The sequence below is a fragment of the Schistocerca gregaria genome, chromosome 4, assembly GCF_023897955.1.
Source record: "Schistocerca gregaria isolate iqSchGreg1 chromosome 4, iqSchGreg1.2, whole genome shotgun sequence".
Lineage (NCBI taxonomy): Eukaryota > Metazoa > Arthropoda > Insecta > Orthoptera > Acrididae > Schistocerca > Schistocerca gregaria.
The window spans coordinates 90,127,295-90,268,160 of record NC_064923.1 but is presented as its reverse complement, the minus strand read 5'-3'; the positions used below and the strand labels follow the sequence as shown (position 1 = coordinate 90,268,160).

The following is a 140,866-nucleotide window of genomic DNA, read 5'->3' as shown; positions in this document are numbered from 1 at the left end:
GGCCATTGAGCAGAATGTTGTAAATTACTATTGTGTACACATTTCTATTCTTCCAATTAGAGCGCCATCTATGGCGAAACGACGAAAATACTTCACACGACAGGTATGTAAACTTGCTATAGAATTGTAATCTGCAATAAAAATGGGGGGTATTCTCATTGAAGATTTCAAAGTAGGTCCCCTACCACCCATGCATAGGATGAGGTGGTGGGTAGAGTGTGGTGTCATTGGATGTTGCCCTCCAAGACAAACAAATTGGAATTATAACTTTTTTATGTGATGTGTAGTTTTCGAGATATTTCATTGTCTTTAGTTGAAATGAGCGCTATATATATGTATGTATGACAATGTATAAATTTCAGCTCAAATTACAGTAAGGTTGAATCTGCGATATTTCGACGTTCAAGAAAGGAATATTAAAAAATATATATTATTATGTCATTAATATTTGCAATGTATTATACATGCAGTATGAGTGGCTGTATGGTACTATTACAAGACTGTTATTTAGCAAATGACAAATAAAGTAAAAATAAAAATAAAGTATCATATTGGTCCAAAAATAAGTTGCAATTTTATCCAAATTTCATCTTCAAAACGTTAGTGTGTGGCTTATATCTGTTACCTTGTCTTAATACATAACTGCTGTAAAAAAAAAATTGTACTAATTTACACAGCACAAATAGTGTCTGTCATCGTAACAGGTGGCAAACATTTTATTACGCAACAGTGAAAACTTTTCCTGTATTTTGTTGATGTGAGCATTTGAAGAGGTCTACAAATACTGTTTTGTTAGCTTGTAACTCAGTTTCAGTTGGATACTGGTAAGGCGAACGCGCATGGAGGCTTTCCGGCAGTCGTTCTTCTCGCGAACCATACACGACTGGAACAGGAAAGGGAGGTAATGACAGTGGCACGTATAGTGCCCTCCGCCACACACCGTTGGGTGGCTTGTGGAGTATAAATGGAGATGTAGATGTAGAAACCTGATTTATGCCAATATAAATGGCGCAGGAATTCGGCGCAGTTGCGATGCAATGCTTCAGACTTAGAATTGTGCATTATACCAAAACCACAACCAACAGAGAGGCCAGCAGAAGGTATGCAGCTTACAAATGTAATGTGCGATGTTCGGTTTGCTTAGAAAGATAAGCTAGAAAGTTATCCAGGGGACCGAAATTTGAAAATATCCAGAACTTGAAGCTGAGGTTCTCAGCTATGTGTAAGATAAGAGGAAAGACAGAATGTCAATTTCATCAGAAATAATCCAACTGAAAGTCTTGGAAGTCGCAAGAGTCTTAAATATTCCAAAAGGAGAATTCCCTGAGAGTATTGGTTGGTGTCGACTGTTTATGCAGAGAAATAATCTTGCTCTCTGACGAAGTGCTACATTAGCACAGAGAATTCCAGCAGATTTCGAGGAGGAGAAACTTGTAATCTTCCAGTGGTACGTCATCCAGTTGCGAAAATGTCATTCATACCCTTTATATCTAATTGGCAATGCTGATAAAACGCCTGTATTTTCTGACATGCTTAGCAATATGACAGTAGACGTGAAAGGGCAAAAAATATCATATTAAGAGAAGCCTGGAATTAAACAAAAACATAAAATAACTGTTGATGTTAGCCGTTGCAGCCCATGGGGAGAGAGGGAAGGGGGCAAGTCACTCCCTTATGTCATTCTGAACAGAAACACTATGCCCAAAGAAAATTTTCTTAAGGGCTTAGCGATTCGCTGCTACGAAAATGACTGGGTGACAGCGCAACTGATTGTCTTCTGTTTGGAAACGCAAATCTGTTGCATTGCTTGCTTGTTTTGGACGCTTTTAAGGGACATCTAACTGCTGAAGTACAAGATGAACTTGCGCCACAAGATATAGACTTTATCCTAATATTCGGAAGAATCACTTCAAAACTACAGTTGCTAGATGAAGCCATAAATAAGTCATTCAAGGACAACCTCTCAAAAACGTTTTCTGATTGGCTCCCGGAAAAAGACCTTGTCCTTACGCCATATGGTAAGATTTAGAAGCTAAACTTCACCCTTCTGTATGAGTGGATTCTTGGTTGATGGTTCTCCATATCATCAGAGTTCAACATCAAGAGGTTCAAAAAATGCTGCATATCGAATGTGCTGGGGGGCAGTGAGGATGACATACTGTAAGAGGAGAATCAAAAAAATGAAGGGACCGAGAGTGATGAAGTGAATACCTGTACAGACAGTAATGAGAGTGAATAAGAGTTCTTACATGTAAGTACAAAGCAAATTTATGGTAAATTTGCTTCGCTCAGTGCGCAGCTCATGTTCATTCAAAATACTTTTTTTAAAAATTTCTTCCTCTAAATTTGGGGATGCGGTTTATATGCAGTGGCAACTTATTGTCAGGCCAATGTGGTATATCTTCGACCACAGATGAGGGGTATCTATATTTCCAATCTCTGATAACAAACAATAGTAATATTCGCCATTTTATAGGCAAAAGTTACATTTCGTGACATAATATCTTTTCATAAAGTGTATGAATTACCACACCTAGTATAAAGCTAATAAAATAATGAGTTCCACGATTATATATTACTAAATATCATTACAACTCGAGTTGGATGGTCAGTACTGTAGGGAAATATGCGGTTAGTTCACATTGTACATCACAAAAAGGAGCAGGACATAAAAGTAAAGCTTTCTCAGGGAGAAAGTGTTGATGTTGAGAGGGAGAGTGGTGCTGTCTTCTAACATTGTGAGTTAATCTATTCTCGACACACTCCCTGTTGTAATAATAATGGATTTTGTGCTTTTATTTATTCTTATAAGAAGGCTGAAACAGAGTCAAAACATACTTTTTATGTGAGTACTAACAGTATTTCTACTTTTACAGACAAATAAGGTAAGTACCAAGTATTTGTGAAGGATTCTAAAACACAATAGGTGATTAGAAATGCTCTGTTTGTTTGCTTGCTTTTTGCAATCAAGGAATTAAAACATAAGAACAAACAACTTCAAAGAGTTGACAGAATTGTCTTAACTGGGATGGGCTCACAGTTCTGACATTTGACAAGAGCTTTTGTTTGACAGCTTTTGCACACTTACTTGTTACTCTTGAAGCATATATTTGATGTTTTATTCCCATTTCGTTATTTGCAAGAAACCTTAATTTGACAACGCCTTCTATTTCTGTACTGACCAGTGCTGGTATTGAGTGCATGCAAGGTTATATTGGCTCCTCTACTGTTTGTAGGGGGTAGCTAGCTCATCTGCTACACTGAGGATGAAGTATGGGTGTGTAATCTTCTTAGAGGTAAGTAAATTAAATACTGTGTGGGCAGTGATAATGGCAAGGTCAAGATTAGTGTAAAGGACATGCACAGCCCATCAGTGGCAACAGCTTAGATACTGTAATTTCTAGGTATTTGGTCACCCATATCGACTGCACCCACAGTTTCATTATAAATCGGCAAAGTTTCTGGAAGTTTCTTCTCGGTATTCTCATTGACCTGATATCCATCATGCATGTTACTCAGAATAAAGACTCTTTCCCCTTTGTATACTGTGAGAAGATTGTGGTCTGACTTATAAAATTTCGTTGCATACCATTTGTTCTCTCCACTTTGCACCACAGTAGGGACCTCTTTGAGTGACATCTGAAAAGTGCCAACTAAACTTGTTCCTTTTGGTTTCAGCTTATCTATCAGTTTCATGAAAGTGAAGAAGTTGTCAGTCGTGGTGTTACGACCACAGCTGAGGAATGGCTATGTCAGCTTCATAACGATGTTGTGACCAAGACCCTTGTTTGTATCATGAGTTTCATGTTTGCAATGGCAAGGGAATCTGTTCAGGATAAAGCGCTTGTCAGCATGACACAAAAGCCAGTATTTTATCCTATACTTAGCATGTTTACTCGGCAAGTACTGTATGAATGGGTACCTGTCGTGGCAAGGATACAGTTGCTCATCAGCAGTCATGTTTCCATCTGGCTTATAGTAGACAATGCAGTTGTCAGTAAATACATTCCAGATTTCTGAAGCAAGGCAAAATGTATCAGTTATCTTACGTTATCTTCTTGATGAAACAGAATAAAAAATGAGATGACTGCATATTTCTGCAAATATGTACCTTGACATGGTGCTTTGAAAGAAAGGAAGTTCACACTTATTGTTCCATAAGTCTTTGTATGAAATACCCTGAGTGTCATATGCTCCAAGAGGCTAGAGTAATCCAATGAAAGCATCTAGTTCTTTCAAGCTTAGGGACCACTCATTATTACCAACTGAGTTGTGAGTCTTTTTTTCAGCGTAGTTTTTCATCAGTTGCAGGATTGGGTCGCTGATTTACAGTCTAAAGTAGAGAGTGACGAGTTGTCTGCAACATGTCTTTTGGTGTATCCTGTTGGCCCGTGTATCTTCCACAATACATTCTGGGCACTGCGTCTACATGCTGTGTCAGCTGACTCAATCTTTGTCCAATTGATGCCATTGGAACTCTCCACTTCATCGCCAGGGAATGTATGCCGTACGGCGCTTCCTCTTCCTCGTCCACAAAGAGCTGCTACACCATGTCCGGTACCCAATGTACCGCGATCAAGTCTACCTCTCTCCTCGCCATCAATTGCACCAGGCATCGCCGTCTTGTGAGTCGTCACAACACCTGATTGTCGCCATTATCAGCTGCAAATCGAATTGTATGCAAAATTCTTTGTAACTGGTGAGAGATAGGAAATGATTGCGAAAGACCAGCCATGAAGCAATTTAAATTATGCATTTATATTAGATGATTAGAGATACTGTGTTTGAGTTTTGCATAATGACTTATTAATCAGTGACTTACTGACTCTATCAGGTAGCTGACCGATACCTCCTCCACCCCACCATCCTCGCCCTTGTCGAAGGCCACGTCTTGTGCTGCACACACATTTGGCTCATCGTTCGGTGTGACGTCCATGCCCTTAGGTGGACTCCATAAATCTGACACCTGAAGTATAAAAGAAAGAAAACCGCACAGTGGACTGTGCGCTCATTGGTTAAAAACCTTATGTACAATGCTTCATGTACGCAGTGTGCAAGACGTAGGTTATTGTCAGATGGATCAGGTTCTGCTTGCTCATTTCATTTGATGCACCTCAGTCACTTGAATAAGCAGTTTCCATTGGAACAAAATCTTTGTCCTCCTCCACATTCGTCTCACTACCGGATTCATCACTCGTTTGCGTCAGTGAAATGTTCTCCAGATAGGAGAGAATCTCGACGTCTGTAAGGCCATGTCGTCTTATCATTGCAGCTTCAATGACGCAACCTCGCACAAATTAAACTGCAAGCTCACGTCGCTGGCATCAGAACTACCTCAACCCACTCGGTTTGATCACAGACAAAAGGCGTCGCGCCTGACATCTGCTATCGTGTAAGAGAACTATTAGCAACGCCCCAGACAGTGCTGTGGGAGGGTGAGGGGAGGTTCCCCACTGTATAATACGTTTCTCTGTGGCTTCCCAGTGCCACTCCGTTGGTCTGCATGTCACCAATCCGTAGAAAACGGAAAGCTGCTCTGATATAAAGTATCGCACCACCTGCGAATTCTTAGAATTTCACGGTCTTTTCGGCCCAAAGTATTGCAATACTCTCCAGCATTGTGAATAACGCCAAGGCATGCCTGGCAACTATCTTTGTCTGAAAATTGGTGTTACTGATATCAAATTGCGTTAAAATGCGGATGGGTCGATAAAGATCTTCATGGTTCTATAGGTACAACAGGTATATGTTTCATAATTCTAGTTGGGTTAGGGGGATGAAATTCAGGTGAGTTGTAAAACCCCATACACGATGAAAAGTCAAGGGAGTGTTTGGTCCTACAATGATTATGGAGGTAGGTAGGGACCTCAAAAAACTCATGGGTCAAAAATGACCCACATGGTATTTATAGTGTTAATAGGTATTTTTAATTGTTTGCTTTGTTTCTGTGACACTTGTCGATGGTTCCACGAGGACTCGGATTCTTTATGTATGGGTCTCCTTCCAATACAGAAGTCATATATTGTCACAAAAGAAGCTGAGTAGCACCATGGTGTAGTGGGTATGATACTTAACTATTGCATTGAGGGGTCATGAGTTCAAAACTCTCCTGGACTGTGTAATTTTAATTTCTATATTCAGTTCGAGCACATAATATAAGTATCCACAAATGACAAGTATCATTATTCTGGAATTTTCTGTAACTGTATATACAGGGTGAGTCACCTAACGTTACCGCTGGATATATTTCGTAAACCACATCAAATACTGACGAATCGATTCCACGGACCGAATGTGAGGAGAGATCTAGTGTAATTGGTTAATACAAACGATAAAAAAATGCACAGAAGTATGTTTTTTAATACAAACCTACGTTTTTTAAAATGAAACCCCGTTAGTTTTGTTAGCACATCTGAACACATAAACAAATACGTAATCAGTGCCGTTTGTTGCATTGTAAAATATTAATTACATCCGGAAATATTGTAACCTAAAGTTGACGCTTGAGTACCACTCCTCCGCTGTTTATTGGAGAGCACCGAATTATGTAGGCATCCAAAGGGAACGGTGATGGACCTTAGGTACAGAAGCGACTGGAACAGCACATTACATCCACATGCTAAAACCTTTTTATTGGTCTTTTTCACTGACGCACATGTACACTCCTAGAAATTGAAATAAGAACACCGTGAATTCATTGTCCCAGGAAGGGGAAACTTTATTGACACATTTCTGGGGTCAGATACATCACATGATCACACTGACAGAACCACAGGCACATAGACACAGGCAACAGAGCATGCACAATGTCGGCACTAGTACAGTGTATATCCACCTTTCGCAGCAATGCAGGCTACTATTCTCCCATGGAGACGATCGTAGAGATGCTGGATGTAGTCCTGTGGAACGGCTTGCCATGCCATTTCCACCTGGCGCCTCAGTTGGACCAGCGTTCGTGCTGGACGTGCAGACTGCGTGAGACGACGCTTCATCCAGTCCCAAACATGCTCAATGGGAGACAGATCCGGAGATCTTGCTGGCCAGGGTAGTTGACTTACACCTTCTAGAGCACGTTGGGTGGCACGGGATACATGAGGACATGCATTGTCCTGTTGGAACAGCAAGTTCCCTTGCCGGTCTAGTAATGGTAGAACGATGGGTTTGATGACGGTTTGGATGTACCGTGCACTATTCAGTGTCCCCTCGACGATCACCAGAGGTGTACGGCCAGTGTAGGAGATCGCTCCCCACACCATGATACCGGGTGTTGGCCCTGTGTGCCTCGGTCGTATGCAGTCCTGATTGTGGCGCTCACCTGCACGGCGCCAGACACGCATACAACCACCATTGGCACCAAGGCAGAAGCGACTCTCAACGCTGAAGACGACAAGTCTCCATTCGTCCCTCCATTCACGCCTGTCGCGACACCACTGGAGGCGGGCTGCACGATGTTGGGGCGTGAGCGGAAGACGGCCTAACGGTGTGCAGGACCGTAGCCCAGCTTCATTGAGACGGTTGCGAATGGTCCTCGCCGATACCCCAGGAGCAACAGTGTCCCTAATTTGCTGGGAAGTGGTGGTGCGGTCCCCTACGGCACTGCGTAGGATCCTACGGTCTTGGCGTGCATCCGTGCGTCGCTGCGGTCCGGTCCCAGGTCGACGGGCACGTGCACCTTCCGCCGACCACTGGCGACAACATCGATGTACTGTGGAGACCTCACGCCCCACGTGTTGAGCAATTCGGCGGTACGTCCACCCGGCCTCCCGCATGCCCACTATATGCCCTCGCTCAAAGTCCGTCAACTGCACATACGGTTCACGTCCACGCTGTCGCGGCATGCTACCAGTGTTAAAGACTGCGATGGAGCTCCGTATGCCACGGCAAACTGGCTGACACTGACGGCGGTGGTGCACAAATGCTGCGCAGCTAGCGCCATTCGACGGCCAACACCGCGGTTCCTGGTGTGTCTGCTGTGTCGTGCGTGTGATCGTTGCTTGTACAGCCCTCTCGCAGTGTCCGGAGCAAGTATGGTGGGTCTGACACACCGGTGTCAATGTGATCTTTTTTCCATTTCCAGGAGTGTACATTACCATGAGGGGTGAGGTACACGATCAAACAGCGGAGGAGTGGTACTCAAGCGTCAACATTAGGTTACAATATCTCCGGATGTAATTAACATTTTATAATGCATTTGATGTGGTTTACGAAATATGTCCAGCGATAATGTTAGGTGACTCACCCTGTACACTGTATGTGTTCTGGCCGGATGCAGTTCACTCTTGTACGTGCAAGTACTGAATAAACCTTCATTAAGTGAAGTTAGTGGTCCTTACACCTTCATCTATGTGACATTATACGCTGGTGGAAGCGCCGATTATTGGAACTTGTGATACTGCACATTACCGACGACACAGTGGCTCCTATCAGGCCACGACAGAGCCACCGTTTACGTCTCGAGAAACCCGAGTTCGAGCCATATTCAACAGATCGCAATCTATCGGAGACCGAAGAAGAAGAAGACATCATAATGACAGCAACTGTGTGCCACCACATGAGACATCCGAGAAGTTCACAAGCTGATAGGTATTCCAGGCGAAACTGGGCAAGTATTTCGGTGACACACAATGACAGAAGTGCAAGGCTGAAGATAAATTAAAGTGCAGGGCCAAGCGTCCAGGAGAAACGACAGCATCCTACAATCAAAACGTCTTGGAGCTGTGTAAAATTGTGGACCCTTGACTGAAGGAGGAAGATAAGGTTGCACATCTCATGAAGGGTGTTGCTGAGGGCATGTATGAAGCCCTACTCCTAAAGGAGGTTTCGACAGCAGACGACTACATAAAATGGTGCCAGCATATCGAGACAATGCATCAAAAAAGAATTACACGCAAGGAGTTAGAACGTCTTCCAAACGTCGTATCGATGTCTGTGATGGAGGAAGAAACTGATTTCACAAATGTTCTACGTCATATAGTGAGAGAGGAAGTTCAGAAGGCATTTGGATTGCATGGCGAGCAAAAAACCAAGACGCTTGAAGAGGTCATAAGGGAGGAAGTGGAACAGACATTGAACCCAATCCCTCGTCCTCCATTTCCCTTTCAAACGGCAAAAAAGTCGAGACCGAGGCGGGGTTACGTTTCTACAATGCCACATGATTAAACTGTTTGGGCACCAAGGAAGACTGATATCTGGAGGACCCAGGATAACCATCCAGTATTTTTCCACTGCAAACGACCAGGACATGTGGTGTGCCATTGTCGAGAAAGGCGACGGATATTTGATGACGCCTGCGCCAGAAGACAGCAGACGGATCTTAGCCGACGGCAACTCCGGGACGACGAAGATGAACAACAAAATGTAGGTGCAGGACTACATAGGTCACCATCGCTGCAAGGTAGCCGCTGGAGAGAACGCTCCTCAACACGCCGATGAAGGTCTCCATCGCCTTTTAGGCGCTCCAGCCGATCACCTAGCCGCCACAACCTGGAAAACTAAAGGGTGCGACCTTCCTTGGAGGCGAGGCAGCTGAAGAGAAAAATCCTCCGCCATCGATCACTACAAAATGATAGGAAACTACGTCGATATCCTTATGGATGGCCGACCAGTCCAAGCTCTTGTGGACTCTGGAGCATCATATTCAGTCATTTCAGATAAGTACCATCGCTAGTTGCTGAAAACCGTATTTGTCGACAGCAAAACATCTCTGGTGAAGGTGACTAATGGGAAATATGTAAAACATAGAGGAAGATGTACCATTCTTGTGGGTATAAGTGGCCATACACATTTCTTGGAATTCATTGTCTTACAAAAGTGTAGTCATGACGTCACTCCCAGATCGGACTTTTTGAATGCTTCTCAGGCAATTATAGATTGTGGTCACTCGAAGATGATGCTAGACGAGATGAGATACTGTGGACAGGAAGAAGCGCATCCGAGTATGTGGAAAGTATGTGTGATGGATGAATTGATCATTCCTGCAGTCAGGTCTAGAAAGGTAACTGCCATGTGTCATGCCATGCATCAACCCATGGATCTTGTAGTGGAATGTAAGAGAAGCGTACCACTGAAGAATAGCTTGGTCATCCCAGCCTCTGCCGTCTCGTTTAAGAACGAATTCAGTGAATTGTGGATAGTTAACTGTCGCCAAAAACCGCAGATCCTTCCAAGACGCATGTGCGTAGCAAAGGCTGAGCTGTTAATTGCAGAACAGCTGTGAGTCATAGAAACCTCCCATGCCGAATCTGTGGACGAAATTAGGTCTACCACTACGAGACAAGATTCTAGCTCGACTATTAGCATATCTCACTAAGGAACAACAGAAGAAGCTACTTGCCATTCTTCAAGAGTTGTCTTAATGGTTCAGTCCACAGGTGCAGAGCGCATTAGACAAATCGATGGTGAAGCACTGGATTAGCACTCGAGGCCATCAACCAATAAGCCAGAAAGCATACCGTGTGTCAGCAACGGAACATCAAATAATTCACGACGAGGTGGAGAAAATGATGAAGATTGACATCATTCAGCCTTCGCAGAGCCCATGGTCGTCACCAGTGGTTCTAGTCAGGAAGAAGGATGGCAGTTGGCGCTTTTGTCTTGATTACAAGAAGCTTCTACATCTGTATCTACATGGCTAATCTGCAATTCACATTTAAGTGCTTGGCAGAGGGTTCATCGAACCACAATCATACTATCTCTCTACCATTCCACTCCCGAACAGCGCGCGGGAAAAACGAACACCTAAACCTTTCTGTTCGAGCTCTGATTTCTCAACTTTTATTTTGATTATCATTCCTACCTATGTAGGTTGGGCTCAACAAAACATTTGCGCATTCGGAAGAGAAAGTTGGTGACTGAAATTTCATAAAAAGGTCTCGCCGTTATGAAAAACGTCTATGCTGTAATGACTTCCATCCCAACTCGTGTATCATATCTGCCACACTCTCTCCCCTATAACGTGATAATACAAAACGATCTACGATCTGCCTTTTTTTGCACCCTTTCGATGTCCTCCGTCAATCCCACCTGTTAAGGATCCCACACCGCGCAGCAATATTCTAACAGAGGACAAACGAGTGTAGTGTAAGCTGTCTCTTTAGTGGACTTGTTGCATCTTCTAAGTGTCCTGCCAATGAAACGCAACCTTTAGCTCGCCTTCCCCACAATAATATCTATGTGGTCTTTCCAACTGAAGTTGTTCGTGATATTAACACCCAGGTACTTAGTTGAATTGACAGCCTTGAGAATTGTTATATTTATTGAGTAATCGAATTCCAGCGAATTTCTTTTGGAACTCATGTGGATCACCTCACACTTTTCGTTACTTAGCGTCAACTGCCACCTGCCACACCATACAGCAATCTTTTCTAAATCGCTTTGCAACTGATACTGGTCTTTGGATGACCTTACTAGACAGTAAATTACACCATCATCTGCGAACAACCTAAGAGAACTGCTCAGATTGTCACCCCGGTCATTTATATAGATCAGGAACAGCAGAGGTCCCAGGACGCTTCCCTGGGGAACACCTGATATAACTTCCGTTTTACTCAAGGATTTGCCGTCTACTACTATGAACTGCGACCTTCCTGACAGGAAATCACGAATCCAGTCGCACAACTGAGACGATGCCCCATAGGCCCGCAGCTTGATTAGAAGTCGCTTGTGAGGAACGGTGTCAAAAGCTTTCAGGAAATCTAGAAATACGGAATCAACTTGAGATCCCCTGTCGATAGTGGCCATTACTTCGTGCGAATAAAGAGCTAGCTGCGTTGTACAAGAATGATGTTTTCTGACACCGTTCTGATTACATATCAATAGATTGTTCCCTAAGAGGTCATTCATAATGTTTGAATACAATATATGCTCCAAAACCCTACTGCAAACCGACGTCAATGATATAGGTCTGTAGTTCGATGGATTACTCCTACTACCCTTCTTAAACACTGGTGTGACCTGCGATTCTTTCCAATCTGTAGGTACAGATCTATCGGTGAGCGAGCGGTTGTATATGATTGCTAAATAGGGAGCTATTGTATCAGCGTAATCTGAAAGAAACCTAATCAGAATACAATCTGGACCTGAAGACTTGCCCGTATCAAGCGATTTGAATTGCTTTGCAACCCCTAAGGTATCTACTTCTAAGAAACTCATGCTAGCAGCTGTTCGTGTTTCAAATACTGGAATATTCCATTCGTCTTCACTGGTGAAGGCATTTCGGAAAACTGCGTTCAATAACTCTGATTTAGCGGCACAGTCGTCGGTAACAGTACCATCGGCACTGCCCAGTGAAGGTATTGACTGCGTTTTGCCGCTTGTGTACTTTACATACGACCAGAATTTCTTCGGATTTTCTACCAAATTTCGAGACAATGTTTCATTGTGGAACCTTTTAAAGGCATCTCGCATTGAAGCTCGTGCCAAATTTCGCGCGTCTGCAAATTTTAGCCAATCTTAGGGATTTCGCGTTCTTCTGAACTTCGCATGCTTTTTCCGTTGCCTCTGCAACAGCGTTCGGACCTGTTTTGTGTAGCATGGGGGATCAGTTCCATCTCTTTCCAATTTATGAGGTATGAATCTCTAAATTGCTGTTGCTACTATATCTTTGAATTTGAGCCACATCTCGTCTACATTTGCGTAGTCAGTTCGGAAGGTATGGAGATTGTCTCTTAGGAAGGCTTCTAGTGACACTTTATCCGCTTTTTTTAAATAAATTTATTTTGTGTTTGTTTCTGGTGGATTTGGAAGAAATGGTATTTAGCCTAGCTACAACGACCTTGTGATCACTAATCCCTGTATCAGTCATGATGGTCTCTATTAGCTCTAGATTGTTTGTGGCTAAGAGGTCAAGTATGTTTTCGCAACCATTTACAATTTGCGTAGGTTCGTGGACTAACTACTTGAAATAATTTTCGGAGAAAGCATTTATGACAATCTCGGAAGATGTTTTCTGCCTACCACCGGTTTTGAACAAGTATTTTTGCCAACATATCGAGTGAAGGTTGTAGTCCCCACCAACTATAACTGTATGAGTGGGGTATTTATTTGTTACGAGACTCAAATTTCCTTTGAACTGTTCAGCAACTATATCATCGGAGTCTGGGGGGTCGGTAGAAGGAGCTTAATAAGATAACTAAAACGGACGTTTACCCTCTTCCACGAACTGACGATAAACTAGATTTTTGGAAGGGGGCTAAGTTTTTCTCAACCATGGACATGTACTCAGGATACTGGCAAATCGTAGTAGATGACACTGATCGTGAGAAAACTGCATTCATCACCCTTGAGGGTCTGTATCAGTTTAAGGTAATGCTGTTTTGTTTGTGTAATGCACCAGCAACTTTTGAACGAATGATGGATAATCTTCTAAGGTAACTGAAGTGGTCGATATGTCTTTGTTATTTAGATAACATTATAGTGATCTCAGAGACATTTGATGAAAACATAAAAAGACTGAGGGCAGTTCTTAAGTGTCTCCAACAAGCCAGACTGAAACTTAATCCAAGAAAGTGTCTCTTTGGAGCAAAAGAAATCAAAACACTTGGACACTTTGTGTCAAACGAAGGTGTGCGGCCAGACCTAGAAAAGGTGAGTGATATAACGGAATTTCCTATTTCTAAAAGTATTAGACATGTGATAAGCTCTCTCGAATTGTGTTCTTATTACCGTCGTTTTATCAAAGACATCTATATCAAAGCCAGGCCACCCCAAGAGTTGCTAAAAGCCGATGCTAAATTTACCTGGGGTGGTGCTCAACAAGATTCTTTGTATGTGCTGTGAAAAGCTTTGACGACTGATCTGGTACTTGGTCTGTATGATGGAGCACACATGACTAAAAGTAGGCAGCCTTTCGAGCCGATACGTCCCTTTGTCCATGGCACTCTTGATCTTTCAATCTTTATCTGCCCACACCCTTGTTAGAACATGGTTGACGCTATACAGTAGAGGTGACCTCCCACAAGACGAAAATTTGAACTCCCAGTGCAGAACGGAGGTGTATATGTTTGACCCGTAGGTATGTCTGTTTGTCTGCCCCAACATAGTTCTCAAATGAAAGTTCCAATTTTAAAGCCGTTTTGTATTTGAAAGCTGGTTTAATCGGGACGGTTCTTAGCTATATTTCTGAAAGTATGTTCAGCCGTTTAAATTTCATCTGTTATATGAAGTAAAACTGTTTTCCGGCAGCGTGGTCTCTTGAAATACGTTATGTAGTCCATAATAACTACATCACGTAAAGTAGTACCAGATTGTAGAGTTCAAAAAGATGTACATAAATAAAAGATTACTGTTGAAAGATGATGAGTTTTGTCTTCTGATGTCGCCTATTTCAGCACCTACAAAGCAGAAAAAGTGTGATTGTGACTTAACTATGAAGTACAAACATATGCTCTCGCTGACTTTTTGCGCTTCTTTGAGGTCTACAATTCATTACTAAATCAAATGATTTTGCTCTAATAGTTTGAGCAGCGTACTGCAAGGGAGCGCGACGGCAGCTCACTTACTTGCAACTTGACTTACAATTATAGCTACACCTTATTTCTTGTGTTACCTAAAGTAGCTAAATATATACTAATAGATAGTAAAAGATTATATCTGTGAGTTAAAGAAAGAAACATGTAAATCGCATAAGTGGTTCTCGAGTTATAAGTGCCTATCTGTATGTCTGTTAGTGAATTCAGTCTTTATAGTCCATGATTCAGACAGGTCGTGTCTACAGCTTTTTCAATTTGAATCAGTTAACTTTGTTAGCCATCGCTGTCTCACAGAGAAGCCAACAAACAATCCAACAGGCACTTTCGGAATTAATGTTCAACGATATAACTCACTCAATGTACGTTGGTCGCTTGCAGTTCAGTTATTCTGCTCAGAACCAACAGCATTGTTTCGGTTTGTTCGTAGTGTTTATTTACACATTGTGACTGTAAGTGGACACGAGAGTTTAATAATTATGCATACCTCAACGAAAATGAGTGATTTCTTTAAATCTAAAAGACAAAAAGTTAGGGAGAGCAATGAAAACCGCTGTTTAGATGTAGAATCCACGACTTCAACTGTGGCTGGACAAGAAGATGCAAACAACAAAGCAGACGATCCTTCACCTACGTTGTCGTCGCTAAATGAAGATTTGGTTGGTGGATATGGATACAGACAAAACATCTATAGACAGTAATGATAATTGCAATGATGATGAAAAGCCAAATTGTTGGTCTACCTGTTGTAACTGCGACCAGGACGGCCGAGGGGTAGCACTGACGAAAGGCGCGGCGGGACCCGCGGAGAGGCCCGAGAACAACAACACAACGGAGAATGACGGACACGACCAACGTAGGACAGAACGAATACGACAAGACCGAACAACAGAGTCACAAGGAAACAAACTCGTACACGAACCAGGAAGAAAGCAGTCCACTGCAAACGAGGTGCAAACTGATGTAAGCGAGATAAGACTGACTTGCCGTGCTTTTTTTCTTCTTTTTTTTCTCTATTGTAATTTTAAAAGCTGTACAACAGGCAGGCTGTCAGCAGCGTTCTATGCTGCTCTTCAGCCATAGGATACAAGATGAGAAAAACAGAAAGATTACACATAGGTTACAGAACGGTGGGCAAGAAAACAGTTGACACAGAAAGGCAAACACGGAGCCGTTCACACTCGACGATAGTCCACACTTGAAACTGTTGACACGACGCACAAACACGGAAGACGGCGATGGCAAAGGTGAACGATGAAGTGCGACGGTGAACACTGAACACTAAACACGACTGCACACACGAGACACTGAGGGCGAAGATCTCCGGCGCGCGAAAGTCCATGTAGCGTGTGCGAGTCCGGGGACCTGCCAAGAGGGGAAGAAGGGCGGGGGGGGGGGGGGGGTTGGAGAGGGAGAACAAAGACGCCAATGGCTGAGGAGGTGGGAGGAGGAGTAGAGGGACAGGGGAGGGGAAGCCCGGGGGAGGAGTGGGGAGAAAGGGATGAGGGAGGAAGGATGCCCAAAGGAACAGAGACAGGAAGAGGGAAGGAGGATCAAAGTTGGTAGGAGGGGTATATGGAGGGAAGGAGGACATCATCAGGGAGGGGGAGCTGGCGGAAGCCACCTTGGGAGAGGGTAAGGAGGGTAGAGAGATGGAGACCAGGTAGGACGTGGGAAAACAGGCGCGGCAGCAGGCGGGGGCGGGAGAGGATGGGCGAGACAAGCGGGTGAGGAGGATCGAGTTTGCGTGAGGCGTACTGGATCCGTATCCTCTCAAGGAAAAGGAGAAGATGGGGGAATGGAATGAGATCGTACAGGATCCGCATGGGGGAGGGGAGACGGATGCGATAGGCGAGGCGGAGAGCATGGCGTTCAAGGATTTGGAGGGATTTGTAAAAGGTAGCGGGGGCGGAGATCCAGGCCGGATGGGCGTAACAAAGGATAGGGCGGATGAGGGACTTATAGGTGTGGAGTATGGTGGAGGGATCCAGACCCCACGTGCGACTGGAAAGGAGCTTGAGGAGATGGAGACGGGAGTGTGCCTTGGCTTAGATTGTCCGGAGATGTGGGGTCTAGGAGAGTCGACGGTCGAGGGTGACGCCAAGGTACTTGAGGGTGGGGGTGAGGGCGATAGGACGGCCATAGACGGTGAGATAGAAATCAAGGAGGTGGAAGGAAGGGGTGGTTTTGCCTATAATGATCGCCTGACTTGACGTGCGAGTGGCCGGCGGTTAAGTACGCTTTCGGGGGCGCCGCTATTGGCCGCTGGGAACGCGTGTTCCACTGGTGGCGCCCCCACACTAAAAGCGGGCCAGCAGGTGCGCCGCCACAGCTTACGGTGCAGCGACCTCTATGGGTCTTCAACGTCCATGACGTCTGACGCTGATTGAAATTCCGCTGCGCGCGGTACCAGACTATCGAACAAAAACAGATTATAAAGCTACAAACCTGTGGTTAATTATTTTAAAGAAGCTAGGTTGCCAAGATTGTAGAAGTGTATCTACACTAGGTGCTGAATAAACGAAAGGCTTAAAACTGAGTGAGCAATGGGTTTTAGGAACTGTAAGCTTATATGATCAACTAACGTCTTCTACGAAAAACCTATTTGATCACCACACATCTCAAGCTCACGGTTTAGCGAACATGATCCAGACTAATGCAGAAAAACATCACATTTAGAACTCAGTTGCTTCCATGGTAAAGGAACAACAAGTTGTTACTGAGCATCTATTTCGCGCTGCTTATAAGCATCAAAGTTAAATAGATCGTTTTATGAGTTTGTGACAGAAATTGATCTCCAAGTTAAAAATGGTTTGGATATGGGCCGAATACAACATTCAAACATTGCTTGTTTTAATATAGTGCTTCATATTTCTCACCATATGACATCAGATCTAATAAATAATTTAATAAAGTGTGATCCAAATTTTCACTTGTTTTGGATGAAGCCACATCTCTTTCAAACAAAAACGCTTTGATCGTATGCTTTAGAACCTCGTTAAAAGGAATAGAAAACCCCATGACAATTTTTGATGCTTTTTCTGCTAAATGACACAACAGCATCTGGTATCTCGAAATAACTTTTAAATCAGTTAGAATCACTAGGTCTAGGCTATGAGTTTTTGAAAGACCATTTAATTGATCCTCGAATTTTCATAATTGTTTTCCAGCAATTAATTTCTGTATATATTTGAGTAAATTATTTTTGGGTGATTCTGTGCTATAGACAGAGAAAGCATTTCTTTGGTTATGCTCACTGCGGGAAGCAAGATATTGAAACATTTAAATTGCATGGCATTTTCCACAACTATTGTTTTCATTTAGAAACAATACCCGTTGGTGCGTATTTTATGGTCAGTTTTGTTATAGAAGTAATTTTATTTGAACTAATTTCTGTGGGTCATAATAGCCCTTGTTCCGTGTTTACAATAATGTATATTCAATAGTGCGAGCAGAAAAAAAGGTAATGTTTATTGAGCGATTTGGTAGATAGTATTGACAATAGTGGGATACAATGTTTTGGCATCGCGCAGCATCACAACAGAAGTTAGGCCTACATTCCATATAGATTCAGAATTACTTTCCAAATTGCAATGCTTAACAGGTTTCACTGCCATTTTCAAGCGCGCTTCATGTTTTAGTTTACTTAGAGAGAAATAATCAGTAGATGCAGAAAGAACGAGACGAACTCCTCTCCACACGACGCCACCGAGAAGAGGTTCTCTGCGTACCCGAGAAGTCAAAAGGTACAGATCAGCATGCCACCACTGGCAACGCGTGCTGCTGCTCCTGTGAGGGGTTTTAATGCCACTGCGACCAGCTTTGATGCTGTCGCCATTGTCACTACTACGCTGAAGTTACGTGCCGATTGTTATACGCGGCGACCCGCTGCCTGGCCCGGACAGCGGCGCAATGGAGTAAAGTCGTGTGAAGGCCGCCAAAAATTACAAAGAGCACTAGTGGTTTTTCAGTTCAATTTTTAGACGTAGAGTCTCATGTTAATTAAATGGTAAAGACCTTTCTCTTTGGCTAGTAACACAGAAACTACTTAATTATTTTATGAGTGTAAAAGTAAGTCATAGATATTTTTTATTCTGTTAGTTACATTTTACATTTAGAAGCGAATTTATTTATTAACTGTATAAGTAAAACTTGTGGTATCTTCTTCACAAAATCTGACTGAAGAACTTTACATATAGTGTAACATGATGTGGGCAGGAGAGGAGAGGAGATGAGGAAGATCACGGCAGCCTCAGGGTGAGGAGGGAACAGGGGGCAATGCTTTATATTTATCTTGCATTATTATCAACTCAGGCGCGACGCAATGATGAGCTGCTATGGTACAAAATGTACATGGAAGTAACGTTTCGTGAAGACGTGGGAAATCGGAATTGTATGAGGCCCAGGTGGAGCAGGAGTAGCTTCATCGTCAAACTGTAAATGCCACTTGTTGATTAATAGCGAACACACGTTCATAGAGTTGCTAAAAAGCAACTGTTCGAATGTTGCGGCTGGCAGCATTTGAAAACATGATGCCATAGTCACGAAGGCTACCGAATTGTGCCAATACGTATGAAGCAGAATTGTGGAGCAAAGTGACACCGGTATGGTGGCAAGTGATGGCAGCTGTTGCTTATATTGGAACCTTGTGGTGTTATATTTTTGATTATGACATATTATGGCTTAGAAACCTGAATATTTTCTAAAAAATTTCTCATTCTAAGTCTTATTACAAGTCTCTTTCTGTGGCCGGATGGAAGGGAGGGGGGGGGGACTCCACGACTGACAACTTCTTCTCCTGCGAGCAACTGGCTGATGAGCTGAAACAAAAAGGAACAAGTTTAGTTGGCGCTCTTCGGAGATAACTGAAGGAGGTCCTTCCTGCAGGGCGAAGTGAAGACGACACATTGTTTGCAACACACTTGCTGGTCAGGCGACAATCTTCTCACGGCGTACCAAGGGAAAAAGAAAAAAAAATATCAGTATCCTCGCTGCATGTCAGATGAATGGGACTACTGAGAAGAAACGAACTAAGGGTGGAGTCTACATAGCTGACCAAATGGCTAGAAACTACAGTGTCCGAGCTGGCACCCACCGATGGCCCGTGCTTGTATTTTACAATATTCTTGACCTTGCCATGATCAACGCTCACACAATTTTTAAGTTACTTACCTCTAAGAAGATTTCACATTGAGACTTTATCCTCAGAATAGCAGATGAGCTTGCTTTACGAACTGCAGACAGGGGCCAGTCCCCCCTAGCACGCACCCTACACCGATGCTGGCCAATGTGGAAAATTCAGGACTTTATCCTCAGAGTCGCAGATGAGCTAGCTGCCTCTCACAAACCGCAGAGAGAAGTCAGTCTCCCCATTCAGGCACTCGATGCAAGCACTTGTCGATATGGAAGTAGAAGGTTTTGTCAAATTCAGGTTTTCTGCAAACAACAAAGGGAAATAAATCATCAAGCGTATGCTTCAAGTGCAATAAGTATGTGTGAAAAAGTTGCCTAGCAAAAACTCTTGTTGAATGTCAGAATCCCAGATTGGGCAATTCTAAGTTCTTGTACTTAAATATTTCCAAATATTTATAATTAAATGATAAAGTTATTTGTTCTCATGTTTTAGTTTCTTGATTTCAATAAGCAACAGCTGTGCAGGTTTAGCCGAGCAGTCTAAGGCGCTGCAGTCATATAGTGTGCAGCTGATTCCTTCCTTTGGGCACTGGTGTGTGTGTTTGCCCTTGGATATTAGGTTAAGTAGTGTGTAAGCTTAGGGTGTCATGACCTTAGCAGTTACGTCCCATACGATTTCACACACATTTCAACATTTTTTTAGTAAGCAAGAAAACACCCTCAGCATTTCAGTCACCCACTGCGTTTTAGAATCTTTGGAAAATATTTGGTACTTACCTTACTTTTCTATAAAAGTAAAAATACTATTAATACTCACATAAACAATATGTTTCGATTCTGTTTCAATCTTTTTATAAGTGGCGTTCAAAAAGAAACGAGCTGGAAGTATAATTAAAGAAACCAGTGCCTTTATGTTGGAAGTATTGACCCTGGCTGTTGAGACGCTTGTCCCACTGTGACACAAGGCGGTGAATGGCTGTCTTAGAAAATTCCCAGTGCTGTGGTGTTCACCAGTTCCCTTATTTACAAGTATCATGTGTACAGGTTTACATGTACAGTGCTGTTTATTTACATGTACATTCTTTATTTCCTGTAAGGAAATAGTGAGGACGAGCGTGATTACTAGGAAGTGATGATGTAGGTTTTGTTTATTTTACTTTTCCATAAGGGGGCTCTGTTGTATCGTATTTACACTGTTGCATGACAGAACGTGCTATGAATCAATGACAGACCTATGCATTATTCAGAGATGTAGAGTACAATACGAGTAGTACTGATACAGTTTCGCAGAACTCACCGACATGCACCTTGTGTATGGGGAAAAATGTTGCAGTGCTCTCGGTGCTGAAAGGCTGTACAGGGAACGATTTCCTAATAGGCATCATCCGGGATTCTAGGCGACAATCTCATTGGGCCATATGTTCTACTTGGCCGTCTCTGTACCTGAGGTCTGTGGAAAGAGTTCTACCTGAGTTGTTGGAGAACGTATCCTTGGCTGTCTGTGAGAGGATATGGATACGACATGCAGTGCAACGCATCACTTTAGTGTGGATGTCCGCAACTATTTTAGTTCTGTATGTCCTGGTCGCTGGATTGGAAGGTGAGGTCCTATTCCATGGCCTGCGAGGCCACCTGACCTGATTATTTCCTATGGGAAAATCTAAAGTCATTTATGTATGAGACAATAGTCGATACAGAGATGGAATTGGTTGCCAGAATTGTAGCTGCCTTTCAGGGTGCGTCAGAATCTTGTCATCCTTGCATTGATGTTGATGGCCGTCAGTTTCAGCACATTTTGTAAGCTACGGTACAAATGGTACGTTCATTGTGTCAATTATGGTATTTGCATTTAACTGTAAATAATGTAAATAAGAAAGTACACCTCACGTTCTCTACCTCAAATTGTTCAGTGGACCATCATTATGTTCTGTTAAATTTTTGCATGCTTTTACAGAAACACCCTGTGTAGTAGTACCTATAGTAGAAGAGAATAGGTTAATTCAGGTGAGACAGACTCTAAGTGTTTACCGAAGCCCTTCCACTTGAAGTAGCTAGATAAAGGGACCTCTTTTGCTATCTAAATCTTTCCTTACCTTATTATTTTCTTCTTAAGAATATAGTAAAGTTTGTTACCATTCCCAATTGTACTTCATGTATCATGTGTTTTTTGTTTTCTTTTTAATTGTATAAAAAAGAAAGGTACTAAAATTCTAAAAATTGTATAATGTGTAGTAGCAAACGTCTTACTATAGTTACCAAGGTGGTGGGTCACTCTGTAAGGTTAATAAATAAATAATAACTCAGTAGCAGCTGCTTTAGTTTTGAGGTAGGTAGAATAAATGTCGTTTACTTTTGTCAAAGTAAGTAAAAATTTATTAAGTAACCGTTCTGTATGCTTTTGAAAACAATTCGGTTCTTTAATTTTAACTCTTTTTCATTTTTTCTCCTCATTTGCTCAATTTTTTTGCTGTTTGCTTTGAAATTATTTTTTCCCGCCCTTCACTGCCCCAAACTTTACCATCCTAGGCGACCACTATACTGGTATTTAAGTACTGGTGCCATAAGGGAGGCGTGCATAATGTGGGTTATTTCGAGGTGTGTGGCTGGCGGATACTTTCGCCAGCACCAGTTCACTCGTCTAAGTTCGCACCTCCACAATCTCTCGCTACGATTACACTGACACAGTCTAAACTGATTAATGTATTAACTCTCCTTTGAACAGAGTGATATTAACCTCTTCTTTCTTGAAGAAAAGAAAGCGCTATTCATCGCCATGATCAAGAATGCAATATTATACAGTCATAACAGATGTCGTAGTTGTATCCTAAGAACACAGGCTGCGGTGCATCCATGTATTATTTTCAGGACGAATAATTTAGAAATGAAAGAAACTGCCTCCCTATTCAGAAGATATATTGTAAAAAACCTTTTGCTCAAATACGCATAGCTGCCTGATACACACGCATCACGTCCACCCATAATCAAGGACAGGAAGGGACAGATAGCTTCAGGTCTTCTATGCTAGGACTGAGTTCAGAGCAGTTGCATTTATTTCACTGATTCTAGAGGATGAACGTCGTGACACATTCGTCGACGAAACTATTAAAGTTTTGAAACTGCTAATCACGAAGCCTATCTCGACATCAGAAGCTGAGCAGTGCTTTTCAATGCTCAAGAGAATTAAAACATTCCTACGAAACACGTTGAAGGAGTTCTTTAGGGATACTATCCCATGGACAGTCGTTCATGTGTAAAATTGATCATTTCAATCTGAGATGACAGATTTATTGCCAACAAGAAGGTGCGACGAATCGATTTACAATACCGTCGCTACTAATGATCTTGAAGCTATCTTCTCAAAGTCACGGAGTTACTGCTTTTGGTGAATACAATGCTTTTAGTTTTAAATGTTGCTAATATGATTAAGTTCGCTCCCCAAAATCAGGATTACAAGTTCGGATAATTTATACATGACTATTACTCCTCATACTGGAACTCATGTTGTAGTCGGCCGTGAACGTAAAACAAACATGGAGTTTTGGCTGTCGAGGGGAGAAGGGCGGTGTGGGGGGGGGGGGGGGGGACACAAGCTACGTATCCCTCTCATAGGGCTGGCAGCCTACATCAGTGTTCTGTGGTCCTGGGAAGGCAGAACCGATGTACTAATGTGCATATGGATCGTTGATTCCTCTGGCGTTGTGAGAAACATATTCGAACCCTGTGATAGAGCAAGAATGTTCTCTCATTCTAAAATAAGAAAAGGAAACAACGAGGAAGCACAACTCAGAGCAAAGCGGAGCACATAAATCATTTGGTAAAGGCTAGAGCGCAATTGTTAGCTGAGGTTGGTGGTGTTGTTACGTGGTAGATCAGGCCTGATCTCTAACAGTAGTGTTATGTTTTATATCTTATGCAGACATGCGAAAAAGATAGCTAAACTAACTTCTGTCTCTCTCTCTCTCTCTCTCTCTCTCTCTCTCTCCCTCTCTCTCACTATCTCTGAATACGTATATCCTACTGTGCATAAAAAGGGCGCTGTTGTAATAAGTGTTTATTTCGTTTCTCTACACGTTTTGTTTCAAATGATATCTTGTGAAATGTATGAATTATCGACAAAACTCCGTAATACGTTCAATGATACCAAACTAAGTTTTTTTTAACATCACCAATGAAATGCATCACCGGCCGCCACTGGTGATTAATAGCTCCTAAAATGATAGGAAACATTCGTGTAGTAACCTTCTACAGACACGGGTAGATAAATGAGAAAGAAAAAAAGAAAACAACAATTGAGTTCCAAACCTAGGTTACTAAAATATGAAGCCATGACACTATCAACCATGCGAAGGCTACCACTGAATTTACTGCCTGGTAAAAGGTATCAAAATTATATTGAAAAACTTGAGCATAATTTTCTCAGAAATTGTCGAGTATCTATAGATAAGCCGAGATGTACGTTTACTTATTTTGACCCCTCTTCCAGTCAAAGAAGTTTCTGGGCTATTCTTCATGTTAAGCAGAAACTGTTTGCTTGGAGGAACTGGTACAGGAGGAAAGCAAGCAGTAATTAGAAAATTTATCAGCTTGGTAAGAAGCAAACTGATAAAATTATTAGGGCACAAAAGAGTAACTTTGCAAAGGACCAACTTCAAAATATAAAAGAAATCTTTAAAAAATATAGTACAAGAGACTATAAGAAAACAATTAAGAACTGTATGTCTGCTTACATTCCATAGTCACTGTGCTTCTGGTGAGAAAGTGAAAAACTAGGATTTCGCAAAGAAGAAGACTGTAAGGTACTGGTGGAATAATTGGAAAAAGGAACTAAGCTGTTCAGACTGACCGAACAAGCGGAATGCCATTAAAAACCGCCAATCACTCAATGGATGCTACCAACCAATGCCTCATCCTCTGCCTTGCAGTATTATGTGGATGCAGTATAGGGGCATGTGTTCAGCATAATGCTTTCCAAGCTGTTGTGTAAACTTTCCAGACTGTGGAGCCGCTACTACTTGGTCAGGTAGTTCCCCAGTTGGTGTCACGAGGCTGAGTACAGTACCAGTTCTCCCACCAAAGAAAAATTCTCGACAGTACCAAGAACCAAACATGTCTCCTCTACATGCCAGCCATCTGTGCTGTGCCACTAACCTATGCATGTGGACACTTCAGTCAAAATGGGGTAAAAATGATATCAGTAATTACAGAGTAAATTCTCTTAGAATACAACATTTTATCGAAAGGTCTTCTGGACATATTAAATCTCCTGTTAGATAAACAATCAAGTTGGATTTAGAAGTAGCAGCTCTGTTCAGAGCAAATTCTAAATCTTAATCCAATAATTAGGCATACAAAAATATCAAATAAAAACAGTGCTGACTTTTATTGATTCTGTAAAAGTGTATGAATCAATGGACAGAGATTCTCTCCTTAAAACATTGAATGAAATTGTAGTAGACAGAGCGTCTATAAAAATAACTGAACAGAATCTTACAAACACAGTAACTTAAGTTAAATTACTTGGAATGACTTACAGTTCCTTCTAAAGTATAGAAGGAGTCAGACATGGAGATGGTTTGTCACTGTTATCCAATTGTGTTCCAAAAAAAATTATAATAGAATATAAAACAGAAGAAGAAAAACAGAAAGTTAATAATTTCATAAAGCTGGGTGGATCAAAAGAAACAACAAATTGTTGGACCTTTGCAGACGATCTTGTAATAATAGATAGAACTGTAAAGATTGTAAAGAGATCTACTGAAGGACATAGCTGAACAGGCATGTCTTCAAGTATCTTTTGAAAGTACAAAATACATGACTAGTGAAAGTAACTCACTACAAAATTTGAAAACCATGTACGGCAACATCAAGAAAACAAACATTTTTAATTATTTGGGTGAAAATAAAACATAAAAAGTGAAAACGTTCCTATTACAGTTAGTATTGAAAAAACAAAAGGCTGTACATGAAAGTGAGAAATCTGTACAATAAAAAAGATTTCTTGAATAATTTAAATTAAGCCATTCGAATACAGTTGTAAGACCCAAAGTCCTTTATGTGTTGGATGTACTACTTTAACTGGATTCAAAACAGCATTAGAAGGTATAGCAAAGAGTGAAAGAAATATGCTATGAAAAATATTAGGTCCAGCCATGAACAAAGATGGCAATTTGGTTTTGAGACCAAATCGGGAAGTATACCCATTCTTCCATAAAATATCAGTCAATGATATGTTAAACTCTGTGGACATCTAGAGAAAATGAAGGAACTGGGTTAAAAGGATGATCAACACATTCTCACAAAACAGGAGAAACATAAACAGAAATTATATAGAGAGGCAAGACAAAAAGAATTAAGAACAAATGCAGATTGAACAGGAGATCTTCTTCAACAGAGACAAAATCAGACAAGAGATCAATAAATTCAATGATTTTCATGAAGAGAAAACATATAGAAATAGAATTGGAGTCAAATGGTTAAACAAGAAGAAAAGTGCTCATTCTAAGGAAATGAAAGAATTTTGGGGAAGGTTGAAAGAATAAAAAAAAATAATCATCATTACTTAGCCTGAAATGACGTAAAAAGTAAATAAATTAAATAAATAAAAAAGTCTCAGTTACCGATTTGATGGTGATTTGCAGACTCTAGATGTAGCTGCAGGAATTTGCCCCTCAGAGGCAGAAGATTTTAATACATTTTTTTGTTGTGGTCTCAAGGCTGAATGTTGGTTTGATGCAGCTCTCTACATTAGTGTATCCTGTGCAAACCTCTCTGAGTAACTACTGCAACCTGTATCCATCTCTGCATTTTAAATACTCTATACTTGTACTAAAATCAACTATTTTGTGCTCAAACACCAAAACTCATCTACTACGTTCAGTGTCTCATTTTCTAATTTAATTCTGTCAGAATAACCTGTTTTAATTCGACTTTTGTTAATGTTGAAACCAAAGTTAAGGATGCAAGATGCAGCATGTACAGACACATGGTGTCTTCACAACAAAAAAAGTGAAAACTATACTGATAAAAACAGAGTGTGCATGGATTGTAGTGATGAAATGGAAACTTTAAATGATTTTGTAAGTAGTCTTCAACTAACAGTTAACGTTCTAATGAGTGATATGAAAAAAGCTTACATCTCAAAAGTGTGAGCCGTCACGAACATCGCGTGTACTTTTGCGTGATAACCAAACTGTTCCAAATATGAATATGAATATGAAAAAAATTACCCCAAAAAAGTTTTCTGAACCGTTATCAGTACGAAATTTGCTTACATTTACAGATGGTAGTGAAATCGCAATTAGTACTGAAAGAAATGGTAGTATTAAACATGAAAGTGTGAAGTGTAATGGCAATGAACTTGGTAAACAACACAGTGGTGGAGCAAAAGAAACAACAGCGAAACACAGTGACAACTGAACCAAGAATCAGTCACGAAAACGGCACAGTGTTATTTTCTTATCAGACAACCATAGCAGAAATATGGCGAGTATATCAGAAAACACTAACAAAGATTTCCAAACAATGAGAATAGTGAAACCAGGTGAAAGAATCATAAATGTTACCGATGTCCACCTGCAGGAAGAAATGGAAGATGAAAATGAATATGTCATGTATATAGCTGGTGCCAACGATGTCGCAAGAAACAAGGCACAAAATTGCTTAGCAAGGCTGGAAAAGTTCTTAGAAGTTAACAAATCTAGAAAAACAATAGTTACAATGCTACATCTCAGGCATGACCTAACATACAATTCTGTGTCAAGAAGGAGACACGAAAAACGGACATCAAAATTAAACCGATGTGTGCTTCGTTTGGAAAATGTAGAATAATGGATATGGGTAAAATGAACAAATTCCTACATATAAAACATGGGTTGCATCTAAATTTCGAAGGCAAGAAACTTCTATATGAGAAATAAGCAAAACCATTGCAGAGAAAGACGACGTAAATGAAATTACTGATCACAAAGGTGATAGGGATGTTGTTTTATAGTAAAACGTAAAAATTTTACCCTTACATACCATAATGTTCACTTGGACATGCACCTAAATGGATCAAAAGCTAATTTCTTTATAGCGGGTGAATTAGTTTGCAAGAAAGAGGAAGCATAAGGATACAGGATTAGAAATTATGAACTCTTAATCTTGTACTTTAGAAGGACACATAAACGTTGAGGGATAGGCAATTATAGCAGAAATGATATAGCATGAGAAAAAGTCAAGTGGATTGATGATCTGAGTAAAGAAATGGTACTCGAGTTGCAGCAATAAATTCAAAACTAGGGAACAAAAGCCTAATTATAGTTGCTCTGTATATGTCACCTGGAAGCAGTACTGAAGAATTTTCCAACTGTCTGGAAGACCTACTGCAGAAGATATCAATATATAAAGAACAATATGATGTTTGTTACAGACATCAACATAGGTTCTTTAAATAGTGGCAATAATTATTTGCATTGTGATGTCTTACTACAGTGTTATAATTATTATCACATAAACTCAGAACCTACAGGAATTGCTGTAGAAAGACAGACATGCATTGACCACATTCTCACAGACATATTAAAGGAGAACATAAACATAACCATCATAGAAAACGACATACGAGGTCTGTTCAGAAAATTCTGGAACATTCGTAATTTCGCACCAGTGCTGTGTTGATGCGAAATGTGGTTGGCGTCCCTGTATATCCATCTGTTTATTGTGTAACTTCTGGAAGTTTCATAAGTCAGTTAGTTTTTGTTCAGTGCTGTATTGAGTAGAATGTTGTGTTGTACAGACTGCGAATTTCGAGATGATAGAGTTAGAGGACAAATTAAATTTTCCTTAAAACTCAAAAAGAAATTACAGAGGCATACCAAATGATACATGAAGCCTAGAGTGATGAGTGCGTAGGTCATACAATGTGCTACGTATTGTTCACACTGTTTAAAATTTTCCAGACGAAAGTTAAAGATGACCCTTATTCAGGACGCCCTTCGACAGGTACTGAGGACGTTCATGCCATGAACTTCAGCTAAAGTGTGTGTACCAATTGAAGACTGACTGTCCGAGCGATTGCAGAAGCATGTAACATTTCAGTTGGATCATCTCATGAAATTCTGACACAGCATCTTCGAATGCACTGTGTTGCCGCCAAGTTTGTACCAAGGCTCATGGCTCAAGACCAGAAAGACCTTCGCCTCGCAATATATGAAGAGCTTTTGGATCGATCAGATGAGAACGAGATTTTCCTCAAAAGAATCATAACTGGTGCTGATACATGGGTCTACGGTTATGATGTTGAGACATTGAAAGGACGAAGATTTGCAACGGTAGACTGGATAAAAGAAAATTTGCAGACGGCGCTTTGCGAGATCCAGCAGAAGGCGTACCAAGGCTGCTTCCAGAACCTAAAACAGAATTGGGAGTAGTGGATAAATTGTGGATGAGATATTTTGAAGGAGACCATGCACAGTAAGAAAAAGGCAAGCACAGAAAAAAATTTGTGGGCAATGTTCCAGAATGTATTGAACAGACCTCGTATCTGACCACACAGCCCTGACTATGGAAACTGGTGTAGGAAATGTAGATACAACTAAAAGTGACACATTTATGTATTAAAGAAAATTTTATTATAATAAACTTAAGAGGGCAGTAGGCAATGAAAAATGGGAACCAGCTTCCAATGCAAAAAATGTGAATGATAGATGGAAAGATTTGTATGAACTATTCAATAAAACTTTCAATGAAACATGTCGTTTAGTAAAATAAGTAATTAAAGCTATTAATTTCTCCCCGGAAGTCATTGAACTGAAAGAGAGCACAAAGGATGTTCGGAGTCTTTAGAGATACTAAATTACAATACTTTTTAACAAAATACAAGCTGCTCAGAAAAAATACAGAGATTCCTTGACTAACCTTAAAGCTTATAAATATGCCTATAGAATAAGCAACTCAACCTGTGTTAGTAAAACAGCTTGGAAAATAATGTATAAAGAATGTGGGAAATAGCAATCTCATGAATACACGAGTGTAACAGTAAAAGAAAATAACGGTATAACAAATGATTCAAAAGAGGTGTGTGAGAAATTCTTACATATGTTTAGTACAGGTGGTACAAATGAAACACATGACTGGGCACCAAATTTAAATGTAACAAAAACTAGCCAATCTTTTTTCATCCATGGCATTACTGAGATGTAGTTCCTAACAATCATTTCAAAACTACAAGCTAAAATGTTTTGTGGCTGGGGTGACATTAAGCCGCCCCTGATGGGATGCAGAGGAGAATTAGTGACCCTTGGATACATCTAATAAATATTTCCCTCTGCCATGGAGGATTTTCTGTGCTTTCAAAAATCATTGAAATCTTACTGGTGCATAAGAGCAGAATAAAAACTGACATGAAAAACTATAGGCCAATATCATTAACTTCAGAGCTTAAGAAATTATTAGAGAAAGTAATATTAAATGAACTTCAGGCATAGTTCATCAAACATTATCTGTTTACCAATCTACAGTAAGGTTTTAGAAAAGCAGTAGCAATGTATATACATCAAATATTAACATGCCAAAAGGTAACAGATACCTTCCTGGATATGAGTAGAGGTTTTGATACCGTGAATCATACATTCTATTGCAGTAGTTAGATGAATGTGGGATGAGAGAGTTAGTCTTACAACTACTTAACTGCCATTTGGAAGACAGGAAAAAGTGTGTCAAGCTAACTTATAAAAGAAGTGAAGAGTTGGTAGCAACCTAATTAACTCACAAGATACTTCAATGTGGTGTGCCCCAAGGAAGTATGTTGGGGCCTTTCCTGTTTCTTGTGCACATTAACGATTTAAGTGATCCCCAAAACTGCAAAACCTATTCTAATGACACATCTTTTGTCAGCTGGGGCTGTGATATGCAAACTACTACAAACAGCAGGGAAATAAATTATAAATTTCTCTCAAGTTATCTTACTGCAAATAAGCTACTCGTAAATAAAGAGAAGACAGTGACAATGCAATTTACACTTAGCTATAATCAGTACATAAACAGAATTCTATTTACATCTCCACTGGCCCTTGGCTACAGAAACATATACAAATTTTTGGGTATAATTGTTCAGGAACATCTGTCGTGAAAAGAACATATAGACCATATCTGTAAGAAAATGAGTACAAATACGTATTTACTGAAAAGGGTCTCAGCGTTCCTAGATCGTGATAGCTTGACACAAATGTACTTCAGAGTGATACGACTACATCATCAGTATGTTATTAAGATACGTGGCAGGGCACCAGCTGTCTATACAATCAGGCTCTTTACACTTGAAAAAAAAAAAAAAAGATGCTAAGAGTGGTAGCTAAGGTAAACAGAAGAGAGGAATCTTCAGAAAATATGAAATACTAACCATTTACTCTGTGTACGTCCTGCATGCAATAATATTTGTGAAACAACATCTAGAATATAAGGCAACAAACAGTAACGTATCTAGGAACAATCCAAGGGGAAGGGAAATCTTTCACCGAACTGTATGTCAAAAAATGCTGCAGATCATAGTCCACCTACAATAGGAACCATCGTTTATAGAAGACTTCCATCTGGCCTCATGACAGCTAATTTAAACACTTTAAAGAATAAACTTAATCATTTATTAACAGGGAAAAAATTCAGTGGAAGATTTCAAGTTGTAATATCCCTTTAACAGTATATGTAGCATTTTGCTTTTACAACACAAAAATGATAATTTCTGATCTTCACACACTATATCAATGCATGCATTTATATTTCAAGTTGTAAACTAGCTGTAAAACAGTGTATATACTATTTGTTAGTTTTTGGAACAAAAAAAAGGAAATTTCTGACTTTCACTACATATATCAGTGTGTGCACTTAAGTATGTTAAGTAAACCTTTGTATATCTGAAGTAATACCTAAAAAATTCCGAAGACTGATTGTTATATGGACAGCAAACAAACAAGTAAACAAGCATTCCACTTCCAAGACTCTGTCCATTCCATTATTTCTTGTTATAAGCGCTTTGTCATTTCTGGCAGAATTATGATGCCACTGGCAAATCTGTAAGTTTTTATCTCTTCTCCCTGAACGTTAATTCTTTCCCCAAATTCTTCTTTGCTGTCCTTTGCTCCTCCCTCAACGACTGCTTACCTTTCATGCCCTTCGAGTCTTTTAACTGGAGTCTTGTTTAGGTAAAGTTGTAAATACCATTTCACTTTTGTATTTTACCCCTCACGGCTTCAGAAGTTGAAAGAGTGTATTCCGTGCAATATTGTCAGAAGTTTTCTCTAGACGTAGGGTTTCCTTTCTTTACTCTGCATTCTAAAATAAATAGTAGGGTCAGTATTTTCTTTTTTCGGATACGAACTTCCCAAAGGTCATCTTCAACCAGTTTTCCCATTCTTCTGGAAATAATTCTCGTCAGTATTTTGAAATCATGACTCATTAGAGTGGTACTGTACTTCGGCAATATTCACGTCTGTCAGGACCTGCATTCTCTGATATTGGAATTGTTATATCTTCTTGAAATCTGATGGTATTTAGCCTGTCTCATACCTCTTGCGTACAAGATGGAATAGTATTTAGTTACGCGCATATAATCCCAGTTAAACACAAATGTTGCTGATATTAATCAGGTGAAATTTGACCGTTGAGTAGATATTTGTTTTGCATAGAAAGAAACCTTTTGTTCCTACTGTAGCCTTAAAGAGTTAATCAGTTATTAACCCATTACAAGTATAACGTCGTAATGTGACCCTATCATTTCTTTATGTATTCAAATATGATTTTTCATGGCCTATTCTCTTCGACTATCGCAACTTTGGAATCGCGAAAGTAATATCTTTGGGAACTGTAAAGTTTTGCCAATCACCTCCCGGTTAAGAATGTTTGTGAGTAATGCGGCGTGTTACGGGTTCGGTTTCGTGAAAGTTTGTGGTTGACAGTAGTGCCTGAAATACTCACCGAAATTGTGTATAGCGTTATCACGCGACGCGGTTGCACCGAATAATTAGTGATTATCTAACTCCTGGTTTGTATAGTGTGATTCATGTTACTGTTGTAAATGTCATAGGATGTTTCGTTAATTCGTTCTGTATTTTTAAAAACAAATGTTTAATATCCAATTATATGAATTACGTACGGAAAGCAATTAAGTCGCTGAAGATATGTGTTGTTTTAAGTTATTGCTTCACCAATGGGGTGTTTATTTATCTTCAAATTTAAAGTACTAAACCTAACTGCGCAAATTATACGTTGCGTTAGTAATGAATATTATTTTTTTTTAATTTGTCGCACAGATATGGAAAGTGGCGATCACATTCATACCGACAGATTCGTGTCGAGTTCAGCGGAACATTCTAAACCACAGCAACATGCCGAATTGGGAATGATGGAAAATTTACGTAGCAGTGAACAGCTTGGTTTTATGGGAGACAAGCACATTGAACACCAGCCAGAGGATTTTCTTTTCGGTGGGGGCGTGAAGAAGGATAAATTTGTGCCTTCAGCGACCGACGTTAATCAATTTATTCTTCATGAAAGCAGAACAAACGTACCAACAGAGGAAGGGCTATTAGCTGCCAATACAAATGTTGGGAAGCCCAGCGAAGCAAGTGAAACTGAAGACTTAAGTGTTACTGAAAGGACACACAATTCTGCTTTTAATGTCAGAGGCCAAGATAGTTCAGGTAGTGTGGACATTGGGGAAAATGGGCTTAATAAAACATCGAGCAAAATTGCGCCAGAGAACGGACAAACAGCAACGGAAGCCAACGCCGAAGAAAATCGTGATGGTATTAACAGTTTTACCTTTCCACAGTCAAATGATGAAAATGTCGCTGCCCTGGACAAAACAAGTGATTCAGTGCTCGGAGATGAGGTAGCAAAGGACTCGGATAGTACTAATTTACAAACCAACATGGATGTACCGAAAGTAAGTCCTCAAATTAATAAGACTGACACTGAAGACTTTAAATCAAATGATAATTTACGCACACACGGTGAAAATGCAGATCTCAGATCTGATGATCAGTGGTCAAGTAACAGTAAGAATGTGCAACAAAGAGAGTCTTTAGGTCCGAGTGAACAGAAATCTGAGAATGAAAATGTAAAAGAGAGTAGTGAGAATAGTAATAATTCTTTTATATCTAATGAAAGGTCCGAGATCCAAACAAAGACTGAAAGTGATGAAATTTCAGAAAGTGAAAAACATCTAAAATTTGTTTCACATGAAGGTGAACAAAAGGACCCTGTAGAAAGAAAGCAACAAATTGAGTCTGAGGACAAGCATTCTGCTTTGAATGAAAGTGAAGGAGAGTCTGTGGAAGAGAAAAAGCAAACTGAATCACCTGCAGTAGCTGGAAACACACATCTAGGAGAGAATCAGGAAGACTTAAAATTAGACACCTCTGGTAAACAAGAGGGAACAGATGAGAACACTGATAAAAGATCTGAATTACCAGTATCAAAGGATGAAACTGAAGATGAATGGTTGGATATTTTGGGCAGTGGACATCTTAAGAAGAAGGTATGTAATATTTCTTTGAGGAGTCTTTTGCAGTTAATGTCAAGTAAAACTGATATTTGCCAAACATTCATGATGATATGTCATAAAAATTATTTATGTCTATGCAAACATTATAATTAGTGCTAATAATTTATAAGTTATGAAGAGGTGATGGTTTAAAACTACTGTTGATACTTTTTTTTGCAAAAGCTGTGGAAGTTAAAAACATTTGTGTGTAGAAACTGTAATGCTTGTTAAGTATATGCAAGCAATGCACCAGTTTGCTATACTAAGCAGTCAGAGATTTTACAACACTTTGGACACTATACTAATTATGGTTTCCACAGTAAGAAATGGTAAAGTAACTGGCATTGGGAGGTTTTAGTCTCTCAAACTAAATTACTGTATGAGCTGTGGGTTGTCAATATAAAAATTGAATTTTTGGTACCCACAAAACAGGTTTGTTCAGTACATTTTCTGCCTTGGTTCCTCACATAATTGGCAGAAAGGAAGGAAAGACCTTATATGAGTGGTAATAAGTTTTAATATGAAGCCAAGCTTTGATGTTTTATATCATCTGTATTGAGAAACATTAAATATCTGACTTCCTGTGAATGTATTAGCAAACTGAAAAATCCAACTTCCAAGTTTGAAAATGGCCTCTTTAAGTGAGAGACAGTGAAAGGGATATTGTAGAAATGGCAGACTAATATGTGAATACTGATTGCAGCATGAAATGTATAGTGTTGACCAGAAAAGAGGAAGAGATCAAAGACATAACCTTCTGTTTGTTAACTTAAATCATTCTGAAATCATCCCACATTATTTTTCCTCCACAGGAGAGTATTAGAAATTTTATCATTGAGTTACTGTCATTATAGTGTTTCATTAGTATTGCCTGTAAACTGTAGGTTGGTGATTGATTCACTTTGAAACCTAAAAGTTCTGGTAAATTCTTGGTAAATGTATTCTTTGTGCACAAAAGATAATTCCTTTCATTTTGTTGTAGTGATTCAGATAATGGAAGAAATGACTGTGTGTATCAGTGCAATTTACTCTTTATGCTACATATTGCTTAAATTAAAAATTGACTACATGTGTGAGTGATAGCTCAGAAGAAAAGTTTGGTTATGCAAGATCGGCTTTGTTGTTTATTAATAGAAATTTTTGACAGCCTTGTAATAGGTTTGTGGGAAATCCTTACCTTGGTGGAAATTTTGTTTTTTAATTTGTTTTGCTTCAGTGTCATGGAGCGATTGGCAGAAGGGTGGTTGGACGTTGTATGTGGTACTTGAATAATAAGTAAATACAACACAGTAATTGGCATGTGGTATAGTACATAAGTGAAGAATGAAGTAGGCCTAGCAATAAAGAATCGAATAAACACACGTAATAATTAGCTAATACAAACAAATAAAATTTATAGGGTTACGGAACGGTTTTAGTGTAATTATATGTTAAGACACAGTATCAGTGCAATTGCAGAATCGTATGTATGTTGCTGTAAGTACTACTTCATTGAATATAATTGTTAATTTTGTGCATCAAATGTTCATGTTTCTGGAATAAAAGTTTCTGCAAATTTATATGAAAAAAATGTCATGTGAAATGTTCAGTAGCTACTGGACTATTTAGATATAATGACCACGTGTGGTGTTATATATGGGCAGCATATTTGGAGGTTGATGCGTTCTTGTGGTAAATTTGATGTCCGCAAAGTTCTTGAGTATGTTAATTCTAAGTTGCATTCAGAGGTTGTGTGTCTGGGGCTTGTAATAACCCTGGATCCTGCTGTGAATTACTGCTCGCACAAAGTGGGTTGACACTCAGCGAGGTGGTTGGAGGGAGCGACTGGCATTTTCTATTTATGGTTATTCCCATAAATCACTGTGCAGTGTGTCAACTGTGTTTGCATGACTATCCACTTTCTGGATGAGGAAATGTGGGCAGACCATATTGTTTCTGTAGAAGAATGGTGCATTGGTGGGCTATTTTATAAATGTGGGAAAGCTATAAAAATAATTTTGTACTGCTCATACCAGTGACATATTTGTGGTGCTCTCAGGAAAAGGACATAAAAGTATGTCCACATCATGCCTCTTTCCTCGTGTGGGGATAATAGGGCATGCACAAATATTTGTAGAAAGAGCGCATGCATGCATGGGCATTCTTGAATCCACACAATGCCTAATTGTGCAAGGAATCTGCTAGATATCCCCCTCTTTGCTTTGGAGGTTGTGCGCTTTTGTGATGGAAAAAGGGGGGGGGGGGTGGAGAGAGAGAGAGAAACACAAAAGTAACTGTTGGTAAAGAAGTATCTAAGGTAACAGAGGTATTAGAAATATATAGTGGCAAAATTTGCTCGCAAATGTTGGGAGATGGCAAGATCTTAGATTTTCACTGGGAAAACAGCAGTAGCACTAGTGCTGGCAATAACATTTTGTTAGCTGGTAACTGGCAACTTATACCAGTTTGACCTATTTAGTTTGTGTTTCAGTGATTGTTCCTGATACTGAGAATACTTAAGGGAATCTATTTGTTGATATGTGGAGGTTAATTGACTTGTGTTGCATCAGTTGTATTTCATTTTATATAAAAAAAGTTGTTCACACAGCCATACATTATTGAAGCAAAGGGTCTCTCACCTTGCAACACATACAGCAAACAACTTCACACAATCAACCACGGTGTCACAGTTCACTGAGGTAAGTAGGTTCTTCAAAGTTGTTACCATGTAAAATGCAAAATCTGCAGAATGTTCACACAAATGGACTTACTGAGGTAGATTTGGAACCACCCACTTTAATCATGCTGCATAAAATTTTGATCTTCCAACACAGAATGTTCTTTGTCATACGTGGTTAAAGGTTCTTCAGTACTTTGGATCATGTATCTTTTCACTTTCACCACTTTTTCTCCTGCAGCTATTATAATAAAAGTATCTCTTGTTAGCGTTGTGGCAGGAACACTCATCTACTTTCGAGAATGACTCTGCAGTTTGAACATGTGCCATTTTTGGTTCACTTTCCTTTTGCTTCGTCTTTAGTGTGTTTTTATGCAGATGTAATGCGCTAAAGAATATTTTTATTACATGGGGGCACTGGTATAACTTAAAATTTACACCATTCCATTGTAGGAGCACATAATTCAGCAACTGAATTGACATTTGATAAAAATTCCTCGAAAGTTGCTAAAACTCCAAATTTTCTTTTTCATTGAAGAGAGTAATTAGTTTTGCTCGGGTATAATCATGCACATGTTCAATATATTCTCTGTGCTTTCTTAAGGTATGCACTTTGTAATTGGACTTAGCTGACCACTGTTACTTAACAGGACTAACAACCACCTTAATAGTTGGGGATTCAGGGAATGTAATTCTTCCTTTGCAGATGCAAAATCTACATCATTCTTACCAGAAGAGACTACTTCTTGTTCATTCACTATCTTGATATCCTGTTAAAATGTTTAGATCAGAGGAAGTGATAAATATAAACATCTTTACTTCAAAAGAACCTTGAAATTGGTACTCACAATCTTAACACAGAAGAAGAAATTTTTGTACTAGTCATATTCATTAATAATTTAAATATCATTTATCGGTTTTGTAAATAATAGATTTCAGCTATCAATTGTCCTTTTGTTGCCAGATCTAGATTTCAGCTAGAAACTAGCCATTCTCAATGCACTATCATTTTTGATCAGTGCATGTAATGCCTGTTGGTCAGGCTTCATCCACAGTTCATTGAGTTGTATTTTATTATTTGCAAGTCAAAAACAGTCGCTGTGTGCAACAGCTTTCTGAATGGGAGGTAACCTTATTTATTGGTTTTGTTTTACCACATTGGTACAATAGATGGCTTTTTATTTTAAAAATTGAGAAATTCCATAACCAGTTGCAGAACCAGAAGACATGACTGAGAAGGGTGGATTGCTGATGAATTGTCACATTGTGTTCAGTGATTAATCGTTGTACCATACTATGTCACATGAGCACTGTTGGTGATTATGGTGGTGACCTGGTCAGATATCCAAATCCAGTGGTTTAGATGGTGTGTGTATCCACACCAGAGGAGGTGCAATTTCATACTGGTAAATGAAGTCATTCCCACACAGAGCTCACCAATCTGTGGTGAGATTGTGCATGGGTACTACAGGGCCCCAGCCTTTCCAGCATATTTTCCCTTTGTGTTGCATGTCTGTTCTCCTATATTATTGCATGGTACAATTTATACTAGGCTGCTCAATGGTCAGAGAGAGAAATCCAGACTTACCTCTCTGATCAGGGTTTCGTTGCAGTCCATGGGATAATGAAAAATTTTGATGCAACCTTAGTGCCAACCTGCACTTTTATCAAGTTTGACACAGTAGTGCTTCCATCAAAGATCAAAACAGGCTATGAAGTCATCATGGTTAGACTGTACATTCCAAACCCAATGTGCTGCTAACCAGTGTAAATGTTACAACCACAGTCGCATGTCCTGTCGAAACAGGGATGTTTATGAGGGGATTGCCCACCTCCTCCTCCCTGATATATCAATAATGGAAAAATTTTGAGTCATCCATGCAGCCTCATCCCGAGAATGTCTGGTGTATCTCGATGAGCTGGCTGTGTAGAAGACCTGGGTGAAGGAAAAAGTGCCCTACCCTCTCACTCACAAATTGTTGGCTAGTTGAAAGCCTTGTGTTTTACCATATGGTGCTTACAGTACCATTCGTCCTACACCTCACCTGATGGAGGACGTGGCCATACGGACTTGTAACCTCAAATTCAGCACTGCAGTTGTAAATTCACCCATTACCACAGTAGCATCCATGTCTCCTCCTCCTCCTCCACTTGCACATTAAGCTACCAAATCTTCGGCTCAGACTGTGAAATCACCAGCCATGCAATCAGTAGGCCAAAAAGGGCAACAGAAATTCTCCTATGAATACTTTTTGCATCCCTCCAGCCGCTAAACATCTGAGTCTTCATCTACCAACCACAAAGGCTCAAAGAAATCAACGGCAAACGGTCCTCTCCTTCCCTCACGGCGACATCCTCATTTACAGTGTTCCTGCCTGATACCCTTACGCGGCCAACCTCACTTCACTGGTGCACACTGCCTACTGTTTTCCTGCACTGGATTCCGCAGGCCAACACAGTGAGAATTCTGGTGGCTCTGTAGATCTCATGGAACAGGATCTTCCCATTTCTGCTCCCTGTAGGAATGAGTCTTTGAACTATGGTACTCGGCAGCCACCTAGGTGACTAAGCATAACTTGGCGTTTGGGATCCCTATCAGGTCGGATTGAGGGAGGATATAGAAGCAATTCAGTGGCGGGCTGCTAGATTTGTTACTGGAAGGTTTGATCATCACGTGAGTGTTACGGAAATGCTTCAGGAACTCGGGTGGGAGTCTCTAGAGGAAAGGTGGTGTTCTTTTCGTGAGTCGCTACTGAGGAAATTTAGAGAATCAGCATTTGAGGCTGACTGCAGTACAATTTTACTGCCGCCAACTTATATTTTGCGGAAAGGCCACAAAGATAACATAAGAGAGATTAGGGCTCGTACAGAGGCATATAGACAGTGATTTTTCCCTCGTTCTGTTTGGGAGTGAAACAGGGAGAGAAGATGCTAGTTATGGTAAGAGGTACCCTCCGCCATGCACCGTATGGTGGATTGCGGAGTATGTATGTAGATGTAGCACCTTCATTTTTTTCCCTTCTCCCCAATCCTCATTATGACTCCAATGCAACATTCATGTCATTAGGTCCAACAAGGAGCTGCAAGCTGTTGCAGTTTGCATTATCTTTTCTCACTTAGACTTCTCTCTTTGCAACATCTACATTCTTCTGTCATTCAGTGCCACCAGGATGGACTTCCTTCAGCCCCTCACTGCTTTTTGTTGATTGGTGAGTAATGCACTCCATTTCCTTTGGGACTCTTTTAGAATCTTTCAAATAGGTGCCCTCTTGGCTGACCTTCAGTCAATTCAGCCTCATTTGTCTTAACGCTGGAGCACCCACATTCCTTTCTGACTCAATACACATCTATTCTTATTTAGACCTCTTGTTTTGCACCACCCAGCTTGTTCGTCTTGAGTGGTTCGTTCAAGCACATACTCGAGTGACCTTTTCCTGTGTGCTACATGTTTGCTGATTCATACCCCACCTACATGTAACCTCAGTCGGCAGCTTTAGGAGGCTGACGGGAGGTTTTATGAACATTTTCCCAGTTATGATGACCAGGTAGTGTGCCTCACAAATGTTATCCTTACTGCTGCTGAACATTCCGTACCTCACATTTCATCATTAGTCTGCTGTGTTGCTGTCCCCTGGTGGACAGGTGTGCCATAACGAGATTCATGCGTGGAGACATGATCTCTGTTTTTTTAACTGTTTGTTCTGTGATGGTGAACTGTGTTTGTTATAAACAGTTGTGTGTACAGTGTTGTCACATTTTTTGTGATGGCAAAAAACTTTGCTGGATTTCATTTACTAGTGGCTAGTGTTGCTGCCTCTGGATCACGAGGTCCCAGGTTCAATTCTTGGCCAGGTTGGGGATTTTCTCTGCCCGGGGACTGGGTGTTTGTGTTGTCGTCATTATCATCATTTGTGACAGTGGCTAGATTGGACTGTGTAAAATTTGGGACATTGTACAGGTGCTAATGACTGTGCAGTTGAGCATCCCACAAAACATGCACATCCACCACCACCTCTGTTGGTTCTCTGGGACAAAGGTCTATTCCTTGATTTCCAGCCTGACCATAGCAGGTGTTATCATTGTGGACCCTACAGCTGTCCAGTACCTTGGAAAGCTATTTTGCAGAGTTTCCTAGCTCCAACCTTTGTCACCCTGCCTTCCTTGAAAACAAGTGGAGGCAGCTCAGGTGATACCCTTCTCTCTCAGAATTGTGAGTCCTACAAGGTTACCTATACTCTGAGGGAGCTACATCATGCACTCACTTCATCCCAATCTTCCACCCAAGGGCTGGACAGTGTTCACATTCAGATGTTGCAGCACCTTTCTCTCACAGGCAAGCACTTCCTCCTTCATATCTACAACCGCATGTGGGTAGATGGTATGTTTCCCAAATAGTGGCATGAAGCAACTGTCGTACCTAGACCTAAGCCCGGTAAGGACAAAAATCTTCATTGTAGCTACTGCTCCATTTCTCTCATCACCTCTGTTTGCAAGGTGATGGAATGTCTGATGCGTGGCCAATTGGTATGGTGGTTCGAATCTTGAAATCTACTAACTGTTGCACAATGTGGATTTTCAGTGTGCCATTCTGCAGCCATGAATGGTTTTCTGCAGAAATACTAGACTGGCCATGTTTTCTGATATGGAGAAAGCCTAGGGCACATGCTGGAGGACTGATATCCTCCGTACTCTGTACACATGGACTTTTGAGGCTGCCTGCCCCATTTCCTTCAGATATTTTTGAAAGACCAAGTTGTTCTCTGGCTCCCTTTTTGTTGACAACTTTGCAGTCTATTGCATTGCTCCTTGGACTTGTATCCTTGAGTGGTGTCTTCAGCAATGTCTTGATAGTCTTTACTCATGGAGCATTAGCAGTGGCTTTTGCTTTCACACTGACAAGACTGTTTGTATGAATTTCTGGTGGTGCAGTGGGTTTCTTCCACCATCTTTACATCTTGGGCCTGTTGCTCTTAGTTCACTGAAACTACAAAACTCCTGGGACTGTGCTTGATAGGAAACTTTCTTGGTGCTCCTACATGTATTTGCTGCCCGCTGTGCCTGGTGCCTCAGTGTACTGTCTATCCTAAGCAGTACCTCCTCTGGAGCGGATCAGACCACCCTCTTCCGTGTGTACCGTTCCCTTGTCCATTCGAAACTAGACTATAGGTGTTTTGTTTATGCATCTGTCGATCTTAATGCTGTCTAAGTATCTACCATTGTGGAATCCATAAGGACACTGGTGTCTTTTACGCTGGCACCTTTTGCACTAGCCTAGTTTCCATGCAGGATCTGCTGCTGAACTACTTCTGTCATACCGGCGTGATGTGTTCTATTCAGCAGATACACATGCTGCTTGTCTGATGTGTACAGCCAACCCTCCAATGCTTCCTCCTTTGAGGACTCCTTTGACTCCCAGTATGGAGTGCGCCCCTCTTCTGTTACCTCCTGGAGTTTGCTTTAGACTATTGCTGCTGCAGCTTGACCTCACGCTACCTGCCCCTTCCATGATTGGTGTAAACCCTTCACCACTTTGGCTTTGTGTGATTGTCTGTGTTCACATTGGACTTCGTTTGCTTCCTAAGGAAATTATTCCATATTCAATCTATCACTGTAAGTTTCTCGACCTTTGAGTACACTGATGGCTCTCGGACTGACTGTGGTGTTGGTTGTGCCTTCATCATTTGCACTGACAATTTTTGGTACAGTAGAACTCTACACCCTGCATCAGGCCATGCAGTAAATCTGGAGACGCAGGCTTTTCAGTTGTCATCTGCTCCAATTCCCTGTCTCTTTCAGTGCCTTGTGAACTGTACATAGTCCATCACTTAATGCAGTGGGTCCAAGAAATCTTAGACATGCTCACTCTTAAGGAAGCCACCAGTATGTTTGTGGGTTCTTGGTCTCATTGGTCTGACAGAAAATGAGGCTGCTGATGGTGCTGCCAAGGCTGCAGTCGTCCTACCTTAGTTCGCTATTTCTTCCACCTCTTTGGATGATCTCCATGTAGCCATCTGTTGGCAGGTGGTGTCACTTTAGTATCACCACTGTTCTTCTCTTCAGAGAAACAAGCTCTGGGGAATTAGACCTCACTCAGCAGCTTGGCCAACATAATCTTGGCCCTCTCGCTATGAGGAGATCAATTTAGCCTTGCTGTGTATTGGGCACTGTTATTTTAGCCATTGTCATTTGTGGCGATCTCCTGACCACTTTGTGCTCATTGTCATCAACCTTTGACAGTTCGCCATTTCCTGGCCAAATGCCCTTTCTTTAGCCACTCACATTCTCATGTATTTGTGCCACCTGAGTTATCAGCTGTTTTAGTGAAAGATGCGCGGGCTGTCGATCGCGTTTTACTTTTTGTCTATCGTAGCAATATGGCGATGGAAATTTATCTTTGGTTCCAGAGCTCTGCTGTTTCTACAGTATATTTTCTGTGTTCTTAGCTCTCTTGTCTTCTGTCGATTGGGCTTAATGAATATTTTCTTTTAAGTTCTTTTTCTTCTTGATGGTCTAAGGTTATGACTTGGGCGCTCATGACCTTAGTTGTTTTTATGCCCTAAAACAAATGAACGAGCTCATACTCCAAAGTTCTTTCTAAATTTGACATGATTTTGTAAACACTAAAATAATATCGCATATCTTCTCAACCTGTTAAGTTTCATTTTGTCTCCTTCACTTTTTTCTGTGTAAAACAATGTTTGTGTTTGTCTTGATATACCGGCAGCCTTGCAGCTCATTCTGAAATATGATTTTATTGCATGGAGTGACTGGTGATTACAAGATTATAGTTAATTTTAAAGAAATTTTGTTGTTCCATAGACTCAGCTAACAATGGGTTAGTTATTTCCATGTTCAGTGAACCATCTTAATATCATACTGTGGGGTAGAACGAGTACATTGCTTCGTAAATATTTACATTCTCCCAGTCATTGTGTTGTCTCATTTTCATACCTTATTTTTGTATGAGCATGACTAGGTTTTACCAGTAATGGGAATAAGCAAATACTCACCTTACATTTGAGTATTGAGCAGGTTGACAGGCATGAAGAAAAAAAGAGAGCTTGCACATAGCAGATTAGTTTTTGAACTTACTTTCTACTCTAGAGCAAAATTTACGTCATGCAGATATTCATCAAAAGCTTGTCAGCAGTTTTTTTCTTTCGTTTATTAGAGCTTTATTTATGTGGAATCTTGTGTAAAAGTAAACATTACCACCAGAACAGTTTCATAAAGATACCTTTTACAAGATTTTTACAGTATATCATTAATTTCATAAACTTGGCTACTGTGCGTGTGCATGCGTGCGTGTGTGTGTGTAATATGCAAAGATTGATTTGATAATCTTTTATCTCTTACAGATCATTAAAAAAGCAGAAAATGAGTATAGGCCACAAAATTTACATATATGTGAAATAAATTTAGAGGGGCGCCTTGAAGATGGAACGGTAGTAGAAAAGTTTGAAAATCTCAAAATACAAATTGGTGACGTTGAGGTAAGTACTCAGTTGAACTTCATTGTGATTGAATCGCTGAAACACAATAATATTGTGACTTGCTAAAGTGCACTTATGGTATGCCCAGTGTTCCCTTGTAAGCTACCATTGGTACCTGGTTACCATTTGTAGCCAAGCAGGTGATAGTATACAGTAGCCAATGAGAATTGTTCAATCCTATCTGGTTTCTCACAAATATTGCCCTTTCTTTTCTGAGTCTGTCAAGATTTTAGAGGTATTGGTTAGGATAGAACCTAATAGGTCAGCTTAACTTAGAGTAAAACAGAATACCAGTTAACTTCATTTATGAATTGTTGGAAATTATGGAGCAGCAGTGCAACTGGAGACCCACACCAAACTTGATTCATCTTGTTCATTTCACATCATTCATCACATGAACTGTTACCAACAGCAGCATGCAACAGAAAAGTTGTTACACAGAAGTGCACTTTCATCTAGAACTCGTTTTCTTACCAAGGCTTCTCATTTCGAAACCTTTCTCATATGCAGGTCATACAGGGAATTGATTTGGCTCTACCTCTTATGAATGTGGGTGAAGTTGCTTTGCTGGAAGTTGGCCCACGATTTGCTTATGGGAATTTAGGTCGCTCACCGGATATTCCACCAGATGCAAAGCTTATGTATACAATTGAGTTACTGAGTGCCGAAGGTGAACCAGACCTAGAATCTCTTTCCATTGCCCAACGCAGAGAAATAGGGTAAGGGTTTGTGAATGTGTACTTTGTACACGATTTTAAAAATTGGTTGAATGTGATGTTAACTAATTACAGTGTTTTCGACTTAATATCTTAATATATATTTACACGTATTTCATTTTAGCGATAAAAAACGGGAACGAGGGAACTGGTGGTTTTCCAGGCAAGAATACTCATTTGCTATACAGAGTTACAGGCGAGCCATAGAGTTTCTGGATGAAGCTGAAGGTGGATTTTCTATTGAGAAGAAAGATATTTCAGAGGTAATCATTCAATTTTTAAAAGTACAGTTATGAACATTAGTTCATTTCCTGCTTCATCAAGTAATTATGTACTGATTTGTTTCCAAATATTTGTAGGATGCGGAAAAACAGTTGCAAGAACTACTAGAAGATAGGTTGAAGGTATTCAATAACTTGGCTGCAGCTCAGATGAAGATAAAGGCATATGATGCTGCCCTGAAGTCAGTAGATAATGTTCTTCATTGCCAGCCTCAAAATGTTAAAGCTCTTTTTAGAAAAGGAAAGGTCAGTATCAAACAAATGTTTATTTTTTGCTGAAATAAAAGGTTTGTTGCTCCTAAATACGTTGTAAATTTTTTGTGTAATGGTTCTTATACAGTATCTGTTGTCGATGAAATAGCTTCAATTTCCATCTGTAGAGATGGAAAAACAATTTCTATTTGGAAAACTGGTGTTTTGTAAAAGAGATAGTTCATTACAGCCTACACTAAAGAAAATGGATTTTATTTTGCTGATACCACTAATTAAAGTGGACTTCAGCTAGTGCCATTTGTGGTAAACTCCCCCCATACAGAACTTGGTGTGGCTGGGTGGCGGCCATGGGGCGAGCCCCTGATCGGAGTGGGTGGTACTAGGGTGTACGCCTCGCGCATGAAGCGACAAAAGCTTCACCATTCTGTGACCGTCTCAAAGAGTGGTAGCAGACGTGACACTCCTTCTGATCCTTCAGCCTTCCCCTCCCTGGCAACCCCCTGGGAGGAGGGTCAAGCCCACCGGCTGGGGTTGAAACCTTTCCCTTCGTACCTGGTTTGTACCAGGACGGATGGCAGAAGTTTTTCCAAGACCAAGCTTTTGTTTTTCATGGAGACTATTGAAGAGAATTATGGCGAAGTGGAATCAATGAGTAAAATGCAGTCCGGTGCTTTGCTCATAAAGACCTCTTCTGCTACCCAATCTGACACCCTGTGTGCTTGTGATCGTCTCGATGACATACCAGTCCGTCACACCCCACCAATCTTTGAACTCGGTACAGGGCATTATTTTCCACCGAGATCTTCTCCAAACTAATGAGGAGCTCCGTGCTAACCTCTAGTGGTGAGGGGTTCGTTTTTATCAGTGTGCAGCGAGGCTCTTCAAACAATCGTACCGCTACGGGCGCCTTTGTCCTGGCCTTCGAGGGCGTTGTCCTCCCAGAGAAGGTCAAGGTAATGGTGTATTGGTGTGATGTAAAACCTTATATTCCACCACTGATGAGATGCTTTAAATGCTTACGGTTTGGACACACGTCTTCCCGCTGCACCACTGATCCCCTCTGTGGTGACTGTGGGTGACCCCTCCATGAGGGGAGTGCCTGTGCTCCCCCACCAGTGTTTGTAAATTGTCATGGACGGCATTTCCCACGCTCGCCTGTGTGCCCGGTTTGTGAAAGAAAGGATTCACGAGTACAAAACCTTAGATCGGCTCACCTACACTGAGGCTGGTCAAAAGTATGACCGGCTCCATACTGTGTCTGTCTTTTACTTTTGCTTCCGTAATGTCCATTCCCCCTCCTCTTCCCACCCCCACCCCATTCGCCCCATGCCTTCAGCCTCCTCCTCCTCCCTGGCCCCCTCCCCGTCAGTACCCATACCCACCCCTTCGGGTGCTGCTCCCCCTCCCCGTCAGTACCCATACCCACCCCTTCGGGTGCTGCTCCCCCTCCCTGCCGCAGAAGTGCTCCCCTCCTTTGGCGGCTACCAGTACTGGAGCTCCCTCCCGGGACTCCTCTTCCCGGCACCCCCTTGAAGGGTGATCTACGGCTCCACATTGGCAGTGCGATCCACGACCGGTGGGCGCCAAGATTGCCTGGTGTAATTCTGTGCCCGCCCTTGCTGAAGTCTTCCCTTTTATTCCTTCTAAGGGAAGAAGCAGAAACACAAGAACTAGAGCAAGGCCCCTCTGGTATCCCCTGAGGTGCAGATTTACATTCCCCCCGTCAATGGACCAACAGAGTCTGACTCCACCTATATGCATATTACCCCATCCTTATCAGTTATGGATGTCGACTCGGCAGCGTAACTGACTCTTGTCCCTTTGCTTCCCCTTTGGCCTCCAGCTTGAGAATCCTCCATTGGAATTGTAATGGGTATTTTCACCACCTTCCAGAGTTGCAGCCCCTTCTTCCCTTCTACTCTGTCACTTTTATTGTGCTCCAGGAGGCACGTTTTGTCAATTCTTACTCACCCACCCTTCATTGGTTCCACACTTTGTCAGAACCGAATTGGCCCTTTGTGGGCTTCTGGTGGTGGTTGCACCTTGGTCCGCAAGGACACTTGGTAAATGGATTCCCCTCCATACCACTCTGGAAGCCATTGATGTCAGGGTCCATCTGGCCACTCCGATCAGTCTGTAACCTCTACTTCCCACCTGACAGGTCGCCCACATCCCATGCCCTCACCACCCTCCTTCAAGAAATCCCTTCTCCCTTCCTGCTATTAGGGGACTTTAAGACCCACAACCTTCTTTGGGGTAGTCGTACAACTACTGCCCTGGGCAGGACAGTTGAAGCTGTTCTGGCAGGGCTTGACCTCAGTTTGCTAAACACAGGCACTCCCACACACTTTAATGTGGAGAACGGCACTTTCTCTACCATTGACCTCTCCGTCTGCAGTCCTGACCTTCTTCCCTCCATTCAGTGGGGAATCCACAATGACTTATGTGACAGTGACCATTATCCGATTGTTTTGACCTTCCTTTAGTGTATCCTACTCTCACCCTCCCAGGTGGGCCGTATCTAAGGCTGATTGGGGTGCCGCCTTCTCTGTTCCCATCCTCCCTATACTGCCACACAACAGTGTTGATGAATCTACTCAGACTTCGAATGCTACCATCCTTACAGCAGCAGTTTCAACAATCCCTTCTTCCTCATGTTCCCCACGCTGGAAGATAGTCCCTTGGTGGACTCCGGAAATTGCTGCAGCCATAAAAGATTGCTGGCATGCTCTTAAACACTTCAAGTGGCACCCTTCTACTGCTCTTCTGGTCTTTAAATGACTCCGTGCCTAGGCCCGCTTTTTAAAGTGGTTTTTACTGTGGCTGCTCTACGGTGGATGACTTGGTGCACCTGGAGTCTCCTAGCCGGTCAGCTTTTGCCCATTGGGAACACCACCTTGCAGTCTTCTTTGATCTGCATAAAGCCTATGACACCACCTGGCACCACAACATTCTCACCACCTTTCACGAATGGGGCCTTCGCAGTGCTCTGCCCATTTTTATCCATAACTTCAATTCCTGTCGCTTTTTTCGGGTTCAAGTTGGCTGCTGCTACAGCACTCCCATTGGCAAGAAAATGGGGTTCCGTAGGGTTCCGTGCTGAGCTTCTCTCTTTCTCATGACCATTAATGGTCTGGTGACAGCTGTTGGGCCGACAGTGTCCCCTTCTTTGTATGCTGACGATTTTTGTATCTACCTCGCTTCCTCCATAATGGGCTCTGCAGAACGCCGTCTACAGGGGGAAACGTGCCGGGCTCACTCGTGGGCCCTCTCGTGGGCCCTCTCCCATGGCTTACAGTTTTTGGCGGCCAAGGCGTATGTCACGCATTTCTGTTGTCCATCCCCATCCGGAACTGTCCCTCGATGGCCAACCCCTCGAGGTAGTGGACACCCATCGCTTCTTGGGTCTGGTATCCAATGCCCGGTTGACATGGCTCCCTCATCTTCGCCAGCTGAGGACGGCGTCCTGGTCCCATCTCAATATTCTTAGGTGTCTGTGCAATACTGCCAATGGTGCAGACCTCTCTGTTCTCCTGTGATTCTATCCAGCATTGGTCCAGTCTCATTTAGACTATGGAAGTCATATCTACGACACTGCGGATCCTAGACACCATCCACCACTGTGGGGTCCGACTTGCGACTGGTGCCTTCCAGACTAGTCCTGTACTTTGCCTTCTCACAGAGGCAGGGATTTCACAACTACTAGTTTTGCACCAACATAATCTGATACCTTATCTGCTCTTAATTTGCTGCACCCCAAAACACCCTAATTATGGTCTCCTTTATCCAGACACGATCACCCTGCCGCAGTGGTGGCTACGATGTGTGCTTACCATGGCTGTCCGCATTCAGTTGCTCTTTTCTGAGCTCCAGCAATTCCCCTTACCAACTCTCTTCTCTGCTCACACACAAACCCCTCCTTGGTGCGTCTCTCGGCCACAGCTCTGTCTTGAACTCTCAATCGATTCAAAGGATTCTGTCCCTCTGATGGCTCTTCACCACCAATTCTACTGTCTCCTCAGTTCATTCCAGGGTTCAGAAGTGATTTGTACTGATGGCTCCATGGTTGTTGGCCGCACTGGATTTGCTTACACCTATGCGTGACACACACAATTTTGTTCGTTGCCCAATGGCTGTTGCGTTTTTACTGCAGAAATGGTAGCCATCTTGTGCGCACTAGACCATATCCGCTCCTGCTCAGGACTATCCTTCAACATCTGTAGTAACTCATTGAGCGGTTTGCATGCTATCAGCCAGCACTTCCCTCGCCACCTGTTGGACATTGCTATCCAGGACTCCCTTTCTCTCCTTGCTCAATGTGGATGCTCAGTGGTTTTCATTTGGACCCCAGGCCACGTTGGGATTCCTGGCATCGAACTTGCCGATGAACTGGCTAAGTTAGCTGCTGCTAGGCCATCTCCTGCTATTGCCATTCCGGAAATAAACTTTTGCTCGGCATTATGTCGTCAGGTTTTGGCCCCTGGGGATGCAGAATAGCACTCTTTTTTTACCGAACAAGCTCAGGGCGATTAAAGATTCTACAACTTCGTGGCTGTCCTCCTTCTGGGCCTCTTGTAAGGCCTCTGTCGTTCTATGCCGGCTTCGCATCGGCCTTACTTGGTTGACTCACGGTTATCTCCTCCGTCGTGAGGACCCCCCAAGCCCCCCTCTGTCTTCGTGGATCGAGGTTGACTGTGGCTCACATCTTATTGGACTTAGCCACCGTGCGACAGACTTTGAGCTTTTCAAACTTGCTTCCCCTGGTGTTGGCTGACAATGCCTCAATGCCGGATCTCGTTTCATGTTTTATTTGTGAAAGGGGGGGGTTATCGCTTTATTTAAGGGAGGGACCTACCACCTTTTTGGTGAGTGGAGGGGATGGCAGGCCCTCTTCCTCCCCCCTTCACCCCATCTGGATTGGCTTCAACTGGTGTTTCATCCCGACACTCTGCCTTCTCACACCTTTCCTTATGGGGCCTGATGTCTTGAGCATCTCTCTTGTCTCCTGTGCTGCTTCCTTCACACCCCTGCCATTAGTCACTTTCTTTACCTCACCTCTTCTTCCATCCTTTCCTGCCTTCCCTATCAATAGTATATCATTTTATGGGTATTGTAGTTCCCTCTTTTAATGTGGGATTTTATCGGTTTTAGTTAATATAAGGTCGGAGGGACTGATGACCACATAGTTGGGCCCCTTCTCCACCCACCCACCCAACCAAACAACCAACGAACTTGGGCCAACTCTTGCCCTATAGAAATTTTTAAATTGAAAACTTTGTCATTTCTATAGGGCGGAGGAGCTATGTGTTCATGTTATTAAACTAAATATGGTCTGAATTATCACGTGGAGTGTCAGCATACTGTTACAGTTAATATAGTCTTCTGACTGGTCTGATGCAGCCTGCCGTGAATTTCTCTTGTGTACCAGTCCTTTTATCTTGGAGAAGCACTTGTAACCTATATCCTCAATTAGTCCCTGAATGTATCCCAGTCTTTGTTTTCCACTACAGGTTTTACCCTCTTCGGCTCCCTCTAGAACAATGGAAGTTACTTTCTGATATCATAACAGATATCCTATTATCCTGGCCTTTCTTCTTGTCAGTGTTTTCTATACATTTCTTTCCTCATTGATTCTGTGGAGAACCTCCTCATTTCTTACCTTATCAGTCTAGCTTATTTTTAGTATTCTCCTGTAGCACCACATCTCAAATGATTCTATTCTCTTCTGTTCAAATTTTCCCATAGTCCATGTCTCACTGCCATACAATGCTGTACTCAAAGCATGCATTCTCAGGAATTTCTTTCTCAAATTAAGACCTGTATTTTATACTAGTAGACTTTGCTTGGCCAGGAATTTATACCAACTAATTCCATCACATCAGAAAAAAAATTCATTTGAGAAAAATATGGAATTAAAAGGAAGTATTAACTTTGAGAGTGTGACAGTCTAGTACTTCCTTCGGATGCATAAAGTGAAAAAACTGTTTCTAGCTTTCAGAACTGTTTGTTCCCTTGTCAGCGGCAGAAGGCTGGTAGATTTGGGAAGGATGGGCAGATCTTAGACTTTCCTTAGTCCTCGCAACCTGCTGTCCGGGTTACGTGGCCGTTTGTCCCAGTATTCATCCACTTCGTCTCCTCCCAGCGCTTCGGGTCTACTGTATACAATTTATTATTTCGTAACTGTGGTTTATCACAATGATAGCTTGGTAATGTTCACATGTCAGCTCCTGCATTCTTTGGCATTGGGCTCGTTACAATCTAAGAAATGTCTGAGACTATTTTACCAGTCTCACATATCTCGCATATTGGATGGAACAGTTTTTTTGTGGAAGATTTCGTCAAGGATTTTGATAACACTGAACATTATCTTCTTCTGTTGCTTCATTCTGACATAGGTCTTTCAAGGCTCTGTCAGTTCCTTCCCGCAGTATTGCATCACTCCCTGTTCATTTTCACAGCATGTGAATCCCCACATTCCTAGATCTGAATGAGCTGCCCTTCTTTCTAACTTTATCCAGCTATCCCTTTTCGTTTCTCATTAAAGTACTAAAAATTCTGAAAGCTAGGACGATTTTTGAACTATGTCTGTTGACAGTACAGAGAATTTCACCTCCTTAAGATATGTACTGCCCAGCCTTACAGTTTTATAGTTACCTAAAGTCAATTTTCCTTTTGATAAATTTCATACCTCATGTTGGTAGAAAAGAAATTTTTGGCAGACTGTAAATGATTTAGAAGTAAAGGAGACCACTCACTGAGTAGTAAACAGTTTGAGTAAAAAAAAATGCAAGAGCACATGCTAGCTTTATGAAAGTATTTTTTCTGAAATATGAATGCTAGCAAGTTTTCATTCACTTTAGTGTGTGCCTGTTGATGACTCAATGCTTCATGTATTCAGCAAGTGGTCTCCTTTACTTCTAAATTCATTTGTTCCTCGTGTTTTATTCAAGGGTTCTTGCTGCACGATACCATTTTGTCTTGTTGCTTCTATGTTGCTTTCATTATTTAGTTTCTCAAAGCTTTCCATTCATCTTTCATTGTATCCCTTTAAAATATATCAGTCAGTTTTGGCTAATGCTTCCTTTGAAACTTATCCTGGTCTCATCTTTTTAGTCTCTTATCTTTCTTTGGTTTTGCATCTTGAAGCTGCATTTCATAACTAATAAACTACGAACAGTTCACATCTGCTCATGGAAATGTTTTGCAGTTTAAAATTTGGTTTTAAAATGCATTATCATTAAATAATACATCCATAGCCTTACAGTGCCTCCAGGACTCTTCCGTGTGTGCAATCAGTGCTGATTTTCTAGGAAAGAAGTGGTACTCAGTGAGCTGTTGCCAGTGTCTAATGTTTGCAAGTTATTACTGTAAGAAATTGTGTAATAATTTTAACACATACCTTAAAGTAAGCAAACAATTCAGTTTTATGTATTATATCTAGAATTAAAATGAAGAAGTACTTTACAGATGAATCTAGTTGTTTAAAGCATGTTCCAAATTGACATCAGAATATCACTGTCATACCAGGTAGTTATACAGAATGAGAATTTCACTCCGCTGCAGAGTGAAAATCTCATTCTGGAAACATCCCCCAGGCTGTGGCTAAGCCATGTCTCCGCAATATCCTTTCTTTCAGGAGTGCTAGTTCTGCAAGGTTCACAGGGGAGCTTCTGTAAAGTTTGGAAGGTTGGAGATGAGGTACTGGCACAAGTAAAGCTATGAGGACGGATCGTGAGTTGTGCTTGGGTAGCTCGGTTAGAGCTCTTGCCCGCGAAAGGCAAAAGTCCCGAGTTCGAGTCTCGGTCCGGCCAGGAAGTTTCAGGTAGTTACAGTTAAACTGAGTGCTGCAGTGTGGGCCGTATACATAGCAGGATGTTGAAACATTGTAGCTATGTTCATCAGTCAGTGTGCTCATGGAGTGTACTGGGGTGGAAAATAGTTCCACTTTCTGCTGCCAGGTGAAAATATGGTGCTATAAGCAGTCAGAATTTGGTGTAGGTGCAGAAGAGAAGAGGAATGATCAAACATGAGAGAGCCGTGGTTTTGGAATATTTATTAGGACATGGTGGCAAGTTAAAAGATGTGTTCAGTGTCATTTCCTGACCCAGCAACCTGCTGCATCCATAACCCAGTAGAGTTGAGTTGCTTTACAGCATATCTGGTGTAATCAGATCATATCCTGAGCCTTCAGATCAGTAGTAGTCCAGATACATCCCTGATAGACATAATCTTTGATATCCAGATGACCAGAAGGCACATGAATGCATCAGGTGATGTGGAAGGCCACACATTTTGAAATTAGCTACATATGATGTGGTGCCCACGAGGTGTCATCTCCTTAAAGAAAAATTAAGGAGCTTGTGAAACTACATCGCACAGTCACATAAACTGAGTGCAGTGGATGTTCCCGCGTGATATGTGGTGGAGTAGAACCCCATATGCAACAGTTCTGTGTTCAAGGCACCATGTAGAACAAGATATGCCTTAACTGTCCAAAGAATGTTCGCCGGTCATGCCATGCATTTCCTTGCATGCCAAAAGACAAAGGGGAAGTCAAGGTGGTGTAGCCTATTTTGGTGTTTGATTTGGAGCACATTCTAAATCTTACAGGGATACCAGTGTAAAATGCACCACAAAATCTTTGTACTGTTGACCAATGGAAAGGTAATGCCCATGAGACAGCTCAAGCACTGACTTTAGAGTTGGAGGCATGTTCTACACATACAGCTGTAGCTACAGCAACTTCAGCAACTGCCATGGGAATGCTGTCCCTGCTCCCACCTAATTCACCTATTTCTTCAAATTTTTTGATTATGTTCTTTAGTGTCTCTATTGGCAAGGGGGCTGTCCCCAATTGTTTTTCAACAATGTTTCTTCAATGCAGACTGCTGTTGCTACCGTTCTGCTAAAACAACTTTGCCAGTAGCTTCTTCTCAGTAACCTTTGTTTTGTGTGGAAAACTTAACAAACTTCTTAACTCTTTACACCATATTATCACTGGTGGCAAAAAATGAAACTATTATTTTTTCAGCATAATGCCCCAAGTGCATTGATTAATGAGCTTACCTACGATGTTTGTGTCCTGTGATATATGTGGGGTCTGTTCAGAAAATTCTTGAACTTTGTCCACAAATTTTTTTTTGCACTTACCTTTTACCTATTGTGTTTGGTCTCCTTTGAAATACTGTCCTCCACAATCGTACACTGCTCGCAATGCCATTTACACTTCTAGAAGCAGTCTTGGTATGTCACTTGCTGGATTGCACAAAACGCTGCCTGGGAATTTTCTTTTATCTCGTCTATCATTGCAGATCTTTATGATTTCAATGGGGTTTTCAACTTCGAAAGTAAAGTCTGCAGGGGGGCCAGGTCTGGAGAGTACAGAGTAAGAGGCAGTACAGTGATTTCATTTTTTGTGCAATAGTTATGCACAAACTGAAATGAATGTGAGAGTGCTTTTTGCAATGCAAGAGCCATGAATTGTCTCACCACATTTCAGGCCATTCCTTCTCACATTTTCTTGCAGGCGTCGGAAAGCATCCTGATAGTACCATTGAGTAACAGTTTGTCCCTCTGGCACAAATTCATCCTGAATTAATTTTTCAGGTATCTTTCTCTACCCATTGTGAAGACTATACCTTGGTCTCAACATCGTAACCGTAGACCAAAGTCTTATCACCAGTTATGATTATCTTAAGGAACATCTTGTTCTCATTTGTACAATCCAAAAACTCTTCATATATTGTGAGGCAAAGGTCTTTTTGGTCTCGACTTGAGATGTGGGGCGAACTTGGCGGCAACACGATGCATTCCAAGTTGCTATACCAGGAGTTCGTGACATGATCCAACTGAAACGTTACATTCTTCTGTAATCTCTGTCTGTCAGTCTTTGATTGGCACGCACAGTTTTGTTGACATTTGTAACATGAACATTGTCGGTAGACATCGAAGGGCATCCTGAAAGAGGATCATCCTTAATTACCTTCTGGCTGTTTTTAAACAGAGTGAACCATTCGTAGCTCAAAGTATGACTTAATCACTCATCACTGTAGCCTTCCTGCATCATTTGGTGTATCACTGTAAATATTTAGAGTTTCACCCAAAATTTCAAGCAGAAGCATTGCTCCTCTAACTCTGCCATCTCAAAATTCACGAATTGTGTGACACAACGTTCTACTCCATACAAAACTGAACAATAACTAACAGACATAAAACAGTGAAACTTCTTGCAGTTACACATTTAAGATAGGTGTACAGGGATGCCAACCACATTTGGGTCCAATATTCCATTGGCACAAAATCACGAATGTTCTGGTAGTTTTTGAACAGACCGTGTATAGCTCGCGCTTCAGCACTTGGAACATAGCCAGTTTAATTGTAACTACTTAACATTCCCCCTGTTCCTGCAGCTTATGTTGGCTGTCTATAGCCATGTATCTCCCTTTCAGAAACCAGATTTCCACATAGAGTTGGGTTGAACAATTGTAAAGGAGATTCTACTAATCTGATTTACATCAAGTGGGCAACAGTCTTCAGGTGCACTGACTCTCCTGTTAGGTTAAACCACGATTCATTTGCAAAACTCCTTTTACATTTGCTGGTGGATAGTGTAACATTTGCTGGTGGATGTTGATATACAGTCAATTCTATTTATCAAAGGCAGTAGAGAAGCTGGATATTTGTTACCTGGGAACTCTTGAAAATATCTGATTACTTTTCTGTCAGAAAATCCGAATCTTCAACGTTTTTCTTCCTACCCAAAAGTTACTGTCTTCAGTCTAGACTAGTTTGATGCAACTCCCCATGCAACTCTATCCTTTGCAAGTCTCATCGTCTCAAAGTAACTACTGCACCTTACATCCTTCTGAATCTGCTTAATGTATTCATCTCCTGGTCTCCCTCTAAGATTTTTACCCTCCATGCTTCCCTACAGTACTAAATAGGTGATCCCTTGATGCCTCAGAACCTGTCCTAGCAGCCGATCCCTTCTTCTAGTCAAGTTGTGCCACAAACTTCTCTTCTCCCCAATCCTATTCAACACCACCTCGTTAGTTATGTGGGCTACCCATCTAACCTTCAGCATTCTTCAGTAGCACCACATCTCGAAAGCTTCTATTCTCTTTGTCCATGTTTCACATCCATACATCACTACACTCCACACAAATACTTTTAAAAAATACTTCTGGACACTTGAATCAATACTTGATGTCAACAAATTTCTCTTCTTCAGAAATGATTTTCTTGCTAGTGCCAGTCTACATTAATTTGCTCCCCTAGTAGCAAAACTCATCTACTAAAAGTGTCTCATTTCCTAATCTAATTCCCTCAGCATCAGCTGATTTAATTAGACTACAACCCATTATACTCATTTTGCTTTTGTTGATGTTCATCTTACATCCTCCTTTCAAGACTTTGTCCATTCCGTTCAACTGCTCTTCCAGGTCCTTTGCTGTCTGACAGAATTGCAATGTAATCATCAAACCTCACAGTTTTTATTTCTCCTCTATGGATTTTAATTTCTACACCAAATTTTTCTTTTATTTCCTTACTGTTTGCTCAATATACAGATTGAATAACATCAGCGATAAGCTATCTCTCTCTCTCTCTCTCTCTCTCTCTCTCTCTCTCTCTCTCTCTCTCTCTCTCTCCCTCTCCCTCCCCCCCTCCCCCTCCCCCTTCCCAACCACTGCTTCCCTTTCATGCCCTTAGACTCTTCATAACTGCCATCTGGTTTCTGTACAAATTGTAAATAGCCTTTTGCTCCCTGTATTTTACCCCTGCCACCTTCAGAATTTGAAAGTGCATATTCGAGTCTACATCGTCAAAACCTTTCTCCAGGTCTACAAATGCTAGAAACGTAGGTTTGCCTTTCCTTAACCTGTGTTACCAGTGGTCTTGGGGTAGCGTCTTTGATTCAAAATCAAAACGTCTTCGGTCTCGGGTTTGATCCCCGCCACTGCCTAAATTTTGATAAATAATCAGCATTGGCGGCCGAAGACTTCCGGCATAAGAAATCAGCCTCATTCTGCCAACGGCCTTGTCAAAGAGGGCGGATGAGCGGATAGAGGTTCAGGGCACTCTCTTGTCCTAGGGGTGGGAAATTGCCCCTAAAGGCGGAAGAATCAGCAATGATCAACGACATGAGGATGCAGAAGGCAATGGAAACCACTGCATTAAAGACACGTAACGTGGCCTGAAGTTGAAGAAGTGTCATGATGATCTCTCCATTGGCAAAAGATTCCGGAATAGTCCCCCATTCGGATCTCCGGGAGGGGACTGCCAAGGGGGAGGTTACCATGAGAAAAAGATTGAATAATCAACGAAAGGATAATGCTCTACGAGTCGGGGCGTGGAATGTCAGAAGCTTGAACATAGTAGGAAAACTAGAAAATCTGAAAAGGGAAATGCAAAGGCTCAATCTAGATAAGTAGGGGTCAGTGAAATGAAGTGGAAGGAAGACAAGGATTTCTGGTCAGATGAGTATCGGGTAATATCAACAGCAGCAGAAAATGGTATAACAGGTGTAGGATTCGCTATGAATAGGAAGGTAGGGCAGAGGGTCTGTTACTGTGAACAGTTCAGTGACCGGGTTGTTCTAATCAGAATCGACAGCAGACCAACACCGACAACGATAGTCCTGGTATACATGCCGACGTCACAAGCTGAAGATGAACAGATAGAGAAAGTGTATGAGGATCTTGAAAGGGTAATGCAGTGTGTAAAGGGAGACAAAAATCTAATAGTCATGGGAGACGGGAATGCAGTTGTAGGGAAGGAGTATAAGAAAAGGTTACAGGAGAATATGGTCTTGCGACAAGGAATGAAAGAGGAGAAAGACTAATTGAGTTCTGTAACAAGTTTCAGCTAGTAATAGCAAATACCCTGTTCAAGAATCACAAGAGGAGGAGGTATACTTGGAAAAGGCTGGGAGATACGGGAAGATTTCAAATTAGATTACATCATGGTCAGACGGAGATTCCAAAATCAGATACTGGATTGTAAGGCGTACCCAGGAGCAGATATAGACTCAGATCACAATATAGTAGTGATGAAGAGTAGGCTTAAGTTCAAGACATTAGTCAGGAAGAATAAATACGCTAAGAAGTGGGATACAGAAGTTCTAAGGAATGGAGAGATACGTTTGAAGTTCTAATGCTATAGATACAGCAATAAGGAATAGCGTAGTAGGCAACACAGTTGAAGAGGAATGGACGTCTCTAAAAAAGGCCATCACAGAAGTTGGGAAGGAAAACATAGGTAGAAAGAAGGTAGCTGCGAAGAAACCATGGGTAACAGAAGAAATACTTCAGTTGACTGATGAAAGGAGGAAGTACAAACATGTTCCGGGAAAATCAGGAATACAGAAATAAAAGTTGCTGAGGAATGAAATAAATAGGAAGTGCGGGGAAGCTAAGACGAAATGGCTGTAGGAAAAATGTGAAGGCATCGGAAAAGGTATAATTGTCGGAAGGACAGACTCAGCATACAGGAAAGTCAAAACAACCTTTGGTGACATTAAAAGCAACTGTGGTAACATTAACAGTGCAACGGGAATTCCACTGTTAAATGCAGAGGAGAGAGCAGATAGGTGGAAACAATACATTGAAAGCCTCTATGAGGGTGAAGATTTGTCTTATGTGATAGAAGAAGAAACAGGAGTCGATGTAGAAGAGATCGGGGATCCAGTATTAGAATCGGAATTTAAAAGAGCTTTGGAGGACTTAGGGTCAAATAAGGCAGAAGGGATAGATAACATTCCATCAGAATTTCTAAAATCATTAGGGGAACTGGCAACAAAACGACTATTCACGTTGGTGTGTAGAATATGAGTCTGGCGACCACCATCTGACTTTCGGAAAGCATCATCCACACAATTCCGAAGACGGCAAGAGCTGACAAGTGCGAGAATTATCGCACAATCAGCCTAACAGCTCATGCATCGAAGCTGCTTACAAGAATAATATACTGAAGAATGGAAAAGAAAATTGAGAATGCGCTAGGTGACGATCAGTTCGGCTTTAGGAAAAGTAAAGGCACGAGAGAGGCAATTCTGACGTTACGGCTAATAATGGAAGCAAGGCTGAAGAAAAATCAAGACACGTTCATAGGATTTGTCGACCTGAAAAAAGCGTTCGACACTATAAAATGGTGCAAGCTGTTCGTGATTCTGAAAAAAGTAGGGGTAAGCTATAGGGAGAGACGGGTCATATACAATATGTACAACAACCAAGAGGGAAAAATAAGAGTGAACGATCAAGAACGAAGTGCTCGTATTAAGAAGGGTGTAAAACAAGGCTGTAGCCTTTCGCCCCTACTCTTCAATCTGTACATCGAGGAAGCAATGATGGAAATAAAAGAAAGGTTCAGGAGTGGAATTAAAATACAAGGTGAAAGGATATCAATGATATGATTCGTTGGTGACATTGCTGTCCTGAGTGAAAGTGAAGAAGAATTAAATGATCTGCTGAACGGAATGAACAGTCTAATGAGTACACAGTATGGTTTGAGAGTAAATAGGAGAAAGACGAAGGTAATGAGAAGTAGTAGAAATGAGAACAGGGAGAAACTTAACATCAGGATTGATGGTCACGAAGTCAATGAAGTTAAGGAATTCTGCTACCTAGGCAGTAAAATAACCAATGATGGATGGAGCAAGGAGGACATCAAAAGAAGACTTGCTATGGCAAAAAAGGCATTTCTGGCCAAGAGAAGTCTACTAATATCAAATACCGGCCTTAATTTGAGGAAGAAATTTCTGAGGATGTACGTCTGGAGTACAGCATTGTATGGTAGTGAAACATGGACTGTGGGAAAACCGGAACAGAAGAGAATCGAAGCATTTGAGATGTGGTGCTAAAGACGAATGTTGAAAATTAGATGGACTGATAAGGTAAGGAATGAGGAGGTTCTAAGCAGAATCGGAGAGGAAAATAATATGTGGAAAACACTGATAAGGCGAAGGGACAGGATGATAGGACATCTGCTAAGACATGAGGGAATGACTTCCATGGTACTAGAGGGAGCTGTAGAGGGCAAAAACTGTAGAGGAAGACGGAGACTGGAATACGTCAAGCAAATAATTGAGGACATAGGTTGCAAGTGCTTCTCTGAGATGAAGAGGTTAGCACAGGAAAGGAATTCGTGGCGGGCCGCATGAAACCAGTCAGTAGACTGATGACCAAAAACAAAAAATCTGTGTTCTAAGATAAGTCGTAGGGTCAGTATTGCCTCACGTGTGCCAACATTTCTACAGAATCCGAACTCATCTTCCCCAAGGTCAATTTCTGCCCATTTTTCAATTCGTCTGTAAAGAATTCATGTCAGTATTTTGCGGCTGTGACTGATTAAGTTGATAGTTCAGTAGTTTTCAAATCTGCTTTCTTTGGGATTGGAATTATTATATTCTTCTTGAAGTCTGAGGGTATTTCACCTTTCTCGTACATCTTGTTCACCAGACGGTAGAGTTTTGTCAGGGCTGACTCTCCCAAGGCTATCAGTGGTCTAATGGAATGTTGTCTACTCCCAGGGCCTTGTTCTGACTGAGGTCTTTCAGTGTTCTGTCAAATTCTTCACACAGTATCATGTCTCCCATTTTATCTTCAACTGAGTCCTCTTCCATTTCCATAATATTGCCCTCAAGTAAATTGCCCTAGTACAGAACCCTCAGGGGCTCACGGTTCTTTCATGAGTTCATGTATGACGCACACTGGTTCCTGAACTACTTCAGCCCGTTCTTCATTCCCTAGCTGCATTTCCTTCTCCCTGCCTCCTCCCTCCCTATCCCTGCTCCTTCCCCGTTGCCACCTCCTTCCCCTCTCCTGGTGTTCAGATTTAAGTCAACCTGGCTATTCCCCTGGTTCCCTGATTGGTTGCAGTTTTGATCCTTATGCCTGTTTTTTAACTCTTTTGGCATTTGGGTCCCCACTTGAGGGTTGACCTCGATTTCAGAATTTCCTGATTTTAGTTTGAGCCATATGGCGAAGAAATCCCTCCCTACCACCTACAGTGTAGATTCCTTCGCCCCCTCCTTAGACACCAGCGTGTGTAGCCAGTCAGTGTGGTGGGGCTGTTATATAACCTTATGGTCGAGCCATCTGACAACACAGGGATCACACTGATACCTGAGCTGTTACCCCGCAAAGGCAACCACACAGATACTGGCGCCTTCATTCTGACTTTTGAGGGGAGATACCTTCCCAGAGGTGGTCAAGGTTATGTGCTACAGATGTGATGTGAAACTGTACATCACTCAATCCATGCGGTGCTTTTGGTGCTTGCATTTTGGGCTTACGTCTTCCCGCTGAACGGCGGACCCTTTGTGTGGTGACTGTGGCCACCTAGTCCATGAGGGGAAGCCCTTGTGTTCCGCCACCTGTGTGTGTCAACTGTGCTGGCTGCCACTCCCCTTGCTCACCAGATTGTCAGACTTACTCGACAAAAGAGAAGATACAAGAATACCAGTCCCTGGATCACCTCTCTTACACTGAGACTCGCCAAAAGTATGAGAGACTCCACCCGGTGTCACTACCTTCAACTTTTTCCTCCTCCTCCTCCTCCTCCTCCTCCTCCTCCTCCTCCTCCTCCTCCCTTACCCTAGCCCCTCCCCTCTCTCCCCTCGACCACCCCTGCACTTCCCATGACCTCACATCACAGTCACTCCCCCCTCCCCTCTCGGCATCTGCTGGTGATTGGGCTCCTTTCCAGGAACCCTTTGCTGGTGTCTTATCAGGCCAGAAGACTGTCACCGCCACGAGGCGCACTTTCTGTGTGGCCCAAGGTCGTCTGCTCTCTTTTGGCACTCGATCTTGCATACGCCTGTACTCCCCCTGTGTTCTGCCCTCCTCCACCTCAGAAAGAGCAGAAGAAAAAACATAAATCCTATGAAAAGGTGCCCTCGGAGGTGCCAACTCCCATCTTGCAACTTTAGTCTGACATCTTATTTTTGGATTTCATCCCATACTTGTCAGTGACAACTGCTGACAAAGTGGCCTGACCTCCTCCTCGGCTCCTTCATGCCCATCTTGGACTCGCGCCACACAATCATCCAGTGGAACTGCAATGGATAGTATTGTTGCCTACCAGAAATGCAACGTCTTTGTCTCCTTTTATTCTGCGTTCTGTCTTGTTCTCCAAGAAACGCATTTATGTGATGGCCACTCTCCAACTTTCTGTGGTTATTGGGTGTTCTGTCGGAACCATGCTGGCCCTGGAATAGCATCTGGTGGAGTTCTACACTTCGGTTTGCTTTGATGCCCTTAGTGACTGGATCCCTCTCCCTACCACCTTGGAAGTGATAGTGGTTAGAGTGCAAACAACTTTGGCAATCACACTTTGCAATGTCTACCTCCCTCCAGGTCAGCCACTTGCTTATGTTGCACTATCTACCTTACTCGAGCAGCTCCCACCACCATTTCTACTCCTTGGGATTTCAGTGCCCACCATCCACTGTGGGGCAGTGTCACTCCAACAGGTCAGGGTATCCTAATCAACCAACTTATCGCGGACTTAGATTTGTCTCTGATCAACCATGGTTCCCCTATCCACTTCAGTGCTGCTCATGGCACCTTCTCTGCTATCGATATCATGGTCTCCTCCCCTGCCCTCGTGGTGGCTTCCCTACATTGATCATCCCATGATGGCCTTTGTGACAGTGACAACTTCCCAGTGACACTATCGTTCCCCTGCTGTCGCCAGGCAGACAGGCCCCCATGTTGAGTATTCTGAAGGGCCAATTGGCCTTTATACATGTCTGCTTGCCATTTTGACACCTCCATCTCGAATTCCATTGATGTAGTCTTGCAATGCATCTCTCCAGCTCTTCTTCATGCTGCTGGCACTGCTTTTCCCCTATACACAGGGCCCCTTCATCATTGGCCGGTATCGTGTTGGACCAAGGACGTCGCAGCCACTGTCCAGGACTGCCGATGGGCACTGGAGTGATTTCGGCGACACCCCTCCCAGACCAAGCTCCTCACTTTTAAGTGTCTCTGAGCTAAGGCTCTTTACCTTATTGAAGCAGAGTGGAGTAAAAAATGCTGGGAGCGCTATAATTCCTCCCTGGGGATGTAAGCCTCTTCATCGCAGGTTTGAGCAAAGCTCTGTGGCGTTCTGGGTCGCCAGCAACACTCAACTGTCCAGGGTCTGAACCTCAAAGGAGCTCTGTGCACTGATCCATTGGTCCTTGCGGAACACCTTGTGATACACATTGTGTTGGCATCGTTGTCTGCTTCCTACCCTCCTAACTTTCTCCAGCAGAAACACAGTGTTGAACATAAACCCTCCATTTCATCCCGCACTATGTTGGGCCATATAATGCACCTTTCGCTGAATGGGAATTGGTGCAGGCTCTTAGCTCTTCACGAGAGACAGCCACAGGGCCAGATTCCATTCACAACCAGATGATTCAACATTTGGATGTTCCCCAGAGGCGACAGCTCCTCAGGGTTTTCAATCACATGTGGCTCATGGGTATTTTTCCGTAAGAATGGTTAGACAGTATAGTTATCCCCATCCTTAAGCCAGGGAAAAATCCAATGTCTATAGACAGCTACTGCCCCATTAGCCATACAAATGTGCTTTGTAAACTGCTCAAAAGGATGGTCAACTCCAGATTGCGTTGGTTACTCAAATCTTGGGGCTGTTTGTCACTGTAACAGTGTGGCTTCCGGGCAGGGCAATCTCCAACTGAACATTTACTCTGATTGGAATCAGCCATCTGACAGGCTTTTACTCACTGCTGGTACCTTGTCGCAGTTTTCTTTGACCTACATTTAGTTATCTTCCATTACTGGGGCTTCTGTGGACCCCTTAAGATTTTTATCCTTGAATTTCTATTCTACTGGCTCTTCCGGGTTCCAGTTGGAACTTTACTCAGCACGCCTCAGATTCAGGAGAATGGTATCCCACAGTGTTCTGTGCTAAGTGTCACACTCTTCCTCATTGTCATAAATGGGTTGTGACCTCTGTTGGGCCTCTGGTTAACGCGGCATTGTATGTTGACAGATTGTGCAGCTCCCACTCAATAGCGTCAGCTGAGTGCCATCCGATGGGCCTCTGCGTGGGCCACTGTCCATGGCTTCCAGTTTTCCCTTTCCAAAACACGGGTTATGCCTTTTTGTCGCCGACCCACTGTGTATCCAGAGCTTTATTTAGGAAATAGAATAGGCCCAAGTATTGCTGTCTGTTGTAAGAGGCAACTAAAAGGAGTCTCTCACGTTGTGGCCTTCATGTGATGGCATTCCCAAAGAGTGAGTCATTGGGGAAGGGGTACTTACATGGCGCATCATGTCCATCGTGCATTGAGATCTTTAGCTGGCATTGCAGTCCTGCCCATTCTCCACCTCTTGGGTGAGGACACCTTCTTGGATGTGTTTTCCACCATTCACTGTGCAGTGTCACTTTCTTTGCACCTCATATCCAGCATGGTACCCAGTCCGTTGTGGTGGGGCCGCCATGTGCCCTGTTGGTTGTAGCCCTGTGACCACAGAGGGATCACTGTGCTGATGCCTGCACTGTTAACTCCCCATGTAAGCCAACGAGTATGTGCCCGTCACCCTGGGGCTTCGGGCCTCCTGGCAGTGGCTATCCTGCCAGGTGGTCTTTGTTGCAGCTGGGTGGCGCATGTGGTGAGGGCCCCTGGTCGGAGCGAGTGGCATCAGGGCGGATGGCATGCTGTGAAGCTTAGTACGTCATCTCTTGCAGGTGTTCTGCTGTCAGCAGTCTCTAATTGGGCAAAATCTAACTTTAATGCTAAAAAATATGACCCCCAGTCATACCCCTCCCTGGCTACACCATGGGAACACCAAGATAAGGACGGCAGTGAAGCTTATTTGTCCCAGTAACCTTATGGACAAGAGTTAATGGGGAATCTTTCATGTCCGTGTTGTCTCAGTGTTTGTGGAGCATTTGGAGGCCCGTTTCGGGAGGTGGAGGGCTTGTCCAAAATGCACTCTGGGTCAGTTTTGATAAAAACAGCATCCTCTGCCCAGTCATGGGCATTACTCGCTTCTGGCAAGTTGGGGGAAGTTTCTGTTAGTATCACATCTCGTAAGATCTTAAATATTTTCCAGGGTATTATATTTCACAGGGACCTTCTTTTGCAGTTGGACGACAAGCTATGCGCCAATTTACAGCGGCGAGGTGTTCATTTTGTTCAGCGTGTCCATCAGGGTCCAAGGGATAACCAGGTTGCCATCAGTGCCTTCATCTTGGCCCGAGAAGGTCAAGGTGATGGTCTACCGCTGTGACGTCATGCCATATATCACTCCCCCGATGTGGTGCTTTAAGTGCTGTAAGTTCAGCCATAGGTCTTCCTGCTGTACTTTCCAGCCCCACCTGGCGAGATTGTGGACGTTCAATGTGTCCCAATACTCCATGTGCCCCACCTCCCATCTGTTTCAACTGTGGAGAGCATCATTCACCTTGCTCGCCAGACAGCAGGATTTTACAGAAAGAGAGGAAAATCATGGAATATAAGACCCTGGACCGACTGACATGCACTGAGGTTAAGAGGAAATTTGAGCACTTACATACTGTGGCTATGACCACCTCACACACGGCCTCTATGAGAACAGTTGCTGCTCCAGCCCACTTGATGGTGGGGGGGCCACTTGCCTCCCTACTGCTCCCACACCACCTACTTCGGAAGCAACACCACCCGACCATTGGGGATTTCGGTCTCCACTTTTGAACCAGAGAAGTGAAGAGTTCTTCAGCTCCTCTTGCTAGGAAGGGGTCCCTTGGGTCACTCCCTTCCCAGGTTTCTGCTAGTGGGAAAGATGATATCTGCCAGTGGCTGAAGAGCCCAAAAGCAGCTGGTCGTAGACTGATTCAGTGAAGTCCTCCTAGCCAGGGAAACCAAAGGAACAGCACGTGAAATTGAAAAAGAAGGCTCCTAAGAACTAGGAACTTGCGGTGGCACCTACACCACTACTACCTATAGGCAAAAAGTCGGTGGCAGCAGGTGACCATGAGGTGTAAACTGCCTTAATTGAATGTTCCATGCCTTTCCAGTCTCAAGATTTCATCCTGCAGTGGAATTGCGGCAGTTTGTTCCACTGCTCGGCTGAGCTATGGCAACTGTTAAGCTTTACACCTGCTTTCTGCATTGCTCTCTGGGAAATCTGGTTCCCGGCAATGCGGATCCCTGTCTTCCGCAGGTGTACGGGTTATTACAGGAACTGTAGCAACTATAATCGAGAGTCGGTTGCAATTTGTGTTTATGTTCTAAACTCAGTCTGTAGTTAAACTGTGTCCCTTCAGTCCCCTCTTGAAGCTATGGCTGTCAGAATATGGACGATTCAGGAAACAACTGTCTGCAATGTATTTTTTTCCAGATGGTGCAGTAGTCCTGAATGTATTAGCTGCACTGATTGATCAACTCCCTAAACTTTTCCTACTATTGGGAGATTTTAATGCCCATAACCCCTAGTGGGGTGACACCGTGCTTACTGGCCGAGGCAGAGATGTCAAAACTTTCTCAGTTCGACCTCTGTCTCTTAAATATCCTGGTCGCCACACATTTCAGTCTGGCTCGAGGTAGTTACTCGGCCATTGATTTTTTTCAATTTATCCACAGGAGAGCATGACGAACTGTGTGGTAGTGACCACTTTCCCATCCTCCTGTCACTGCCCCAGCGTCAGGTCCACGAACGCCTACCCAGATGGGCTGTAAACAAGGTGGACTAGGAAACGTACCCCTTTGCTGTCGCCGTTGACTCTCCCCCTCATGGTAACATCGATGTGATGGTTGAGCAGGTGACTACCACACTCGTTTCTGCAGCAGAAAACACGATACCTCACTCTTTAGAATTCCCCCGGCGAAAGACAGTCCCTTGGTTGTCGCCAGAAGTAACTGAGGCAATTACGGAGTGTCGGCAAGCTCTGTAGCGACACCCTTCTTTAGACTATCTGATAGCCTTCAAGCAGCTACGTGCCCATGAACGCCAGCTTCTAAAACGACAGAAACAGGAGGTACTTGTCGACCATTGGGTGCCATACAACACCTTCCCAAGTCTGGATGAAGATCAGACGCCTTATTGGGTACCAGATCCAAACAGGTGTCCCTGGCATTACCATCAATGGCATGCTATGTACCAATGCAAACGCGATTGCTGAGCACTTCGGTGAGCACTATGCTCTGTGTCGGAGAAACCCTCCAGCCTTTTGCACCCTCAAACAGCGGATGGAAAGGAAAGCCCTCTCATTCACTACAAGCCATAGTGAACCCTATTAACGCCCTAGTTGGATTCCCAGTCAGATAATTAAACAACTCTCGTCTGACTACAAGCGCCATCTCCTTGTGTCTTCGACCAGCTCTGGTGCGATGGTGTCTTCCCATTGCAATGGCAAGAGAGCGCCATTGTTGTGGTGCTCAAACCCCGTAAAAATCCACTTGATGTTGATAGCTATCGGCCCATCAGCCTCACCAACGTTCTTTGTAAGATGGTGTGTCAGCAGTTGGGTTGGGTTGGGTCGTGGAGTCAGGTGGCCTACTTGCTCCATGTCTGGGTGGCTCACGCCATGGGCGCTCTACCATTGATAATCTTGTGTCCCTCGAATCTGCCATCCGAACAGCCCTTTCCAGTTGGTAACACCTTTTGCAGTCTTTTTTGATCCATGCAAATTGTTTGAGACCACCTGGCGACAACATATCCTTCCCACATTATATGGGTGGGGTCTCAGAGGCCCGCTCCAAATTTTTATCCAGAATTTCCTGCCTCTTCACACTTTCTATGTCCAAGTTGGTGTCTCCCATAGTTCCATCCACATCCATGAGAATGGGGTCTTGCAGGGCTCTGTATTGAGTATATCGCTATTTTTAGTGGCCATTAATGGTCTAGCAGCAGCTATAGGGCAGTCCATCTCACCCTCTCTGTATGCAGATGACTTTTGTGTTTCGTACTGCTCCACCAGTTCTGGTGTTTCTGAATGGCACCTACAGGGAGCCATGGAAAAGGTGCAGTCATGGGCTCTCGCTCATTGCTTCCAGTTTTCAGCTTCTAAGTTGTGTGTCATGCACTTCTGTTGGTTTTGTGCTGTTCATCCGAAACCAGAGCTTTACCTTCATGATGATCCACTCACTATAGTGGAGACATATCGAATTTTAGGAATGGTTTTTCGATGCCTGATTGCCTTGGCTACCTCACCTTCGTCAGCTTAAGTGCTAGCGGCACCTCAGTGCCCTCTGCTGTCTGAGCAACACCAACTGGGTTGCACATCGGGCTACGCTGCTGCTGCTGCTGCTGCTGCTGCTGCTTTACAAAGCCCTTGTTCAATTCCACCTTGATTATGAGTCTGGTTTATGGTTCAGTGGCACCCTAAGTGTTGCGTGTACTCAACCCAGTGCACCACTGTGGCGTTCGTCTAATGATGGGAGCTTTTAGAATGAGTCCGGTGACCAGTGTCCTGGTGGAGGCTGGAGTCCCTCCATTGCAGATCAGACGTGCACAACTGCTCGCCAGTTACGTAGCACACATTCGTAGTTCTCCTGCGCATCCGAATCATTGTCTCCCTTTTCCACCCATGGCAGTTCATCTCACACATCAGTGGCCCAGGTCAGGGATAACTATTGCAGTTTGCGTGTGATCCCTTCCATCTGAACTGCGAGTTCTTCCCTTTACCACCTTCCATCCATGTCTGTCTGCATACACCTCCATGGTGTACACCTAGGCCGCAAATTTATCTGGACCTTTTGCATGACCTTAAGGACTCAGTTAATCCTGGTGCTCTTGGCATAACAGTACAGACAACAAACTGTGTGTCTTTAAGGAGACTACAAATGTGTGGAAGTCTTTCGTGTGGGCCTCTCGCAGGGAATCGATTGTCCTCTGCCAGATCCACATTGACAGTGCTTGGGTGACCCACAGTTACCTCCTGCGCCGTGAAGACCTGCCTTAGTGTCGGTGCGGTGCCTGGTTGACAGTGGCCCATACTCTGGTGCCCTTTCCACTTTGCCTGGCCAGTGACGAGATCTTGGGTTACCGGACTCGTTGCTGCTAATTTTATCTGACAACACCTCACTGGCTGATTTAGTTTTACGTTTTCTTTGTGAGGGTGGGTTTTATCATTTGACTTGAGTTTTAGCGCATGTCCTTTGTCCGTCAGTGCTTTTAGGGTGGAGGTTTTAATGCGTTGCAGAGTAGCTGGCTGCTCCTTTTTTATTCTCATGGTCAGCCAGCAATGGTAATCTGGATTGTTTTAATCTCTTCATCCCATTTCTTTCATTTCAGTGGTTTTCTTGTCCCCTATTGTCCATTTACATGTTTGTTTACCTTCACTGTTCTTGTGATTTTTTTCTTTCATTCTGTTTTGAGTTGTCAGCCTCATTTATTTTATTCTCACATTTGTGGCATTGTTTTTTGCGAAACGAGGGACTGATGACCTCAGTTTGGTCGCTTTCCCCATCTTTTAATCCAACCAACAACCAACCAACCATGGTTCTTAAATGTTAACTATGAGTAATTTATGCTCTGTGCAAAATTCTACCAGGTGGCTTCCTCTTTCATTCCTTACCCTTCATTCCAAATTAGCCTACTACTTTTCCTACTCTTCCTTTTCCTGCTCTTCCTTTTCCTACTATCGAATTCCATTCCCCAATGACTATTAAATCTGAATAATTTCTTTTATCTCATCATATATTTCTTCAGTCTCTTCATCTGCAGAGCTAGTAAGCATGTAAACTTCTACTACTGAGGTAGGTGTGGGCTTCGTGTCTATCTTGGCTACAATAATGCGTTCACTGTGCTGTTCGTAGCAGCTTACTCCTACTCCTATTTTTTTGTTTCTTTATTAAACCTACTCCTGTATTTTACCTATTTGATTTTGTATTTATAATTCTGTATTCACCTGACCAGAAGTCTTGTTCCTCCTGCCACCGAACTTCACTAATTCCCGCAGTATCCAAGTTTAATCTATCCATTTCCCTTTTTCAATTTTGAACCTACCTACCTGATTAAGGAATCTCACATTCCAATTCTTTCTCCGTATAATAACGTCCTCCAGAGTAGTCCTTGCCCGGAGATCGGAATAGGGGGACTAATTTACCTCTGGAATATTTCACCCAAGAGGATGCCATCATCATTTAACCATACAGTAAAGCAGAATGCCCTCAGAGAACATTGGCTGTAGTTTCCCCTTACTTCCTGTATGAAGAGAGAAATTATCTTTCCATCGCTGTATTATTAAATATTGAAAGAAAACCAATGTGGAAAGAAGCCATATAGTGACTATGGACAAAACTCCTCTGGTATTTGATATGCCAAGTAACGGAGCAATTCCATGAAAGGTTTCTACAATAATGTTGGAAGCTGAAGAATGGGATTAAAATTTGTGACGCAGCCGGGACTCGAACCCTAGTCTTTTTAGTTACTAGTCAGAAAAGCTGACCGCTACACCACCACAGCTATTTGGTCAACATTAGTGCACAAACTACTCAAGTTGAATGCCCTCCCCAACACAAACTTCAGTTCATATCTACCGTTTATTCCCCCCTTACATCGTCACTATTACGTAGTAAGCAAGACGACCCAGGTTCAAGTTGCAGCTGTGGCACAAATTTTAATTTCTTGAGCTTCCAACATTATAGATAAAGATGAATTAAATCATAAATCAGTTTCAGCTTAAGTGCAAATGATTTTGATATGAGGAGTCTGTATTTTTGAACATGTCTGAAAGAACACGCGCATTTTTGATCCAGCAGCCACTACGAATTGAGATACAAAGGAATTACAGATATTGGCTGCTGGTGAGCATTGATTCAAATCAGTGGGCAAATTAAAAATTTGTGCTGCACTGAGGTTTGAACCCACGTCTCCTGCTTATTAGACAACATTAGTAGTGTGTGGATAAGTTGAGAATTTGGGTGTGACAGGAGGCTTGCTAGGGTGGTCTATGCACTAGCAATGTCCAGAGTTCGGATAGCGCAGTGGTCAAAGTGTCTGCCTTGTGATCAGGAGACCAGGGTTTGAATCCTGGTGTCTGGCACAAATTTTGCACTTCCCCATTAATTTAAATTGGTGCCAATTTGCAGCCAATGTCTGTAATTCCTTTGTGAATAATTGACTTTGAATCAGGGTTGGCCAGTCTGCTCCAGTTTTGGCAGTACATTTACACTCCTCTTGCTACAATGTATCACTGATAGAATCTTTCCGGATTTCATTATGTGATTGGAAAAAGTGAGATACAGTGAATTGAATAAATTCTTCTCAGAAATGACACAGAATCTTTAGTGTTTCAGTATGCACTGTGTGCACACTGTTTCCACAACAATTTTTACAATGAAATACTTTTCCCTCTCCAATAAAAGCAACAGAAATAGAAAATATTATAAGAATATGTATGTATGCCTTTTATTTTTATAAAATGTGAAAAACCACAGAAAGGTATAGGCCAATTGTACTATTATGTGCCTGCTCAAAGCATTTGAAAATATTGCTGCAATTTGGCTGGGTAACATTTTCAATTTGAACAGTATTCCATGAAATACATTCGCAGTTGTGAATATGAACAACTTACTTACTGGTCGGTGCTAGTCCTTGTAGAAACTTGGCCTCTTTTGTTACCTGCCCTCTTTCTTCTGTCCATCAATTTCCTTATCCAAGTCATGACTCTCATTGCTTTGAAATCGTTTTCCATTTCTTCAAGCCCCCTTTAGTGGATCTACGTGGTCTTCTCCCTTAGAGCTTTCTTATGATTTCGTGATGCTTAGTTTCTGGCATTCTCTGTACATGTCCGGTCCAACTTATTCTTCCTTGTTTGATTATATTCTGATGAGGAACAAAGATATGAAAGATTGAATGTAATGTCCAATCATTTACATTTCAGATCCTAGCTGCAAAAGGAGATACAACAGCTGCATTATCAGTCTTGCGAAATGCAAGTCAATTGGAACCTGAATCAAAGGTGATAAAGCAAGAAGTGCAGCGCCTTTTGGATGTAATTAAACGTGACACAAAGCAAGAGAAAAGCCTCTACAAGAAAATGTTGGGGCAGGATAAAAGCACAGAAAAGACTACAAGAGGAACGAAGGTAAGTCTCTTGGAAATCACCTTTCTGTCCTAATTCAACAAATTGTATTGTTCTCATTTGTCAGGCAGTAGGTATTTACTAGTAGTAAGTTATGCACTGCTGAGACAGTGATGAATGTGACTCTCCATAGTGGTGAAAAAGATAAACGTCTATCTGATAATTTATTGCCATACCTTATCACTAGAAAACGTAAGTCCAAAATTAGCTGAGACAAAACAGAAAATAGTAATGGTATGTATACCAGTGGACAAAGAACTCACTAGCTGTTGAGTGTCGTTGTTTTCGATTAAAATTGATTTCTGGATTTTAATTGAGGCCCTTTAGACTTCATGTTAGATAAAATTTTGCAGTTACTGCTTGACTCTGGTTGGTTTCTGCACAGTGGGATTGTTTCTTAGTCAGTACTTCAATGTGAAGTCAAAAAGCTCTTGATTAGAGCTCAGGAGTAAATTATAATAGAAAAAGATGCATGCATTGCCAACTGTGATTGCCCTGTCAAACAAACACAATCCAGTCTTAGATATAGTAGTGACATTACGAACAGGAAACTATGAAACACATGCTACCTATCAGGCTGGATTGCATCCTGTGTGTATGACAGTCTTATGCGCCGCCGCTACAGCTTTTCTGGCACCATCAACCCCGACAATACCAGTCACCTCAGAGCTGGAAGACTACATCTGCCCCCTTGATGGTGGGGGGCATTTCCCTCCCTTTTGCTCCAGAACCACCTACTTTGGGTACAACACTCCCCCCCCCCCCCCCCCCCCCCAACCATGAAACCATCAGGGAAGCCGGAGTAGTGTAAGTCGTCTTTGGCTTTCCTTGGGTCTCTCTCCCTTCCTAGGTTTCTGTTTGTGTGAAAAATGTCACCCGCCAGTGGCGGAAGAACCCAAAAGCAGCTGGTTGTAGTGCTTCACACTCATCCTCATCCTCAGTCCCAGACTGAGCCAAGGAAACCCAAGAAGCAGCAAGAGAAATCAAAAAAGAAAACCCCTAAGACCAAGGAAATTGCGGTGGCACCACCACCACCACCACCACCACTACTGACAAGCTGTATATCTGAGGATGGGGTGGAGATTTTGGCATCTGCTGAGGACTTGGAGATTCTGGTGTCTGCTGAGGACCTAGATCTCGCCAGACCCCTCACACACAGTGGATATAGACTAAGGTAATAAGTTGGTGGCAGCAGGTGACTCTGAGTCATAAACTACCTCATTGAATGTTCCATGCCTTCCCAGTCTCACGATGTCATCCTCCAGTAGAATTGCAGTGGTTTTTTCCACTGCCTGCCTGAACTACAGCGACTGTTAAACCTGACCTGATGTCTTCATTGCCCTCTAGGAAACTTGGTTCCCGGCAATGCGGACCCCTGCCCTTGCGACTATAAGGGATATTACAGGAACCGTAATGACTGTAATAGTGTGTCAGGTGGAGTTTGTGTTTGTTCTAAACTCGGTCGTAGTGAAACTGTGCCCCTTCAAACCCCTCCTGAAGCTGTGGCTGTCAGAAAAGGAAGACGCAGGAAATAACTGTGTGCTATGTATATCGTTCTCCAGATGGTGCAGTACACCTGACTGTATTAAGTGCACTGATTGATCAAGTCCCTAAACCTTTCTTTCTTTTGGGAGATTTTAACACCCAGAACCCCTTGTTTGGTGGCACTGTGCTTACTGGCTGATGTAGAGATGTCGAAACTTCACTGTCTCAGTTCGACCTCTACCGTATTTACTCGAATATAAGCCGCACTTTTTTTTCCGCCTTTCGTAATCCAAAAAACCGCCTGTGGATTAGAATAGAGTGCAAAGCAAGCGGAAGTTCTGACAAATGTTGGTAGGTGCCGCCACAACTAACTTCTGCCATCAAATATATGTAGCGCTACACAGGCATGCTTTGTTGGCACGAAGATAAATACTGGCGCCAAAACCTCTGCGTCAGTAAATAAATTTAAAAAAAGGAGTCCATCGGGGAAACGTCCCGGACCCCGGCTTCCGAGGTCCGGCGTTCCAAAACGGACCCCTCGCGTGAGGACCTTCTTCGGTTCCAGCCCACCATCCCCGTGCCTCATCGGACGTCCAAGAAGGCCTCCAAGAAGTAGTCTTTATCCCCCTCTCCACCCCGGCGCGTTTCGTCTGATGCTCCATCCGTGACACGCTGCTGCCGGCTGTCCTCAGTTTCGCCGGGATGCTCTGCTGCCAGGCCCTCTGCTGCCAGGCCCTCAGCTGGCCTGTCGTCGGCGAATGATGCTGCCCCTTCTATGCAACCCAGGAATGCGGCCGCAGCTGGCGACGACTCGATGGAACAGGATCCACCTCCCGCCGGTTGTAGTGTTGTTCCCTCGAAACCTGGCCCTCCGCGGCCGTTGAGGTGACCAGCTCTTCACCGTTTCGTTCCCCCATTTTTCTGACTAGCGATGGCTTTGTTACATTGGAACATTAGAGGTATTCGATCTAATCGGGAGGAATTAAAACTGCTCCTCCGCCTGCACTGTCCGCTCGTCCTTGGTCTCCAGAAAACCAAGTTGTGCCCAACTGACCGTATTGCTTTTACCCACTATACCTCGGAGTGGTCTGACCTCACCCCTGTGGACGGTATTCCAGCTCATGGTGGGGTCATGTTGCTCGTTCGGGACGATGTCTATTACCATCCCATCTCATTGACCACCCCACTCCAAGCAATAGCTGTCCGTATTACTCTTTCTGCCTTTACTTTTTCTGTTTGTACTGTCTACACTTCGTCATCCGCAGTTAGTCGGGCTGACATGATGCACCTGATTGTTCAGCTTCCTCTGCCGTTTTTATTGTTTGGCGATTTCAATGCCCATCATCCCCTTTGGGGCTCTCCTGCATCCTGTCAGAGAGGCTCCCTCTTGGCGGATGTCTTCAACCATCTTAATCTTGTCTGCCTCAATACTGGCGCCCCGACTTTCCTCTCGGACTCTACTCATACCTACTCCCACTTGGACCTCTCGATCTGTTCTACCACTTTTGTTAGAGTGGTATGTCCTTTCTGACAACTATTCGAGTGACCATTTCCCCCGTGTCGTTCGTCTCCTGCGCCACACCACATCCCCATGTCCTTCGAGCTGGAACATACCGAAAGCTGACTGGGGACTTTACTCCTCCCTGGCGACCCTTCCGGACCACGATTTTCTCAGTTGTGACAGTCAGGTCGAATACCTCACAGCTGTTATCAATGCTGCCGAACATTCCATTCCTCGTACTACCTCTTCTTCACGTCACGTTTCTGTCCCCTGGTGGAATGAGGCTTGTAGAGGCGCTATCCGTGCTTGTCGACGTGCTTTACGCACCTTTTGCCGCCATCCTACGTTGGCAAATTGTATCAGATACATATGAATCCGAGCGCAATGCCGTAGAGTGTATGGTATGTCGATGGTTGGGTTGGGTCCTGGAGCCATGTGGCCTACTGGTTCCATGTTAGGGCGGCTTCCGCTAGGGTTGCTCTACTACTGACAATAATCTGTACCTCGAGTGTGCCATCTGAACAGCCTTTTCCATACAGCAACCCCTGGTCGCCATCTTTTTTGACTTACGTCAAACATACGACGTGACCTGGTGACATCATATTCTTGCCAGACTGTATGAGTGGGGTCTCCGGGGCTCTGTATTGAGTCTCTCTCTATTTTTAGTGGCCATCAACGGTCTAGTAGCAGCTGTCAGGCTCTCCGTCTCACCTTCTCTGCATGCAGATGACTTCTGCATTTCGTTCTGCTCCTCAAGTCGTGTTATTGTGTAGCGTCACCTACAGGGAGCCACCCACAAGGCACAGTCATGGGCTCTAGCCTAAGACTTCTTCAGCTGCAGAGTCGTGTCATGCACTTCTGTTGGTGTCATACTGTTCATCCGGACCCAGAACTGTACCTATCAATTCTTAGGATTGGTTTTCAACACTCTATTGACTTCACTACCTCAACTTCAACAGCTTAAGTAGAAGTACTGGCAGCACCTCAATTCCCTCCATTGCCTGAGCAACACCAGCTGGGGTGCTGATCGCTCTACGTTGCTACGTCTCTACAGAGCCCTTGTCCGATTCCGAGTTGGCTACGGGAGTGTGGGTTATGGTTCGGCAGCACCCTCAGTGTTGCATTTACTCAACCCTGTGCACTGTAGGGTTCAAGTAACGACAGGAGCTTTTAGGACGAGTCCGGTGACCAGCGTACTGGTGGAGGCTTGAGTCCCTCCATTGCAGATCAGGCATGCACAATTGCTCGCCAGTTAAGTTACACACATTCGTAGTTGTCCTGAGCACCTGAATTACAGTCTCGTTTTCCTGCCCGCAGCAGTCTAACTCCCGCATCGGCGGCCTAGGTCGGGGCTAATGATTTGTGTTTGGTCCCTTCTCTCTCAACTGGAGCCCTTCCCTTTACCACCTCTACTTGCAGTCCGATCACGTATGCCTCCATGGTGTATGCCTTGGCCAGATTTGTCTGGACCTTTCATGTGGCCCTAAGTAATTTGTTCACCCTGTGGCTCTTTGCTGTCACTTCCTCTCGATTCTTGTTGTGTTCTGGGGCTCTGGAGTGGTTTACACTGACGGCTCAATGGCTGATGGTCATGTAGGCTTTGCATATGTTCATGGAAGACATATTGAAAAGCACTCCTTGCCAGATGGCTGCAGTGTTTTTATTGCAGAGTTGGCAGCCGTATCTTGTGGTCTTGAGCACATCCGCTCATGCCCTGGCGCATTTCTGCTGTGTACTGACTCGGTGAGCAGCCTACAAGCTATCAACCACTGCTATCCTCACCATTGTCTAGTTGCATCCATCGAGAAGCCCATTTATACACTGGAACGGTCCCGTTGATCAGTGGTGTTTGTCTGGGCCCCTGGACACATCAGAATCCCGGGCAATGAACGTACTGACAGATTTGCCAAACAGGCGACGCGGAAACCGCTTCTGGAGATGGTTATCTCTGAATCTGACCTGCGTTCTGTCTTAAGCCGTAGGTTTTTCAGGCTTTGGGAGACGAAATGGCATAACAGTAAGCACAACAAGCTGCGTATCATTAAGGAGATGATGAATGTTCGCAAGTCTTCCATGCGGTCCTCTCGCAAGGAATCAGTGGTCCTGTGCTGGCTCCGCATTGGCCGTACATGGCTAAAGCATGTTCACCTACTCCGTCGTGAGGACCCACTGCTGGGTTGCTGTGGCTTCCAAATGACAGTTGCCCACCTCTTGCTGGACTGCCCACTTTTAGTCGCTCTTGGGTTGATTTTTAACTTTCCCAGCTCCCTACCTTCGATGTTGGGCGACGATGCCTCACCAGCAGTTCTAGTTTTATCTGTGAGAGTGGGTTTTATACTTCTATGTAGGTTTTAGTGCATGTCATTTGTCCCTCTGTGTCCTCCACCCTAGTGCTATTAGGGTGCAAGTTTTAATGTTTTTCAGAGTGTCTGGCTTCTCCTTTTTATTCTCGTGCTCGGCCAGCCACTGTAATCTGCTTTCTTGTTTTACTCTCTTCCGTTTCTAGCATCTCTGTTGTTTTCTTGTCCTCTTTTGTTCCTTTTCGGGTTCGTTGCCTTTCCTTCGTTCTTGTGGTTTTTCCTTCCTTCCATTCCTTTTTGTGTTATGTCTCGTCCGTTTTATTCTCACACTTCTGGCATTGTTTTATTAGGAACAAGGAACCGATGACATTGTAGTTTGGTCCATTCCCTCCTCTTTTAAACCAACCAACCAGCCTCCCTCCACAGTATTTTAATTTGTTCAGACTCCATGAGCAGTCTGCAGGCTATTGACCGATGAGCATGCCGCCTGTAATCGTCTTTTTCTGGGTTCCAAGTCATGAGGGCATCCCAGGGAATGAACTGACGGTTTGGCTAGAGAAGCAGATACTTAGCCCCATTTCCTTTCATGATTCCAATGGCGGATATGTGGATGTATGTTAAATCTTTCTGCCCAAAAGTGCAGTGCCACCTGGAGTGCTATTGCTCATAGTAATAAACGCTGCACAATCAAGGAGTGTACTGCAGTTTGGCACTCTTCCTTCCATTCGTCTCAGTATTAGTCCATTGCTTTATACGATTTACACATTGGTCATATCTGGCTCACCAATTGTTTCCTCCTACGTATAGACTCACCCCCACAATGTGATTGTGGCACCAGACTGACAATATCTCACATATTGGTTGAATGTCCCCTTCTTTCGGCCCTTTGTGTTTTGTCTTCCTGATTCTTAAATTTAATATTAGCAGACGATCCATGGATGGTTGAACTGGTCCTTGGTTTCGTCTGTGAAAGTGGTTATTATTTCCTGACATAAAGTTCTCCTTTAGTCTTGAAGCAAGGACAAGTTGATTGTGGTTAGGACTTGTTTTTACTGTCTTCTCGGTCTGTGACCCCATGACTGCCCCCTTTTTTTCCAGTTTTTGGATTTGGTCTCACCTTGCCTTTACTGTGCATGTTCAATGTTCATTATTTTATAACTTGACCCCTGTGACTGGATCCATCCACATTTAATAGACCCTCTTTCTTATGTGACTCACTTTGCGGAATCCCAGAACTGATAGCCTTGCCATTTGGTTCCATAACCCCTCTCAATCAATCAATCAATCAATCAATCAATCTTGTATCATTTCTGTGAATGCCAGAGAAAGTTGAGAAGACCAGCCTTGTGTGTGGAGTTTAAAGGAAGTTCACAGTTTGCAGTGTTGTCTCCAGAATGGATCATGGCCCTTTGGTTCTGATTGGAAGTCCTGAACCAGAGACTTCAAACGTTCTGTGACAAGTTAGGCTTTGACATCCTGGACTTGCGTCATAGGGTTGAGAGCTGTGGGGTCCCCATAAATAGGTCAGGTGTGCACTATCCATCAGATGTTACTACTTATGCAGCTGACTGTGTGTGGTGGACACAAGGTTTATTTAAATTGAGTCTCCATTCAATCCAGATGATAGCTGTGGGAAACACACAAGTATCAGTGTAAGATCAAAAGAAATGCCTCCCCAGGTGAGAATATTAAAATCCTAATGGTAAATTGCTGAAACACTTTCAAAAAAGTCCCAGAGTTTGAAGTGCTCCTCAAGAGCAGCAAGGCTCACATAATTGTAGGTACAGAAAGCTGGTTGAAACTAGAAATTGATAGCAATGAGAAGTTACGAGAAAATTTAACTGTTTTTTTTTTTTTTTTTTTTCTTTTTTTTTTTTTTAATGTATATTTGGAAAAATAGCTCGAACAGGTAGTTAGGAAGTGAAGTCATGGTGGTAATAAATTGGATCTAATAACAACAAATAGACCTGACCTCTTTGAGGGTGTCCACATTGAGACTGGTATCAGTGACCATGACTCAGTTGTGGCTACAATAATTACTAAAGTGCAAAGGACAACTAAAACAACCAGAAAGATATTTATATGTTCAGGAAATTAGATAAAAACATTTGTGTCATATCTCAATGAGCAACTTAAAACTTTCACCACAGAGCAGGAGCAGTGGAGGAACTATGGCCCAGTTTAAAAGAATAGTTGACCATGCACTGGATAGATGTGTGCCCAGTAGAACAGTTCATAAGGAGAGAAACCTCTGTGGTCAACAGTCACTGTAAAGAAACTTCCAAAGAAACAGATTACTGCATAATAGTTGTTAAACAAACATAGGGCCATAGGTAAAACCATGCTGAATAAAATACATTTGGCTGTCAAGAGAATAATGTGTTGTACCTTCAGTGAGTACCACAGCAGAATATTGTCAAATGACATTTCACAATTTCCAAATAAATTCAGATCGTATGTCAAGGCTGTTAACCCAATTCATATTTTTCTCACACGACATACAGAAAGCTTTGGTTCGAGGCAAGATGTTAAGATGCAGTATTTCTTGATTTACAAAAAGCATTTGACTCAGTAACACACATACGCTTTTTGTCAAAAGTACAATCTGTGGAGTATCAGGTGATATTTGTGACTGTATTGAGAACTTTTTGGTAGGAAGGACACAACATGGATGTAGAAGTCATCATCAGATGTAGGAGTAACATTGAGTGTGCCCCAGCAAAGTGTGTTGAGACCTTTGCTGTTAATGTTGTATATTAATGACTTTCCAGACAATATTAACAGTAAAATCAGGCTTTTTGCAGATGGTGCAGTTATCTATAATGAAGTATGGTCTAAGAGAAGCTGCATAAATATTCAGTCAAATTCAGATACGATTTCAACTTGGTGCAGAGATTGGCAACTTGCTCTAAATGTTCAGAAACATAAAATTTTGCATTTCACAAAATGAAAAAAGAGAAAAAGTAATGTTCTATGACTATAATATCAGTGAGTCACTGTTGGAATCGGCAAAGCCATACAAATACCTGGGTGTAACGCATTGTAGGGATATGAAATGGAATGATCATGTAGGTTCAGTTGGGGGTAGAGCTGGTGGTAGACTTTGGTTTACAGGTAGAATATTGGGGAAGTCCAGTCAGTCTACAAAGGAGGTTGCTTACAAATCACTCTTGTGACCAGTTCTAGAATACTGCTGAAGTCTGTGTGGGATCCATACCAGATGGGACTAACAGGGTATACTGAACATATACAGACATGTGCAGCACAAATGGTCACAGGTTTGTTTGAACCGTGGGAGAGTCATAGAGATACTGAAGGAACTGAACTGGCAAACTCGTGATCATATATACAAACTATCTCGAGAGTCTTTTAACGAAGTTTCAAGAACTGTCTGATTACTGTAGGGATGTACTACAACCCCCAATGTATCTCTCACATGGGGGTTGTGAGGATAAGATTAGAATAATTACTACATATATTGAGGCATTCATTCATTCAGTCAATCATTCTTCCTGCACTCCATATGTGAACGGAACAGGAAGAAACCCTAATAACTGGTACAAGTGGACGTACCCCCTGCCATACACCCCATGGTGGTTTGCAGAGGATAGGTGTAGATGTAGATCTAGATGCTTCCTACATTGTCATACCTGTGCATGTGCAGTTGTGTGTCTTCTGGTGCTCTCGGGCAATTGCTCAAACTAACCTATTTCTAACAGGTTCTGGGAAAGTATTGCGAATGGTGGTTTGAGAAGCATTAATTTCAGTGTAAATTTCCCTTTACGCTATATGAATTTCTTAAATCAGAACGTGTGACTCTCAAATGATGACAAATGTCTGGTCTTGCAGCTTCGAAATTTTTCTATGTTTTCGTCCTCAAAGTGTTAAACTTTGAATAAATGTTTCTGGCACATTTGTGTTTGATATATCTTAAAGCATAACACATGCAAAAAAGACCAATATTACAAATGAAAGCTTAGTTTTTCTTGTAGCTGTACTATACTTAATTTTGAACATTAACTAAGAGTTCACACTAATTAAGTGAATTATTGGCTGACTACATCATGTGTCCTATGCTCTGAATATCTGCTGTGATTTCTTAGTGAGATAATGTGATGTGAGCTGTGATTGGCTGATATAAAGGCATCATAATCTCGATTTCAGTGCTTCAGAAATTAACATGCTGTGTTTGATGCAGTTTGTATTTATACTTTGACTAAAATATGCAGCATACACGTTGCTGCACATCAAAGATCTTTCTGAAACACATTATTTATTTGCCTGTATTTCATTTCCTGAAGCGCCGGGATGTTCTGCGCCAGTGAATAAAACCTCTACCATTCAAAGGATCTTTAACTTTTACAGTTCAGAGGGAAAGTATGCGGTCACTTAACATGAAGGTGTGTTTTCACCTGGGAAAATGTGTGTTTTCACCCAGGAAGAAGTGTTTTTAAGTGGGAAATCTGGGAAAAGTCAAAGAATTACTTTTCCTTCCAGGCATATAACCCTGTGATTAAATATTTTTTCTCTTCCTATCAAGTAATTTGTGTTGAATTACTGTCCTCCAAACTGTATCTGCACTTAGGTAAATGAATCTTTTTTCTACCTGGACTATTCTTTTATTTTGGAACACATTTTATTTCATTATTTAGCAGTAAGCTAATTTAGTCTTTTGGATTTATCAGGCTACATAACATTAAAAGTTATTCATAGTGTAGCGGCACCCCCGTTTATGATAGGGAAAGTTAGCTTTGTGCAATATTCTGAGCACAAGTTACAGCCAGGTGCAGGCTAGATTGCAGCGAGCTACGCATACCAACAGTTGCGAAGTAGAATAGAGGCCATAGGGCCGTCAAATTGCTGAAAGAGTATACATAGCGGTTTGGCACATGTCAAATCACAGGCAGAAGGGGCCTACTGGCCAACATAGCATGTTAAGAGTACATGATACGAAGCAGCGTGTATGGCAAAACAGAGGTACACAGCCGCATCTAAACAGGTGTGGGTTTCTAACAAGATTCTTTCAAGTGTGGCAGCTCTCCTGGACGGCAGGGTGTGTCACCACCAGCTACATGCAGCAGCAGATGGGGCGCCAGCATTACAGTCTACGACGGGTCGCTGGTTCGACCTTCTGAGGCCGACGCAGGGTCTGTAGCCAGCCAGCGGCAGGCCACTCCACGGCTCTCTACAGCGGGCAGTCGTCCTGGCTTCCAACACATGCCGGAGGCATCCCGAGGCTAGGGCCGCAGATTCAGACTCCGGAATCGCGGGCGCTTGTTGTTGTCGCTGCGATCTTAGCCACACTGGCGGGAAGCACACAGCTGGCCACTTGTGGCTCAAACCAAGTGACACTGAGTCGGCAGGGTCACAGACTGCTGAGTCAACTGCTGGCATCCTGATGACTCTGCAACTCCGCTACAGCAAAAGGCCGACACACAGCAGTGCATGCATGGTTCGCTGAGGCAGCCATTCCACGCCAAGCCGTTTCGCAGACAGCGAAGTGTTGTCCTCAGCATTGCGAGAGCTAGTGACGCAGATCGAGAGGAACGGGGCCACTGTAGTTGGAAACAATAAAACACTTGGAAAGTTCGGACGAGTCTTAATACGGTGCCTTTTACCTCTTCCTGTTACATTTGATGTTGCTGTTACGTTCGGTGGCAGAAGTCGCCACTATAATGATGGTTGTTATATATTCCAGGCAACATGTCGCAAAAATAATACAGTGGAACTTCAATTTTATGTTCTCAGATTTTACATTTTTCACAATTCTACACAATAAATTTTTGGCATCTGTGAAAAAACCATAAGATAAATCCGAAAAATTTCGGATTTTTGCCTTTCTTCCTAGTAAGGTTTCCTTCGATTCAAAGTTCTTACTCTTTTCGCTTCACTTCATTACGTATTCTTCCTATTGACATTTGATGTGACTGAACGAGCCGCAAGTTGCACAAAAGACAGATCGTTTGCAACACAGGTGATGTCAAAGTTGAGGAAATATTTTAGGCCATTGAGCAAAGGGGAGATGTGAGGGAAGATTTTAGCATCACCACACAATTATGATAAAACTACTGCTAGGTAGCAGCAGTAATGGGAAAACAAGACAGTTGACGTGAAGTGTTCCAAGCGGATCCAGTACATGATATAGGGGTGCACCCACCACCTTTTCTTCCACTTCTAAGTCATTGTCATATTTTTACATGTATTTCCAATGTACTGTATTCAGCAACTATATCAATCGTCAACCTTTTAAATTCAGTCTGTCAGTCTTGAAGAATATGCTTGATCATAATTGAGCAAACGTCTCATGTTTCCGATTAGTGAACTTTGACTGCAATATGTTAAGTCACCCAGTAGCCAGCACAGCCACTGCAACACTGACACATGTAAAATGAGTTCATCTACTGGATGTGTGGAGAGGGAGCAAGACCCTTCAATGACAGGAGTGCATGTTGGGGTTAAAGTGTGTTTTGAAGTGCTGAGGATATGCTTTTCGTGCAGATGATGTGCTGTGAAAGAGGTGTCACGGGGGAATAGAACAAGGGTTTTGCAAGAGCATATTTTAAAGACTTGATTGTTTAAATCTGACACATTAAAGTTGCAACTACTACATACACCACTCACATATATACTTTGCACCACACACTGTAAGCAGTAAAGATGGGCAGCAGTGTAGAGGGCATGAAGTGAAACTGTAGCACCTGAGCTTTCTTTCAAACTTTACTCAGTGTACAGAAGTACACTGAGCTTGACTTCTAATAAGCTTGTAACGTCAATGGGGGAAGTAAACTGTTTTTCTCTCATCAAGCCTAAAGTAATACTTTAATGGTGGTGAACTTGCGGAGTGCAGCTTGTAAGAATAGCATTAAACAGTAACAGCAATAGTGACAAAGTTTGTCGTTAATCATTTGCTTTTGTTTTACCCACTTAGCTGCTATGATGATCTTGCTTTAATTCAACATGTTAATTAGTTTTTGCTTTTTGAGTGAGGTAAATAGCTAGATTACCATGTAGGCAGATACGGATTTCAATTTTTTAGTGAGTTTTTACTTGTTATATCACATCTCAGTCTTTAATAACTTATGAAATTCATTACAACAAATTATTGTAAAAACATTGTTGTGTATTTAATTTCCTTCACTTAGATTCCATGCAAGGTATTGGAGGAGATTGTGATTTCAAATCATATGCCAATTACATGTTTTTCCTTGTATTTTGAAGGTTTAACATTTTCTTCAACTCTGCATTTTCCTAAATTTTGCGTTTTTTGATGTCTGGACCGCGCGGAAACGAAAAATATGGTAGCATGCCTAATTGGTTGGTCGATGTGCATCATATTTAGATTGTAAGATGCTGATGACACTGTGTGAGCTTTCAGTTCAATAGCTTTGCTAACATATTCAACATATTATGTATGATTATATTATATATACCTTGGGAAAAATACATGAAGGAAGATATGAATTGTTGCCATATGTGTTGTATTCACCTCATTTGGCTCCTTAAGACTTCAGTCTTTTTCCCCAACAAGCTCAAAATTTTCTTTGCTGGATAGAGATTCTTTTAAAATGAAATAACTGACAGCCAGAATTGACAGGTACTTTGAAGGCCTGTGGGAATCTAATTTCTGTGATGGCCTCTAGGCAGTGGAACATTGCTGGACCAAGTATGTTAATATACAGGGTGACTACATTGAAATGTAAAAAAGTTTCTCTGATGTAAGTCATTTCTTTATATTCTGTCCTGAGACCTTCTCAAACTACCATAAAAATGTAAAGGGTAACAATTATTGAACTGTATGAATAAAAACTTAAATTTCTTAGTATGGCCTGCCTTCATTTTATTCAACATCTAAATGTCGCTGACATGTTTGATGGGCCTGCCATCATTGATGATAATGTGGTGAAAACAAATCGCGAAATTCTGCATGATCTGTTGAAGTGTCGGAACATCATTGCTGTCGATGACATGAATGACTCAGTTCAGCAATGGTTTTGGGGTTATTTGTGTACACCTTTTCTTTAATGTAGACCCACAAAAAGAAGTTGCATGTGTTCAGGTCCGGAGAAAATGGTGGCCATTTGAGGCGCATGCCAATGGCCTCTGGGTACCCCAGAGCCAGAATGTGTCCCCAAAGTGCTCCTCCAGAATACCGAACATTCTCCTGCTTTGATGGAGCCGAGCTCCATCTTGCATGAAGCACATGTTGTTGAAATCAAGCTCAGGTGGGATAATGGGAATGAAATTGTCTTCAAAAAGCTTCACATACCATTCGATAGCCACTGTGCCATCAAGGGAGATCGCACTGATTATTCTGTGATTAAACATCGCACAGTCACCAGGCAAGAATGAGCAGACTTCTTGATTGCGAAATACAGAATCTGTGTCTCCCAAATGTGCCAATTTTGCTTATTGACAAGCCTATTCAAATGAAAGTGGACTTCGTATGTAAACCAAACCATACGGTGCATACTAATTCCCATCATGCCCCCATGGCCAATCTTGCAGTTTGAACATCCTAACGAAAACCGTTAATAAGTTAAGAATTTTATTTCACACAGTTCAATAATTGTCACCCTGTAGCTTGATTGTAACATTCTAGGTGAAAGGAATTAGTTGTTGAATATTGAAATAGACTTCATTTCAAAATCAAAGAAACAGCCTATGCAGGAGAAGACAGACTTTAAAAAAAAATACACCAGCTGTGGACACACAAATAAGAATTATTTCTGCACTTTCTATCCTTTTGATGTATCATTTAGTACACCATTTCCACACAGCAGTGTTAGTACTGCCATTACTTTGTATGGTTTAAACAATATATCTTCTGTTATTTTTAAAATAACTGATTATGCCAGATAAGTAGTAGATTTTATGTAGCTCTCTACTCACATTTTTGGTTGAAATATGCTGAAGTTAAGGCTTTGTGTGAGAAAGGAGATAAAGAAATTTATTGTATTGTTCTGGCTTGAGGTCTTGTGTAAAGATACTCACTTCACTGTCACACTAATTTTGCCCAGAAAAAAGAGGATGAATCATTTCAGACTCTGCCCACCTGAATTGATGTTCAATCAGTTGGCAAAACATGGAGATTATCTGAAGTTCCTGCACGAGTATATCCATGTTTAAACCTCTTTTCTTGTGATGATTTATTTTCTTCAATTTCTTCTTTGCTAATAAAAGCCAGTTTAATAAAATTAATGCCCCCCCCCCCCCTCATTTGGGCCCAAGGATTAGAATAGGCCTGTAGTAAGGAGTCGCACACGTTTCGGTCTTTATGTGATGGCATTCTCGAAGAGCGAGTTAATTGGGGAAGGGCGCCTTACATGGTGCATTGTCTCCATCCTGCATTGAGACCTTTCACATCCTTTATTATCGTGGCTTTGCAGTTCTGCTCATTCTCCATCTCTTGGATGAAGACACCTTCCTGGGTGTGTTTTCTCCATCTACTGTGCAGTATCTTTTTCTGTGCCGACGATGACCATGGACTTCTTTTGCACCTCATATCCAGCTGTGTTGATTGTAGCTCCCTGACTCTGCTGAAGCCTGCACTGTTAACTCCCCACATATGCCAAGGAGTAGATGCCACTCACTCTGGGGCATCGGGACTCCCGGCAATGACCATCCTGCCAGGCGGTCTTCGCTGTGGCTGGGTGGTGCCTGTGGGAGGGGCCCCTGGTCAGAGTGACTGGCATCAGGGAGGATGACACGCCATGAAGTGTAGTACATCATCTCAACCACCAGCAGTCAAAGCATTCAAGGGCTCAATTTAATGCACGGAAGTAATATCCCCAAATCATTTCCCTCCCTGGCCACACCGTGGGGGGAACTTCAGATTAACAATGGTAGCGAATCTTATTTGCCCTGGTACTTAGTTTGTACGAGAGCTGATGTGGAATCCTTTGTGTCAATTAAGCCTCAGTTTTTTGTAGAGCATATACGGGACAAGTTTGTGGGGCTGGAGGGATTGTCCAAAATGTGGTCAGGGTCAGTCATGATAAAAACAGCATCCTCTGCCCAGTCACGGAAATTACTTGCTTGTGACAAGTTGGGGATGTTTCTGTTACTATCACGCCCCCATAAGGACTTAAATATGGTCCAGGATATTATATTCCACAGGGACCTTCTTTTGCAGTCTGACGATGAGCTGAGCACCAATTTAGAGCGGCGAGGTGTTCATTTCGTCCGGCACGTACATAGGGGTTCAAAGGATAATCAGGTAGTCACCGGTGCCTTCATCCTGGCCTTTGAGGGTGACACATTACCTGAGAAGGTCAAGGTGATGGTATACCAATGTGATGTCATGCCATATATCCCTCCCATGATTTGGTGCTTTAAGTGCTGGAAGTCCTTCCCGCTGTACTTCCAGTGTCACCTGTTGAAATTGTGGATGTCCTTGGCATCCCAATACTCCATGTGCCCTGCCTCCAATCTGTCAGCTGCGTAGAGCATCATTCAACTTGCTCACCAGAATGCAGGATTTTACAGAAAGAGAGGAAAATCATGGACCAATTGACCTACTCTGAGTTTAAAAGGAAATTTGTAAGGCTCCATTCCGTATGCATGACATCTTACGCCACTTCTACTATTGTTTCCAGCCCCATCCGTTGCACCAATTCCAGTTAGCTCTGAGCCATAAGATTACACTGACCCCCTTGATGGTTGGGGGCACTTCCCTCCCTGTTGCTCCGGCACCACCTATTTCAGGAGAAGCACACCTCCCCACCCCCCGCCCCCAGGGGCTCTGCATTCATTTGCTGAGTACGGGCTTGGCGACCCCGGAGTCCTGAGCTGGGGACTGGTCAGCGCCGCCAGTCTCCTGTCACCGTAACCCCCGGACATGCTTCAGCGACCACCATATGGTGTGGCGGTGGAATGTTGTGTGCTGCGGGGAATGGTAATCTTGGCTTGACCGCCTGGATTTCGAGGAAGGTAAACCTCTATAAAAAACCCTCAATCTTACAGTGTGCTGCGCGCCTATAAGATGCATGGCTGTTGGGGTGGAACAGTCGCAAGCGGGCAACCTCTGAGGCACTTGCCGCACCCCAGTTGTATAAGGCTTACCTAGGCACGCGGGACTCTGTCTGGGTGGACTTCTAGTTCCCTAGCTGCTTGTGGGACCGAGATGGATCCTTCAAAATCCTCTTTTCCTCCTCCCAGCGGAAAGGGTGGGCCACTGGAGGGTTCTAACACCCAGTCTCTGAAGAGGGCTCGTGCAGTCAGTTCCCCTGACTGCAGCACATCTTTGACAAGTGAAGTCTTTAGTAACAGAATGCATTCTGGTAATCAGAATGTGTTTTTCATTGTAAAACGGAAGGAGGATAATCTTGAGAAGGTTTCGCCCTTCTATATACAAAAGGGTCTGGAGGGCATCTGTGACTCCTTAAAATCAGTGAAGCGTTTGCGTAATGGGACCTTGCTCGTGGAAACTTCCATCTCCCAGCAAGCCACTAACCTGCAAGCTGCTAAATGCCTTGGGGAGTATGCCATAGACACTGAACTGCACAGCACCTTGAATTATAGCAAAGGTGTTGTGACATGCCGGGATCTAGTAGACATTCCCAAAGACGAACTGCAATGTGAGGTGGGCCCCGGAAGGTATCGTTGATGTTCAACATATTAAAGCTGTCTTCCTTCGCCTTGGTGTGCGCCCTTATTTCCCGTCACCAATGCGCTGTTTTAAATGCCAGCATTTTGGGCATACCACCTTGGATGTAAAGGTGAAGCGACTTGCGGCAACTGTGGTAAGGCTGCTCACGAAGGAGTTGGTTGCTCGTCTCCAGCCATATGTATTAATTGCTCTGGGAACCACCCTGTTTGGAGTAGGGACTGCCGAATATTTTTAGAGGAATGATAGTCCAGGAAATCAAAATAACCAAGCGTATCCCCTATGGTGAGGCCAAGAAGATCTAAAAGTCTATGCAACCTCTCACATTTGCTACATCTTTTGCATCCCTGGTTCAGAAGCCTACTCCAAAAGTCGATGCCTCAATGCAGACTGAGGTGGTGAGTGTTGGCACTAATAGCTGCAGCTGTCAGTGCACTTGCAACACAGCCAGTGTTTCAGAGCCAGTAGCCCCTACTTGAACGGCAGACAAAGATACAGTGGCAAACTTGGGTCAGCCCCTGGCACCTCAAACAGCTGAGGCTGTACCCAAGACCAGTGCACCCATTACCACTCCATCAGCTCCCCCAAAGCCCACCAAACTGCAGAAAGCTCCTGTACAGCAGCAACACTGGGTCAAGTCCCATGGTGAACCATCTGACCATGCGGATGTTGTTTTACTTGAGGCTTCATCTGACTCTATCCCAGGGTTGATGGAATACGACGTATGTGTGGGGCAATCAGCTCGCCCCACACTTGCCCCTCCACCTGCTGCGGTCTCCCCGCCCCATCGGAGAGACAGGATAAAGGTGCTACCCCCAACATAGATGGCTCCCATACTTCAGTGGAACTGGCAAGGGTTCAGGACACATGTGGAGGAACTTCGTCTACTCTCTCAGGGTAGACCACTGTGTCTCTTGTCTCCAGGAGACGTATTTCCATCCCTCATACTCCCCTGAGCTGCGAGGCTATACACTCCACAAAAAGGACGACCTGCGTGGAGATAGAGCTAGAGGAGGTGTAGGTATTTTCGTCTGGACAGACTACCACTCCTCGCCTCTCGCTTATGACGACTTTACAGGCTGTCGCTGTGTCCGTGCACGTGCGTCATCCATTGACTGTCTGTTCACTTTACTTGCCCCACATGACGCACTTGATGAAGTGGCCCTGACCGACTTTCTTACACAGCTCCCCCAACCATTCATTATTTGTGGTGATTTTAATGCCCACAATGTGCTTTGGGGCTCTGCAATTACGTGCCCCAGGGGTAGAGCAATTGAGAGGCTTCTCCTGTCATCCTGTGCCTACTTGCGCAATGGAGGACAAAGTACTCATTTCTGCACAGCGACTGGGTCGTTCTCTGCCATTGATCTCTCGCTTTGCTCTCCAGCTCTTGCCGCCAGTGCTCACTGGGAAGTGGTCGCTGACTTGCATGGCAGTGATCATTTCCCAATCTGGATTCACCTGCCAGATGGCATGGGCCTCGAAAAGAAACCACCACAATGGGTGCACAGTGGAGCTGACTGGACACTTTATAGCCAGTTGGCCCAATTCGAACACTGTGCGACTGTTGGTGTGGGTGGATCATATTACTGATACGGTCCACCATGCCGCTGCAGAATCGCCCCCAGGGGCTCAGCATTCACTTGCTGAGTACGGGCTTGGCGACCCTGGGGTCCTGAGCTGGGGACTGGTCTGCGCCGCCAATGTCCTGTCACCGTAACCCCCGAACATGCTTCAGCGACCACCGTACGGCGCGGCGGTGAAATGTTGTGTGCTGCGGTGAATGGTAATCTTGGCTTGACCGCCTGGATTGCGAGGAAGGCCAACCTCTATAAAAACCCCTCAATCTTTCGGTGTGCTCCGCGCCTAGAAGATGCATGGCTGTTGGGGTGGAACAGTCTCAAGCGGGCAACCTCTGGGGCACCTGCCGCACCCCAGTTGTATAAGGCTTACTCAGGCACGCGGGGCTCTGTCTGAGCGGACTTTTAGTTCCCTAGCTGCTCGTGGGACCGCAGTGGACCCTTCGACCTCAACATATCCCCCTACCAGTGGCTTGGGTGGGCCGCTGGTAGGAAACCACACCCCATCGAAAAAGCAGCTACGCGCTGCGAGTCCTCCAGCGCCTGGTGTTGCTAGAGATTTAACATAATGTAGTAACGGAGCACATGCTGATAATCAGAATGTGTTTTTGATTATTAAAAGGAAGGAGGGTAGCTTTGAGAGGGTTTCTCCCTTTTACATCCACAAGGGTCTTGAGGGAATTGCAGGAATACTGAAATCTGTAAAGCGACTGCGCAATGGGACTCTGTTAGTTGAAACTTCTAGTTCCCGTCAAGTCGCTGCCCTTCGGAAAGCAAATTGTCTAGGAGAGTACGCTGTCGAGACCGAGCTCCACTCCACTTTGAATTATAGTAAGGGTGTTGTGACGTGTAGGGACTTGGTGGATATCCCCATAGACGTGCTAAAATCTGAGTGGGCTGACGAAGGAATTGTTGACGTGCAGCACATTATGAAACGAGTCAATGGGGACCTCGTCAAATCTGACTCGTTTATTCTCACATTCAGTTGCCCGAGACTCCCGGAGCATGTTAAAGCGGGGTTCTTACGTTTGCCCGTACGGCCATATTTCCCCAACCCAATGCGCTGTTTTAAATGTCAGCACTTTGGGCATACTACGTTGGGGTGCAATGGGATAGCCACGTGTGGTAAATGTGGTCAGCCTGCCCATGACGGAGCCGATTGTTCATCGCCTGTGAAGTGCGTGAATTGCTCTGGGAGTCACCCTGTCTGGAGCCGGATCTGCCCCATCTATCTCGAAGAGCGGAAGGTACAGGAGATTAAAACATCTAAGCGCATCCCCTATGGTGAGGCCAAGAAGCTCTTTAAGGCCATGCAACCTCCTGTGTTTTCAACATCTTTCGCTTCCGCTCTCAAAAAACCGGTACAACTGGCCACTGTTGCTACACAAACGTAGGTTGCTAGTGTTAGCACTAAAACCTGCGCTTGCCAGTGCACTTGTACTGCTGCGGTTGTTTTGCAATCTGTGGCTCTCCCCGCTACATCGGACAAGGCCGTGGTTGCTGACATTGAGGTACTTCCAGCCTCCCCCCATATGGCGCCTTCTGCCCAGGCGAGTCAACCTCCAACTGTTGACAAGGCTCTGCATTCCAAGCCCCCCAAGACAAAGCCTCAGAAGATGAAGGTTCTGCCACCTGAGGAGACTAGTCAGCGTCGGTCCGATGATGATGCCATCGTACTGTCTGACATCTCCCGTGGGTCGTCATCGGATCTTATGGACATTGATGTCGACCGGGGGTGATCTTCTCGCCCCAGGAATAAATCTCCGGCCAGTACGGTCTCTCCTCCAAAGCACAGAGGCAGGGTGAAAGTTCAGCCACCCTGATCACTGGCTCCCATATTACAGTGGAACCTGAATGGTTTCAGGACGCATGTGGCCGAATTACAACTCCTTATACGAGAGTGCCCCTTGTGCTTATGTCTCCAAGAGACACATTTTCGGGCCACTGATTCTCCTTCTTTACGCGGCTATACCGTATATCGAAAAGATGATCTGACGGGGCAAAGGGCAAAGGGTGGTGTTGCGGTTTTTGTCCGTGACGTGCACCCCTCATCTGAGCTCCCTCTCGTCACTGACTTGCAAGCAGTTGCAGTTGACATTCTTGTGGGTCGGAGGCTCACAGTCTGTTCTGTTTATTTACCACCTCCGGATGCGATAGACTCTGAGGCTCTCACGGACCTTATTAGCCAACTCCCTTGCCCATTTCTTCTTCTGGGGGACTTCAACGCTCATAATGTCTTATGGGGCTCTCCGACTACTTGCCCCAGGGGTCGCATTCTGGAAAGCGTCATGATGTCTGAAGAACTGTGCCTCCTCAACTCTGGTGCTCCCACTCATTTCTGTACTGCTTCCGGATCGTCATCGGCTATTGACCTTTCCTTTTGCTCTCCAGCACTCGTGGATTCTGCTCTGTGGGAGGCTGCAGCTGACCTCCATTCTAGTGACCACTTCCCCCTCTGGATTCGCCTCCTGGATGAGGCTGTGGCATTACCAGTGCCACCCCGGTAGCACCTTTGCAGAGCTGACTGGACACTTTTCAGCCAACTGGCTGTTTTGGAACACCGTGCCAGCGTCCACGAATGGGTAGACCATGTTGCAGCCGTGATCTCACATGCTGCTGAATTGTCAATCCCACGGTCATTTGGTCATCCCAAGAGGCGTCCTGTCCCTTGGTGGACCACTGAGTGCCACTCAGCCATCCGCGCCCGCCGTGCAGCACTGCGCCGCTTCAAGTGCCGTCCCTCAGCTGACAATCTTGCGGCCTTTCGGGTGGCAAGGGCCAGAGCGCGGCGAGTGATTAAAGAGAGCAAACGACGGTCATGGCAATCGTTCTTGAATTCCATCTCTCGCTCCACTAGTTGTACGAAAGTATGGGAAGCCATCAGGAGGATTTCCGGGAAACTCAGCCAGCTACCTGTCACGGCATTGCTGCATCAGGGATGTCTCCTCACGGCGCCGAGAGACATTGCCCAGACACTGGCCATGCATTTTGCGGAATCTACCGCCACTATTAACTGTGATCCAGATTTCTGCCGCTACCGCACTGCCATCGAAAGGGGTCACTTGGACTTCCGGTCTCTAAATTCTGAACCCTATAACTGCCCCTTCACAATGTGGGAACTGGATTCTGCGCTGTCTGTGGCTCATGATACTGCGCCTGGTCATGATCAAATCCGGTACAGCATGCTGCGGCACCTGTTGCTGCCATCCAAGGAAGTTCTCCTGAACTGTTTCAATATGATATGGTTATCTGGCACGTACCCTGACTCGTGGAGGGAGGCAATTTTGATTCCCCTCCTCAAACCAGGGAAGGACCGAATGCATCCCAGTAGTTATCGGAGTATTGCCTTGACGAGCTGTGTTGGGAAGACGTTGGAACGCATGGTCAACCGCCGCCTGGTTTGGCTGCTAGAGACCAGGCAGCTCCTTAGCCCCTCTCAGTGTGGCTTTCGGAGATGTCGTTCCACTATAGACAACTTGACCCTGCTTGAGGCCGCCATCCAGCAGGCCTTTATACATAACCAGCATTGTCTAGGGGTCTTCTTTGACATTAATAAGGCGTATGACACTACTTGGCGCCGCCTTATCCTCAATCAACTCCATGAGTGGGGCTTTCGGGGCCGTCTCCCCATCTTCATTCGGTCCTTTCTTTCTCACCTCCTCTTTCGGTATCGGGTTGGTAATGTGCTATCGGATTTGTACGTGCAGGAGAATGGTGTTCCTCAGGGCAGCGTTTTAAGTGTCACCCTCTTTGCCGTTGCTATTAACAGTATCACGTCCACTATCCGGAGTCCTGCCCAATGCTCCTTGTTTGTGGACGATTTTGCTGTTTTCTGTTCTTCCTCCAGTCTTGTCAGTGCTAGTCGGCAGTTACAGCTTACGATAAAGCGCTTAGAGGCATGGACTGCAAAGACGGGTTTTACCTTTTCTGCAGACAAATCTGTGTGTGTTCATTTTAATCGTTCTCGGCTTCTTTTTACCTCCCCTGAATTGCGTCTGAGGGACACCGTTCTTCCTTTTAGAGACACTGTGAGGTTCCTGGGCCTCACTTTTGATTCCAAGTTGTCGTGGTTGCCTCACCTTAAAGACCTCAAGGTGCGGGCCCTGAAGGCACTGAATATTTTGAAGTGTCTGAGCCATCGGTCCTGGGGAGCAGATCGGGCGCGTCTGCTGCAGTTTTATAGGGCTTTCGTCCGATCGCGTCTTGACTATGCTTGCACCGTGTATGGGTCAGCAAGGCCTTCGTATCTGAAGATCCTTGACGCAGTACACCATGAGGGTATCAGGCTGGCCACTGGTGCCTTCCGTACCAGTCCCATCCCCAGCCTGTGTGCTGAGGCAGGGGAACCGCCGCTCGCCATCCGGCGGAAACTCCTCATGGTGCGACGGGTGTGTCATTTCCTTGCCTGTCCTACCTCCCCTGCGTACCCTACCGTTGCCCGACCGCCTATGGAACGTCTCTTTTCCAGTCGTCCCAGGGCAACAAAACCATTTGGGATTCGTGCCAAGCATTTGCTTGAGTCCCTTGGTGTGGAGCATCTGGCCCCCCAACGACAAGGTTTTACTCGCCTGCCTCCCTGGTTGCTCCAGAGGCCCAGCATCCTTTTAGACTTGTCGGAGAACCGGAGGAACTGCACTCCGGCTTTTGTTTTTACCTCCTTATTTTATGATATTTTAAACCAGCATCCTGAGCATGTACCCGTACTCACAGATGGCTCTAAACAGAGGGACTCTGTTGGTTGTGCTGTTGTTTTCCCTGATCGAGTCGTCAAGTTACGGCTTCCTGTGGCGTTTACCATCCTCGATGCCGAATTGTTTGCAATCTTGCGGGCATTGGAGCAGCTGAGATGTGTTACCAGTCTTAAGTTCCTCATCTTTTCTGACTCCCTGAGTGCCCTTCAGACCATGCAACACTTGTACCCAGCGGATACGGTCGTCCAGAACATCCATGATGCTCTACTCCACCTGCAACGGCAGGGGAAGGAGGTTTCTTTCTGCTGGGTGCCGGGGCACGTGGGTATTGGGGGAAAAGAACTGGCGGATGTGGCTGCCAAAGATGCATGTTCCCTCCCTCACGTTGTTGAATGTGCTGTCCCCCTCCATGCTGTAACCTCCCTTTTGCGTTTTCGTGTTATGCATCAATGGGAAGAGGAGTGGTTGGCAGTTTCTGACAATAAGCTGCGTCTGGTAAAGGCCACTACGCGACCATGGCGTACGTCCTACCAGTCATACAGGCGGGATGAGGTTCTCCTCACTCGCCTCCGCATTGGACACAGTCCCTTCACGCATGGTTTTTTACTCCGGCGGGAGGACCCCCCAATCTGCAGTGCTTGTGGCGTCCAGATTACTGTCCGCCACATTTTACTTGACTGTCTTTTATTCTCTGACCAGAGGGCGGTGGTTTCCTTGCCACCGTATTTGCCCTCTATTTTGCAAGACGACGCAGCGACTGTGGTTAAGGTCTTACGGTTTTGTGTCCTGTCCAATCTGTTGCCTCGGATTTTAGGGAGAAGGTTTTAATGTGCTGCTGGGTGACTGGCTCACCCAGGTTTTAGGTAAGAGGTCCGCCAGTCACGATTACCTCGTTGTTTCCCTTCGGTATCTGTTCTCTTTTCCTTGTGTTTCCTTTCCTTTTTTAGTGTGTTTCTTCTCCTCTTGTTTTGCCTCTGTATGTGCGCATTTGGAACTGCGTCAGGCCTGTGTCTTTTAGCCGTTCTCCTTGTTCGGCGTCCGTCTTCGTCCCTTCGCCGCTTGTGTTCCTGTTTCTATGCGTTTGGGCGCTGATGACCACGCTGTTTAGCGCCCGTAAACCTCAAACACACACACACACACACACACACACACACACACACACACACACGCCGCTGCAGCATCCATTCCATTGTCCACGGGCCCCCGAAAGAGGCCATCTGTGCCTTGGTGGAGTGCCGAATGTCGCTCTGCAATCAAGACCAGGCGTGCGGCTCTGCATCAGTTAGTCTCGGCCAACTGCTGAGAATCTTGCAGTATTTCAGGTGGCAAGGACAAGCTGTCGCCGCATTATTCGTGAGAGCAAGAAGAGGTCATGGCAACAGTTCCTGAACACCATTAATCGTTCCACCAAAAGTTCCGTTGTGTGGGAGACCATCAGGAGAATTACCGGCAGAGGAGGGAGGTGCCCCATAGCTGCTGTAATGCATAACGGCACTCTCCACACGATTCGCGAGACATTGCCCAGACTATGGCAGGGTATTTTGCCACAGTTACTGCAACAACCAGTCAGGATCCAGGTTTCCAGCGCCATAGGGCCGTTGCTGAGAGATGTAGTCTGGACTTCCAGTCCATCTCTCGTGAAGTTTACAACTGCCAATTTTCTATGTGGGAGCTGGATTCTGCATTGTCTGGAGCTCGTGACACATCCCCTGGTCACGACAGGATCCATTACAGTATGCTATGGCACCTCACATTGCGCAACAAAGAAATCCTTCTCGCACTTTTTAATGCTATTTGGGCATCGGGTCACTTTCCTGACGCGTGGTGTGAGGCAGTTTTAATCCCTTTTTTAAAACCTGGGAAAGACCGCACGAGTCCGTGTAACTACCGTAGTGTTGCCCTCACTAGTTGCATGGGGAAGACCTTGGAGTAGATGGTCAACTGCAGCCTTGTCTGGATGTTGGAATCCCGGCAACTCCTTAGTCGCTTTCAGTGTGGGTTCAGGTTGTTTCGTTCCACCTTCGATAACCTTGCCCTCCTGGAGGTGGCTATACAGCAAGCTTTCCTACGCAGTCGTCACCTTCTAGGTGTATTTTTCGACATTGAGAAGGCCTATGATACCACTTGGAGGCGTCTCATCCTGGAGCAACTTCACGAATGGAGTTTTCGTGGTTGTCTTCCTCTTTTTATTCAGTCTTTCCTCTCGCCACGATGTTTTAGGTACCGAATTGGTAACGTCCTGTCTGATCGCTTTGAGCAGGAGAACGGTGTCCCTCAGGGTAGCGTTTTAAGTGTGACTCTCTTTACCATCGCTATTAATAGCATTACGTCCATAGTGAAAATTCCTGTCCAGTGTTTTTTGTTTGTGGATGATTTCTCTTTGTTTTGCTCTTCTTCAAGCCTTGCAACGACAACTCGTCAGTTGCAACTTACGATTAGGCGTTTGGATGACTGGGCGCGGAAGAGTGGTTTTAAGTTTTCCACTGAGAAGTCTGTATGTGTTCTTTTTAACCGTTCTCTTTCGATTTTAACCTTTCCTGAGTTGCGGATGAGGGACACTATTCTTACTTTTAAAGACACAGTGAGGTTTCTGGGGCTCATTTTTGACTCGAACTTCATGTGGTTACCTCATGTTAGATGTGAAGCGGCGGTCACTTAAGGCTTTAAGTATTTTAAAATGTCTCAGCCATAGTACATGTGGAGCTGACAGAACTTGTCTGCTCCAGTTTTACGGGGCGTTTGTGTGATCTCGGCTTGATTATGGGTGCACCGTGTATGGGTCTGCGAGGCCTTCTTACTTAAAGATGCTGGATGTTGTGCACCATGAAGGGCTTCGGTTGGCCACTGGGGCATTCCGAACTAGCCCCATACCAAGCCTCTGTGCAGAGGCTGGTGAACCGCCACTTCATATGCGGCGATGGCTACTTACAGTGCGCCAGGCGTATAAAACTTTCTCCACACCATACACCCCTGCATACCATACCGTTGCTCAGCCTCCTCTGGCACAGTTATTTCATAACCGGCAACGTGTGACGCAGCCCTATGGGATGCACGGACAGGATTGCCTCCCTGCGATGTCTATGGCTGGTCTTCGTGTTTTGCGGCGCGGTTGGAGCAGATCTCCACCTTGGCTCCTCCGGAGACCCAAACTTATTTTAGATTTGACTAATTTTAAGAAAGATTGCACACTAGATTTTACATTCCAATCTCTGTTTTTTAACATTTTAGATGTGCATCATGGTTTCACTGTCGTGTACACTGATGGCTCCAAACAGGAGAATTTCCTTGGCTGTTCTGTAGTGTTCCCTGATAAAGTTACCTGGATTCGCCTCCCTGCTGAATATACCGTTTTCGCAGCGGAGCTCCACGCGATCCTGAAGGCACTGGAGCAGATGAATTGTGTTCGGGGCGATCAATTTCTTCTCTGCTCCGATTCTCTCAGTGCCTTACAATCACTGCAGAACCTGTACCCGACTGAGGAGATGGTCCAGCTGATACATGACCAACTGTACTTGCTCCAACGGCGGAGTACAGAATTATCCTTCTGCTGGGTGCCTGGTCATGTCTGCATATGGGGCAATGAACAGGCCAATCGGGCTGCCAAGGAGGCCTGCAGAGAGCAGCGTGTCGTCCAGTGTCCTATTCCCTTGCAGTCTGTCATCGCTGCACTCCACAGGAAGTGCGTGGAGTTGTGGGAGGATGAATGGCTGGCGGTGACGGCCAATAAACTGCGGTTGATAAAGTCAACCACTCGGCCATGGCATTCCTCCTGCCGGTTGCTCAGGTGGGAGGAGATGGCCCTTACACGTCTTTGGATCGGGCACTGTCCTCTCGCACATCGTGTGGTCTCACCGTCAGACACCACACTTGCTAGGTGGTAGCCTTTAAATCGGCCGCGGTCTGTTAGTATACGTCGGACCTGCGTGTCACCGCTATCAGTTGTACAGCCGACTTTGCTAGCGATGGTTCACAGACAAAACACTCTCATTTGCTGAGACGATAGTTAGCACAGTCTTCAGCTACGTTATTTGCTACGACATAGCAAGGCGCCACATTCAGTTACCATTGATATTGTGAATCATGTACTGTCACGAGCGACATTCTTCATTAATGGATTAAACTTAAGTATTCCACCAGCTACGTCCGTTTTTCTCAATTCTAATTCCCTTGTCATGTTCCAGACCTCTCGCCAGCCTGCGTGAGCTGAGACGCGTGCATTTCGGCCTCGTTTAGTAATACGGTGTTGGCTCTCCAGCCAACCACAACACACAGCTTTTTATTACGGCGGGAGGATCCTCCGTTTTGTGATGCTTGTGGTGTGCACATCTCTGTCTGGCACATTTTAACAGACTCCATTTTATACCGTGATGCGCTGGCAGAAGCACAAGTTGATGGGGATCTGCCTTCTGTTTTAGCTAATGATGAGACGTGTGTGTCTAGGGTTTTTAAGTTTTGTGATGTTTCTGGACTCTGGCCTAAACTTTTAGGCTGGAGGTTTTAGTGTATTGCAGAGTGGCTGACTCCTCCCCTGTTTTTCCTTGCGGTCAATCAGCCACTTCCATCTGCTACATTGTTTTAGCTTCCTTTATCATTTTCTTCATGTGTTGTCCATGTTTTACTGCTGACGCTCTGCTTCATCCCACGCTTTGGTGTGGGTGAGCACATGTTTTTCAACGATTGTTACCCATGTTTTCTGTTCCGTTTTACATTCCTGTTCTGGTATTTTTCTTGACACCTGTCTCACTATGTTACTAAACGGGTGCTGAAGACCTTGCTGTTGTGTGCCCAAAACCCCTCTGCTACTACTACTACTGCTACTACTGCTACTACTACTACTACTACTACTACTACTACTACTACTCTCACCCCTCCACCCCCACCTCACACCAACCGTCAGGGACATCAGTCCCCACTTCTCAGTCTGAGAAGAGTAAATTTTCTACAGCTCTTCTCACTAGAAAGGGGTCCGTTGGGTCACTCCCTTCCCAGGTTCCTACCAGTGACAAAGTGGACTCCCGCCAGTGGCTGAAGCAGCCACAGGGAGGTGGTCGTAGGGCTTCATGATCCTCCTCAGTCCCTGAGACGGACTCAGTGAAGCCCTCCCAGCTGGAAAATAACCAAAGGAGCCGCGAGAGAAACCCTAAAAGAAGAAGATTTCTGACGAACCCAGACATAATGGTGGCACCAATACCACTGCTACCTACAAGCTCTGCGTCCGAGGATTAGGTGGAGATTCTAGTGTTCCATGAGGACCTAGATCTCGCTGGACCCTCAGACACAAAGGATGTTGATAGAATGGTACTCAGTTGGTGGCAGCAGGTGACCCTGCAATGTAATCTACCTCCTTGAGTGCTTAATGCCTTCCCAGCCTCACGATGTCATCCTCGAGTGGAATTGCTGCGGTTTTTTCACAACCTGACTGAGCTACATCAAATGTTAAGCTTCACACCTGCTTAATGCATTGCCCTCCAGGAAACCAGGTTCCCAGCAATGCAGACCCCTGCTCTCTGCGGCTGTAGAGGATATTACAAGAACTCTAGCGAATATAATAGTGTGTCAGGTGGAGTTTGTGTATGTCCTGAACTCGGTATCTAGTGAACCTGTGCCCCTTCAAACTCCTCTTGAAGCTGTGGCTATCAGGATAAGGACGACACGGGAAAAAACTGTCTGCAATGTATATCGTCCTCCAGATGGTGCACTACCTCTGAACTTATTGGCTACACTGACTCAACTCCCTAAACCTTTCCTACTTCTGGTAGATTTTAAGGCCCATAACCCCTTGTGGGGTGGTACCAAGCTTACTGGCCGAGTTAGAGGTGTCAAAAATGTACTGTCTCAGCTTGACCTCTGCCTCTTAAATACTGGGGCCCCCACACGTTTCAGTGTGGCTCAGGTACTTACTTGGCAATTGATTTATCACTTTGCAGCCCAGGACCTCTCTCATCTGTCCACTAGAGTGCCCATGACAACTTGTGTGGTAGTGACCACTTCCTCATCTTCTTGTCACTCCCCTGGCATCATGCTCATGGTTGCCTACCCAGATGGGCTATAAACAAGGCAGACTGGGAAGCTTTCACCTCTGCTGTCATCATCAAATCTCCCCCACAAGATACCATTGATGTAGTGGTTGAGAGGGTCACTAGAACGATCACGTCTGCGGCAAAAATTCCAATCCCTTGTTCCTCAGGGTGCACCTAGTGAAAGACAGTGCCTTGGTGGTCTCCGAAAATTCCTGAGGCCATTAAAGAACGTAGACGGGCTCTACAGTGACAAAAGCGGCACCCTTCTCTGGAGCACCTAAAAGCTTTTAAACGGCTCCATGCATGCATTCGCCAGCTTATGAAAAAAACAGAAATAGGAGCATTGGGAGATGTATGTCTCAACCATTGGGTGTCATACATCACCCTCGCAAGTCTGGACATAGATCAGATGTGTTTTTGGTTACCAGACCCCTACAGGTGCCCATGTTGTTAACATACATGGCGTGTTATCCGCCAATACAATAGCAGAGCACTTTGCTTGACCCTCTGTGTCGGAGAACTACCGCCCAGCCTTTCGCACACTCAAACGGCAGATGGAAGGGAAAGTCCTCTCATTCACTGCTTGCCACAGTGAACCCTACAATGCCCCATTTACGGAGTAGGAGTTCCTCAGTGCCCTCAGCATTGCCCTGACACAGCTCCTGGGCGAGATCAGGTCCACATGGATTAAACATCTCTCGTCTGACTACAAGCGACATCTCCTTATCTTCAACTGGATCTGTGTGATGGCATCTTTCCATCGCAATGGGGAGAGAGCACCATCATTCCAGTGTTCAAACCCAGTAAAACCCGCTTGATGTGAGTAGCTATTGGTCCATCAGCCTCACCAACATTCTTTGTAAGCTGCTGGAATGTATGGTGTGTTGGTGGCTGGTTTGGGTCCTGGAGGTACATGGCCTATTGTCTCCATGCCAGGGTGGTTTTGGCCAAGGTCGCTCTACCACTGATAATCTTTTGTCCCTCTAGTCTGCCATTCGAATTGCCTTTCCCAGGCACCAACACTTGGTTGCCGTCTTTTTTGATTTACGGAAAGCATAACACACAACCTGGTGACATATCCTTGCCACTTTATATGAGTGGGGTCTCACAGGCCCACTCCTGATTTTTATCCAAAACTTCCTGTCACTTCATATTTTCCATGTCAAAGTTGGTGCCTCCCATAGCTGCCCTCCATATCCAGGAGACTGGAGTGTCGCAGGGCTCTGTATTGAGTCTCTATTTTTAATGGCCATAAACGGTCTAGCAGTCTCACCTTCTCTGTATGCAGACGACTTCTGCATTTCGTATTGCTCCTCCAATACTGGTGTTGCTGAGTGCGCCTACAGGGAGCCATTCACAATGTGCACTCATGGGCTCTAGCCCATGGCTTCTAGTTTTCAGCCATAAAGTCGTGTGTCATGCACCTCTGTTGGTGTCGTACCTCCCATCCAGAACCAGAAATTTACCTTAATTACAATCCACTCATGGTAGTGGAGACATATAGATTCTTAGGACTCGTTTTCGACGGTCAATTGACTTGGCTTCCTCATCTTAATGAGCTTAAGTCAAAGTGCTGGTAGCACCTCAATGCCCTTTGCTGCCTGAGCAACACCAGCTGGGGTACAGATTGCTCTAAGCTACTGCTGCTGTACAGAGACCTTGTTCAATCCCGCCTTGACTATGGGAGTGTGGTTTATGGTTTGGCAGCACCCTCTGCTTTGCATTTACTTGACCCAGTGCACCACTGCGGCAATCGACTAACGACAGGAGCTTCTAGGACAAGTCCGGTGACCAGTGTGCTGGTGGATGCTGGAGTTCTTCCATTACAGATTAGACATGTATAACTGCTCACCAGTTACGTTGCACACATTCTTAGGTATATACAAATTACAATCTCCTTTTCCCAAACATCGATTAAACTCTCGCCTCGGCAGCCCAGGTCAGGGCTTCAGATTGCGGTTCACATCCGGTCCCGTCTGTCTGGACTGGAGTCCTCCCCTTTACCACCTCTACTCGAGGTCCATTAACGTACTCCTCCATGGGGTAAACCTAGGCCGAAGCTTTGTCTTGACCTTTCCATTGGCCCTAAGGGCTCAGTTAACCCTGTGGCTCTTTGCTGTCACTTCCTCTCGATTCTTGACATGTACCAGGGCAATGACGTGGTTTGCACCAATGGCTCACTGGCTGACGATCACGTTGGCTTCGTGTATGTTCATGGAGGACAACGTGAATAGGACTTCTTGCCAGATGGCTGCAGTGTTATCACTACAGAGCTGGCGGCCATTCTCGTGCTCTCGAGTACATCTGCTGATGCCCTGCCGAGTCATTTCTTCTCTGAACTGACTGCTTGAGCAGCCTCCAAGCTATAGACCAATGCTACCCTCACCATTCCTCGGTAGCGACCATCCAGGAGTCCATCTATGCTCTGGAATGATCCAGTCATTCAGTGGTGTTTGTGTGGACCCCAGATCACGTCGGATTTACAGGAAATGAACTTGCTGAGAGGCTGACCAAACAGGCTACATGGAAACAGCTTATGGAGATCGACATCCCCATAACCAATCTGCGTTCATTATCACACTGCAAGGTTATTCAGCTTTGGGAGATGGCATGGCATAATCATTACTCGCAACAAACTGCATGCCATTAAGGAAACTACGAATGTGTGGAAGTGCTCAATGAGGGCCTCTCACAGAGGCCCTGTGGTTCTCTGCCGGCTCAGCACTGGCCATGCTTGGACGATCCACGGCTATCTCCTGCGCCATGGAGATCCACCTCAGAGCTGGTGCGGCATGCAGTTGACAGTGGCCCATATACTTTCAAGCTGTCCTTCTTTGGCTGCCCTGCATCATAAACTTTATTTACCAGACTTGTTACAGCTACTTTAGCAGGCAACACCTTAACAGTTGATCTTGTTTAACGTTTTATGCATGAGGGATGGGTTTACCCTTCTATATAGGTTTTAGTGCTTGTTGTTTGTTCCTCTGTTTTCTCTCCCCTGCTGCTGTTAGGTCGGAGGTTTTAATGTGTTGCAGAGTGGCTGGCTTCTCCTTTATATTCACGTGGTCAGCCAGCCATGGTAATCTGCTTTCTTGTTTTAATCTCTTCTTTTCGCCTCTGTTTTCGTGTCTTCTTTTGTTCCTTTTAGTGTTTGTTGACTTTCCTTCATTCTTGTGGTTTTTCCTTCCTTTCAGTATTGTGTTGTATGTGTCTTTTGTTTTATTCTTTCCCTCGTGGAATTGTTTATCAGAACAAGGGACCGATGACCAAGTAGTTTGGTCCCTTTCCCTCCCCTTTTAAACCAACCAACTAATTAATGCTTTCAGTGCAGAAGAGAAACAGATCTATAGTCATAAGAATCTGCCTGTTAACTGGCTGTTGAAAACTTGATCTTGGTGCTTATAACTTTGTTGTATCTCCAGTCCCCATAGCAAGGTGACTTTCCATAGGTAGAGCAAAAAAGAAAGTACATTCTTTTATCTTTGTAGTCTCTCTTGTGGTAGTACAAATAGAGAAACTTACTGAAAGTTTTGTGTTGGACACTGAAGCCACCACTGAAGTAATTGATGTGGGAAATCTGAATAAACTGTTTTTACGTATTCGATCAGCTCCTTGATAAAACATGAGCAATATTTATGCCATGCCAGTCACTGACATAGCAAAAATCTGTAGATTCCATCTTCTGATTTTGGGTGAAATAGACAAATGGTGGTGTTGATATTTGTCTACTTTCCCCTGAATAATTTTCAGCTAAATCTATGACAATCAACTCATCTTACTTTAGATAAAATTTAAGGGCTTTAAGATACAAACTTTGATGTCTGGCATTGTAATGACATCACTTTGTAAAGACTATATAGCTCCACTGTCCCATGTTGCTTATACACAATTATTTCCTGTGAATCATACAGTATCAGCTAGCAACTGCAGATTCTATAGCTTCTGGTCCAGGACACACATTCTTTAAATAGCTGGCTGCAAACTGCCATGCTTGTGAAGCTACAGTAATTCGATCATCTTAGTATACATATTATACAAAACTATCCTTATTTGATTTTTTATGCCCTTTCCTTCTTAAATAGAAAAATCTTTTACAATTCAGAGATGTTTAAAAAAACTTTTTTGCATTTTTTGGAGTTTTCTGATTCAATCTCACTTCCATTTCATTAGGACTTCTGATTTTGCTTTCACCAGGCACTACTAATCAATTGAAAAACACCATAAAAAGTCAGATTGGAGTACCAACATAGTACAGGCATGGTTTCACTATATTGTTGACTTCTCGTTAGTTTATAGGTGGTTTAGAAAATTATACGAAACATTTTGCAGAGTACTTTTTTGTACAAATGGCCTGAAAGAGCCCATTTTTTGTGTTTTTACAAAAATCTTCACCTTTGCTCTCAATTTGTAAAGTACTGGGAAGCAGTAGAGGAATAAAATTTCATATTCAAATGCCTTGTGTTGGTAAGTTATCACATGCAGAGTTTCATGTTTATTATAGACACACTTACCGAGTTACTAAAAGGTAAACTTCATTTTTAAAACTGGCTGTTTTTTTTTTTTTTTTTTTTTTTTTTTTATAGTGGCATTGCTTCAAATTATCTATGAGGAATTTTCTCATGAAATGATTTTTTACTATTCAATGTAAGAGTGTGCAAAAAATAATACGGCATACTGTAGTTTCCGCCAAGAACATTTTTTATCTCTAACAATCAGTGGTACACTGTCTAAAGCTGCACTATGGCGTCAAACAAATGATTATATTACTGCAATTACTGAATCAGTGAAAGTAAAACTTCCATCAGTGTTCATAGGGAACATTGTGAATGTTCATAAAAAAATTCATCAAAGTCCATGATGGTCCTGTGGAGCTTTATCCAAAATTAGACCACTTGAGCCTTTTCATGCCGTTTTCGTTAGTTGCTTGTGCAAATCAATGGCATTTCATCATTAACATGAGCAGATGCCAAGTTTGTTTTATTCATAGTTGATACAAACATTGCTATAAATAGCAAATCATGTATAGCCTTAGAGAGATCAGTTAATGTAATTTTTATTGACATTAATGACAAGAAGTGGCTAGGAACTAAACATCGAAAAACATCCTATATGCAGATTAGAACTGGTAAGAAATTTCCCCCCAGTATATGCCTAAAATGTGACAAGCAGATAGTTTGATAGTGTCAGATAAATGAAATTACAGCTTTTATTATAAGTTCAGCTGGGAGGAGGATACCACAGAACTGCTGAAGCACCTAAATAAAGCTTTATATGCACTAAAGTTGTCAGACATAGGTGATGCAAAAATAAAAAAGTTGGCATACTTCGCTTTTGTATCATAATGTTGTACAGAATAATTTTTTGTGGGAACTCAAGCCAAAGTAGTTCTCAGTCAAAAAATGTGTAATATGAATTATTGGTGGTGTAAACTCTAGATGTCCTGCTCAGACCTGTTTAAGGAACTAGGAATATTAACTATTGCTTTACAATAAATGTATTTATTTCTCAGTGAAATTTGCTGTTAAAAATCTCGTTCAAAGTAATGGTTCACTTCATGAAATCAGTACAAGAATTAAGTGTAATACTCACAAATATTTAAAACCACTTACTTTGTTATGGAAATGCGTCCATTATTAAAGAGCATACATTTTCAATAGCTTACCAGGAGCTATAAAATTTAACTATTAATAAAGTTCAATTTAAGAGGAGCAAATAGGATTTATTAGTGACCAACTCCTACTACTCAACTGACGAGTTTCCTAGCAGAACTAACGTGTGTGTGTAATTTAACATCAGTGTAAAATCTGACTTCCGTAAAACTTTAATGTAGTAATGTTATCAGTACAAATATTTTAGAAAGTGATTTTTCTAATTGATGGTGCCTAAGAATTGTCAGTGTATTGAATATTTACATGTTTTGTGACAAGTTTCTTAACTTTCAAATGACAGTATGTTCACAATTTGACATTTCACATCAAGGAGAACCATTTGACTTGGGATCTTGCAAAGCACATTACCATTTTGTATTTTTTGTAAATATTTATTTTGCATTCTTGTTTTGTCTTCTTGTAGAGATATTTAAATTATATTAATGTGCCATTTTCAAAAGCAAGTACAGCCTTGTTGCAGATAATCTTCTGTTTGAGCTAAAATCATTATCCTCTTCAAAGAGCACTGTATCTGGTATTGTTTATAATAGTGTTTTGGAAATAGTTTTTGAGATTTGCTTGTAACATTGTCAACATATAAAGATAGGTGAAAAGAGAACACCTGGATACAAATATTCAGGTTATTTCAGCTTGTCACTTCATTCAAAACTTTAATACTGTCCTGTGTTATTTATTATGTGTTTAATATCCACCATATAACCTTCAGCTTTCGTTGGTAAAACTAAATTTCAAAAGCTTCTGTTCTTTATCTAAACTACTTTTTATTACTTCCTTACAAGGCTGCCCTCCAGACAAATAATTTCAGTAAATACTTAAAAGTACTAAAACCCTGTGCACACATGCATTTTTCTTTTTAACAACTAATGTAGCAATAATAATAGCTGGGTAAAAGAAATACACGCATATTATGAATTTTCATACCTGTGCTGATTTTTATTTTACTTTGTTGCAGATTTCTTATCGAACTTGGGGCATAGCGTGCAGCAGCATTGCAGTTGTTCTACTAGGAGCAATAGCATACCGTTACAGGTTCTTGTAACCTTATTCCAGAGTGATTATGCCTAAATTTCAGGTTCATGATCATGGTTTTTGGGTATTTTGTGGTTGCAGAGAAATGACTAGTTCTTGTTTGTAGATCCCACACAATAGTGTGTTTACTTTAAGTGTAAATTTTTGTTAAGAGTTTTGCAAAGACATATAGTTTTATATGAGTAACATTTAAAATTGTTTGAATGTAAAAGTTATGCTGCCTTATCGTAACTGTGTAATTGCTACTGTATAAATGCTGTTTCCTAACTTGGACAGTTAAATTTACCTAATTTGGTAGTGGTGATTTGCAGCTGTTCCATTCATATCTTAAATCATATGCAGATATTTTGTATTGAATAATTCCAAGTTTCATATGGACTAAATAGTATGCATGAAGCAAATCTCTCTATTGTACTGCAGGATTTTTCATATACCTGAAGATTATTGGTTTATAAAGAATAAATATTTTCTATTGTTTTCATTTTACTGTCCTTATTTTACTGTACAGAAAAGTCTTTTTGTGACAATATTATACTAGAGAGATGAGTGAATAGTGTAGTGTGTTACTAAGTTGTTACTGATACAGTAAACCACCTTGAAAAATACAGGAGGAGAGAAACGTAATCATTCACTGTAGAGTTAAGGTGTTAGATGGTTGACAGGCTCATACACAAAGTAGAAAATGTTGCCGAGCTGTTGAACAGGTCATTCTTCAAACTTATGTAATAATAAGTACTATCACAGATATGAAATTCAAGGAAGCTTCATAAAAACAATTCCCATCCAAGTAATTCAGAGAATGTGGTAATGGGGGTATCCAGATACCAAAGTAGAATGGTTTGTAGAATAGCCATTGAAGTAGTATGTGTTGTGCTCAACAGTGTGTTCTGCCAACTGACTGGTGTTCTCTGCTTTTCGCCACCATTTGGTAGTGGCCATGCCCACTTGGAAAAGGCTCTGCGGAAACTATACAGAATTGGTATACATGACTGATTTCACAGGTGGCTTCTGCCATGGTAGAATATGCTGGACTTTCTAACACTGCAAGTGTTAGACCTGTCTTCCCCAAGGATATGGACAATTACTAAGGACTTGAGAGTGTTTACAGTACAGTGGTGGGCCAGGCAGTTCCATATATTGAGACCACTTGAGGAGGGTGGGACAGATTTTGGGTAGGATGGTTGTCATTTCTGGGCTTTCGGACAACAGCTAGTCAAATATCTGGTAATATGTGGTTAAATTTTTCAGTGATGGGTGGTACTGTACCTAATTACTAGGATGGTTGGAGGGTTTGATTAGGAAATTGTTTGCAGACTAAATTGGGAATAAGGATACAGTTTTTTGGAACTGCGACTAGATCACAAAGCCAGTAGTGAATCTGAATGAGGAGAGGGGTTTTAGGACCTTCGGTAGCAAGGTAAGATTCCTCAGATTGCCCATAAACATGTTGGTACTAGTGTGTGCCATGCATGTGCTTATGGTCATGCCACAGATTTGTTTGTCGAGCTTTCCTCGAAGGAACAGTGGGTATGGGTAAGGGTATAGCTGGGTAGGTGCACAAGATCTCAGGAGCATGTTTTGGGGTTTGTTGGACATCAGGAGAGGTAGTTTTGGACTGTAGAAGGTTATGGGAATGGGGATGTTTGTGTGTATAGAAGTAGTGCTTATCAGTGATGAAAAGGCTTTGAGGTGTTAAGTGTGTGGGTGATTAAGAGCCAGTGGGGAAACTAGGTTCCAGATGTTGGCCAATGAGTACAGAGGTTCTTTTGATTAGAGCAAAGTAATCAACTACTATATGGAGCCCTGAGCGGTTAGGTTAGTGGTTTTTGGGAAGTGTGTAAAGGATGGACACATTGAACATTTAGAGGTTACATTGCTAATTGACAACTCAATGTCTGAACTGTATGGTGAGTGATTAGTTACCTTTATTTCTACCGTTATTTGTGATTCACCCATTGTATCATATTAAAATTTATTTTAAAGGAAGATCGAAAGACAACTGTAAAGTTCATCTAGGTTTGGTTTACAGCCACAGTAAAAGTTCTCAGAGTACAAACTGTTTTGCCTCATTTGGCTGTTTAAAATTTTTATAATGGCTGGTTTTTAACACTGTGAGGTAAAGTCCCTTCCAAAACATGCAGGTTTAGAAAACCAGCAATTTCTCATTATTTCATGTGGTAAGTGGTACACCTTCGATCGATAGGTCTTAAACGCCAATATACACTAAAAAAGATAAACTTTAGTGTTTCTTTTTCATCTTTTTTTCTGTGATTCTGTGGGTATAATATTCTTAAAAAAATGTGTGAGATGCATTCTTCAGCAACTTCACACATAACTGGCTTTTGCATAAAAAAGTCAAGCATTCTGGCATACAGAGTTGCAGTGTGTGTGTTTCCAGCCTGCTTTGCCTTTGGACAAAGCAGCTTATTTCTCATTGACACACCTGATGCCTCTGAGTTTCAATGAAACATTTTCTTTTGGCAGCTCCTTCAGGTTAGACGTGCATGTTCATACAACTTCAGTTTTATTTTGCCATAAAATAAAATAAAACTACTGGCAAACTAAAAAACCTATCCACATAAACAGCATTACATTTACCCACCTTGATTCTTTTTCTGGGGTATACTTAAAGTCAAAGAATATGACCAGTATTAGAATCACACACAATAAACATAAAGGGTGACACACGGGAGACAGACGGTTTTTAATGAAATAATACTCAGCCAACTTTAAAATTAATGCACGTGTGTTTACACAAAACCAAAGCTCATTATTTGCAGTTTTAGTTAACAAAGTTATTTATGAACAATAATGTCGTCAAGGTGATGTCTATCATTTCAAATGCAGGACTCAAGTCTCTTCTCAAAATCCTCCTCCACACGGACTAAAATCTGTGCAGGGATGGCAGCAATTTCTTGAATTATTGCATTCTTCAACTCGTCCAAATTTTGTGGTTTGTGGTTATAGACACAGTTCTTAAGGTACCCCCACAGAAAAAGGAACATAGTGACAAGTCGGGAGACCTGGGAGGCCAAGCAACATTGCCAAAACATGAGATAATCTGGCCAGGAAGAGTGCGTCTAAGAACTGTCATTGAAGTGTTTGCGATGTGCGATGTTGCCCCATCCTGCTTAAACCAAACATGTTTTAAAGGGATCATCATCTTCTTAGTTCTGGTTTCAAGAATATTTCAAGCATACAAATGGAATGAACAGAATTAATAGTAACTGTGGCCCCGTTTTCTTAAAAAAAGTCCAGAAATGCCAACAGAGCCAAGAGCACACCAGATTGTTACTTTTTCTGAGTGTAGAGGACGCTGGTGGATAAAATGTGGACGCTCTGGAGCCCAGTAATGTAGGTTTTGCTTATCCATGGTCTCGTTTAAATGAAAATGAGCGTCATTGATCATCAATAAAATTTCATTTTTATTCTATCCCAAAATCACTTGCTTTCTGTAAGTGAAGTCTTCTTGTACAGCAAATTCAGTTTCCTTAAGTTGTTGGACAATGAGCATTTTATAGGGATGGAATTTTAGTTCTTTATGCAAAATTTGTCTAACCGATTCATGATTGATACGTAACTCACTAGCATGATGTCTAGCTGACCGTCCTGGGCTTCTGACTGCCGCTTGCCTTACCCTTTCAACATTTTCTGGTGTCATTACTCTGCGTCTTGGGCCAGAATGCTTCTTATCCAGTATGTTTCCAGTTGATCTGAAGTTTTCCACCCATCTGAGGAATGTGTTATGACTCGGAACAGCTCCATGTCGACCAACATTAAACCACGCACGAAACAATTGCTGCGTAGCAATAATTGATTCACCAGTTTTCACGAAACTGTCATAGACAAACATTCGACATTCCAAGTCCCACTGCTCCATAGTGACTGAGTAAATGAAATGGCGCCTTGGGTTGATCAGAACTATCCCCACCTCCCACCACCGCGCCCTCAGTACTACGCTGTTCAAAACCGTCTGTCTCCCATGTGTCACCGTGTACTTGTCTGGTTTGTTCTCTGTTTAGACCAGTAATCAATCAAATGCACAAATACTGTTGGCAATAATGAGTTATTGGTATGGCTGAAACACTTTTTAAATTCACTGAAAAAAGGTCTGATCATTTTTGAGAATAGCATCAGGCTGAGGCTGATGCCTGGGAGTGTAGGTAGAATTGTCATTCAGATATAAATTTGAAAGAATACCCTTGCACAATTTCTGCTTGTTATGGATCCTGGGGAAGGAGTCAAGATAAAAGTATATTTGATTCTTCACAAGACATTGATTTAGGAGGCAAGTTGTGACATAGTGATATGCAAATATGCAGATGGCAGTATCGTGACAAGGTATAAAAGAATAGTGCATTGATGGAGCTGTCATTTGTACTCAAGTGATTCACGTGAAAAGGTGTCAGACATGATTGACCACACAGTGGGAATGAACAGACATTGAACGAAAAAGGGTAGTTGGAGCTAGGCATATGGGACACTGCATTTCAGAAATCATTAGGGAATTCAGTATTCCAAGATCCACAGTGTCAAGACTGTGCCAAGAATACCATATTTCAGGCATTGCGTCTCTCACCATGGACAATGTATGTGCTTTTGCTTAACGACAGATAGTAGCAGTGTTTGTGTAGAGTTGTCAGTACTAACAGACAAGCAACAGTTCCTAAAATATTTGCAGAAATCAGTGTGTGACTTGTGATGAACATACCCAGTAGGACAGTTTGGTGAAATTTGATGTTAATTGCCAATGGCAGTAGATGAGTAATGTGTGTGCATTTGCTAACATGACATCGCCTGTAGTGCTTGTCCTGGGTTTGTTACAATATTGGTTGTATCCTAGGTGACAGGAAAACCCTGGCCTGGTCAGACGAGTCCTGATTTCAGTTGGTAACAGCTAATGGTAGAGTTAGTGTGATGCAGACCCCATGAGACCATGGACCCAAGTTGTCAACAAAGCATTGTGGAAGCTGGTGGTAGCTCCATATTGGTGTAAGTGGTGTTTACATAGTATGGACTGGGTCCTATAGTCCAACTGATTTGATAATTGACTGGAAATTGTGTTCATCTACTTGTATACCGTTGGCAGCCATTCATGGAATTCATGTTCCCAAATAACGTTGGAATTTTTGTAGATGACAGAGCACCATTATCACCGGGCTAAAATAGTTCGGTATTGGTTTGGAGAACATTCTGGACAAATTTAGCAAATGATTTGCCCACCCAAATCACCCAACTTGAATCCCATTGAGCACTTGGGGAACATAATCAATAGGTCAGTTTATGCACAAAATTGTACATTGGCAACGCTTTTGCTGTTATGAATGGCTATAGAGGCATGATGATTCTGTCCATGTCACATGGAGTTGCTGCACTATGCTATGCAAAAGGTCAGACATGATACTAGGAGGTATCCCATGACTTTTGGCACCTCAGTGTACATGAATAACTATGGAGACAGGCAGATACATTTTCTGAAGCTTAACCCCTGTCTGTGATTGCCAAACACTGTGTGGTTTTAGCTTGGGTCTTATCGTCAGTTCTTCATAAATGATTTTGGCATAGCTGTTAGTTTTGATTTGATGTGTGTCACCATAGAACACGGGAAAAATTTTATAACACATCCAGATGAGCAAATCTTTCCCTAGTTGATCTAACTCCACTTGTTTCTGAGAACTGGGCACAGCCCTCTGGATGTTCAGCTGTTTCTCCAAAAGGAAGTTGTTCTTTGCTCTTTCCTTCCATTGATTGGGCTCAATATGTAGTCACTTTTACCTCCTGTCTTTTGTTTTAGTTTTCTAAGGTTCTGACATGTGCATGTATGACCTTCGTTTGTTTTGGGCCTGAAAACAAAACAAAACGAATGTCCAGTTTCATTCAGCATCAGTTGACTTACATTGAAATGATTGCTACCTATTTCTTGGCAGTGCAGAATACTGTTACAGTGGAGATACCTTGATTGGGGAAGTTTGAACAGCAGGAGGTTCATCATCAGATTCATCCTTTTATACCCAAAATTTGGACAAAGGAGCTAGTTGTCACTGTTACTTGCTTGTAGAGATGGCACTTTAGTGGGCTAGCCATCTGAACCCCAGTTTGACTGTTGAGTGTGTGTTGTCCTGCTATTTAAACTGGAGTGACAGTGGATGCCTGTTAACGTCTTTGATATAAATTAATTCTCTGAAGCTGTCATCATGTTTTATAAAATTGTACATTCACCGGTTCTGGACTCAGGAATATGACATGCTACGTGAAATGTTATTAAATGAGCACTACACCCCAAGCCTTATTTTAATTGGAATATACATCCCAGTTTTCTATTAGTCTTATTTTGTTACATTATTATGCTCTCTCACAAACTTGAAACCTGCACGACAATACATGTATTTAGAACAGAAAATAGTCTTTGTTGCGCAAGATACGTATATTTGTGCAGCCAAGGCTTTTTTCTGTTCCTAAGATTTATTACAGTTTCTGCATTAGTCCCATTGTGGTAATCACAGAGTGGAGTGATTTAAAATACATGCTGTATTGTACTTCATTTCAATATTAAGTACCAAACAGCACTTACTTAGTGAGCATGTCATCTAGGAAAGACTTATAAAAGGCGCGCGCGCGGGGGGGGGGGGGGGGGGGGGGGGAGGAGGAGGAGGAGGAGGAGGAGGAGGAGGAGGAGGAGGAGGAGGAGGAGGAGGTTCCTTGCTGTTTATGTTGGTCATTAATGACCTTGTGGACATTGTGAACAATATTAATAATAATCTCACACCTTTTGTATATGATGCAGTTACCTGTAATGAAGTACTGTCTGTAAAAAGCTGCATAAATATTGTCAGATCTGGATAAGATTTCAAAGTGGTGCATAAATGGGAAATATGCTTTAAAGGGCCACAAATTTAAAATTGTGCTCTTCACAAAATGAGAACACCCCTGCAGGTCCGGCGTTTAGAATAGGCCCGAGGTATTCCTGCCTGTCCTAAAAGGAGTCCCTCCCCCTCGAGGGGGTAGTTAGTGCCTGCATCCGGAGACGGACGGTTTCACGACCTATATTTGATTTCATTTTGGTTATTCACTTCTTCTGGTTTCTTCCTTCCTTTGGCTGGTTCCTTTCTTTGTTCTTCTCCATCTCCCTGTCTTACTTACTGTTTCCCTTGCCTTCTTCTCCTCCTTGCCTTCTTCTTCTCCTCCTTGCCTTCTTCTTCTCCTCCTTGCCTTCTTCTTCTCCTCCTTGCCTTCTTCTTCTCCTCCTTGCCTTCTTCTTCTCCTCCTTGCCTTCTTCTTCTCCTCCTTGCCTTCTTCTTCTCCTCCTTGCCTTCTTCTTCTCCTCCTTGCCTTCTTCTTCTTCTCCTCCTTGCCTTCTTCTTCTTCTCCTCCTTGCCTTCTTCTTCTTCTTCTCCTCCTTGCCTTCTTCTTCTTCTTCTTCTCCTCCTTGCCTTCTTCTTCTCCTCCTCCTCCTTGCCTTCTTCTTCTCCTCCTCCTTGCCTTCTTCTTCTCCTCCTCCTTGCCTTCTTCTTCTCCTCCTCCTTGCCTTCTTCTTCTCCTCCTCCTTGCCTTCTTCTCCTCCTCCTCCTTGCCTTCTTCTTCTCCTCCTCCTCCTTGCCTTCTTCTTCTTCTCCTCCTCCTCCTTGCCTTCTTCTTCTTCTTCTCCTCCTCCTTGCCTTCTCCTCCTCCTCCTCCTCCTCCTCCTCCTTGCCTTCTCCTCTTCCTCCTCCTCCTCCTCCTCCTCCTCCCTGTGCGTGCCTGATGGCCGACTCGCACGTTCGCACGTGTAGCCGGTGATGGGGTAACGCATAATTCCCTGCCCTGGGTAGACAAGTAAGTCACGCACGTACCCCCTGGTAAAGGCCAGGCCCAGGGAGGGGTGATTGCCTGAGCTGACACCTTCCGACCATGCCGATTGGTCCCTCCGTCCGTTTCTTGGTAGGTGTACCTGAGGTGTGAACAATCACCTAAGGCGGGAGTGCCCTCTGAGAGGGTCCCCACAAGGAAGGAGCACGCCATCGGAGATGCTGGCAATCATGGGGGATTCCTCCGCAATGGATTTCTTCTTCTTCTCTCTCGACTTCTGCCCACAAATGGAAACTTGACCAGCCACCAGTGACAAAAGTACTACTACCGCCTGCCCCACAGTTCCTCATAGTTTCTCAATCTGAGGACAGAAAGGATTTTTCCTCTGTCAACCCTTTCGTTATCCAGAAGGGCGTAGATGCCATAGCCGGATCGGTCAAGTCTTGTACCAGGTTGCGTAATGGTACCTTGTTACTATAAACTGAGAGTGCCTTTCAGGCACAAAAACTGCTTCGGGCCACACTCCTGTACACGTTCCCTGCCTGGGTGAAGGCTCACCGCACTTTGAATTCGTCTCGTGGTGTGGTCTATACTAGATCACTTGACGGATTGACTGAGGAGGAGATTCAGTCTTTCCTCGCTGAGCAGGGCGTGACGGCTGTCCATAGGGTCATGAAAAAGGTCAACAATGACCTTGTACCAACCCGGACACTTTTCTTGACCGTTGATAGTGTTCAGCTGTCGTCGCGCATCAAAGCGGGCTACGAGGTTATTTCTGTTCGCCCCTATGTCCCGACACCTACACACTGCTACCAGTGTCAGCATTTTAATCACACTAGCCAGTCTTGTTCCAATGCGGCTACATGTGACTTATGGCAGGGATGCCCATGAGGGTGACTGTACACCTCCGTCTCCTCGTTGTGTGAACTGTCACGGTGACCATGCAGCATCCTCCCGTGACTGTCCCATCTACAAGGAAGAACCCTGTACCCAAGAAATTTGGGTCAAAGATAAAGTGTCCACCTCGGCTGCTCGCAAGCTATTTGCTAGTAGAAAGCCCACGTTGCTCCCAGCGGGGAAATACAGTACTGTCCTCGCCACTCCTCAGACTACCAGGGAGGTGGCGACGCAGACATGCGATCTGACCTTCAGCACTACTGTCGTCCATTCGGCCAGTGCTAAGATCGCTCGGTTGACGTCTCCTCTTCCTCCCGTCACCCCTTCGACACAAGCACCTTTATCAGCTTCTGCCAGGACGGAGACCCAGAAGTCAGATGCACGGGCCTTCAAAAAGGAACCATCTCGTGCAGACCTTCTACGTACCTCGAACTCTCAGCCATCAACCAATTCTTCCACAAAACGACCTTCCAAGAAGGCTCATAGGAAGCACAGTTCTCCTTCCCCGCTACGGCGCATTTCTTCTCCTGCGCCACCCAGCGGTTGCCGCCCCAGGCCATCATCCGTTTCGCCTGGCCACACTGCTGGTAGCCGAACATCTGGCCGTACACCAGCGGAGGAAGCTCCTTCTCCGGGCCATCTTCACAAGATGGCCGGTGAACCTATACAACAAATGGACGATGACTGTCCGCCTCCTGCTAGCGGCGGCAGTGCTCGCTCGAAGCTGGGCCCTCAGCAGCCTTAGAGATGACCCCTTCTTGCATCCTCTGCTTCTCATGATGGCACTTATCCACTGGAATATTCGCAGCATTTGCTCCAACCAAGAGGACTTGAAATTGCTGCTCCGCTTTCACCGTTCACTCGTCGTAGCCCTCCAGGAAACGAAGCTACGCCCATGCGATCAAATTGCCTTGGCACACTACACCTCTGTGTGTTTTGACCTACCCCTGTGGCTGGTATTCCGGCTCATGGAGGGGTTATGTTGCTGGTCTGGGATGATATCTACTATGATCCCATCACATTGCACACCGGCCTGCAGGCAGTTGCCGTCCGCATTACTCCCCCCACTTTTACATTTTCCATTTGTACCGTTTACACTCCATCGTTGTCTGCCGTTACCAGGGCAGACGTGCTGCAAATTATTGCTCAGCTACCTGCACCATTTTTGTTAACTGGAGACTTCAATGCTCAGCATCCTGTCCGAGGGGCTCCGTGTTAGCAGACTTTTCAACCAGCTCAATCTTGTCTGCCTCAATACTGGCGCCCCTACCTTCCTTTCAGGCACTTCTCACACCTATTCCCATTTAGAGCTCTCTATGTACTACCCAACTTGCATGCCGGTTTGAGTGGTGTGCGCGTTCTGATACATATTCGAGCGACCACTTCCCGTGTGTTATCCATCTCCTGCATCATAACCCCACTCCGTGCTCAACTAGTTGGAACATCTCCAAAGCAGACTGGGGGCTCTTCTCTTCCAGGGTGACCCTTAAGGATCAAACCTTCACAAGCTGCAAGTCAGGCAGCACACCTCACGGAAGTCATTCTCACTGCTGCTGAATATTCCATCCCTCACACTACTTCTTCTCCACGCCGCATACCGGTCCCCTGGTGGACCACAGCATGTAGAGACGCCTTACGTGCTCGTCGACGTGCATTACGCACCTTTAAACGCCACCCTACAGTGGCAAATTGTATCAATTGTAAATGATTACGTGCACAGTGTCGTCGTATTTTTAAAGAAAGCAAGAAAGCCAGCTGGGCTGCTTTCACAAGCACCTTCAACAGTTTTACTCCCCCTTCTGTTGTCTGGGGTAGCCTTTGCCGGCTATCTGGCACTAAGGTCCACTCACCAGTTTCTGGCTTGACGGTCGCAAATGACGTCCTTGTGGCCCCTGAGGATGTTTCCAATGCCTTCGGAAGCTTTTTCGCAGAGGTTTCAAGCTCCCCCGAAAACAGCCAGAGGAGGCTCGGTGACCTAACTTCCACTTTTCGAATCGTGAAAGTTATAATGCCCCATTCACCATGCGGGAACTCGAAAATGCACTTGCCCGGTTACGGTCCTCCGCTCCAGGGCCTGATTCTATTCATATTCAGATGCTGAAGAACCTTTCTCCTGCGGGTAAAGGTTTCCTTCTTCGTACTTAAAATCGCATATGGAATGAGGGACATGTTCCCGCATGCTGGCGCGAGTCTATTGTTGTACCGATTCCTAAGACGGGGAAGGACAAGCCTTCCAGTTATCGACCCATCTCGCTTACCAGCTGTGTCTGTAAGGTGATGGAGTGAATGGTTAACTCTCGGTTGGTTTGGCTGCTCGAATCTCGACGCCTACTTAACAATGTACAATATGGATTTCGTAGAGGCCGCTCTGCTGTTGATCATCTGGTTACCTTGTCGACCTTCATTATGAATAACTTCTTGCGGAAGCGCCTGACCGCGGCTGTGTTCTTTGATTTGGAGAAGGCTTACGATACCTGTTGGAGGGCGGGCATTCTCCGCACCATGCATACATGAGCTTTCGCGGTCGCCTCCCTCTTTTTATTCGTTCCTTTTTAATGGATCGACAGTTCAGGGTACATGTGGGTTCTGTCCTGTCAGACACCTTTCGCCAGGAGAATGGGGTGCCACAGGGCTCCATTTTGAGCGTCGCTCTCTTCGCCATAGCGATCAATCCAATAATGGATTGCCTCCTAGATGATGTATCAGGCTCCCTTTTCATGGACGATTTTACCATCCATTACAGCGCGCAGCGTACATGTTTCCTGGAGTGCTGTCTTCAGCGTTATCTTGACCGTCTTTACTCCTGGAGTATCGCCAATGGCTTCCGTTTTTCTGCCGAGAAAACGGTCTGTATTAACTTCTGGCGCTACAAAGTGTTTCTCCCATCGTCCTTACGACTCGGTCCCATTGCTCTCCCATTCGTGGAGACAACAAAATTTTTAGGTCTTACATTTGACAGGAAACTTAGTTGGTCTCCACATGTGTCATATTTGGCTGCCCGTTGTACCCGTTCTCTAAATGTCCTCCGTGTTCTTAGTTACACGTCGTGGGGAGCGGATCGAACCATCCTACTTCGCCTATATCGGTCGATCGTCTGCTCCAAGCCGGATTATGGGTGCTTTGTATACTCCTCTGCACGGCTGTCCATCTTACGCTGCCTCAACTCCATACAACATCGGGGTCTACGGCTTGCGATCGGAGCGTTTTATAGTAGTCCCGTCGAGAGTCTTCATGCTGAAGCCGGTGAATTGCCACTCACCTACCTGCGCGATATACTGCTTTGTCGTTATACCTGTCGGCTACTGTCAATGCCCGACCACCCATCATATCGTTCATTTTTTGACTACTCTCTCGACCGTCAGACCGTCAATATGGGTTGTATGTCTCTGCCCTGCTACCCCTTGGAGTTCGCTTTTGTTGCCTCCTTCAACACCTTGAGTTTTCACTCCCTGCAACCTTTAGAGTGGGCGAGAGCCACACGCCACCTTGTAGGGCGCAGTAGTTACTTGGAGATGAAGAGGATTGCAAAGGATAGAGTAGCATGGAGTGCTGCATCAAACTAGTCTTTGCACTGAAGACCACAACAACAAAAATTTATCAATGATTTCTTTTTCTCTAATAGTAGCATAAATGCGATGGAGATTACAGGTCCTCACATAGTCCACCCACTAGACACAGATGTTGTTCTTTGTTCCGTACATTGCTGATGATAAAATTGAGACGTACACGTAACAAATGCTACATATCTCAAGAAAACATCTCCAAGTTGTAGATAGTGCCTGGAGTAGTCCATAAACTGCTTCATTACTTGCTTCAAAACAAGTAAATTAACTGACAGCATGACACAACAGTAACTACATAAAGGCTATTGCAGTTACATACACGTTGTTACTACTACTATTAGCGGCTGTGGTCAGACACACACAATTCACAGCCTGAAATATGCCAGTTTCTGCCAATTCAGAAGTAAGGGGTGCAGAAGTCCATTGAATTACAAACAATAAGTATGGAGCACTCATTTTAATTTCGTTGATATTAAATGGAGTTTCAGTGTGCATGTCAAACAAATGCCACAATGGAGAGGTGTATGAGGGGAAGTGTTTACCCTCACTGTGGATAATTAACTTGCTTACCTGAGTAGTAGTGGTAGTGGTAGTGCTAGTAGTAGTGATGCACCACATATTCATTATTCAGGAGGGTGCAGGTACTAGCTAATGTCTGATTGCACTCAGGTGTAACGGTGAAAGAAAGATTGGGAACTACTACTGTAAAGGAACTGTTAGATTCCTGGATGAATTCTGTGGCTTCCTTTTTCTCCTATATAATCTTTGCCGCCGTTCCCCCCCCCCCCCTGCCGCCGTTCCCCCCCCCCTGCCGCCGTTCCCCCCCCCTGCCGCCGTTCCCCCCCCCTGCCGCCGTTCCCCCCCCCTGCCGCCGTTCCCCCCCCCCTGCCGCCGTTCCCCCCCCTGCCGCCGTTCCCCCCCCTGCCGCCGTTCCCTCCCCTGCCGCCGTTCCCCCCCCCTGCCGCCGTTCCCCCCCCTGCCGCCGTTCCCCCCCCCTGCCGCCGTTCCCCCCCCTGCCGCCGTTCCCCCCCCCTGCCGCCGTTCCCCCCCCTGCCGCCGTTCCCCCCTGCCGCCGTTCCCCCCCCTGCCGCCGTTCCCCCCCCCTGCCGCCGTTCCCCCCCCCCCTGCCGCCGTTTCCCCCCCTGCCGCCGTTTCCCCCCCCTGCCGCCGTTTCCCCCACTGCCGCCGTTCCCCCCCTGCCGCCGTTCCCCCCCTGCCGCCGTTCCCCCCCTGCCGCCGTTCCCCCCCCTGCCGCCATTCCCCCCCTGCCGCCGTTCCCCCCCTGCCGCCGTTCCCCCCCCTGCCGCCGTTCCCCCCCCTGCCGCCGTTCCCCCCCCTGCCGCCGTTCCCCCCCCTGCCGCCGTTCCCCCCCTGCCGCCGTTCCCCCCCCTGCCGCCGTTCCCCCCCCCCTGCCGCCGTTCCCCCCCCCTGCCGCCGTTCCCCCCCCCCTGCCGCCGTTCCCCCCCCCTGCCGCCGTTCCCCCCCCCTGCCGCCGTTCCCCCCCTGCCGCCGTTCCCCCCCTGCCGCCGTTCCCCCCCTGCCGCCGTTCCCCCCCTGCCGCCGTTCCCCCCCCTGCCGCCGTTCCCCCCCCTGCCGCCGTTCCCCCCCCCTGCCGCCGTTCCCCCCCCCTGCCGCCGTTCCCCCCCCCTGCCGCCGTTCCCCCCACCCCTGCCCCTCTGCGCTTTTTTTCCGAATCTGTCAGGCATTGAAGGGTAAGTACGCAAGTACATTTCTCAAAGAATTTGGCCTAGAAAAAAAAAAATTAAACCTCACACGTCGTCGGCTGAAAGTGATTCAGAGTAACACTTGCGAAGACAATCATTTTATGCATGCTATTGTTTGGAGTGTAGCCATGTATGCAAGTGAAACATGGACAATAAATACTTTAGACAAGAAGAGAATAGAAGCTTTCGAAATGTGGTGCTACAGAAGAATGCTGAAGATAAGGTGGATAGATCACATAACTAATGAGGTATTGAATAGGATTGGGGAGAAGTTTGTGGCACAACTTGACTAGAAGAAGGGATCGGTTGGTAGGACATGTTTTGAGGCATCAAGGGATCACAAATTTAGTATTGGAGGGCAGCGTGGAGGGTAAAAATCGTAGAAGGAGACCAAGAGATGAATACACTAAGTAGATTCAGAAGGATGTAGGTTGCAGTAGGTACTGGGAGATCAAGAAGCTTGCACATGATAGAGTAGCATGGAGAGCTGCATCAAACCAGTCTCAGGACTGAAGACAACAACATTACTTAAGGGAGTTTTCATCCCTGCCACAGTTGGCAGTAGACATCACGCATTCATGCACGGCGTAATATTCCATCACAGTGGCTGGGTAATTGTTGCCTACAGTTTTCCTGAAATTGATTAATTTGGTCCTCATGTTATAGTAGTCAGTCGTTTAACTAACTCGTCAAAAATGTTAACGTCACTTGCTCCAAATCCAGGCAACTGACAAATTCTGTATGCAGAACTTTACTGTGAGAACATGGGCAAAACATTTGCTGATAACAAGTTTTGTCTGATAATGGATTCCTGTGGTGGACAACCTAACACTTTGACTACCAACGGAATGTATGTTCCCCACGGTACGCTATTAGAGGACCCATTGGAATTCGTTGTATTTTATTGCTATACATCAATGTCTCACTGGTAAAAGGAAGAATACTAATGGTCAGCAGAACCGTTACAATTAGTTTTCACCTATATGTTGTGCTGTTCTCAAGTTTCATAGTTAACCTTCGTCTCAGTATTGTCACATCGAAATAGTTTGCACCTGCAGCTAGGCAAACCAATTACCACATTCGCAAAGCGGGCTGCCTTCGCGCCTTCACGAACACATCGCGTCGACAACTTGTACCCATAAACTGACGTTCCACGTCAACGTCAGAAACATAGTGCGTAATGACCACCTGCAGCGTGAGTTACAAACTTGGAGGGATGCGCTGTCCACTGGTGTGTGTCTGTTTCCAGAGTGTCTTCCAGGGTTTTCGCAGTCGTCTTCTCAAACCCCTCACCATTGCCACCGCGTTTGAAAACTAAATGGCGAGAAATATTCTTTCCATAATGTTACTTCTAAGACATTAATTAAAATAACTAAACATTGTTTTTGAAATAAAAATGGCAGTCAAAGGGCTGAAACGTCATGTATGATAGCATATTTTGGTAGAAATAAAACCGCCAAATTGCGCACCTGTTTGCCAGCCATATGATATTTGTTTTTATTGCAAACTCAAATTTATTTCGAGGCTTCAGAATTGCAATCTGTTTCTGGAAGCCCAGCGGCAATTGCATCACTATTTACAGCATGACTCATCATCAACTTTCAGCAGCAATTTGCAACCAGTATTATCGTGTGCGTTGTACGGCAAAATTACTTGCCGAAAAATCTTTAAAATTAAGAGAATCTGCTTTCCGACAAATCTCCGGAAGGAACGACGTAATTGCTCAAAGATTGCACTCATTAAGTGTTCTTAGTGCCGCGAGTATGTTCGCTTCGGATGTTTATAACTGACATCCATCCAGCTGTACGAAGGAAACTGAGAACTTGTAACAGAATGAGTGAAATAGCCATTGGAAAGCGACTAAGATGAAATTATAATTTTTATTAATGCAAGTTCTTTGCGAAATTTGTCTACGTTACTCCTTATTGATTATGCCTTCCTATTCTTAGCAATTTCAATAAGAAAAAAGTGTAAATGAAATAAAAAAAGCTACAGAATATATTTGCGAATCGTACGCAGCTTCTCTACTCCATCAACGCCAGCGATGCTTTCGTTGAACAGCATTTTCGTTCTCGGTATGTGAGTGGCCGTCGTATAAGTTTCTTTCCTCGATTTCTGGAAAAATCTGAATATTCGGATCCCTATATATGACTATGAACATTGCTCAATTCTCCGTCATCTTTCGACTGCGTCAGTTTTAAGTCGATTGTGCGTCGTGAAGCGGTCTTTTTTTACAGACAGTAAAACGTTTATGAAAGACGGTCCAGAAAGTGAAATGTTGTTACAATGTGAATATCGGAAAAGCAAATTTCTCGCTTGTACCATTCGTAGTGCTGCCATCTATCTAAAGGCCAAGCAACAGCGAGTTAGTTGGACTGGGCGCCCTTCGGGAGCAGCAAGCATTGAAGCATTCGGGAGCATTGAAGTTCCGCAGCAAGATATTGGAAGTAATAAACACGCTGCAATTTAACTACCATGCTATAAGCAACAACATCGCATATCTATTTGTGATAAAACTGCTTCGTATCCATCGTCACTAGTGATTACGTCTTCTATAGATAATGCATCTATACATAACATGCCCATCAGTTAGGTTTGACAGCGTTTGGATTGCTAAATGCTCTGTAGATTTCACATTGCAGTAGGGTAGGGTAGGTCAGAATAGAATAACTGGCAAACCAGTTTATAATACAAATTGAGGAAACTGGATCTACAAAACTGCTGTGTGTATACTGTGGACTACACAAGCACAATTGGAGAATGACACAAGAGGAAAGAGTTAACCGAAAATTTTAAAGTGAAGGACATAAATGTGGAGTCGTGTGTTAACTATATAACAGTTGTTTGAAGGTAAAAAGTCGACAGAAAATGAAGAGAGATCAGAGGTCAGTATGCAAGTAAGTGACGACGTATCTGATTCATGTTCGAAGGTAGAAGCAGCTGTGAGTCTGTTAAATAATTAAGTCTCCAGGGAAAAGATAGGATCCCAAATGATTTACTGAATTACGGAAGATGTTCACGAAGTGAACAGTTAGCCAAGTTGGTTAACAATGTTATAAATGGCAATGAAATTCCAAACGAATGGAGAACTAGAACCAAAAATAAGAAATAAAATAAAAAGCATTACAACTCTTGCAGAGGAGCAGTATGGGTTTCGATCCGGCATGTCATGTGCAGATGCAGTAGTCACTTAGGTTGTACAGAAAGTCATTGAATAAAACAGACCACGTTTTCTTTGTTTTATTGATTTACAGAAGTTTTCGATGGGATTCAGTTACTAGGTGTGATACACCTGTCCTACAATTGGGGATTCCTTACCACTTAATATGTTTAATTGAAAACATTTTTTCCAACAACTACACCCAGGTGAAAATTGGTCCCAGGCTAACTAGCTATGTAGCATAGTGGTATTAGGCAAGCGGACACTTTCAGTTACTTTTTAATACAGTCATGGAAGAGGAGATAAAGGAGGATTGGCTGGTAGTGTTTGTAGAATGGGGGAAGAAGTTAAAAACATTTGCTGACGATGCAGTTCTGCTGACAAACAACGAAGATAACACGCAGAAACTTTTCACACATTTAATATGGCAGCCAGAAACCTAAATATGGTCTTATCCATTCAAAACATCAAATGTATGATAACATCTGTAGAACCAATCAGATACAAACTGTAAGTGGAAGGAAAAATTATTCAACAGGTAATGAATTTAAATGTCTTGGTATTGAACTGTCCATCAATGGAGATGTTGAAAATGCAGTTCGAGAACAAGTAACAAAAGCAAAGAGTGACATAGTGTGTGTGTGTGTGTGTGTGTGTGTGTGTGTGTGTGTGTTTGTTTTTAAACCGGGGACATACAAACGAAGGAGAGGCTTCGTCCCGCCGTAGCCTTCATTGGTTCACAACAGGCGACAGCAGTCCACCCATTCACCCCACACCAAACCCATGGTTATTGTGCGGATCGCCCCCCCAACCCCCCCCCCCCCCCCCCCCCCCCCCCACGCACACGGCGGAACGCCTCATACCAGACGAACGTAACCCCAAAATGTTTGCGTGGCGGAATAATTACATGTACGGTGTTTGCACAGCAAATGGTCGACACAGTGTAACTGAGACGGAGTAAGGGGAACCAGCCCACATTCATCGAGGAAGATGGAAAACCGCTTTAAAAACCATCCACAGGCTGGCCGGCATACCTCTGGAAGCAGAGCGGCTTGCCGGGCCGGCACATATAGAAAATATACTGGTATCTAAGTAGCGGCGCCGTGAGAAAGTGCGAATAATGTGAATATTTTCAGGTGCGTGGCTGGCGGATCCTTTCACCAACAGCAATTCACGCGCCGAAGTTCGCACCTCCAGAGTCTCTCGCGACAGTTACCACTGCAACCGTCTAAATCGACTGATCTATTCACTCTCCTTTGAACAGAGTGATATTTACCTCCTCTTTCTCGAAGAAAACTATGCACCGTTCATCTCCGTGATCATCATTGCAGTATAATATAATCACAAACAATGTTGCCGTTATATCCGAAGATTGCAGGCTTCGGTGTATCTAGGTGTCATTTGGAGGATGAACACTTCATAAGTGGAAGATTCTAGAAAATATACTGTAAAACCTTTTACATAAATGTATATAGTAAAACCAATTATGATATCCACAGCTGAGACAAGACCAGAAACAACAAACATAAACACTTTTGGAACCCACCCAAAAAAAGGCTCTGAGCACTATAGGACTTAACTTCTGAGGTCATCAGTCTCCTAGAACTTAGAACTACTTAAACCTAACTAACCTAAGGACAGCACACACATCCATGCCCGAGGCAGGATTCGAACCTGCGACCGAAACTGTCGCGCCTAGAACCGCTCGGCCACTACGGCCGGCTTGGAAACAACAGAAATGAAAATTCGGCGAAGGAAAAAATGGCGCGACAACGTCTGGGTAGACTGGGAGGTACTGAAGGAAACAGGCCTTAGCCCAGGAAGAAAGGAGGAAGAAGAACATCATCACCTGTTGAAATGAGATAAAGCCTGTTTTTCTGCAGTTCTTTGATGGTAGCATAGCGCTTCATCATTTCTAAACTTTCCGTTTCGGACATATCTGAAATCTGGTTTTAAAAACCCTGCCTCTCTACAAGCACGAACTCCCTGCCATTTTTACTCCCCTGTTTATTTAAGCTATGCTTTTAGCAGGTACATGGTAACCAGCACGTCGGAATTCAGAATATTTATACAAAAAAAAGTTTTTATATCGGCGTGCAAATATCGTTTCTGCTTGTTTGACTCTCAGCAATTTCGGGAACATGTTAATTTCTGAGCCTTGTGGAACATTTTAATTGGCATCCCAGATGATGCCTTTTAATAGGGTTAATCCGACTGGTTATTTCTCGTGTTACTCAAACTGAAACTGGACTTGTTCTGCCATAGGTAGGCTTACCAAATGTCCGGGCTTTCTTAGCTTTTAGACCAATATATTCGACATCGTGTTTTGAAACACGGCCATGCAGCTCTCGGCCTTCTTAGGGCAAGCGCTGGTGTTGATGGTGAAGCCTGGCTACCGCTTCCGCCCCAACTTCCCACGTAAGTTGGTTCAAATGGCTCTATGGGACTTAACACCTATGGTAATCAGTCCCCTAGAACTTAGAACTACTTAAACCTAACTAACCAAAGGACATCACGTGGCAGAGAAAATCCCTGACCCCGCCGGGAGTCGAACCCGGGCGCGGGAAGCGAGAACGCTACCGCACGACCACGAGCCGCGGACTCAACGTAAGTCATTTGGCATCACAACAGGAGCAATGTGTTTATATTTTTTGCGTCTGTGAAGTAACTCGTCTTCCATCATTTTATCTTTTTTCGTTTATTGGTCTCAAAGTTTAGCAATGGGCAAAAGAAAGTGTGACTTTCATGTAAATCCGCAACAAAAAAAAAGATTTTTTGAAACTGTGCGATGATGGTAATAATGAAGGTGTTTACTGCACACTGTGTTCTGGAGAATTTTCTGTTGTCCTTGAAGATGGTATTAATGTTACTGCTTCAGCAAACATAACAGAACTTCATTAATGCAAATACGGGAATGACAGTGATCTGGAATGCGCTGTCAAAGAGGCAAGTTTTTAGGTGGCAAAAGACTTACATTTCATGTTGCAGTGTTTCTAAAATGGTTGAATTTGCGGTGTGTTTGCCTGGGACATATGCTCTATCTGAGAAGTTTTTTCAGTTATAGAGAACATTTGGTCTTCAGAAAGGGATAGACTTCCAATGTCTACTGTTAAACATCTGCTATATCTTAAAATTAATTCAAAACTTTCCTGTTGTGAATTTTATGATGTAATTAAAACAAAGCATTTCTGAAAAAAGTGATGTCTGTCTGAAAAGTGCAACTGAAGAAATAAAGTTTAATATTTCAGTACACTGTTAAGACTTTTAAGTAATTTCAAAAATATTTTCTGGGTTGGATCCATTTAAATATGGTAAGCCAACCATACGACGCTTACAATCAGTGTAAATACCTGACATATTTGTACAAGTATATGAAGAGCGTCTAAAATTTAGACGCCGATGTGAAAAGATCCCATTTACATTAGTAAATTAACGGCTGTAACATATAAAGATTCAGTGAAATGTTTGTGCTCTCATGAATATTTGTAAAGACACACTGTAGTCTCTCTCTCTCTCTCTCTCTCTCTCTCTCTCTCTCTCTCTCTCTCTCTCTCTCTCTGCACAAATGACATTTCGTATATCATATATACGATGAAATGGATGGCAGTAAATGGAATGGAATCACTCTTTTTACTGACTATAAATACGTCATTGTAACTAGAGGTGTTAGTTTCGTAAATAAAAAAGAAAAGCAAATCATTAACGAAGGTGCCAAATGTTTGCATCTACGTCTATCTTATAGCTGTCTGTGATAAGGAACGTTTATTTATTGTGGATGACAGATTTCCCTACTGAATTAAGACTGAAAACAAAAAGGTCAATCACCAGCAGTCTCTTGTTTAATCATAAAAGAAACTTACGAGCTTCACGCGGCCGTTTGAACAAACAGATAATTGCTAATCCGACAAAGAGTGTATATTCCTAAAGTACTGTTCTCACTTCTTTCGTCTGATGGCCCACAAGCTTGTTTTCATGTTTTTTGCATGTTTGGGCAGGGGGAGGGGGGCGGCTGCCACTCTTCAGCTAAATGATGCTAAAATATATAGACAATTTTTTTGAGTTAAAAAATTAAAACAGTTCGATGAAAATACATTAAAAATTGTTCTGTTTGATGATTTACTAAAAAAAAACTTTATAAATACTGCACTATACTCCAAAGTTGCATTATTTTTCACAGTCACCAAGTATTTCTAACGGAATGTCTGGGCGTTCTGCTAAAAGTTCAATTTCTTGACGATAGAACTCGGCTCCGTAGTCACGTAGCCATACCAGAACGACTGTGTGCAGTTTCAGATATTTTACTTCCAAGGATCGTACAATCCTGACAACATAAATTTTTAAGCACGTTTCCAGTTACGTGGCCGTTTCAATCCCACATATTCAGTCTGTGATATTTTCCATTTTCATTTCAGTCATGAAACACGAGAACGCAACAAAAATGTTTTACGGAAACAAAAAAGATTTTTTTTTCCTTCTTCTTCGTTGTCGGGTTGGTTGCTTGTCGGTGATGTAACGCTTTGCACATATGGCCAGAAACTAGATAATGAAGCTCCCGGCTGCCCTCTTTTGGTGAGAGACCGTACGTAATAGGAGGCGCCAGTTGCTGGCCACTGCTACAGGCCACTGCCGGCGTTAGCTGCCATCTAGTGTCACTACTCCACACTACGCAGAGATGGACGAGAGTAGAACGCCAGCCATTAAGGTATGTCCACACGTCTGTGCGCAATCGCATTCGCAAACGCACGGGAATGAAATGGCATACACGAACATTTGCCAAAACAACACATATACGCATGGGCGTTCTCGTGTACACACGTTGCCTCATTGCGCAAGCAGTCTGCTGTGGATTCATTCCCTTCTTTGGGAGCTTGTGCAGCATTTATTGTAATGAGAAGGCAACTGTAGCTAAAGAAGTATATAAATAACTGAAGTACGGGAAACACAAAACGATGATAATGCTTTTGTTTTCAATTTTCAGCAGGTCACAATGATATTTTGGATTTCTTGCTTGTAAACAGCAGCGATAACGCCGGAAATAACACTTCTTCAGATAGTGACCGGTGACTTACATGCCAATTTGAAATGTTTGACATTTCAAAACGACGCCTTTCAGTGATTATTCCTGAAAGTGAAAAATAGTTGAGAGAGATTTTAGTCATTATGTGAAGGTTAACTAACTTTCCATGTGTCATTTGTATTTAATTTTTATAAAGTTGTTTACACAGCTTTGCTAACTGCCTTGCCGCAGGGATAACAACGGTTCACGGCAAATCACCCAAGTTACGCACAGTCGGGCTTGTCTGGCAGTTATATGGGTCACCGTCCAGGGCTGCCGAGTGGTTTTGGCGGTGCACTCAGCTCTTGTGAAGCCGACTGAGGAGCTACTTGGAGGAGTAGCAGCAGCACTGGTCACGGAAACTGACGATGACTGGGAGAGCGGTGTGCTGACCACATGCCCTTCTATATCCGCATCTAGCAGCGCCCCTGGGCTCAAAGGATGACACGGCGGCCGGTCGGTACCATTGGGCCTTTCAGGACCTGTTCAGACACTGTTTGTTTACACAGCTTTAATCATGGAAGATTATATGTAGGTTAACATTCTGGGACTCCACTTGCTTTTTTTTTTTTTTTTTTTTTTTTTTTTTTTTTTTTTTTGGGATCGTCGATGTCCATTTCTATTTCTAGTAGTTCGTTGAGGAGCTACAAAAACTCTATCATTTTATGTCTTCAGATGTGAGGCTCCTCAGTTGTGCTATTAAGTCTCCACTGCATGAATTTTCGCCCAAAATTTTTGTATACGTTTTTCATAAACTTTGGGTTTGGTCTTCTCTGTTTTTCCTACTTCGAAACTTACGGTACGTTAGTCTTTATAGTAATATGATCGGAGACTTTTTATCTAACACTTGACGCTCAGGACATAACATCTAAAAAATTTTATTCAAATAATATTTAGAAGCTCATTCCATACGACTTTTGTTTGTCTGTAATCATCTTTAAATTTAAGCATGCCTTGATTGGAGTCAAGAGACATTATTGCACGTAAAGCGTTTCACAGCATAGCCTCAACACAATACGCAACAAAACACACCTCGGTCCTAGCTGCCTGTTGTCTGCTAAAAGGCGCAATGATGCCCACCGAAGGTGAGAAGCAATGCACTACGTGCAAAGCCTTCAGTTTCAGAAAATTACAAATGCACATGGGGAGTTACGCTCTTGGAATCTTATCCGTACGAGCAAAGTAATTAGAAAGAAATCGTGCAGACGCACCTTTATATGTCCTCCATTCTTCCGCACATGTTTTCTCCACAAGTCCGTACGAACCACTAAAATGAGTATCGTGCAACTGACGTTCAGCTCAAATCGACCTGTTAAATACAGCGCGAAAGTAAACATTAGGCTACACTACAGGGCAATCTGTTATCACAATCTTTACTGGCCATTCACATTCCTTAGCTTTCGTGGGCTTTTGGAGCCGGCAGACGAACATTATTGAGCGTATCTAGGATGCCCATGTTAGTTAGTTAGTTAGTTAGTTAGTTAGTTAGTTAGTTGCGTGTTCCATTGATCAGTTGCACGGAAAAACCGTTATGATGTGGAACATGTCAAATGCACAAGAAATGCGCATAGGAAACAAGTTTATTTTTTAATTTATTTTTTATATTATAGTGTTACACCTAAATATTTCTCTTATCTATCCCATTCCTTTAAATGGCACAAAATGCATATATTATACCTCCAGATTTATTTATTCATATTCAAGAATTCATCTATGGTATAGAAGGAGTTGTCAAGGAGGTATGATTTCAATTTGATTTTGAAACTACTACTGCTGTCTTGTTCAAAAAAAAAAAAAAAAAAAAAAAAAAAAAAAAAAAAAAAAAAAAAATGCTCAAATGTGTGTGAAATCTTATGGGACTTAACTGCTAACGTCATCAGCCCCTAAGCTTAGACATTACTTAAGCTAAATTATCCTAAGGACAAACACACACACCCATGCCCAAGGGAGGACTCGAACCTCCGCCGGGAGCAGCCGCACAGTCCATGACTGCAGCGCCCTAGACCGCTCGGTTAATTCTGCGCGGCTTACTGCTGTCTGTCAGACATTTTATTTCATCTGGTAATGAACAATGAACCATGGACCTTGCCGTTGGTGGCTTGCTTGCTTGCCTCAGCGATACAGATGGCCGTACCGTAGGTGCAACCACAATGGAGGGGTATCTGTTGAGAGGCCAGACAAACGTGTGGTTCCCGAAGAGGGGCAGCAGTCTTTTCAGTAGTTGCAGGGACAACAGTCTGGATGATTGACTGATCTGGCCTTGTAACACCACTACCCAAAACAGCCTTGCTGTGCTGGTACTGCGAACGGCTGAAAGCAAGAGGAAACTAGGGCTGTAATTTTTCCCGAGGGCATGCAGCTTTACTGTATGATTAAATGATGATGGCGTCCTCTTGGGTAAAATATTCCGGAGGTAAAATAGTCCCCCATTCGGATCTCCGGGCGAGGACTACTCAAGAGGACGTCGTTATTTGGAGAAAGAAAACTGGCGTTCTACGGATCGGAGCGTGGAATGTCAGATCCCTTAATCGGGCAGGTAGGTTAGAAAATTTAAAAAGGGAAATAGATAGGTTAATGTTAGATATAGTGGGAATTAGTGAAGTTCGGTGGCAGGAGGAACAAGACTTTTGGTCAGGTGAATACAGGGTTATAAATACAAAATCAAATAGGGGTAATGCAGGAGTAGGTTTAATAATAAATAAAAAATAGGAGTACTGCAAACAGCATAGTGAATGCATTATTGTGGCCAATATAGACAGAAAGCCCACGCCTACTACAGAAGTACAACTTTATATGCCAACTAGCTCTGCAAATGACGAAAAAATTGATGAAATTTATGATGAGATAAAAGAAATTATTCAGGTAGTGAAGGGAAACGAAAATTTGATAGTCATGGGTGATTGGAATTCGAGAGTAGGTAAAGGGAGAGAAGGAAACATAGTAGGTGATTATGGAATGGGGGGTAAGAAATGAAAGAGGAAGCCGACTGGTAAAATTTCGCACAGAACATAACTTAATCATAGCTAACACTTGGTTCAAGAATCATGAAAGAAGGTTGTATACATGGAAGAATGCTGGAGATACTAAAAGGTATCAGATAGATTATATAATGGTAAGACAGAGATTTAGGAACCAGGTTTTAAGTTGTAAGACATTTCCAGGGGCAGATGTGGACTCTGACCACAATCTATTGGTTATGAACTGTAGATTAAAACTGAAGAAACTGCAAAAAGGTAGGAATTTAAGGAGATGGGACCTGGATAAACTGACTAAACCAGAGGCTGTGCAGGGTTGCAGTGAGAGCGTATGGGAACAATTGACAGGGATGGGGGAAAGAAATACAGTAGAAGAAGAATGGGTAGCTCTGAGGGATGAAGTAGGTAAAAAGACGAAGGCTAGTAGATATCCTTGGGTAACAGAAGAAATATTGAATTTAATTGATGAAAGGAGAAAATATAAAAAAAATGAAGTAAATGAAGCAGGCAAAAAAGAATACAAACGTCTCAAAAATGAGATCGACAGGAAGTGCAAAATGGCTAAGCAGGGATGGCTAGAGGACAAATGTAAGGCTGTAGAGGCTTATCTCACTCGGGGTAAGATAGATACTGCCTACATGAAAATTAAAGAGACCTTTGGAGACAACATTCCATTGAAACTACTGACGGCCTTGGGAGAGCCAGTCCCGACAAATCTCTACCATCTGGTGAGCAAGACGTATGAGACAGGCGAAATACCCTCAGACTTCAAGAAGAATATAATAAGGACCAATCCCAAAGAAAGCAGGTGTTGACAGATGTGAAAATTACCGAACTATCAGTTTAATAAGTCACATCTGCAAAATACTGACACGAATTCTTTAGAGACGAGTGGAAAAACTGGTAGAAGCCGACCACGTGGAAGATCAGTTTGGATTCCGTAGAAGTATTGGAACATGTGAGACAATACTGACCTTACGACTTATCTTACAAGAACGATTAAGAAAAGGAAAACCTACGTTTCTAGCATTTGTAGACAGAGAGAGCTTTTTTACAATGTTGATTGGAATACCAAATGGCAGTTATAAGAGTCTAGGGGCATGAAAAGGAAGCAGTGGTTGGGAAGGGAGTGAGACAGGGTTGTAGCCTATCCCCGATGTTATTCAGTTGAGGAAGTAGTAAAGGAAACAAAAGAAAAATTTGGAGTAGATATTGAAATTCATGAAGAAGAAAAACATTGAGGTTCGCGGATGACATTGTAATTCTGTCAGAGACAGCAAAGGACTTGGAAGAGCAGTTCAACGGAATGGATAATGTCTTGAAAGGAGGATATAAGATGAACATCAACAAAAGCAAAATGAGGATAATGGAATGTAGTCAAATGAAGTCGGGTGATGCGGAAAGAATTAGTTTAGGAAATGAGACACTTAAAGTAGTAAAGGAGTTTTGCTATTTGGGGAGCAAAATAACTGATGATGGTCGAAGTAGAGAGGATATAAAATGTAGACTGGCAATGGCAAGGAAAGCGTTTCTGTAGAAGAGAAATTTGTTAACATCGAATATAGTTTTAAGTGTCAGGAAGCCGTTTCTGAAAGTATTTGTACGGAGTGTAGCCATGTATGGAAGTTAAACATGGACGATACATAGCTTGGACAAGAAGAGAATAGAAGCTTTCAAATTGTGGTGCTATAGAATAATGCTGAAGATTAGACGTGTAGATGACATAACTAATGAGGAGGTATTGAATAGAATTGGGGAGAAGAGGAGTTTGTGACACAACTTGACAAGAAGAAGGGACCGGTTGATAGGACATGTTCTGAGGCACCAAGGGATCACAAATTTAGCATTGGAGGGCAGCGTGGAGAGTAAAAATCGTAGAGGGAGACCAAGAGATAAATACACTAATCAGATTCAGAAGGATGTAGGTTGCAGTAGTTACTGAGAGATGAAGAAGCTTGCACAGGATAGGGTAGCATGGAGAGGTGCATCAAAGCAGTCTCAGGGCTGAAGACCACAACAACAACAACAATAATTTATCAAAAAGTTTTATAGCAGCATATTTTATCCCTTTCTGTGCCAAAGGTAGGTTACGTAAAGGATAGTGTAGGTCTTTCTTTTTTCTGGTATTGTAATCATGAATGTCGCTGTTGATTTTAAACTGGTCCATGTTGTTGAGAAAAAATTTCATTACTGTGTAAATGTACTGTGAAGCAGTTGTAAGAATTACTAACCTTTTGAACAGATTCCTACAAGATTTGCGACTATGAACCCCACACATTATTCCAACTACTTTCTTTTGAGCAGTGGCCGGCCACAGTGGCCGTGCTGTTCTAGGCGCTGCAGTCCGGAATCTCGAGACCGCTACGATCGCAGGTTCGAATCCTGCGTCGGGCATGGATGTGTGTGATGTCCTTAGGTTAGTTATGTTTAACTAGTTCTAAGTTCTAGGGGCCTAATGACCTCAGAAGTTGAGTCCCATAGTGCTCAGAGCCATTTGAACCATTTTTTGAGCAGTGAATACCTTTTGCCTAAGTGTTGAGTTGCCCCAGAATATTATTCCGTATGACATCAGAGAGTGGAAGTATGCGAAGTATGTTAGCTTACTAATTTCTACATCCTCAAAATTATTCTGCCTGCAAAAGATGCTGAAGCTAGTCGCTTTAGGAGATCCAAAATATGAATTTTCGAATTAAGATTCTCATCTATATGTGCACCCAGAAACTTAATATATTCTACCCTGGTATGTACACTTGATGACTGCATGACATGAAGCTTTACATCTCGCCTGTGTCCGTCGACACCGACATTGGACTGTTGACTACTGGAAACATGTTGCCTCGTCGGACGAGTCTCGCTTCAAATTGTATCGAGTGGATGGACGTGAACGGGTATGTAGACAACCTCATGAATCCATGGACCCTGCATGTCAGTAGGGGAACGTTCATGCTGGTGGAGGCTCTGTAATGGTGTGTGATATGTGATCCCCGATACATCTAAATGCGACTCTGACAGCTGACACGTACATAAGCATCCTGTCTGAGCACCTGCTTCCATTCATGTCCATTGTGCATTCCGACGGAGTTGGGCAATTCCAGGAGGACAATACGACCCCCTACACGTCCAGAATTGCCACAGAGTGACTCCAGGAACATTCTTCTGAGTTTAAACGCTTCCGCTGGCCACCAAAATCACTAGACGAACATTCAAATGGTTCAAATGGCTCTGAGCACTGTGGGACTTAACTGCTGAGGTCATCAGTCCCCTTGAACTACTTAAACCTAACTAACCTAAGGAGATCACACTCATCCATGCCCGAGACTGGATTCGAACTTGCGGCTGTAGCGGTCGCGCAGTTGCAGACTGAAGCGCCTAGAACCGCTCGGCCACAGCGGCCGGCGGAAACCCCCGTACTCTACACTTACTTATGGTCTCCTACGGTAGACTGTGGTAGTTTTACAACTCTAGTCCTGCTTGTAATCATGCCGATAGCTGAAATAGAGAAAACAGAACACTAAAAAGTCGGACATTGTGTTAACAAATAACATATGAAATTCACTGAGCAAGGTGATACTTGAAGTTCTACTCGGGCATATAAGTGTATATATGTTCTAGAAAAATAGTAAATCACCTTTTTTACACAAGTCATTTTTAGGAAGGCCTAATATTATATATAAGTAGGCGAAAATCATAACAGCTGATCATGGACACTGAAAGTGATTGTGGATTGTTGGTGGAGAAAAGACATATTTATTATGTACCTCGTGAGTATGTCTGAAAATAATGGAGAGCTACCAGAGGACTGGATTGTCTGTTTTATTGTTGCTGTTACACATACTTATTGAAATGGACTTTAGGTAAGCGCACATGATCAATTTCAGCTGCCTAATCACAGTGTTTACTTCTTGCTGCTGTCTTCAGTTCCAAGACTGGTCTGACGCAACTCGCCACGCTACCCTATCCTGTGCAAGCCTCATCATCGCAGAAAAGGTACTACAAACCTAGATTCTTTTGAACCTGCTTACTTTATTCATCTCTTGGACTTCCTCTGTAATTTTTATCCCTCCCCATTTCCCTCCAGTACTAAAACGCTGATCCCTTGATGCCTCAGTGTGTCCATTCTTTTAGTCAAATTAGTCAAAATTTCTTTTCTCACCAGTTCTGCTCAGTACTTTATCAGTGGTTACAAGATCTACCCATCTAATCTTCACCATTATTCTAGATCACCACATTTCGAAAGCTTTTGTTCTGTTTTTATGTAAACACTTTTTCGTCCACGTTTCACTTCCATATATAGCTACACTCCAGACAATTAGATTTATATTCGATATTAACAGATTTTTCTTCTTAGAAATGCTTCCATTGCTATTCCCAGTCTACATTTTATATCCTCTACACTTCCACCCTCATTTGTTATTTTGCTGCCCAAATAGTAAAACCGATCTGCTACTTTCAGTGTCTCGTTTAAATTTTAATTTCCTGAGCATCACTTGATATAATTCATCTACATTTCATTACCCTTGTTTTGCTTTTATTGACATTAAACTTGCAGCCTCCTTTCAAGACCATGTCCTTCCATTCAATTGTTCTTCCAAGTCCTTTGCTGTCTCTGATAGAATTACAGTGTCACCAGAAAGCTTCAGAGCTTTGCGCAGTATGTGATCAAAAGTATCCGGACACCCACAAAAACATACATTTTTCATATGAGGTGGATTGTGATGTCACCTACTGCCAGGTACTCCATATCAGCAACCTCAGTAGTCATTAGATATCGTGAGAGAGAAGAATGGGGCGCTCCACGGAACTCACGGACTTCGAACGTGGTCATGTGATTGGGTGTCACTTGTGTCATACGTCTCTACGCGAGATTTCCACATTCCTAAACATCCCTAGGTCTACTGTTTCCAGTGTGATAGTGAAGCGGAAACGTGAAGATACACGTATAGTACAAAAGCGTACAGGCTGATTTACAGAGACAGCTGATAGTTGAAGAGGGTCATAATGTGTAATAGGCAGACATCTATCCAGACCATCACACAGGAATTCCAAACTGCATCAGAATCCACTGCAAGTACTATGACAGTTAGGTGAGAAAACTTGGATTTCATGGTCGAGCTGCTGCCTATAAACCACACATCACGCCTTTAAATGCCAAACGACGTCTCGCTTGGTGTAAGGAGTGTAAACATTGGACGATTGAACAGTGGAAAAACGTTGCGTAGTGTGACGAATCACGGTACACAAAGTGGCGATCCGATAGCAGGGTGTGGGTATGGCGAATGCCCGGTGAACGTCGTTTGCCAGCGTGTGTAGTGCCAACAGTAAAATTCTGAGGCGGTGGTGTTATGGTGTGGTCGTGTTTTTCATTGAGGGGGCTTGAACCCCTTGTTGTTTTGCGTGTCACTATCACAGCACAGTCCTAGATTGATGTATTAAGCACCTTCTTGCTTCCCACTGTTGAAGAGCAATGTGGCGATGGCGATTTCATCTTTCAACACGATCGAGCACCTGTTTCTAACTCACGGCCTGTGACGGAGTGGTTACACGACAGTAACAGCCTTGTAATGGGCTGGCCTGCACAGAATCCTGACATGAATCCTATAGAACGCCTTTGGGATGTTTTGGAACGCCGATTTCGTGTCAGTCCTCACCGACCGACATCGATATGTCTCCTCAGTGCATCACTCCATGAAGACTGGGCTGACCTGATTGAACGATTGCCTGCGAGAGTGTAAGCTGTCATCAAGGCTAAGGGTGGCCCAACACCATACTGAATTCCACCATTACCGATGGAGGATGCCACGAAGTCATTTTAGCCAGATATCCGGATACTTTTGATCACATGGTGTATGTTGTCCTTCAACTCTAATTCCTTCTCGAAATTTTTCTTTGGTTTCCTTTACTGCTTGCTTAGTGTACAGACTGAATTATATTGGGGATAGGCTACAATCCTGTCTCTTTCCCTTCTCAGCCACTGCTTCCCTTCCATGTCCCTCGATTCTTCTAGCTACATTCTGGCTTCTGTTTTTACCCCAGATACTTTCAGAATTTCAAAGGGTGTATTTAAGTCGACATTGTCTAAAGTTTTCTCCAAATCTACAAAAACTATCAATGTACGTTTGCCTTTGCTTTATCTGTCTTCTATGATAGGTCGTAGGATCAGTATTGCTTCTGTGTTCCTACATTTCTCTGGAATTCAACTGATCTTGTATCAAGTTTTCCTGTTATCCGTAAATAATTCGTGTTAGTGTTTTGCAACCATGATATTAAAAAGATAATTCGATAATATTCACACCTGTCAGCATCTGCTTTCTTTGGAGTTGGATTTACTTCATTCTACTTGAAGTCTGAGGATATTTCATCTATGTCATACATCTTGCGCAGCAGGTGGAAAAGTTTCGTCAGAAGTTTTGACGGAGTGTCGTCTATTCCAAGGGCCTTTCAGTGCTTTGTCACATTCTTGTCGCAGTATCATATCTCTCATCATATGTTCATCTACGTCCTCTTCTCATTGTATAATACTGCCTTCAACTACATTTCCCATGCTTACCCCTTCGATATACACCTTCCACCTTCCGGCTTTCCCTTATATGCTTAGTACCAATTTTACATCTGAATTCTTGGTATTCATACAACTGCTTTTCTTTTCTCCAAACATCTGCAGGTAGTATGTATCTTCTCCCTAGCTACATCCGCTTCTAGGTCCTTACGTTTGCCTTCTAGCCATTCCTGTTTAGCCATTTCGCATTGCTATCAACCTCATTTTTAGACGTTTGTGTTCCCTTTCGGCTGTTTCATTTGCTGTATTTATCCAATATTTCCTGTGATATCCAAGAATTTCAACCAGGACTTGTATTTTTACCTATTTTACTCTCTGCTGCCTTCACTATTTCATCTCTCAATGCTACCCATTCATGTCTACTGATTCTTTACCCCGGTTTCAGCCAACCGTTGCGTCTGAAACTCTCAACAACCTCTGAATCTTTCAACTTATCTAGGGCCAATCACCCTAATTCTCTAATTTCCTACCTTTTTGCAATTTATTCAGGTTTAATCTACAGTTCATAATCAATAAGTTGTGGCCAAAGTCCACATCTGTCCCTGGAAATTTAAAGTCTGGTTCCGAAATATCTGTCTTACCATTATATAATCAATGTGAAACAGTGTGCTCTGGTATCTAGCATGTATACAGCCTTCTTCCATGATTCTTAAACCAAGTGTCAGCTCCGTGCATAATTCTACAAGGTAGCTTCCTTTTTCATTCCTTTCCCACAGTCATTTTCACCTATTATTTTTCTTTCTCTTCCTATTCCAGCTATCTATAATT

General features: G+C 43.4%; 1 protein-coding gene across 2 annotated transcripts; it reads left to right on the top strand.

Annotated features, from left to right (window-relative positions):
* The first annotated feature begins 32,414 nt into the window (after nucleotides 1–32,414).
* On the top strand, nucleotides 32,415–108,863 carry LOC126266655 (peptidyl-prolyl cis-trans isomerase FKBP8-like). 2 transcript variants are annotated; one of them, XM_049971053.1, is made up of 8 exons: nucleotides 32,415–32,616; nucleotides 32,885–34,113; nucleotides 44,134–44,268; nucleotides 44,779–44,987; nucleotides 45,109–45,247; nucleotides 45,344–45,511; nucleotides 72,302–72,505; nucleotides 108,306–108,863. In XM_049971053.1, the coding sequence occupies exons 2-8, from the start codon at nucleotides 32,887–32,889 to the stop codon at nucleotides 108,390–108,392; spliced, it is 2,169 nt and encodes a 722-aa protein (XP_049827010.1). In that variant the 5' UTR covers nucleotides 32,415–32,616; nucleotides 32,885–32,886; the 3' UTR covers nucleotides 108,393–108,863. The 2 variants fall into 2 exon arrangements, with proteins under 2 accessions (XP_049827010.1, XP_049827011.1); XM_049971054.1 differs by having other exon boundaries at nucleotides 32,420–32,598.
* Nucleotides 108,864–140,866: the final 32,003 nt, after the last annotated feature.

Bases quoted from the DNA above. Each gene is read 5' to 3' on its own strand.
- LOC126266655 (XM_049971053.1), top strand. From the start codon at position 32,887: ATGGAAAGTGGCGATCACATTCATACCGACAGATTCGTGTCGAGTTCA. The intron at 34,114-44,133 runs GTATGTAATATT...TATCTCTTACAG, and splicing joins GTGGACATCTTAAGAAGAAG to ATCATTAAAAAAGCAGAAAA. The intron at 44,988-45,108 runs GTAAGGGTTTGT...ATTTCATTTTAG, and splicing joins GCCCAACGCAGAGAAATAGG to CGATAAAAAACGGGAACGAG.